At 42.7% G+C, this 121,896-nt stretch overlaps 3 protein-coding genes and 1 long non-coding RNA gene across 9 annotated transcripts in view; 1 reads left to right on the plus strand and 3 right to left on the minus strand.

The window, feature by feature from the left end:
* The window catches only part of znf131 (zinc finger protein 131), a 7,495-nt gene extending 4,983 nt beyond the window's left edge, over positions 1-2,512 (minus strand). Inside the window, exons 1-3 of the mRNA XM_038987716.1 lie at positions 2,416-2,512; positions 1,262-1,400; positions 970-1,071 (exon numbers count right to left, since the gene is read on the minus strand). Of these exons, the coding sequence (XP_038843644.1) occupies positions 970-1,071; positions 1,262-1,385 (226 nt within the window). The 5' untranslated portion in view covers positions 1,386-1,400; positions 2,416-2,512. The remainder of the gene's footprint in view (positions 1-969; positions 1,072-1,261; positions 1,401-2,415) is intronic.
* A 3,480-nt stretch (positions 2,513-5,992) lies between these two features.
* On the minus strand, positions 5,993-9,581 carry LOC120055148. Of its 2 annotated transcripts, none has more exons than XR_005477667.1 (3): positions 7,931-9,581; positions 6,852-6,872; positions 5,993-6,485 (listed from the first exon to the last, which is right to left on the minus strand). It is a non-coding gene; the product is annotated as an uncharacterized LOC120055148 (long non-coding RNA). The 2 variants fall into 2 exon arrangements; XR_005477668.1 differs by having other exon boundaries at positions 6,651-6,872.
* Positions 9,582-20,987: 11,406 nt separating this feature from the next.
* On the plus strand, positions 20,988-24,639 carry LOC120043059 (selenoprotein P). 3 transcript variants are annotated; one of them, XM_038987820.1, is made up of 5 exons: positions 20,988-21,120; positions 21,854-22,084; positions 22,253-22,465; positions 22,606-22,723; positions 22,831-24,639. In XM_038987820.1, exons 2-5 carry the CDS (start codon positions 21,882-21,884, stop codon positions 23,518-23,520), a joined length of 1,224 nt encoding a protein of 407 aa, XP_038843748.1. In that variant the 5' UTR covers positions 20,988-21,120; positions 21,854-21,881; the 3' UTR covers positions 23,521-24,639. The 3 variants fall into 3 exon arrangements, with proteins under 3 accessions (XP_038843748.1, XP_038843824.1, XP_038843778.1); XM_038987896.1 differs by having other exon boundaries at positions 22,831-23,502; XM_038987850.1 differs by having other exon boundaries at positions 21,003-21,120; positions 21,857-22,084.
* A 14,741-nt stretch (positions 24,640-39,380) lies between these two features.
* LOC120043322 (growth hormone receptor-like) lies at positions 39,381-121,461 on the minus strand. 3 transcript variants are annotated; one of them, XM_038987974.1, is made up of 10 exons: positions 121,098-121,461; positions 98,860-98,944; positions 63,117-63,249; positions 62,693-62,865; positions 46,186-46,364; positions 45,713-45,866; positions 45,429-45,519; positions 45,284-45,353; positions 43,423-43,655; positions 39,381-42,054 (listed from the first exon to the last, which is right to left on the minus strand). In XM_038987974.1, exons 2-10 carry the CDS (start codon positions 98,924-98,926, stop codon positions 41,253-41,255), a joined length of 1,902 nt encoding a protein of 633 aa, XP_038843902.1. In that variant the 5' UTR covers positions 98,927-98,944; positions 121,098-121,461; the 3' UTR covers positions 39,381-41,252. The 3 variants fall into 3 exon arrangements, with proteins under 3 accessions (XP_038843902.1, XP_038843938.1, XP_038844003.1); XM_038988010.1 differs by lacking the exons at positions 98,860-98,944; positions 121,098-121,461 and adding an exon at positions 84,227-84,969; XM_038988075.1 differs by lacking the exons at positions 62,693-62,865; positions 98,860-98,944; positions 121,098-121,461 and adding an exon at positions 84,227-84,970.
* Positions 121,462-121,896: the final 435 nt, after the last annotated feature.

Raw genomic sequence — 121,896 nt, forward strand, 5'->3', positions numbered from 1 at the left:
TCACCAATCCTCAGTGTGAAAGAGCAATGGAAGTTATAGGCCTACTGCGGCATTGGCCTATAGGCTATGAGTTCCATGCTCTAATTTCTTTAGCCACCAATGGACCAAGGTGTATCAATGTGTCCATATGGCAGAGGCAGGTGATTAGTCACATTAGCTATTTTTTAATTTATTTTTTATAAATCATTTTAATTCAGATTTTTATGATATGAAAATCATAACTGGCACGCAGAACAGTAGAAATGGTAGGATAAATTGTAAGCATACCCAAACTTGAAACTCACGCGCCGGCTATGAAGTCTTTATAAAAGAATTGCCTCCACATTTCCATGGTCGGATTTTGCTGATAGGCTACTTTGAAATAATGCAAGACATACCTCATAATAGGAAATAAAACATTCATGTTTCAAACAATTAAGTATGTTTTCAAAATGTATACTGCCTCCAGTTAACATTGTAAAGTGGTGGGTGACTCGCTGATTGATAGCCTGCACTTGAATTGTGAATGGGAGGCACGCTTTAATTACCAGCTGAGAAATAAAAATAGTAGCTCTTTTTAATCCTGCACCAAAACAGTTTTTTAAGACACAATTGCATTTTGAATTGTTGCGCAATGAATGGCTTATAAAAGCACGTTTACTCCAGCAGCAACCAGCTGAGGAGCTGCAGGAGAAATAGAGCTCAAAATAGGCTCTATATGCTGTCCACGTGTGATAGTTGTTTTGGATAAGATGCATGATGACTAATGAAAATACACACAGGCCAATTTAATTCCACTAAATTATGTAAATGAACCTATAAGCATGGTGGTCAAATGTATTTCCATCAACTGATATTTCCATAAATTCATAAAAATAATTATTTTGCACAACTTTTTGGCCGGTAAGTTTATTTTATTTTATAAAAAATATATATATATATATTAAAAATCGCTTTTGCCGGCTAACGGAAACCCTGAGCAATACACACCTTCAATCTCCACTAGTGGCTCTTGTGTGAAGTCCTGGAAGAACTTGTGGAAGAACTGACTGCATGCTGCCAACACTGCCTTATGAGCCCTGAACTGGTGCCCTACGGACCAGAGTGAGATGAGCCCATAAATGGTACAGCACAGAACATAATTAAATTGAATCCTTCATACAAAGTGGACACTTGTCTTGAACACAATGATATTGAAACAGAAATGGTTTAATCTGAAGAAAATATACAACTGCACCTCCACTTTCTGCAATACAACAAGCATCATTGAGGATGACCTTACCATCCACTATGAGAGTGATGTCTGTGAACTGGTCCAACTGTCTCTGTTCATTCAATTTGTCCAGCATGACTTTATAGAGGGCTGGGAACTCACTGCCACAATCCACCTCGTCCTCGTCTGCCATGGCTCAGCCCCTCACCTAGGCACAAGGAAGAAATCCATGCAAAGATGGCACACTGTACAGATTATCACATCACCAGTAATGGTCTGTGTCTGTACAGTTACATGTGGGAAAACAAGTTTGTTAAATATGACCAACATGCTTACCGCATGATGGACAGTACTGTGATGTTAACATTTTGATTTCAATAACATTTTATCATTGGGCATTTTGTAACCTAATGAATATATGTTCATCATTATCTGCCAATGTGGGTTTATGTGAAGGAAAATAACGCTATGTCGGACTGAGTTCTCAACATTACATTATGAATGACATCTGGGATCCTTGGGACGTCCATACCCTAACCACTTAGCTACCTAACCACGTCCCAAGGATTCCCGATACTTCATGATGGTCCGTAATATCAAAGGATGTTCGAGGAGGGGAAAACGCGTCAATCTCATGTATTATCCAATAGAATAGTACCAATGCAAAGGAAAGAGGTCGAATTCAGCCAATCACGCGTTTGACAGCAACGATAATTCCATTAAGTTGGCCAATGGCAATGGAAGACAGTGGGCGCGATCGACATTGCAGTATACTTTAAAGGCGAGGCAGATCTACAAATCACCTTGGTTCATAAATAACTACTCAATATTATTTGTAGGTTAGTCCGTCAGTCAATTTACCCATGATACATCACGGTTTTGATACTCTCGAACACTGCTAATGTAGGTCGCTAGCTAAATAGCTTAGTTACAGCGGAAGGCCTCTAGCTCTACTCTGCTATAATTCAGGCCGGAAAATCAAACTAACGATCAACATTTAATCATAATGTGTATCTAATCATACCAACGCTTTATGATACAGAATCCCGTTAACGTTAGCTAGGTAATCATTTCAAATAGGCCCGTGAAGGCTCGCCATGTCGAGTTTGACAATCGCCATTACGTCATCAAATCGCGCATTAAAATACACTTTTTCCAGAGACATTTCCCAATTTAGACCTCATTTGGCCGAAATATTTCAACTCATGCATCAGGAAACATACCTCAAATTAGGTTCCGCAGCTTTAATTAGTTGTTTTTGCGTATATATCTCTCCCGACTCTAGCAGCGTTGCTCTACTTTCGTTTGTCTAAAAAGGGCGGTCACTCAATCGGGCCTCAGATTCCCGCAAGCCACTGCAAACACCAAAGGACGCCGAGGAGTGTTGCTAGGCAACATATGGCCTTCCCCTTTCGATTCTCTGCATTTTGGTTGTCAATAGTTAACACCAAAGATTGCCTATTATATTGACAAGATAATCGACAAACCGCGCTAATAATGACAAATACGTCCTCAAAGATGGAAGGCAGGCTGGAGGAAGCAATTTCAAGTAGGCCCTATCTAGCCAATGAGAGGGCAGATACACGTGTGAAAAACAGGTAACTGAGATATAGATTTTTATTTAACTAGGCAAGTCATTTAAGAACAAATTCTTATTTACAATGACGGCCTACCAAAAGGCAAAACGCCTCCTGCGGGGACGGGGCCTGGGATATAAAATAAAAATACAATGTAAATATAGGACAATGCACACATCACAACAAGAGAGACAACACTACATAAAGTTAGACCTAAGACAACAACATAGCAAGGCAACAACACATGACAACACAGCATGGTAGCAACACAACATAACAACAACATGGTACAAACATTGGGCACAGTCAACAACACAAAGGCCAAGAAGGTAGAGACAACAATACGTCACACAAAGCAGCCACAACTGTTAGTAAGAGTGTCCATGTTTCAGTCTTTGAAGGAAGAGATTGAGATGAAACTGTCCAGTTTGAGTGTTTGTTGCAGCTCGTTCCAGTCGCGACCCAGAGATGTGTGTGCTTTGGGGACCTTAAACAGAATGTGACTGGCAGAACGGGTGTTGTATGTGGAGGATGAGGGCTGCAGTAGATATCTCAGATAGGGGGGAGTGAGGCCTAAGAGGGTTTTATAAATAAGCATCAACCAGTGGTTCTTGCGACGGGTATACAGAGATGACCAGTTTACAGAGGAGTATAAAGTGCAGTGATGTGTCCTATAAGGCGCATTGGTGGCAAATCTGATGGCCGAATGGTAAAGAACATCTAGCCGCTCGAGAGCACCCTTACCTGCCGATCTATAAATGATGTCTCCGTAATCTAGCATGGGTTGGATGGTCATCTGAATCAGGGTTAGTTTGGCAGCTGGGGTGGAAGAGAAGCGATTACGATAGAGGAAACCAAGTCTAGATTTAACTTTAGCCTGCAGCTTTGATATGTGCTGAGAGAAGAACAGTGCACCGTCTAGCCATACTCCCAAGTACTTGTATGAGGTGACTACCTCAAGCTCTAAACCCTCAGAGGTAGTAATAACACCCGTGGGGAGTGGGGCATTCTTCTCACCAAACCACATGACCTTTGTTTTGGATGTGTTCAGAACAAGGTTAAGGGTAGAGAAAGCTTGTTGGACACTAAGAAAACTTTGTTGTAGAGTATTTAACACAAACTCCGGGGAGGAGCCAGCTGCGTATAAGACTGTATCATCTGCATATAAATGGATGAGAGAGCTTCCTACTGCCTGAGCTATGTTGTTGATGTATTTTGAGAAGAGCGTGGGGCATAGGATCGAGCCTTGGGGTACTGCCTTGGTGACAGGCATTGGCTTAGACAGCAGATTTTCTGACTTTATAGACTGCACTCTTTGAGAGAGGTAGTTAGCAAACCAGGCCAAAGACCCCTCAGAGACACCAATACTCCTTAGCCGGCCCACAAGAATGGAATGGTCTACTGTATCAAAAGCTTTGGCCAAGTCAATAAAAATAGCAGCACAATATTGCTTAGAATCAAGGGCAATGGTGACATCATTGAGGACCTTTAAGGTTGCAGTGAAACATCCATAACCTGAGCAGAAACCAGATTGCATACCTGAGAGAATACTATAGACATCAAGAAAGCCAATCAGTTGATTATTGACAAGTTTTTCCAACACTTTTGATAAACAGGGCAAAATAGAAATAGGCCTATAACAGTTAGGATCAGCTTGATCTCCAACTGTGGCTGCCTTCCAAGCAATGGGAACCTCCCCAGAAAGAGAGACAGGCTTGGCGATGATAGGGGCAGCAACCTTGAAGAAGAAAGGGTCTAAACCATCTGACCCAGATGTTTTTTTGGGGTCAAGTTTAAGGAGCTCCTTTAGCACCTCAGACTCAGTGACTGCCTGCAGGGAGAAACTTTGTAGTGGGACAGGGGAAAAAGAGGGAGAAGTATTGGGGATAGTCGCATAAGAAGGGATGGGAGATGAGGAAATGTTGGATAGGCAACGAGGCATGGCTGAGTCAAATAGGAATCCGGACTTAATGAAGTGGTGATTAAAGATCTCAGCCATGTGCTTGTTGTCAGTAACAACCACATCATCAGCATTAAGGGACATGGGCAGCTGTGAGGAGGAGGGTTTATTCTCCAGGTCTTTGACCGTTTTCCAGAACTTCTTGGGGTTAGACCCACAGAGAGAGAACTGCTCCTTAAAGTAACTAACTTTGGCCTTCCGGATAGCCTGAGTGCCTGAGAGTATACGTGTGCTGAGCCTTTCGCCAAATGCAATTCTTGAGTTGGAGTAACTCTGCAAGATCACGGTCGTACCAGGGGCTGAACCTGTTTTTAATTCTAATTTTCTTAATGGGGGTGTGTTTGTTAACAATACCACTGAAAATATCAAAAAAGAAGGTCCAAGTGTCTTCGACATGGGGTTCAAGCTGATTCTATACCATTTTACAGAGGTCAGGTCAAGAAGGAAGGCTTGCTCATTGAAGTTTTTTAGCAAGCGTCTATGACAAATCAGGACAGGTCGTTTCACTGGGCAGCCATTACAAACACAGGCTGTAAAACAGTGATCACTAAGGTCATTACAGAATACACCAGACTGATACCTATCAGGATTAATTGTGAGGATAACATCGAGGAGAGTAGCCTTTTCTGGGTGTTTGGAGCCATACCTTGTGGGACTGGTGATAATCTGAGAAAGATTTAGGGAGTCCCATTGCTTTAGGACTTGGTCAGGTGGTTTAAGCATGTCCCCGTTTAGGTCACCTAGCAGGACAAATTCAGACTTAGTGTAAGGGGCCAGGAGAGAACTTAGGGCAGGTAGGGTACAAGCCGGTGCTGATGGAGGACGATAGCACCCAGCAACAGTCAACAAAGAGCTATTTGAAAGTTTAATGCTTCAAACCAGCAAATCAAATTGTTTGGGTACAGACTTGGTGGAGACAACTGAGCACTAAAGGGGATCCTTGGTAAAGAATGCCACTCCCCACCTTTGGAAGATCTGTCTTGCCGAAAAAGGTTACAAACAGAAAGGTTAACATCAGTATTCAAAACACTCTTTCTTAACCACGTCTCAGTAATGACCAACACATCTGGATTGGAGCTGTGAACTCACACTTTCAATTGATCCATTTTAGGTAATAGAAAACCCATGCTTTTACGAGAGCAGAAATCAGTGAAGCAGATATCAGAGCACAAGTCAGAATTAGGGCTAGCAACTGTAGATGGGCCAGGGTGTACATGCACATTTCCAGATATCATCAATGGTAATACAATCAAGGCACGGCATAGTACAGGGAGAGCTCTGCAGTGCTGATTTATGACCTCTGAATGTGCATCAGATGGCAACAAGATCATATTGTACAGAAATGTCATCAGGTAACTTGTATAAAAAGCCAGCGAGAGGTGGTTAGAATAGGATGGGAGGCCAAAAGTCTGTAACCAATAGAGAATCAGAGTCCCGATGCCAGTGAATATGGTATTTGAACAGCAGGATGGGGCTTTAGGACGTTTCAAAGACTCCTGACACTTGTTGGGCCCAAAGGCCTTTTACTTCACACCATAGTGCTCATTGAATTTGTATCTGGCTCAGTTCCAGGTTGGAATGGTGTCCTCTGGTCTCTGCTGTTTGTTGGCTGGAGCACCCTCCGGAAAGCTTGGACAAATAAAACCTTGGAAGCAGTAATCTCTCCGGTTAATTTTGGTCCAAATTAGGTTGTAGGTTTGGAGTTTTGATCTGGAGCGAAGGTCATGCTTTGGAGGGTAGCATCCTGCATATGTACCTGCCGAAAAATCCAAGTTTATCTAACTCGGCCATATTGGCACTTCCCAGTAGGCACAATCAGTTTTCCATAGGAATTAATTACATTCTACAGTATTTCATGTAACTGTTTCAAGGACAAAATTACATGTATTTAAGTATTTTGTTGTTGTAGTGGGGACAGTACCATTAGTAATCTCCAACAATTATACTTCATATATTCCAAAATGTTTTTTTACACCGGTGTGGGAGTGCCAAGATGGAAGCACGGTAGCTCCAACACGGAATCCCCTATAATGGATGTATATATAAATAATTGAATTTGACTTTGTGACTGTGTTAACTAGTGACAACCCTGAATTCTAGCAGTAGCTCACCAGCTTGTTACCTCTGGTTGGTTCAGCCATTCCTATGGGGGAAATGAATGGGGAAAGAATGAGGTTTTGGGATAAATGCTGAAAATAAGGTTTGAGATGAACACAGGCTTAGGTGATCTTGTACATTTTGTCATATGAGATAATATCATTCAGTTAACATGTCCTTTATGAATTATGAAGCCTTTGTGCTTTACGCGTATGTTTTTATTTACGTAAATGCTTAAAAATTCACAAAAAGTGGCGTTAGCTAATGTTTTATTTTATTTTTATTTAACCTTTATTTTATACTGAGACAAGGTCTATTTTACAGATGAGACCTGTATTGCAGAAAATACAGACATCAAAATATAAATACAAAATGCAAACAGAAACAAAGAAAAACACGGTCATAAAAACAAACACATTCATCAGTAATGAGGTCCTCAATCAGCTTTCTGAATTGCCCTAGAGGCACCAGAACATACAATTTGAGAACATTTTGAAGATTGTTCCACAAAAAAGGTGCAAGAAAACTAAAAGTGGATTTGCCTAACTTAGTAGAGACCCAAGGAATTTCCAGAGTTAGCCATCCCTGATGACGAGTGTGGTAACTCATATGTCTTAAGTTTAGTAATGATGTTAGGTACAGTGGGACCTTTCGTAAAAGGGTTTTATAAATGAAAAAATAACAATATATTAGCCACATCAAAAAGTGGCAACAAACTTTCTGGTAGAGAATGCAGTGATTAGTACAAAAATTGTTGCCCGTAATAGAGTGCAGTACGCTATGATTAACCGCATCTAACGGCTTTAATGAAGCGGCAGCTGCGTTCATATAGATGTCGCCATAGTCTAGGACCGATAGGAACATCGACTTAATTATCTACTTTCTACAGTTTAGCAAAAGGCAGGACCTATTTCTACAGAAGAAGCCCATTTTTATTAACCAACTCATCAATATGCTTTTTAAAAGACAGCTTTTCATCTATCCAGATGCCCAGATATTTGTTAGCACGGACACGATCAATATGGACACCCTCCAAAGTACATATGCTTAAATCATCAGACTTATTTTTAAGCGCTCTAAAGAACAACATATACTTAGTTTTACCTGCATTCAATACTAATTTCAGGTTAATAAAGTTTTTCTGTAACATAATGAAGGCAGACCGTAGTTCAGATAGAGCCTCTTCAACCATGGGGGCAATAGCATACACAACAGTATCATCGGCATACAAGTGCAGGTTACATATTTTGACAGACAAGTCGATATTGTCAATGTAAACAGTACAAAGTTCAGTACCCAGAATTGACCGCTGCAGGACACCTTTCGTAATATCCAGGAAACCTGATTTAACACCATCAGTAGATATACAGTACATTGAGTCCTGTCTGTCAAGTAATTTTTAAACCAGTTACATGCAGCCTGGTCTAGGCCAATTGAGTAAAACCTCTGAATTAGTAGTGAGTGATCAACAGCATCGAAATCCTTTGACAGGTCAATGAAAGGGGCAGCACAATGTTGCCTTTTATCCATACAGTTAGCCACATCATTTATAACTAGGGATGCAGCAGAGACAGTGCTATGACCTGGTCTAAAACCCAACTGATAAAATAAAAAATATCTTAGCTGAGAATTCATCAAGGATTCTAATATTTTAGCTATCTAAATACACTATAATAATTGACTTCAATATCTTTATCAGAGACAGAACCATTTAACCATGTTTCCAAGAGAACCAGAATGTCAGGGCATGAGTCCTGCACCCACATGTAAATTGTATAATTTAAAAAAATCATACTTAGCACATGTCGGTGCATTAGCCCAAGCCCCTACGAGATTTAAAGTCAGAGCGGGTATTAAGCTCATTCCCATAAGAGCTGACAGGCATAGGGTCATCTGCAGCGATTTGTAGAGTGAGTGGAGACATTTCCAAGGTCCCTTGCAAACTATGTGAGAGCAGAGCAGAGCAGAGCAGACTGAACATTTGTTAGACCTCCCTCGAGTTTCTGGATGCAGGGGCTGGAGCGAGAACTTTGGAGAACAGTGTTGGCAGAGCTCAGTACACCCGGATGAAGCTGCTGCAGTGGACCAGGGTTGCTGCCAATGCTCCATTCTGGGTGTGCACAGAAGGTCTTGGTGTCTCTCCTGTTGCAGGGTTGGGGCTGCCATTGGGGGGCAGGAGTGTCCCAGGCCTGTCCTGGGGATGGGAGTAGGGGGTATCTAAAACTAGCCTGGGAGAGAGGTTGTGGGGGAATTGAGGAGGGTGGTGTGGAGGGTAGTGTGGCTGACAAAGCTCCAAACTCTGCATATGAGGGTTGATGTAAATGATACATGGTCTGGCCTGCATCATGTGGTGCACTACCTTCAACAGTGTTTTGCCAGACCCTAGGTTAGCAGTCGGTGCTGTGTAGAGCTTGGCTTGGGGTGGACCTGGTCTGGTAGAGCTGTGCTGTGATGGGCCGGGTCTGCCTGAGCTGTGCTGGGCCGGGTCTGGTAGAGCTGGGCTGAGGCGGGCCTGGTCTGGTAACATGGGAGGGAGGTTAAGGAGGAATTGAAGAGGGTGGTGTGGAGGGCAGTGTGGCCGGCGATGCTCCAAACTCTGCGTGTGGGCTCTTTTACTGCGTACGGCTTGGGCATAGCTCAGTGTATCTGCATTCATGAAGATGACCTCATAGAACAAAACATATTAGATCTCATAAGCCTGTGTTTACCACAGACCTTATTTTCAGCGTTTTCCAAAAACCAGACAAAAACCATAGGCATTAGTAATGCCGTATTTTTGTAAGTACTAACGGAAACTATCCGCCCCGGCTTGTTGGCCAAAACCTATGTGGAAATGTATGCTTTTGGGGGGGGGGGGGGGGGGGGGGGGGTTGGATAACGCCAAAGGCCTGTGGTTAACACAGACTAATATTGTAGTTCAATTTCTCTGACAGTTAGCAACTGACTTATTTTGAGTAATTAAAGGCTTCATAATTCATAAAGGTCATGATAACCACCCCCCCTAAGAACGGTGTTCAATTGCTGACACAAAAAAGGTAAGTTTGGTAACTTGACCCTGAAGATTTGTGTGTTAAAATCTATTTTATACATTTTGTTTTGACATTTGAGTAATTCACTTTTAAAAGCTAAAGTCTAGGTCTTATTTTAATTAAATCAATCAAATATTGAAACACAATGGCATTGCACATCTCACTATTAATATCCTCACTATGATGTGGTCTTGATGTAAGGTCCCTCTTTTAATTTTCCCACCAAATCATGTCCAAATCATCCTAAAGTATCTAAATGCTATATAACTCAATGAAGTTACTTGTAGACGATTTGGACATGATTTGGAAAATACAAATTCAGGGAGGGGGTGGGCAGTTGCCCCCAACACACTCAGCTTCAATTTGACTGCTTTATTAAAAACATATTACCATTTTTTTTCTAAACAAGTGGATTATTGATCTTTAGGCTCAGCTAATGGTATATGTATAAAACATTTATAGATCTAACTTAATGAGATTATATATAAAACTTAATAAATGCCTAAATATTAGATCAACTTACCTCAGAGTAACTTAACATTTTTAGATAATCAAGAGTAGTGGCAGGCAGGAAAAGTGTTTGACATTTTTTTTGTGACATACAGTAAGTGTCACAGGTCAGAGGTCACCTTTGAGTGTACTCCCTGAGGGTGCCACCGGAGGGCCCCATATATTTTCTAGTGTCAGGGTGAGCCTCCCCTGTATTATTGGGTTAACCTCACATTATTTTTGGTGTGCAGTATATCCCCAAACACTGTTCTTTCCACATGAATTTCCTGCTTAAAGCAGGTTGATGTTTATTGTAATGAATCTTGCCCTGGAGCCAGAACTAAGCGATTTCTGCTAGATGGGCCAGCTGTCAAAATTGGTTATCTTAAAAATTCATAAAAACAAAAATGAGCTTTTTGTTCTAAATTTAAGGTTAGGTTTAGGCATTAGGGTTAGCAGTGTGGTTAAGGTTAGGTTTAAAATCATATTTTATGACTTTGTGGCTGTGCCAGCTAGAGACCACTCGACAGAGCTGCCTCCAGGGCAAGATTTGTGACAATAAATGCCAACCTGCCCATAGCAATGGCCAATGAACCAGAGGCAGAAAATGCTTACTCATTTCCGGTTTTTAGGACTACAAGCTGGTCCATGGCCTTAGCATTTTTTTGAGTTTATTTTTACAGGGACAGTGCATATTAATCAAAGTTTCAGTAAAAGTGCTGGTTTTAGCCAGCTGGCAAATGTTTTAACTGTAGTCCCTGGGCAGGTTGTGGATAGAAGCATTACATTTGGTACATTCATTCCTTAGGTTTGTAACAAATTGGTTGTGACTAGATGGAGTACATCTGACTGAAAGTGACTTTTCGTAGCCGGTTAGGAGAACATTTTAGCTAACCCTTTCCTTAATCTTAACATTAACCTAACTCTCCTAACCGGCTATGTTAATTCTCCTAACCTGCTGGGTAAGTTCTCCTAACCTGCGACAAAAAAAGTAACTTCCCGTCATAGCTGTAAACCACCAGGTCAAAACCATTCAAACTTAACCTGCAAGCGTGTTTTTAAAAATGGCTGCCATAAAAGCTGGTATCTGACAGATAAAAGAGGAACTAATTAAATATTTTCACCAGGAAGCTGAATTCAAAATGGCCACCAATGTAGATGGTAATGAATCCACAGTCATTTTAAAAATACCTTTTAAAGTGACATTTTCATTGAAAAATAATGAAATAAACTACTAATACATCAAATGTCTTAAGTTATGATTAGTGTAGAAAATAAAGTACTTAGGGCTCTGGTTCACATGTGCCACAGTGGCACAATGTAGTTCATGATAATCCAGCAACCTATCATCGACACTTCTGAGAACATACATGATCACTTTTTCAGCCACACCTCCGGTGTTCTCTGCAAGCTTTAGCAGCGTCTTGGAAGAGTGTCCACAAATGAGTCCAGTAATCAATTGTTTTAGCACCACCAGATATTTCTGGTGAAGGTCACCAGAAAGATTTCAGAATTGTCTTGTCATAGAGAACACAGCTGGTGTATCTCTCAAGCAATGTTAACCAGCAGATTGCTTACAGCTGGACTAGGGTTGGACAGGTTTCCTGTGTAGATTAAGACACAGCGGAGGGGGCAAGAGAAAAAGGTACCCAATAGAGGGATGAGAAATGCGTTGTACTCCGAATTGTTCCATTATCCCAACCGTTACACGAGAAGATTGAATGACTGCTAGCTTTTCTGGAAAACTGCAGTTTTCATCCTCATGCTAGCAAGCAGTAGCCACAACAGCCATTATGGAATGTCACGTAGCATTGAACAAAAAACGGTGTGATTGGCTCACTCTGCCATTCCAAAATGTTCAGGGACCCACGATGTAATTCCGTTTCCGTAATTATGTTACCGTATGTAAATCCACTTCACCAAAATCTTTTTTTTTTAACTCAAGGTGTCATGTCAAAGCTGACACCCCATTTTCTCTATAGACATCTTTGAATCTTAATTCGGAGCAGATATTTAAGTTTTTGGAGAACATGGTTGCATGAGAAACTGAGATTTTACCGTAATTCTGTTATCAAACTTTGCATCTGCACAGTTCTTCCAGTAAATGCATTTGGTTTCATTATTTATTTACTAACTAAATAACACAGAATACACATACACACTTACATGAGACAAAAGTCCCTAGTGGACTGATAAGATATGACGGCTTGTTACACAATGGAGAGCGGGTGCGGAAAGAGATAAAGGGACATTTATCGTGTATACATTCTATAATACCTTGCACATGAACCACCGCCTGTCTGGGTAAGAAATGTAATGTATTTATGTGTAGATGTCTTTGTTCGTCTCTCTGTTGCAACCAATCCTTCTATGGGAAGGGCTTGATGGGTGTAAGGTCAGAGTCACAATGTCCTTAGTTGTCCGTGCCTTCAATGATGCACCAGTGATAGTCTGAGGTGAGCTTCTCGCCTCTTTTCTTCCTTGGGTAGGTAGTCAAAGTTCTAGACCCGTTTACATGCACAACTGCAGACTGTCAAGGTTTTGGTTTAGTGAGGTTATCATCTTCACCTAATGTTGAGCGTTTAAGAGTTTCTAACCATTTCAACGAATAGCCACAGCTGCACGCTTTCTGGTCTGGGAATTTCAACAATTTGTAATGTTTAACTAACGCTTCACGTCTGCTGGTCTGAAGATGTTAATTCTTAGCGAGTCCTTTTAAGCACTCTGGTCGGAAAGGGTGGTTCCGTCACAGTGACACGCTCTTCTGGCCTCATTCGGGGCGTGGCTTAGTTGATGTGCAACGGACATGAAAAACCCTTCTCATTAGAAAACCAAAAATCCCATTCCTATTATAACAAAAATAGTTGAATCTTTCTTCATATTGCATTAACATCATATTGGATGGAAACTTGAAAGCCGAAGGGGGTTTCCTTCCTAAGTTACAGTATTTGGTTCATACAGTTTTTAATAACCTCACAAAATGAAAAGCAATATGACATGATTATTCCCACTGACCATTCTTAACATTCCTATCTTAGAAATATTGTTTCAATATTAACTGTTTGGGTGTTATAGTTTTGGCTGCAAAGGCATTCTTTTGGTTGTTACTGAAGAGCAGAGAGAGAGAGGGAGTTTCCCTCTCTCTGGTGTCACACCCCCCCCCCCCCCCCCCCCCCTAGCTATCGTCAGCTATTTGCCAAGCTGATCTTAGGCCTTGTACCCTCGACCGGGAGAGTCATAACACTTTCAATGCAACAGGTCAAACTGACAATGTTTACTTTAGAAGGTGCCTATTCAGCTTGACGTGACACTATCATCTGATGTGGAACGAACTGAAACGCTATCTGAAGAAGAGCATGAACAAACACCAGAAGGAGGAGTGCCGTGAAGGAGGGGGGTGGTCAACTGTGCCCGTAATTGATTTAGCTTATCCCCCCAAAAATATTTTGGGTATCAGGTTGATTGTGGAGGTCTGCACACTGTGAAATGTATAGTAATTTATACTAAGATTTCATTGCGATACCAATCTGTCATTACCACAAATGGGGGCCATGATGAAGTTAATGCGAGAAAAATAAGTTCAATGTAAATGTACATTATGCCGGTGTTGCTGTGTACTCAGTTGAGGGTCTTAAATTCGAGTGACAGTGCTTAGTGCTTCACGGTTGGTTCTGTCATTCTAAATTTGGAGAGCCACTAGAATGTAGCTTGGGCTAACCTTGCCCCAATCTCATTCTTATCACGGTTAGTGTGAAACTGTTATGTTTGGTCTCTCTTTTGCTTGTGAAAGTCAATATGGTTTCTAGGTGGTATGGAACACGAGAATTGAAGGTTGTTTTTTGTTTGACAAGTTAAACATGTTTTGACAAGTCTCCGGGACAGTTACTGCAAACAGAATGTGGTAAGAGCTATGTAAACAATGGTTAAACATTGAGAGATTTAGTCACCTGAGTCTATAGATACCTTGTTTATGTGTGTATTTTAGATTGTAAAACCCAGAAGGAAGGGTTTGAAATGATGAATTAGTAAGATGGCACCGAAGAGGATGGCTGACGTTTTACATGCTCCTAACCAACTGTGCTATTTTGTATATTTTATTTGCATTGTTTGTAGCTTATTTTGTACGTAATGTTGCTGCTACCATCTCTTATGACCGAAAATAACTTCTGGACATCAGAACAGCAAGTATTCAACCTCGACCTGGAAGAAGCTTTTTACTTTAACGAGTCCGACGAGAGGGATATACTGCTTTACGGGAACAGGCCCAAATCCCTGTTCATTGTGTGAAGACAGAGGAAAAGGGGGTGCGGGTCGTGCTTCCTTCTGAGAATCCGTAGACGAGTGACTAAACTCCCACTGCCGTCTGTTCTACTGGCTAACGTGCAATCATTGGAAAATACAATTGATGACCTACGATTATCCTACCAACGGGACATTAAAAACTGTAATATCTTATGGTTCACCGAGTCGTGGCTGAATGATGACACAGATAATATAGAGCTGCCAGGATTTTCCATGCCCCGGCAGAACAGAGAAGAAGCTACGTCTGGTAAGACGAGAGGTGGGTGTGTGTCTATTTGTCAATAACAGCTGGTGCGCGATATCTAGTATTAAAGAAGTCTCGAGGTATTGCTCGCCTGAGGTAGAGTATCTTATGATAAGCTATAGACCACACTATCTACCAAGAGTTTTCATCTAAACTCAGCGAAAAAAGAAACGTCCCTTTTTCAGGACCCTGTCTTTCAAAGAATTTGTAAAAATACAAATAACTTCACAGATCTTCATTGTAAAGGGTTTAAACACTGTTTCCCATGCTTGTTCAATGAACCATAAACAATTAATGAACATGCACCTGTGGAACGGTCATTAAGACACTAACAGTTTACAGACGGTGGGCAATTAAGGTTATGAAAATTTAGGACACTAAAGAGGCCTTTCTACTGACTCTGAAAAACACAAAAATAAAGATACCCAGGGTCCCTGCTCATCTGCGTGAACGTGCCTTAGGCATGCTGCAAGGAGGCATGAGGACTGCAGATGTGGCCAGGGCAATAAATTGCAATGTACGTACTGTGAGACGCCTAAGATAGCGCTACAGGATGGACAGCTGATCATCCTCGCAGTGGCAGACCACGTGTAACAACACCTGCACGGGATCGGTATATCCGAACATCACACTTGCGGTACAGGTACAGGATGGCAACAACAACTGCCCGAGTTACACCAGGAACGCACAATCCCTCCATCAGTGCTGACTGTCCGCAATAGGCTGGACTGAGGGCTTGTAGGCCTATTGTAAGGCAGGTCCTCACCATACCTTACCGGCAACAACGTCGCCTATGGACACAAACCCACTGTTGCTGGATCAGACAGGGCTGGTAAAAAGTTCTCTTCACTGACGAGTCGCAGTTTTGTCTCACCAGGGGTGATGATCGGATTCGCATTTATCGTCGAAGGAATGAGCATTACACCGAGGCCTGTACTCTGGAGCGGGATCGATTTGGAGGTGGAGGGTCCGTCATGGTCTTGGGCGGTGTGTCACAGCGTCATCGGACTGAGCTTGTCATTGCAGGCAATCTCAACGCTGTGCGTTACAGGGAAGACATCCTTCCTCATGTGGTACCCTTCCTGCAGGCTCATCCTGACATGACCCTCCAGCATGACAATGCCACCAGCCATACTACTCGTTCTGTGTGTGATTTCCTGCAAGACCGGAATGTCAGTGTTCCACCATGGCCAGCGACGAGCCCGGATCTCAATCCCATTGAGCACGTCTGGGACCTGTTGGATCAGAGGGTGAGTGCTAGGGCCATTCCCCACAGAAATGTCCGGGAACTTGCAGATGCCTTGGTGGAAGAGTGGGGTAACACCTCACAGCAAGAACTGGCAAATCTGGTGCAGTCCATGAGGAGGAGATGCACTGCAGTACTTAGTGCAGCTGGTGGCCACACCAGATACTGACTGTTACTTTTGATTTTGACCCCCCCTTTGTTCAGGGACACATTATTCAATTTCTGTTAGTCACATGCCTGTGAAACTTGTTCAGTTTGTCTCAGTTGTTGAATCTTGTCATGTTCATACAAATATTTACACGTTGTTTGCTGAAAATAAACGCAGTTGACAGTGAGAGGACGTTTCTTTTTTTGCTGAGTTTATATTATTCGTAGCCATCTATTTACCACCACAGACCGATGCTGGTACTAAGACCGCCCTCAACCAACTCTATACAGCCATAAGCAAACAAGAAAATGCTCATCCAGAAGACCTACCAGTGACGCATCACAGGCTAGTATGAGCGGTAGCTCCAGGTTGTCGTGAACTAACACCTGGCTAGTAAGTAGATGTCTCTTAGCATTCCTCGAAAGCACTTTGGCTTTTCTGTGACCATTTCCATTTGACATCTTTCTGCAGTAGAGCGGTCATAGGCTTAACTATGATAGACAGATTTTGAATGAATTTGCCATAATAGTTAAGTAAGAAAAGACCTGAGCTCAGTGGTGTTTGTAGGAATGGGAGCCTTCTCAGTAGCTTCAGTTTTCTGTTTCATGGGGTGTATCCTCTCTGCATCTATCACATGACCTAGATAGGCTATGCTGTTCTGGAAGAAATACAATTTCTCTCTTTTAACCTTGATTGCACTTTCAGTCTTTTTAGCACTTCAAGATTTCTCATGTGTTCTTCTGTGTCGTGCACTGTGAAAAGTATATCATCAATATAGCAGATTACCCCATCTATACCTTGTAGTATCTGATCCATCATTTCCTGGAAAAATAGCTGGCACACAGGCAACACCATAAGGCCTGTTGACCTTAAACAACCCCTTATGCATATTAATGGTGAGATAGTGCTTAGAGCTAACTGTACTTGCTGGTACGCCTAATGAAAAATCCAGCTGTGGATTTTGTGAACAAGTCCTGCGTTCTTCCAGCCACGGGTTGTAGTTACCTTGTAATCTCCAAATATTCTTACAGTATTTTCTGTTTTTAGTATACACACAATTTGGAGCAGCCCACTCACTGGAGTAAGAAACCCTTCCCTTTCAACAGCTTCTGTAAGTGCATACGGCACTTACGGTCAAGATATCACAATCTCTTTCAATAATGACAGGAATGGAGGTGGTCTTTGTTCCAGTGAGATTGCTAAGGCAAACACCTCCATGTTAAGTTTTGCCCAACTTAGATCGAGGCACAGACACTGTCTCAATAGGGATAGCTGAGCTGGCTACACTGACTATGCTAGTGGCAGACTCCACTAAACTGGCAGGCTGGCTAACAGCCTGCTGCCTGGCCTGCACCCTATCTCATTGTGGAGCTAGGGGAGTTAGAGCCCTGTCTGTGTTCGTAGATAAGATGAGAGCACCCCTCCAGCTAGGATGGAGTCCATCACTCCTCAGCAGGCCAGGATTGGTCCTGTTTGTGGGTGAGTCCCAGAAAGGGCCAATTATCTACAAATTCTATCTTTTGGGAGGGGCAGAAAACAGTTTTCAACCAGTGATTGAGTTGTGCGACTCTGCTGTGGAGCTTAACACTCCCCCTAACTGGGAAGGGGCCAGAGACAATTACTCGATGCCGACACATCTTTCTAGCTTATTTACACGCTGAAGCTATGTTGCGCTTGGTGACCTCTGACTGTTTCATCCTGACATCGTTGGTGCCGACGTGGATAACAATATCCCTACACTCTCTACACTCACCAGTTTTAGCCTTAGCCAGCACCATCTTCAGATTAGCCTTAACATTGGTAGCCCTGCCCCCTTGTAAACAGTGTATGATCACTGGATGATTCGTTTTAATTCTAATACTGCGGGTGATGGAGTCGCCAATGACTAGGGTTTTCAATTTGTCAGAGCTAATGGTGGGAGGCTTCGGTGTCTCAGACCCCGTAACGGGAGGAGGAGAGACCAAAGAAGGCTCGGCCTCTGACTCCGACCCGTTGCTTAATGGGGAGAACCGATTGAAAGTTTCTGTCGGCTGAATGAGCGACACTGGTTGAGCAATTCCTACAGCATTTCCCTCCAGAAGCCATGAGAAAATTGTCTGGCTGCGGGGACCGTGCGAGGGGATTTATACTACTATCTGTACTTATTGGTGGCACCTACGCTGTTTCCTCCTTTCCTACACTTAAATTACCCTTGCCTAACGATTGCGTCTGAAGCTGGGCTTGCAGCACAGCTATCCTCGCCACAAGGCGATCGTTCTCCTGTATATTATGAGTACATCGACTGCAATTAGAAGGCATAATGTTAATGTTACTACTTAGCTTCGGCTGGTGGAGGTCCTGACGAATCACGTCCGGGGTGAAAAAGTTTAATGAAAAAAGTTGTGCGAGGGGGGGGCGGGAAGTATATATAAAACGGTCATTAAAAAGTAAAAACCGTAAAGTTGGCAGGTAGCAAAGTAAGGTTAGCAACAAACCGCACAGCAGCACTTAAACAAGTCTACAAGTTGTGACCGGAAATGACATCGTTGCTCACGTATTCCTACAGTCGCAGTAAGGAGGCCTCTCCCTCAGTAGCATCCAGATGCTTGTTCTATTTTGCTTGCTTCGTGTCATTGTTTCCCACTTGATGCGAGCGGCATGCCCTGGCTATGTGTCCTTTCTTCTTGCAATCCCGACGCTCAAAATCTTTGTCGCGGCACTATTCTAGGCTGTGCCTTTTTCCAGTGCAATGGTAAAATGGTTTACCTGTTGCTTCCGTTTTCTTGGCAACGCTTTTCTTCTCGACTGCATTTGCTTTAAAAGTATTTTGTGAAAAACTGCTGTGCACTTTTCTTCGTTATTTCAAAAGAAAATCGCATATCCACAGTGAGTGCTAATGTTATTTTTGTTTGTGTGAGCTACGTTCAGTAAACGGTCTCTCAGCTCTGCACTTTTAACACCGCACACAAATCTATCATGTCATGACTCTTCAAGAAACTGACTGAATTTACATGTGGCTGATAGTTTTCTTAAACTAGCTAAGTACTCACTTATCGACTCTCCCTCGAGTTAACTCCTTGCATGAAACTTGCATCTTTCAGCAATAAAATTAGTCCTCGGTATGTAGTGACTTAGTCAACAGCATTTTTTCACTTGGTTCTGTGGCGCACATAAGTCCATTAACAAATTGTGAGTCTTTCTGCCAACAATCGTCAGAAAATATGGCTTTAGACTTGAGCTCATTAGCTTCAAAATACTGTTCCAACCTTTCCGAATAGGCTTCTAAACTTTCCTCGAAGTGAAAATCCTCGGCCTTGCCGAACGCCATCTTCGGTGCTAGCTTTTCTACACAGATTGTGTCGATGGCGCTAACACTTTCTTGCTCACTCTGTTCCCCTTCGGACAAAAACTCCATTACCTCGTTGCCAATCTGTTGCATCCCTTGTTAAAGGAAGCAGGGTTCTTTTTAGTTATTGCAAAGAGAAACTCAACAGTATAAAGCATTAACGTCCCAAAGAGGTTTATTTCCAGCATGACAGCGGATACAACATAGCCGGTTTCAAGCAAGAGTCCATCTGAACCCGCTCAAAGGAAGCACACTAGAATACCTTGGCAAACAACCAATAAGGGCCTGCCAATAAAACTATGCGCATCCAATCAGATACATATTTCCAATATCACGCACTGAACATGTGCATACCATTTTAACCAGGTGTGCATAATAACATGCTGCTTATCTCTCAAACACTATAGAAATTATTACTTTTAGGTCACTGTGCTCGAAGATAAGCCTTTGGTTGCTAAAACCTCTTCCGCCTTTCTCTGTGCATGCTGCCAGACAGTTCATAGGACAACTTTGGGGTTTGTCTTGCATTTATTTACAACACAGTGTAGCCTTCAGGGGCAGCAAGTCCATACATGTTACTTTCCATGTTACCTGTGCACTCCCCTCACTTTAATATACACACACACACACACACACACACACACACACACACACACACACACACACACACACACACACACACACACACACACACACACACACACACACACACACACACACACACACACACACACACAAACTTTTTATCCTCTGTGTTAGAGTTCTCTGTTTTGTGTCTGTGTCCAGTTAGGCAATCAGCCAACGTATTTGTGTTGGCCTGCATAACGTGCTGGACACTGGCCAACCCCCACTCCCTCCCCTCACTCCCTTTTTTCACTTTTCCCCTCCAGAGAAAAACAGATAGTCAGAATGTTCTGTTGTTTTAACTGTTCTGTTTCAGGCCAATGAATGAGACAGAGGTGATCATGCAGTAGTGAAAAAATCGAAGGGGAAAATATTGGGCAATTACGTTTTAGTCGTGTCTTTATTTTCCTAGTGCAATGGCAGACAACAGACAACTATGAAGCTGTCATGAGAGAGTTCACTTTCTTTCCATGTAACCCTTTCACACGCTCGAATTGCTCGCGCTTTGACTTGACTTCCAATCAAGTCCGGGTTCGGAGGCGCTGTGAAACCAGAAAGTTCGACAGACAGAGAGCTGGCTGGTGGCCGAGATTACTTTCCATGTGTTCTGTGTACTCCCTTCATAAACACTTTTCAATTAAAATGTGATGACCATAAACTATTAACCACTAACTACAGTATGATGGTATTACAAAAGAGTGACTTATTAAACTGCTGTAGTGCAGGAATCTGCACAGACCCCTTGTTGAACTTTGTCCTCCTTTCAGGCAGGCAGGAAAACAACACTGCTAGCATAAAAGGGGGAGCAGAGAGAGTTGAGGGTTGTTGTTCTTCCAGAAGCTACTGCTAGACCGAGCTGAGTTGACTGAGGGACTTTTTACTAGACAGTAAGTGACTGCAAAATAATTTCCACATTTTTTGTGCATGTTGATAAGACAGAGTTTAACTCTCTCTCTATTTTTGACGTATATAACCTGTGATACCCGATCACTTGAACAAATTGAGACAAAGTGTTTTGCTATTTCTTTATCTTTGTTATTTTGCTTGTGTTGTCTCCATATGGCATATACGCTGTATTTGATAATTTCCAGTTGATTAGCAATTATGTGTTTCTAATATATGAATACGCAGAGAGAGAAAGAGAGAACTTTCTACACTTAACCACCCTCACCGAACTTTTATTTTTCTGCCGTTCATCAGTACGCCTTTGGTTGTGCAATAGAATTTCTAAATTAACAAAAACAACATCTATCCCTGTAATAAAAGTCTAGAAATGTAAAACATTTCATACTAATCCCTCATTTCTTTTCATGTCAGCAAATAAATACTTAAAAAAATGTATCCCTTTCTTTGTCTCTTTTTTAATGCCATTGATACAACTGATTTCCAGGCAGCATTGCTTTTAATTAATAAGTCTACTAAGGTTAGGTTAGGAAGATTGGGACACAAGCCAAAATTGAGTTAATCTTTAATTATCTTTTGTCCAACTATCTACTACCAGGCACAGTATTGGGACACAGATAGAAAATTGTGACATAGCATTGAACTACTCTACAAACCCTGTCCTCATCACCTGAGCAGACTCTTACCCGACTTGCTTTATCTCATGCACCCCCTCAGCAGATCAAGCCTGCGGTGCAGCACCGTGATGTGGGCGGGACTAAGCCTGCTCCTGGCTCTCTGCCTGCTCCCTGGGGGCGGAACAGAGAGTGAGGGGGAGGGGACCCGCTGTAAGCCGCCACCTAGTTGGAGCATTGGGGAGGTGGAGCCTATGAAGGAGGTCATGGGCCAGGTCACGGTGGTGGCCCTCCTCCAGGCCAGTTGATTGTTCTGCTTGGTGCAGGCATCCTTGTAAGTGGACCAGATAGGGCTCGGTTCCATTTTGGACCCTTAGCCACTTTCCTACCCATAGTGGAGTGTGGTTGTTGTTATGCCTGTTCTTTTTGTTATTTTGTGATTTCTTTTGACCATCTCTCCGTATCCTCATGTTTCACTTCCCTGTCGTGTTCCTCTGGGCAGATTGGATGGGCTGCGCCTGAAGCTGGAGGGTCAGGGTCTGGAGAATGTGACCTATATGGTGGTGAACCACCAGGGGGAGCAGGCCCAGCGCCTACACACCCTGCTGAGGCAGAAACTGTCTGAGAACATCACGCTATACAAACAGCAGCCCAAACAGGACGACGTGTGGCAGACCCTGGCTGGAGAGAAGGATGACTTCCTCATCTATGACAGGTCAGCTCCAGACTGTGGTCTCTCTGTCTGCGGTCAGTCTACTCAGAAATACAGACCGTGCTCATCATGCTGTCTGTTCCCCTAACAATTAACCTTCTCTCGCTCTCTCTCTCTCTCTTCTCTCTCTGTCTCTCGCCCAGGTGTGGTCGTCTGACCTACCATATCTCCCTGCCCTACTCCATCCTGGGTACTCCCTATGTAGAGAATGCCATCAAGGAGACCTACTGCACACGCGTCTGTGGGGACTGCACGTATGAGGTACACACACACACACACACACACTGGGCGTGTCTGTGTTTGTATGTGAGAATTAGCTCTGAGTTATGGAAAACAAACCGAGACCTCTCCTCTTTTCCCCCACACAGAGCACAGAGATCCCAGCAGAGTGCAACAGAACAGTAGAGGCGAAGCCTGAGGGAGAGGAGAAGCCAGTCACCGGAAGGGAGACAACTCATGGTGGACACGGCCATCATCCCCATGGTCACGGTCACAATGGCAACCGCCATGGTCACAATGGCAACCGCCATGGTCACGATCACCATGGTGAGAGGGGGATGGGGCGCGGTCACGGTCGTGATCGTGGGGCAGAGCAGCAGCAGCAGCACCAACATGACACTGAGGGGCTCCAACAAGGCCAGGCCCATGGCCAGTTGCACGTTGGTCAGGAGCATATGGGTCAGCAGGCGGTGCAACTGGGCCAGATGCCCCAGGAAGGGCAGCGAGGCCATATTATGCAGAATCCCTGAGTGAAGGGGAGGTCCAGGTGAAAGGTGGAGCACAGCTGACAGTGGAAGGAGGGGTCTGATCTAAGTCCCTCCTCCATGGCCAGCTGATGCTGACACTGACGGAGGCTGTTTGGCGATGGGGTGAGCAACGAGCCAATCAGGCTCTGACACTGTGATGAGGCGCTGCCCGCCTCCTGACAGTGACAGGGCCTGATGGGCCTCAGGGAGACCTGACAGTGACGCTCGTCCCCCGCTGACTGACAGCAGCCTCAGCCAGTCATGTGAGCCTGACCCCTGGGTGTTGAGAGCTGAGGGTGAGGGCTGCTGTAAGCAGGGCCATGGCTCTGTGACAGTTACCTTGCTGTACCTTATAGGCCTCAGATTAACATCTGTGAGACAAACGCCGGGGCGAAGCGCTCTTATAACATCTTACCAACTAGTACTACCCTGGGACCGTGAAGCCACACCTGATAGAGAGAGATGGGAGGACACACATTGGTAGGTGAATGCCAAGCCTAAACCCATTACGATATGGGGAATAGGATGGCATTTGAGGTGTGACCATAGTGATGGTAAGACAGCAAGGTAGGTGTCCTCCACCACCTCCTTCTCCGTCAGTGCGTTGGTGTCACCCTCCCAGGAGTGTATGGGGCGATTATGTTAACGTTTCTCCTGCTCTGTTTTGCTCCCTCCAACCACAATGAAGGCAGGCGCAGAAACTACGCTCTAGTGGCGTCTGTCTGACGTCCGGCTGGGGAGAGGGGAAAGGGAGGGACTTATAATATGACCACCCCCTTAGGTTCAAAATATCGAGAGCTTTGGAAGGAGTATGTAGTAGTAGTTGCCTATGCTGAACAAACTGGCATGATGGCTGGGAGAGATCGATCTGAACCAAAGTTGTTATAGTCAGCTTTAGCAAAACCAATTTGGTTAAAATACATTATTGATAGTTCAGATTTTTTTTATTTGGCCTCCAAAAAATTGGGATCTCACTAACATTTTACTTTTGCAATTGAATTAACTCTCAGGTGATTTAGAGCAGTAGTGAGTTGTATAGATGAAGCTTTCAAACGTCAGTATCCATTGCTTACAGCTGTGTGGATGTGTGTTTAGTTACAGTCACTGAGTTATTTTAGTTTGGCAATATTGCACACATATGTATAATGCACTCTTTGTGAACTAGCAAAACAAAGAGTGAACTGTTTTCAACGAACAAAATAGTGAACACTTTTTAACTAGCAAAAGAAACCATCTAGAATGAGAGGTGGGTAAACAGAAAAGATTGAACGATCGTTTGAATCCATTCTGTACTTTAATGAAGGGCTCTAGGGGAAGACGACTGTCACCTAGAGCACCTGATGCTTTGTACAGAACACGTTCATTCTGACTGCGGACTGTTAGGTGGTGTGGCATGTACGAAACGATGAATAAAGATGGTTGATGCGCTCATGTTGCAATGTTGTCTTGTTTATCTACTCCGTGTGTGCGTTTGTGAGTGTGCAGAGGGAGACCACGGGAATATGTAGCCTTTTTATAAGCCATGTTTAGCTCTGGCCTGTCACCTGACAGACAGACTGATCTTCAGATTGATTTGTCGAATTGCAAACAAAACAAGCAGCGACGGCGTAACATTTTCAGTCGATCGTTTGAGAAGCTTTTCAGAGTGTTTTCACTGTCAAAGGATTTGGCACGTTGCCTACACGTGTCTGGTACTTCAACACGTGACTCGCATGTTAGTCAAGTAGTGGGAGTGATATGACCACAAAAAATGGGTAACACGTGATTTGGATAGTCCATCTGTACATCCTCAACAGACTATCAGTAACATTTCAACGAACTGTGTACTAACCCTAACCCTAGCTCTAACCCTAAACTTAACCCTTACCCTAACCCTAACCCTTATTCAAAACCTAACCCTAACCGTCACCTTACCAAGCAGTTGCTTATCAACATGTAGTTTGTTGATAGTATGACCATCTACAGATGGAAAATCCGGACGATCCAAATAAAGTGAGACCCAAAAATGTATCGCTGTAATAATCATGGGCAACTTGAAGTAGTTTGTGTGTAAAGTTTGATGCGTGGTTTTAACAGTACATGAAAGCGCACTCAAACGCTTTCATTATTTCACATTGAAAAAAACGTTGCCTGCAATTCAGAACAACCACCACCAGGTAGAAGAGGAGATCTGTAAAAGGTTCTAGAGCTCTCCTGCCAGAGTGCATCATTTTGTAGGTGCAGCCTGTAGACTAGTTCTTCCTACCAGAATACAGGTTAAGAGTCAGTGTTCATTTTCCTTTGCGCAGAATACTAGTGTCACAAAATAAATTCCAGGGAGCAACATTGCTTCATTCCACCAATTCAGTGCCTGGTTGAAAACACTTAATTAGAGAATTCTGTCATAAAGAGCACATGTTCAACTTCATAAGAGGTTAAATAATAAAACATTACTATTGTCAATGCCTATTAAGTGCCAAATAAAGTAACAGGGTTGACAATTTCTTCTTAAATCAGCCATAAATCTACTTGTGACCAGGGGAATGGAAGCTTGCTTCCACTCGACTGAGTGGGTCGATTATAAAATGTCAACCCTGTTACCCATAGATAGACAGGGAGTGGCAATTGAATCAAGATTCACAAAAAAAAAAAAATTATAAAAACAATTCTAGCCTGTCTATCTATGGGTAACAGGGTTGACATTTTATAATCGACCCACTCAGTTTCCCACCACAAAACACCAGAAAATGTCCAAAAAGAGTAGAACCAGCTCACCTGCTTTGTTACTCTATGATTTTACTATTAAATGTTAAAATATTTTAAAAGGAATAGTTTCACCATATTAAAATGATAGTTCAGTTCACGTAACAGGATTGACCTTAAAATGAGGGACTGACGTAAATGAATCATTAATCACATTCAATAAATAATTATCTTCAGAAATGACTTTGTCAAAGCAACAAAATAACTAGGGCTTCACGATGAGGGTGAACTTGGATACATTTTGGGATTAAGTGGGTTAAAATCTTCCTGAAGTGATACAGGGTTGACGGAGGGACGTGTCAAAATGTTGAATTTTGGCACTTTAGCAAGCCTTTACTCATATAAAACATTCTCAGCATGGTCTATATTATAGGGCACTTCATTTATTATAACAAGCCTTTAAAATTCAATATTGGTGGACAACTTCTAATTAAAATATCAAAGGGACGCAAAAATAACTATTTTTGTGGCACAACCCAGTTATGACAATAGTCAACTCCCTCTCTGTCTGTCAGTGGAGGCTGCTGAGGGGAGGTTGGCTCATAATAATGGCTGGAATGGAGTGATGTGTATGATACATTTCCAGCCACTATACTCCATTCCAGCCATTCAACACCATTCCAGGGGCTCCCGAGTGGTGCAGCGGTCTATGGCACTGCATCTCAGTGACTCCCAATCACAACTGGCTGTGATTGGGAGTCCCATAGGGCAGTGCACAATTGGCCCAGCGTCGTTAGGGTTTGTCTGGGGTAGGCTGCTATTGTAAATAAGAATTTGTTCTTAACTGACTTGTCGAGTTAAATAAAGGTAAAATTTAACATTTACATTTCCAGCCAGTCCAGCCATTATTATGAGCCGTCCTCCCCTGAGCAGCCTCCATTGGTGTCTATATAGTAGGCATAATATTGCTGCAGAACACTAATAATAGTTGTGTTAATAAGATTGATGATCTACTGAAATCCTTAGTTTAGCTACGTAAGTGTATGTAAACTTCCGACTTCAACTGTATATTCAAAAAAATCTGTTTTAAATTTTTTAGCTGATCCAAGATTTTCTCAGGTAAGGCCCTTGAAAGTCACCGTCACTGAATTCACATAGCTAGTCAACAAATCAAACATCAATCAAAACAGAACTTCTTACTGTGACCAGTAGGTTACCTTTGTGTTACCAAATGTGACAGATTCAGGCCGATAGTGGTCAAGTTCCTAAGGTTCGAGGACAAAATGGCTGTTCTGGAGATTGCCAAAAAACTTGAGAGGAACCAACATCTTCCTCAAAGAGGACTTCTCTGAAGATGTGTGCAAGAGGCAGAAGTAACCTATCCCAGCTATGCAAGCTGCCATAGAGCGTGGGGACATTTCCTACATCTGCTACGACAAGCTCAATGTCCAGCGCTCCCTCCCAAAAGTTTGGGAGGAGTGAGAGAGCCAAGCTTCTGAGTCAGTAGCTTCAGCACAACGTCACACACATGCAGCAAAAAGAAAGGAGAACCAACACACACACACACACACACACACACACACACACACACACACACACACACACACACACACACACACACACACACACACACACACACACACACACACACACACACACACACACACACACACACACACACAGATATACCAACTGACACTCACAAGTGCCTGACTGATTGGTCATATCTTCACTAATGCTGGTGAGCTTTGCTCCAAAGCAATATCAGTTCCTATTGGCTGTAGTGACCATAACATTGTGACAATAACAAGGAAAGCCAAAGTGCTAAAGGTTGGGCTTAAAGTAATTTATAAGAGATCTTACATCTTCTAGTTGAAGATGTAAAAAATGTATGTTGGTCTGATGTGTAAGAGGAATTGAATCCAGATACAGCACTGGAAGTTTTAATAAAATTAGTAATGCCAATTGTTGACAAGCATGCACCTGTTAAGAGAACTGTTTGAGCCCCCTGGATTGACAATTAATTGAAAAATGGTATGGTTGAAAGAAATTATGTAAAAGAGTTGGCAAACAATCAATTGAGACATTTTGACATTTTACTGTCCGTTGAGACATTTTGTGACTAAACTTAACAAAAATATGAAATTATATTACCAAACCAAGATAAATGACAAAACACAATGGAAAAAGACTTTGGAGTACCTTCAATTATATTATGGGCAGAAAAGTTGATGGGATCATTTATAACAAAACCTTCAGATATTGCCAATCATTCTAATTACTATTTCACTAGTAGAACTCAGAAGTGAAATGCCAACATTGAACCATCATATTTGTGTATAAAAGATATACAGTAACAATTAAAGAGAATAATTGCTATTTTGAATTTGGTCAAGTTAGTGTTGCAGAGCTGGAAAATCGATTCTAACCCATCAACAGGGTTGGGGAGTAACGGATTACATGTCATTACATGTGATTACATGTCATCCGTTACATGTAAGGGATTACAAAAAACAGTAACTGTAATCCGTTACGTTTCCAGCAAAAATATTGTAATCAGATTACAGATACTTTTGAAAACTAGATGATTACTTCGAGGATTACTTTTACATTCAGAAAGGATGTTTGCGATTTTTTTAAATATTTGACACTTCTCTGTTTTCTCAATGACATTCAAATCAGGATTGAAAAAAGGCGCAAATTTAAGTTTGTTCCACCTGAGCAAGTCTGACCACAAGTCAGAGACCACTATGATGACACACCGAATGTGTTTGATTGATCGCGGGAAAAGAGCAGGAATAGGCTTTTGTAGGCTACAGTCGAAGCTATGTCTTCCAATGGTGCGACTGCTGTCGGCATCCAAAGATTATCCAACTTGAATAAACGCTTGGAGGTAAGGATGACAGCAGTGGTTTAGTCTACGGCGATACGGATATCACTTATTATTGATATCTACATAGCGCATTGATGTGAATCACACTGCTGTTGTCTCATTTAGCTATTTGCGCCTTACAGATTGTGGTTGTTGTGGATGGCAGTTCACAAATCTAAATGTGTATTTGAACCCAATAATGGTTGAATTCAAGAAGTTAAGTTGACTATCAATCATTGTTTTTGAAACCAGTGGACAGCCAGTGAAAAATGTGCTCTTTCAACAGCTGCACAGTGCAGATCCAAGCCTATGGAATAAAGTGGGGATTTTATTGCTCAATCTAATTGATGCTGATTTTTTGTAAATCCATAGGTCTAATGGACACCAAATGGAAACTTGCACACTTGATAGACTTAAAAGGGGCAATCTGTAGTTGCTACATCATATATATATATACAGTTGAAGTCGGAAGTTTACATACACTTTTGTTGGAGTCATTAAAACTCGTTTTTCAACCACTCCACAAATTTCTTGTTAACAAACTATAGTTTTGGCAAGTCGGTTAGGACATCTACTTTGTGCATGACACAAGTCATTTTTCCAACAATTATTTACAGACAGATTATTTCACTTATAATTCACTGTATCACAATTCCAGTGGGTCAGAAGTTTACATACACTAAGTTGACTGTGCCTTTAAACAGCTTGGAAAATTCCAGAAAATTATGTCATGGCTTCACAAGCTTCTGATAGGCTAATTGACATAATTTGAGTCAATTGGAGGTGTACCTGTGGATGTATTTCAAGGCCTACCTTCAAACTCAGTGCCTCTTTGCTTGACATCATGGGAAAATCAAAAGAAATCAGCCAAGACCTCAGACAAAAAATTGTAGACCTCCACAAGTCTGGTTCATCCTTGGGAGCAATTTCCAAAAGCCTGAAGGTACCACGTTCATCTGTACAAACAATAGTACGCAAGTATAAACACCATGGGACCACGCAGCCGTCATACCGCTCAGGAAGGAGATGCGTTCTTGTCTCTTAGAGATGAACGTACTTTGGTGTGAAAAGTGCAAATCAATCCCAGAACAACAGCAAAGGACCTTGTGAACATGCTGGAGGAAACAGGTACAAAAGTATCTATATCCACAGTAAAACGAGTCCTATATCGACATAACCTGAAAGGCCACTCAGCAAGGAAGAAGCCACTGCTCCAAAACCGCCATAAAAAAGCCAGACTACAGTTTGCAACTGCACATGGGGACAAAGATCACACTTTTTGGAGAAATGTCTTCTGGTCTGATGAAACAAAAATATAACTGTTTGGCCATATGTTTGGAGAAAAAAGGGGGAGGCTTGCAAGCCGAAGAACACCATCCCAACCGTGAAGCACAGGGGTGGCAGCATCATGTTGTGGGGGTGCTTTGCTGCAGGAGGGACTGGTGCACTTCACAAAATAGATGGCATCATGAGGCAGGAAAATTATGTGGATATATTGAAGCAACATCTCAAGGGCATCAGTCGGAAGTTAAAGCTTGGTCGCAAATGGGTCTTCCAAATGGACAATGACCCCAAGCATACTTCCAAGTTGTGGCAAAATGGCTTAAGGACAACAAAGTCAAGGTATTGGAGTGGCCATCACAAAGCCATGACCTCAATCCCATAGAAAATTTGTGGGCAGAACTGAAAAAGCGTGTGTTAGCAAAGAGGCCTACAAACCTGAGTCAGTTACACCAGCTCTGTCAGGAGGAATGAGCCAAAATTCACCCAACTTATTGTGTGAACCTTGGGGAAGGGTCCCCGAAACATTTGACCCAAGTCAAACAATTTCAAGGCAATACTGCCAAATACTAATTGAGTGTATGTAAACTTCTGACCCACTGGGAATGTGATGAAAGAAATAAAAGTTGAAATAAATAATTCTCTCTACTATTATTCTGACATTTCATTCTTAAAATAAAGTGGTGACCCTAACTGACCTAAGACAGGGAATTTTTACTATGATTAAATGTCAGGAATTGTGAAAAACTGAGTTTAAATGTATTTGGCTAAGGTGTATGTAAACTTACGACTTCAACTGTAGATATTTCCAGCTACAATAGTCATTTACAACATTAACAATGGCTACACTGTATTTCTGATCAATTTTATGTTATTTTAATGGGAAAAAATGTTATTTTCTTTCTAAAACAAGGACATTTCTAAGTGCCCCCAAACTTTTGAATGGTACTGTGTATATCCATTGATTCTTGAAGAATATAAATTATAAATGCCTTATGAGCTTAGTTCAACTGTCCTTGAGAACCAAAAATTTAAGCTTGTTTTTCCCCAAAGTTTGTAAACATTGTAAATGTAAACAAACACTGTATAGCCTCATAACATGGTCAAAACAATCATTTTTAAATCATGGATGGTCAGTAATTGCATTCATAGCTCTGTTTTAATCTAAAAGTGGTTACATTTCTCCAGGCCCATTCCTCAGCTTTTTACAAAAACAGAGGCAGGATGACCGTTTTGTTATTGTTTCATCTTTGGATTTGCCCTTTAAACAGCTGCATATTATCAAGATATCAAAGTGTCACCAACAAAAAGATAAACAATAGGCCTATAGCAAATGCAGCATATGGTATTCATTTTTCACATGTAAATATCACTTTTCAGTAGTGCTCAAATCATGACATTCCATGAGCGCAGCATTTATTTTTCAACTTGAATCACTGAGCCCAATCAGTCCTCCATAACAACAAAATCATAAACAACAGAATAGTGCTGGCTAATAAGTGCTTAGTTTTGGGTAAAACAATTTGGCTAATCTATACTTCAGTATTTCCAAGTCCTATTCTTGAAGACCAAGAGGTATAACATTTATTGGAATGACTGGAATTCTAATAGATTTGAGTTTTTAAGGTATATAATTTAATCATATTATTATATGTAGTAGAAAGTGATCGATTAGAAGACTTACTTAGCCAACCCATAAAGTAAATTTTAACATCCATATATGGCCAGCTATGTAAACTTTAACATTGATGTACCTTGCAATAGATGTTGTTCAATTGGTAACCATGTAAAAGTTTTTTTTAAATTGTGATCAATACATAATATAGTACACATATCATAATTTGGTTGTAATCCAGAGAGGTTAGAAAAATTATCTAGATCCTCTGAGGCTGTGTAGGGATCCAAGTTGTGGATAAAAAACAAAACAATAATCAGCGTCCAATGACACCTTTGTTTTTAGGCCCTGGATTTCTAATCCCTTGATATTATTGTTGGATCTAATTTTAAAGCTAACATTTTGATGGCCATAGTAAATAGATGTGCTGATAGTGGACAACCTTGTTTTATTGCTCTTGGCAGTTTAAAACTTTCTGAGAAGTAGCCATTATTTACTATTTTACACCTAGGGTTACTATACATGATTTTAACCCATTTTAGAAGAGATTCTCCGAAATTGAAATGTTCCAGGCATTTATATATAAACTCCAGGCGTACTTTATCAAAATCCTTTTCTAAGTCAGTTATGAATAGCAGGCCTTGTTTCACAGATTTGTCATAGTGTTCTATTGTTTCCAGTACTTGCCTTACATTATCTCCAATGTATCGTGCATGTAAAAAACCTGTCTGATTAGAATGAATAATGTCCGACAATACCTTTTTAATTCTATGCGCTATACATTTTGCTAGAATTTTTTGCATCACAACACAGAAGTGTAACAACACCTGTTTCAGTAATAATGAAATCAGACCTTCTTGTTGAGTGTCTGATAATCTACCATTTACATAGGAGTGGTTAAAACATGCTAATAACGGTCCTCTGAGTATTTCAAAAAGGTTTGGTATATCTCAACTCGTACGCCATCCAGCCCTGGAGTTTTCCCGGATTTAAAGGCTTTAATTGCATCAAGAAGTTCCTCCTCTGTAATTTCGCCTTCACATGAGTCTTTCTGTATGGCTGTTAATTTTACATTATTAATAGAAAGAAAATCCATACAATTAGCTTCGGTTAGAGGAGATGGAGAAGACTGAAACGAAACATATGCTTAAAGTACTTTGCTTCCCCTTTCAAAATATAATTTGGTGAATCATGGGTGACTGTCATTTGCAACAAGTTTTCAGAAACAAAGGGCAAAATTGAAATGACCCACACACAAACACACACAGACACACTATCACACATTATTCTTGTTGTATTGTATTGTATTGTTTGTATATCGTATTTAAAATGTGCGTGACTGTACTTTTCTATCAGTGTATCAGTGTTTTGTTACTTATAGTGTTTTATGTTTTTGTGTGGACCCCAGAAAGAATAGCTTGTGCTTTGGGAAAAGCTAACGGGGAACGAATAAACCAATAAATGTGACCAGTGTTTCTTCTCTTTCTTTCCTCATCACAACGACCAGTGCCTTACCTCTGAGTCCTAAGTTTGGCCTGTTCACAGCACATATACTTAAGGGCTTACGTAATGGAGTCAAGGCATCCTCTTCCACCTATAAAAAGCATCTTCCAGCCTCCAGAACCATCGCTACAGCAACTCATCCCTGTAATGGAGCTGAATAACAATTGAGAATGCTCCTCTAAAAAAGTGGAACAAGCAAGCAGAAGCAATAAACGAGGGCAGGGTGGGCAGCTAGCGTGGGCGTAATTGGCCTGAAGATCCAATACAGGGGGAGTAGTGACTTATGGGTAATTACCTGCAATGTCCAGAGACGCAGAGCTGTGAGTGGCTGGCTCTCTGATCGAATCAACCCCACACTGTGCAGCAGAGTACACAGGCTTTGTCTAATTGGCCGATCTGCTTTCTCCACGACACAGGGCTGCTTCCAGGACGCTTCCTGGTCCACTTAGTCACGGAGAGAGACACACACAGATGCATGGACAAATGCACACACTCTCATAAGTATATATACACACACACACACTCTCTCTCTCTCTCTCTTTACTCCTTGCACCGTCACAGTACATTGAGAAATCATCCGGAATGACCTAAAGTGCGAAATATTATATTATTTCATTCTGCATCAGAAGGTTTATTGGTCAATACATTCAGGCCTTAGCTAAGTTAAATTATGCTCCTACTTCATTCTGCATCAGAAGGTTTATTGGTCAATACATTCAGGCCTTAGCTAAGTTAAATTATGCTCCTACTTCATTCTGCATCAGAAGGTTTATTGGTCCATACATTCAGGCCATACATCTTTGTATCTAAACAGGCATTTCTCCATGTTGTTCACATATTGTAGGTATTGTGAGAAATGACAATGTACAAATACGAAACTGACAAAGATAATATATATATTTATTGTGTACCTTTTTGAAAGATATTGAACATTAAACAAAAGAGGAAAACAATTCAGAACACACCAACTTAAGCATGAGAAACCCGTCGAACATCAAGCCCCTTGAACCAGATCCTGTCGAATGATGTCAAGCAGGCTGTATAGCCAATATCATCACTAGCCAATCAACGTCAAGCAAACAAACAAAACCTGAGCCAGCGGAACGTTTTGCAACTAAAACTAGAGTTTACAATGGACAAATTGAGGTAAATCCCTCCCCGTTTCATTCTGTTTGCTACCATTTTAAGAAACCGCGTAATGATTTAAAAGCCACTATAGCCCCCCTTCCTCGTCTCTCTTTTAATGTCAACATATGAAAATGTTAAGATGTCTTTGACACAGATGACATGGGATTGTAGAAAAGCAAAAGACAACACAGAGTTTAGTTACAGCAAGATATTGGCTTATGTCTTGAAATAATACTTGGACTACTGTATCTATACTGTATGACCATATACAAAATACTCTGTATGAATGTTTCTTACAGGTTTCTCCCTGTCCAATTCTTATAAACTCAGCAAAAAAAGAAAGGTCCCCTTTTCAGGACCCTGTCTTTCAAAGATAATTCGTAAAAATCAAAATAACTTCACATATCTTCATTGTAAAGGGTTTAAACACTGTTTCCCATGCTTGTTCAATGAGCCATAAACAATTAATGAACATGCACCTGTGGAACGGTCGTTAAGACACTAACAGCTTACAGACGGTAGGCAATTAAGGTCACAGTTATGAAAACTTAGGACACTAAAAAGAGGCCTTTCTACTGACTCTAAAAAACACCAAAAGAAAGATGCCCAGGGTCCCTGCTCATCTGTGTGAACATGCCTTAGGCATGCTGCAAGGAGGCATGAGGACTGCAGATGTGGCCAGGGCAATAAATTGCAATGTCTGTACTGTGAGATGCCTAAGACAGCGCTACAGGGAGACAGGACGGACAGCTGATCGTCCTCGCAGTGGCAGACCACGTGTAACAACACCTGCACAGGATCGGTACATCCGAACATCACACCTGCGGGACAGGTACAGGATGGCAACAACAACTGCACGAGTTACACCAGGAATGCACAATCCCTCCATCAGTGCTCAGACTGTGTGCAATAGGCTGAGAGAGGCTGGACTGAGGGCTTGTAGGCCTGTTATAAGGCAGGTCCTCACCAGACATCACCGGCAACAAGGTCGCCTATGGCCACCAACCCACCGTCGCTGGACCAGACAGGAATGGCAAAAAGTGCTCTTCACTGATGAGTCGTGGTTTTGTCTCACCAGGGGTGATGGTCCGATTCGCGTTTATCGCCGAAGGAATGAGCGTTACACCGAGGCCTGTACTCTGGAGCGGGACCGATTTGGAGGTGGAGGGTGTGTCATGGTCTGGGGCGGTGTGTCACAGCATCATCGGACTGAGCTTGTTGTCATTGCAGGCAATCTCAATGCTGTGCATTACAGGGAAGACATCCTCCTCCCTCATGTGGTAACCTTCCTGACATGACCCTCCAGCATGACAATGCCACCAGCCATACTGCTTGTCCTGTGTGTGATTTCCTGCAAGACAGGAATGTCAGTGTTCTGCCATGGCCAGCGAAGAGCCCGGTTCTCAATCCCATTGAGCACGTCTGGGACCTGTTGGATCGGAGGGTGAAGGCTAGGGCCATTCCCCCCAGAAATGTCCGGGAACTTGCAGGTGCCTTGGTGGAAGAGTGGGGTAACACCTCACAGCAAGAACTGGCAAATCTGGTGCAGTCCATGAGGAGGAGATGCACTGCAGTACTTAATGCAGCTGGTGGCCACACTAGATACTGACTGTTACTTTTGATTTTGATCCCCCCTTTGTTCAGGGACACATTATTCCATTTCTGTTAGTCACATGTCTGTGGAACTAGTTCAGTTTATGTCTCAGTTGTTGAATCTTGTTATGTTCATACAAATATTTACACATGTTAAGTTTGCTGAAAATAAACGCAGTTGACAGTGAGGAGACATTTCTTTTTTTGCTGAGTTTGCAATGTAAAAACCGATTCTGCTATGCATTCATGATAGATAATTCAGATACTTGATTTAGTCTGAAATACAACATATGGACAGGGAGAAACAAAATATAGATATATGACAGGTGCCCACATACCTTTGTTCATATAGTGTATTTACTTTTTCTCCCACACATGTTCCCTGATACGCAAAAGTACTCGTTTCATGTCGAATGCTTAGCAGGAGAGCAATATGGTCCAATTTACGCACCTATCAATATAAAACATTGTCATCCCTACTGCCTGATGATCTGGTGGAATAATTAGACACCAATACTGCATTTGTAAATTATGTCAGTGTTGGAGTGTGCCCCTGGCTGTCCGTAATAAAATTTTAAAAAATAAGAAAATTGTGCCATCTGGTTTGCTTAATATAAGGAATTTCATGTATAGCATTTACTTTTACTTTGTACTTTTACTCATGTATGACAATTGAGAACTTTTTCCACCACTGTACTTAAGTACATTTAAACCAGATACCTTTAGACGTCTACTCAAGTAATATTTTAGTGGGTGACTTTCACTTGAGTAATTTTCTTTTAAGGTATCTTTACTTTTACTCAAGTATGATCATGTTGTACTTTTTCCACCACTGCACAAATGGTAAACAGATGTCTCGTAAGCTTGAATAGAGTTGTTCTCCGTTCTCTCTTCCTATATCTGTAACTTTCAAACATCCATAAATGTGACCCGTTTCAGGAAACTAGGCGTATGTCACAGGTCACTACTTCATATGAGAGCCATTTTTTTAATCAAAAATAATTTTGGGGGGCTGAAATGCCTTCTCGAACATACAGTATGAACTTTCATATGCCTTAATAACAAACTTGTATGCCATCTGTAAATACAAATAAATTGTTAAATTACGAGCCTAGTTGGTTTAGCCACAGAAAAAGACAGCAACCTTCTCGCTAGCCATGATTGGCTGAGATAATGAGTGGGCTGGACATGCCGAGAGATGAGTTTGGATTGGTCTGCCATATAGCACGCTTCTGTCTATTTGAGCTGGTCAGTATGTCTAGGTAGTCCTGTCTAACACGGCTTTTGTTTTAATGTATCGAGTAGTAAAACTGCATAACTGTTGCTCTCCACTTTCTGGAGGACCGAGTTTTGAAATGAGTGGAATTCGAGTATGATAGCTAAGGAGCTGGAGAAACCACCTGTCTCTGGATTACATCTTCAAACTAAGGGCAACCATGGCATCCGACAGGAGATGGGTCCATCCATGAATCATGATGTATACAGGTAAGATAGTCTAGCTAGCTACATTTTCAGATATTACACGTTTCTATTTTGACAGAAAGTGGTTTTATCTAGAAAAAATGTAATTCAATACACGTGGGAACCCCAAACTGTTTTATGAGGCTTGGGCTCCATTCCGGTCTTACTTTAAACAGTCCATCCTCTGATGGCATTCATATTAAAACAAAAATAAGTCTGTATTTGACCCCCCTGTGACTTAAGGGTTGGATGAGCATTTCTTAGTGGTTTTTCTGGGGGGGAGGCATTAAGGTTGATGATGTGCTTATTGATTGTGACCTGCGGATGCCTTGTTCATCTTGCCCGGTCAGAGACTAAAATGTGAGCTTGTTTTTTTTAATAAAAAATAAATAAATAAAACATTTGTTGACGCTTACATAAAATTATTATTATTCATTTATTTTTATTTTAAAGCATTGTAAACCTTTTATTTTTGGTTCAGTGGATGGTCGGTCTGTGGCCATGACGGTCTGTAAGTGGTTGCATTTCTCCACCCCTATCCCTTGACTGTTTACAGGAACAATGGTGAGGTGTTTGCTCTGTCCCTGTACTATAGATTGCCCTTTAACCTTTGTAGCCTTCTACCTGGTGTGTTTAACTTGTCTAAAGTATGGTATCTTTAAAGCTATTTTTAAAATTTTATTATTTGTATTTTTTCTAGTTGAGTATATTATTTATATTGCTTTGTGTTGTCTTGTGTGTGTAAAACTGAATAAACAGAGTTTTCAACAAAAAAAAGAAAGTGGTTTTATTTCAAGTTAAAGTGTGCTGTTAGCTAGCTAACGTTAGCTGGCTGGCTCGCTAGCTAACGTTATGTGGATGGTCTTATTATTTCGTATCTCAGAGCCATTTTCTTGGCTAGTTATAGCCTAATGTTAGCTAAGACAATTTCAAATGTTGCTACATAAGACTGGTTTGAGCCGGCCTGTCACAAATGTTATACGAGTACTTAATTATTTAAATAATCTGATATCTCTTTCCTTATACTGTATATACACAGAGGCACCTCTGGCTTATTCAGTTGTTTGCAAAGTTTTAGAATGTTGCAGATAGAAAGGCAATGTATAGAGCTGACACTTTTTCATATTCTACTACACAACATAGAATGATGTCTGTTGAAGACAACGCATTTCGATCTGAACCTTCTGTGAAGTTGCGCCCTCCTGTATACGCCCGTGGTAAGGCTGAATGCAGGCGGTGAAACGTACCTAGCAGCAACATTTCTGATTAGTAACAAAACAAAATACAACACACATAGTTGTTACGGCACTTGTAGATTTCTGTTTCAATGTTTACATGCTGGTCTCATCAGCGATGGCAGCAGCAGCAGTTCACTTAATCATTTCTCAATGAAGCAGAGCGAGCGAGAGAGAATAAGCATGCCAGAGAATGGCACACTTGAGCAGGTTGTGTTGTGATATTATCTGTTTAAAAACACTTATCATCATTCATGAACTGTTGGATTGACAACTGAAAATTGATATTGTCCATATTGAACTCTGAACTGAACATTCTTAATGTGCCGGCATAATATATGTTTCATATTTACGAATCGTAATGGTCAAGAGCTCCTGTAGTGAACACCACAAAATAGTAACAGATATTCTGCACTTACAGATAGGCTTTCAGTCCTTGTGATGCAGTTTGTACAGTCTTAGAAAAAAAGGTGTTATCTAGAACCTACAAGTGTTCTTCTGCTGTCCCCATAGAAGAATCCTTTGAAGAACCATTTTTGCTTCTAGGTAGAAACCTTTTGGTTCCAAGGTGGCGCAGTGGCTCCCGGGTGGCGCAGCGGTCTAAGGCACTACATCTCAGTGCAAGAGGCGTCACTGCAGTCCCTGGTTTGAATCCAGGCTGCATCACATCCGTCCGTGATTGGGAGTCCCGTAGGGCGGCGCACAATTGGCCCAGCGTCGTTCGGGTTTAACCGGGGTAGGCCGTCATTGTAAATAAGAATGTGTTCTTAACTGACTTGCCTAGTTAAATAAAGGTAAAAAAAACTAGCAGAACCCTTTCCACAGAGGGTTCTACCTGAAACCAAAGGGTTTTCCTATGGGGACAGCCGAAGAACCCTTTTTTCTAAGAGTGTATACGCTGAATGGATCTGACAGAATGAACACAGTCATACACAGAGACAAGACTCTCCAATAATGATGGCCCTGAAAGGTTCACATCCACCTTTAAAGCGTTCATTGCCTACGAACAATTATGACTATACCGTACAATGTCCAACACCAAACACATACTCTAGCTCCTCACGCAACCACTGGATCTGACGGTTTCTCTCCGGGATGAAGATGATCTTTCTTCTGATGATACACGTATAATCTACTGTATCTACGGAGCGTCTTGTCAATCACTAATGCAGATCAGATACACAAACTAGCACATTTTCAACTCACCACCAGTTTTTTTTTACAACAATGTGTGTGCGTGTGTATACGTCAGCTCAAAAGCAAAGTGGATACTGTCTTTTCCACGTTTTGAAATGGTGTGTATGTATGTGCTTGCGTGTGTGTGTGTGTGTTTGCAAAGTTGGGTGCATATAGAAAACCCTGAGTGTCTAAGTACGTTTCACTACGTCAAAAGAGGCTCATTCCACTATCATAATGCGCAAGCGACAGCACATTAACGTTGGCATTGCAACTACATTGAGAACAGCAGAAACACAGAGAGAAAGACATATTCTAAGTACCTCTGCACATTTTCAGTTCTTGTCCCTGCAGTTAAAATGAAGGCAAAGTAAGTAGAACATACAAAAGCAGTCTTTCCTGTATTGTGAGACTCTAGTCTGTGCTCGTTAATGTCTCATTACACAAGTGAAACATGTTCGCTGTTATGACCTGCCTTGTTCTCCATTTATTATGGTAATCAGAGTGAGTTTTCACATTGAGTGCAGACAGGTTGTCTAATGGCTGTGTTCCATACTGTGACCTCAGTCTGGTAGCGATTAGATGACTCTGCCGCAAGAATTCAAAGCTAAATATAAGCATGAAAATGCAAGCAACGTATAGCAAAATAACGAGTGCTAAATGAACAACAATAGTCACCAATAGTCACTTTGCGCTGATTGTGGCGGTAAGTTTGACAAACAGCACACTTAAGTGCTCTGTCAATTAATGAGGCGATAACGATGATGTAAATGTCTGCGTGTGTGTGTGATTGTATAAATTTGCTTGTTATTCTCCATTACATTCTGTTACTTGATCCGTCTACAGTACAGTTAAGACTTAAGCCAATATGCTCCAGTATTAAACATCTATATGTTATATGACATATGTGAGCTTGCTTCTGTACTCACTTCTCTCTGACATTTCTATAATCGATCATAGTAGGAAACATTAAGGTGGGACTGGGTGTGTCTGCAAGGAAATTGTTTACATAGCACCTAATCAGTCAAGGGATAGATACCTTAAAGCGTCAGATAACATACAACTAAAATCATGTCTGAGCTTGTCTGCCCGCGTATATGTGGTGCATACGTTCATCTGTGTGTAACGTTATATTAGAAATCTGGGCATTTAAAGGTTTCAGATAGTGGGTTTTTGGGAGTCTCGGTCTTAGTCAGACAGAGCACACTAAGATTTGTTCAACACAAGTCTTTCTTTAAGCTAAGTCAAACCAGAAAGGCCAATTTACTCTTTCCTCAAGTTCCAGTATCACTTATATAAAACCCAAACACAACATCTAAACGTTTCTCTTTCCCAGCTTCCCTTCCATCCCCCTCTCAAACAAACATCGTGCCTGTCTGTCCCGTAACATATTTGGTTTCAGGTAGAACAAGACTGTCTTTCTGGTATGATTACTGACTTCCTGGCGTGTGAACTCTGACCTCTACGCCCCAAGGCCTCCTGGGAGGTGTTTTTTTCTTTAAGGCAAGAGTTTACCTAACAGGTCCGGGGTGAGGTACCCTATGGGCATTGTGGGCAGGTGCTTGGAGGGGGGTTGTGGGGGGCAGGAGGGGGACCTCTGGGGGGAAGGAGGGTTGAGGAGAAGGCTATGCTGGGAGTCAATATCTTGAACCACAGTGTAGTCCAAAACAGGGGGCAGGAACTGAGCAGGGGAGTTGGGAAGGATGTACGGGGACTGGTAGTCCCCTAGGGGGGTGGTATGCAGGAGATAGGGGGGAGGTGGGGGGAAGGCGTGGTAAACCTTCCCGGGTGAGGAGGGGTCAGGGGTACTGATTTGCCGGCCACTGCTCTCTATCGTGTAGCCCCCAGCCTCAGGATCCACCACCAGCAGCTGAGACGGCAACTTCTTATTTCTCCTCTCCTCCTCCTCCTCTCCTCCTTCCATCTTCCCAATCTTCTTCTTATCCTCCTCTGTTGTTGGAGTGTCCTCCGGGGCTCTGACCTGCTGGCCTGGTGAGAGCACCACCCCTCCGGCGGGCATTACATCGCTGACCTGGGCATAGAAGTTTATGTTGACCCAGCTATGAGGGCCTCCCAGCTGGGTCTGGACCAGGGGCCTCTCCCCTCCCTCTGGAGCTAAGCCTGGAGCTTGGAGCCTTGGGCATGGGACCTCCAGCACCTCTATGGCCGGGGGGTTGGAGTGGCTCCGCCGGTTCCCCAGGCAGGGTTCAACTTTTTCAGGTTGGCTGGACAGGAGGGCAGCCATCAACATTAGGGTCTCCTGGTCAGGCAGCTCTGGATCATAGTCAATATCAGGGATGCTGAGAGAGAGCGAGAGAGCGAGAGAGCGAGAGAGAGAGAGGAGGAAAGAGAGTTACCATTCCAGTTGTCATCGCTACTGTAAGAGCTGCTTCATGCCTCCATAAGAGGCTCCAGTCTACACTTTCCTAATGTACAGCAGCCTATAGCTAGACACGAATGCGCATCCAATCTATCCAACAAGTATACGTTAATAACAGTAGGCCTACAGTTGACTCTTTCGGTTAGAAGCATACATTATTTTGGATTTGTGTGCCCATGAGAACTGTTTTAACGGCAAAACATAATTCAATGTTACGTAGGCATAGTTACACTTAGTGCATTTTCCGAGATCTCCAAGATCCAGGATTCGTACAGGGTTTAATGTTCAATGTTCGAAGTCAATTGTTAAATGCTTAATAATGACAAATAACACTAATAAATGTAATTCGTGTCAGGAAAGAAAGAGAGTGTTTTGTGTCACACAATCTGTGAAGACTCCAAGCGATCAACTCATGAATTATGAACAACTCATGAAATAGTGTGTAAACATGTTTTCATTCAACTACTGTATTGAATGTCGGCTACCTGTTCTGTATGTGTTCATGTGTGTAAAATTGCCTCGGCTAAGAGGGTGGGCTACCAGCAGTGGTGTAGGCCTAGTGATGAGTAAACGCAAGTAAATGCAATTTACTTTTTTTCAGAAAAATGCAGTGAAAGTATAGGGAATGTTAGGGTCTAAACTTGTTTTGATTCAACTTATGTAGGCCTATTATATGCATCCAGTGCATTGTATGGATACTGTAATTATTTTGGAATGGACAAATATGCACAGGTAGCCTACTTTTTGAAGTGATTTGTTTGACAATCAGATGAAAACATTATGACTGGTTTATGCCACATTAAAAGGTAATACATTTTTACCTTTAAAATACGTCTTTAATATTAGGTCCATAAAAAATACATCTATGCACGCGCACCCAAAAGAGACCCGGTTTAATTCGCAATCTGGTTTCAGCATTAAATATATATATTTATTTTTTTACACACTTTCATTTATTTTACTATGTCAATATGTCATCTTTTTTGTAAATGTTTTGGCGCCAGACTGTTGGCAGTTGTCAAAAGAGTTAATAGTTGATAGAGTTGCAGAGTTAATTGAAAATAATGCCATTGTTGATTAGACACTTTTTTCATTAATTAGGCTATTTTCTCTTGAAACATATGGTCCATCTACTGGAAACTCATGGACAATATGACACAGACATACAAAATGAATACTACTGTATATACTGTTTGAATACAAAAAAAAAGTAAAAATTACCAAAATTACCATCGATTATTCCGGTAACTTTGGTAAATGACCAGTAGCTTTGCAAACATATCCATACCTGAGGGTGTGAGAGCAGCCATGGTTTGTGCGGTGGTTGTTGTGACCCAGGCTCAGCAGTCTCTGTGTGTCCGAGCCCAGGTTGTCCTCCTTCTCCCCAGGCTCAGGCTCGTCTGCGTCCAGCTCGATGAACTCCATCCAGGACTCGTCCTGGTACAGGTCAGGGGGGAAGGGGTGGAGACTCCCCATGCCACCAACACTCAGGAGGAAGTTCAGCTCATTCAGCTTTCCCTTCTGGATAGGGCGTGGATGTGACAGAGGGAGAGATAGAGGCAGAGAGTGTTTGTGAGGAGGGTACGGGTTTGAGACAGAGGTACTTACATGTCTAAGCTCTGAATTCAAGTACGGCAAGCGCTTCAATCATCTTGTACCACATTTCATTGCCAAGCCCTAATTTTTTACAAACAAAGCCTATTGCATTAGTGTAGCTTGCCCATAGAAATAGAATCTAGATTCTATTTCTTTGAGCGTGCCCTGATCATGTCAATTCCCAGCATATTACAATGTGTTATTTACTGTTCATAGGGACACTTAGACAAGAGCCTGAGATTTAAATTAATAATAATCTGTATTGCGCTCTGTCTGAGCCATAACAAACTTATTTTCACATACTAAATACACTACATGACCAAAAGTGTGTGGACATCTGCTCGTCGAACATCTCATTCCAAAATCATGGGCGTTAATATGGAGTTGGTCTCCACCTTTGATGCTATAACAGCCTCCACTCTTCTGGGAAGGCTTTCCACTAGATGTTGGAACTTGCTTCCATTCAGCCTCAAGAGCATTAGTGAGGTCGGGCACTGATGTTGGGTGATTAGGCCTGGCTTGCAGTCGGCTTTCCAATTCATCCTAAAGGTATTCGATGGGGTTGAGGTCAGGGTTCTATGCAGGCCAATCAAGTTCTTCCACACCAATCGACAAACCATTTCAATATGGACCTGGCTTTGTGCCCGGGGGCATTGTCATGCTGAAACAGGAAAGGGCCTTCCCAAACTGTTGCCACAAAGTTGAAAACACAGAATCGTCTACAATGTCATTGTATGCTGTAGCGTTAAGATTTCCCTTCACTGGAACTAAGGAGCCTAGGCCGAACCATGAAAAACAGCCACAGATTATTATTCCTCCTCCACCAAACTTTACAGTTGGCACTGTGCATTGGGGCAGGTAGCGTTCTCCTGGCATCCGCCAAACCCAGATTCGTCCGTCGGATTCATCACTCCAGAGAACGCGTTTCCACTGCTCCAGAGTCCAATGGTGGCGAGCTTTACACCACTCCAGTCGACGCTTGGCATTGCGCATGGTGATCTTAGGCTTGTGTACGGCTGCATGGAAACCCATTTCATGAAGCTCCCGACAAACAGTTCTTGTGCTGACGTTGCTTCCTGGGGTAGTTTGGAACTCGGTAGTGAGTGTTGCAACTGAGGACAGGCGATTTTTACTCGCTATGCGCTTCAGCCATCGGCGGGCCCATTCGGTGAGCTTGTGTGGCCTACCAATTCGCGGCTGAGCCGTTGTTGCTCCTAGACATTTCCACTTTACAATAACAGCACATACACCTGACTGTGGCAGCTCTAGCAGGGCAGAAATTTGACGAACTGACCTATGACGGTGCCATGTTGAAAGTCACTGAGCTCTTCAGTAAGGGCATTCTACTGCCAATGTTTGTCTATGGAGATTGCATGGCGGTGTGCTCAATTTTATACACCTGTCAGCAACAGGTGTGGCTGAAATAGCTGATTCCACTAATTTGAAGGGGTGTCCACATACTTTTGTATATATAGTGTACTTGATCAAACCTACTCACAAGACAAAATGCACGCGCACACACACATGCATGCACACAGTGTTTTTAGTCTTACCTTAAGTAGTTCTGTGTCAATCCCTTTGATTTTGGGTGCAGGGACAGGAGGCAGAAGAATCACCATAAGTCTGAGAGGAAGAGGGAGAGAGGAGATGAAGATGACGGAAGTGCGTGTGCGTTTGTGTTTGTTTGTTTGTCCTCACCTCTGCTGCTGAGAGAAGATGATGAGCATGAGGAAAATGGCCACGCCCACAGCACCGAAGATCAGGACCAGAATCACAGTGAACGTGGACTCTAGAACAGGATCATCATCATCACCAAATCAATAAATAACAATGATTTAACTATTAGCATTATGTGGTAATCCTACCATATCCCGGATAAGTGTGTTCCTTGCGCAAGATGGCTGCCATGTTTGTTCTTTGTGTAAACAACACTGTCCCTCCTCTCTACCCCAACCCGTGCCGCCCTGACCCTGACCTCTCACCTTTACTGGGAATCTCTGACACATGGACAAAGATGGCATCACTGAACTCCCCAAAGTTATTGAAGGCCCTCATTGAGCAGTGCACGCGCACCTCATACTCCTCTCCTGTACTAAGGCCGTAGATTGACTTCTGAGTGCCAAACTCATGCTCCAACTGAGAGAGAGCGGGAGACAGAGGCAAAAAACGTTTGTAAGAGAGGAATACGATCGAAAGCTACGAAATGTTAAAATAAAAGGTTTATGTCTCCCTCTTATACATTAAATGACGTTTTATTCCATAAACACTCGTCTATGCCACAAACACAAACTTGGCTCTGTCGTTGATTGAGGCAGTCAACAACAGGATCTCTCTTCTTGTTATGGTGTCGACAGAGTTTCAGTGTGGTCTAGCACTCAAAACTGCAGAGGCCGCTGGGCAATAGGCCGGAAGTGCAGTCAGGGTATGTGTGTGAGTGTGTCTATGTGTGACTCACCACTTTCCAGTGTGAGCTGTTCCTCCTCCTGAACTGGAGTTCGTACACCAGTGTCAACCATCCAACAGATACGTCAGCCGAAGGCGGGGGTTCCCAGCTCGCCATGATGTCATAGTTCAGGCCCGACCGGCTGACGTTCAACAGCGTCCAGTTCAGGGCCACCGGGGGATCAGGGTGCACTGTCAGAGGCCAAAGGGCAAAGGTCAGTAAGGGAGTGCTTAAAATGATTAAAACACACAAAAACTATTGTGATTGTGATGAATTGTCTTTGGGAAAGAAAGATAGACATGGTTTTAAAAAGGTAGTATTAATATTTAATTAAATACAGAAATGTGTAAGTGGCTTAACTTAGCCTGTCCCGCGGATCAACTAACCCATACCCCAAGCTATGTTTTCAAAACTGTAATGTTTACATGAATTCAGATTATTTCCAGGGATACACAACATCCTGAAATATATGTCGATATCTTTGTTAGAAAGAATACTATATTTCCCTAAACAACAAGATGCTGAAGGTAATAAATGGCATAACTTACCCTACTCTCCCCTATATGAATGACTAGTTACTAGTGACAGGACTTCTTTCTCCTTATGCATTATCCACTGACTAGAAAGAAGTGGACCAGTGAACCAATATATCATGGTTTTCAATATAGACCTCAATTAGTTTAACCATGTGTTTTCGAGCTGGGCTGGAGCAAAAGCTTGTACTCCCTGGGACTCCCAGGACCAGAGTTTCACATCCGTGAGCTAGTCTATAGACAAGAGGTCCCAAACTGCATTCAGTCATTGGTCATTTTTTTCTTGAGAGGATGGTCAAGATAATAACAAATCATTTCCGCAAGAAGCCCAAACAGATATAGTAGTTCACAAAACATAATCATTTCAAACATTTATTACATTGGCATACGATAACATACCGTGCCGTTTGAAAGCATTCATTCCCCATGACTTTTTGTTGTTGATGTGTTACAGCCTGAATTTAAAATGGATTAAATTGAGATTTTTTTGTCACTGCATGGCCTATGCCAGCGCTTAATTTGTGCCGGACCCTGCCGGAACAGGATCCGGCACCTCTCAATATTGGACTGTTTCATCCCAGGACCCATTTGCTAGGATCCTATACCTCTCATGGCATGAAACATTATTTTCACTGTTTGCAATGTAAAAATTCAAATAAAATCGGAGTTAATTCAAGTGGCCTCCTCTGTATTTTCCTGACCCTTGAAAAACGTAAAGTGAAAACGTGCCTGATATTCTAAGAATTGATTGTTGGGCCGGCCCGGGTTTATGGTTTGCACACATTGTTGACTATAGACCAACACATGGCCATTGCTGTGGTGAGAGAGAGAGAAGATCCTGTATCTCTCACAGAACTAAAATGACATTCACTTTCTCCTTCTTTCTGCTCTGATAGACATGAGCCAACTCTCATTTCTCCAGCGTTGCACTTAATTGATTTCCTTATAGAATCACAGCCGCGAGAAGGGTGCTGGAGGTGCCACAGCACCCCTGATAAATTGAAATACATTTGCCAAAGTTACAGAACTCCTGCTGCCTGTTCAGAAAGAAAGGCCAGGAGTAGGCCTATAATTGAGTTACAGAGGATCAATAGCTTTTTTAAATATATAGCCTACAGTAGCTGTGGATTGTGTGTAGCCCAATCACAAGGCATGCCTACAGTCTGGAACACGCGGCAAATCTGTCAGTGAACAGCATGCGGCCAAAACAGACCTTTTGCAATATTTCAAATACAATTATGGGAAAAGAAATTGTTGGGACGCAAATAGATTATGCTGAAAAGACAAGACTAATCTGTCTGTAGACTACCAAATATGTTCTCAACTTCAAAATAGGCCTGTTGAGCGAACAGTAAAACGAGAGAGATAGGCTTTTGGCACGAGCGCATCAGCAATCGCTGGTGAGTCATTGGGACTATAATCATTGGGACTATAATTTCCTCCTCATATTATACGATATGTGTGTCTCCACACACCTAAGCATAGGCTATTGATGGATTCAAAACATGGTCGTTTTTATTGATCTCAGATTCTCAGTTTGTCAGTGTTATCATTTCGATAATTTTGTGAGTAATAAAAAAGATTCTTCTAAAGTCTCCATACATCTAAAAAGATGTAGAATTGCATGAAATGCGTTTATAAAAGGCAAAGAAAATTACGGACCCTAGGCTTAAAAAACCAATCCTCATGTGTGCAACTTCTGCAAATGCCTCTACTCTACCACTCTATGCCAGCATGCAAAAGCGATGATGATGCATGCAATGCATTGTTAAATATATATTTTTTAAAGCCCAGAAGTACACTACAAAGATACAGACGTTCTTCCTAACTCAGTTGCCGGAGAGGAAGGAAACCACTCAGGGATTTCAACATGAGGCCAATGGCTGTGATAGGAGAAAACTGAGGATGGATCAACAACATTGTAGTTACTCCACAATACTAACCTAATTGACAGAGCGAAATGATGGAAGCCTGTACAGAATAAAAATATTCCAAAACATGCATCCTGTTTGCAACAAGGCACTAAAGTAATAAATTCAAACAATTCACTTTTTTTCCCTGAATACAAAGTTTTATGTTTGGCGCAAATCCAATAGAACACATTACTGAATAACACTCTCCACATTTTCAAGCATAGTGATGGCTGCATCATGTTATGGGTATTCTTGTAATCATTAACTTCTCTAGGATAGGTGGCAGCATTTCCACGTTTGGATGAAAAGCATACCCAAATTCAACTGCCAGCTACTCATCCGCAGAAGATAAGATATGCATATTATTAGTAGATTTGGATAGAAAACACTCTGAAGTTTTTAAAACTGTTTGAATCATGTCTGTGAGTATAACAGAACTTATTTAGCAGGTGAAACCCCGAGGACAAACCATTCAGATTTTATTTTTTTGAGGTCACTCTCTTTTCAATGTTTTATCATTGGGAATACAGATTTCTAATTGACCTTCTTGCAGTTCCTACCGCTTCCACTGGATGTCAACAGTCTTTAGAAATTGGTTGAGGGTTTTTCCTTTGTGTAATGAAGTACGGCCATCTTGATTGAGGGTCACACAAAGTGTCCTGTTTGTTAGAAGCGCATGACCAGAAGGCTAGCTATAGTTTGTTTTAATCCTGTATTGAACACAGATCATCCCGTTTTCAATTTTATCGATTATTTACGTTACGTTACCTATCGATTATTTACGTTACCTAAGGTTGTATTACAAAAGTAGTTTGAAATGTTTTGGCAAAGTTTACAGGTAACTTTTGAGATATTTTGTAGTCACGTTTCACAAGTTGGAACCGGTGTTTTTCTGAATCAAACGCGCCAAATAACTGGACATTTTGGATATATATCGACGGAATTAATCGAACAAAAGGACCATTTGTGATGTTTATGGGACATATTGGAGTGCCAACAACAGAAGCTCGTCAAAGGTAAGGCATGAATTATATTTTTATTTCTGCGTTTTGTGTTGAAATATGCTTCTCTCTCTTTGTTTACTATGGTGCTAACTCAGATAATAGCATTGTTTGCTTTCGCCGAAAAGCCTATTTGAATTCTGACACGTTGGCTGGATTCACAACCAGTGTAGCTTTAATTTGGTATCTTTCATGTGTGATTTAATGAAAGTTAGATTTTTATAGTAATTTATTTGAATTTGGCGCCCTGCATTTTCTCTGGCTTTTGGCCAAGTGAGACAGTAGCGTCCCGCCTAAACTCAGATTTTTGGATATAAATATGAACTTTACCGAACAAAACATACATGTATTGTGTAACATGAAGTCCTATGAGTGTCATCTGATGAAGATCATCAAAGGTTAGTGATTAATTTTATCTATATTTCTGCTTTTTGTTACTCCTCTCTTTGGCTGGAAAAATGGCAGTGTTTTTCTGTGGCTATGTACTGACCTAACATAATCGCAAGGTGTGCTTTCGCCGTAAATCCTTTTTGAAATCAGACATATTGGCTGGATTCACAACCAGTGTAGCTTTAATTTGGTATCTTTCATGTGTGATTTAATGAAAGTTAGATTTTTATAGTAATTTATTTGAATTTGGCGCTCTGCATTTTTACTGGCTTTTAGCCAAGTGGGACGTTAGCGTCCCGTTAAGGACTGAGGAGGTTTTCAGGATAAAAAGAAATGGAATGGAGCTAAGCACAGGCAAAATCCTAGAGGAAAACCTTGTTCAGTCTGCTTTCCACCAGACACTGGGAGATGAATTCACCTTTAAGCTGGACAATAACCTAAAACAGGCCGAATCTACATTTACATTTAAGTCATTTAGCAGACGCTCTTATCCAGAGCGACTTACAAATTGGTGCATTCACCTTATGATATCCACACTGGAGTTGCTTAGCAAGAAGATTAAAGTGAATGTTCCTGAGTGGCCGAGTTACAATTTTTACCTAAATCTACTTGAAAATCTATGGCAAGATCTGAAAATGGTTGTCTAGCAATGATCAACAACTAATTTGACAGAGCTTGAAGAGTTTTTAAAATAATAATACTAATGTTGCACAATCCAGGTGTGGAAAGCTCTTAGAGACTTACCCAGAAAGACAGCTGTAATCGCTGCCAAAGGTGCTTCTACAAAGTATTGACTCAGGGGTGTGTATACTTATGTAAATTAAATGTTTCTGTATTTCATTTTCAATAAATTAGCAACATTTTCTAAAAACATGTTTTCACTTTGTCATTATGAGCTATTGTGTGTAGATGGGAGAGGAAAAATAAAAAGTTCATCCATTTTTAGGCTGTAATAGAACAAAATGTGGAATAAGTGAAGGGGTATGAATACTTTCTGAAGGCACTGTATGTGTCTATATTTATGCTTGGGAATACTTGGGAACAGATTTCCTGAATCAAAATCCCTGAGCTGATTTCTTGGTGACTTTACCGTCTTTTATATCCAACCACAAACTTCTAAAATCATTTTATTTGTATTTTTACTTGGGGGGGCCAAATAAAATCACCCGTGGGACGTATTTGGCCTGCAGGCCGACAGTTGGGGAACCCTGCTATAGACCATGTCTATCACACTGTCCACCTTACATCAGAAGAGCATGTCTGAAACCTGTGTCCTTGCCAGTGTACCCGTGTCCACTAGTCACTTGGTGTGAAACCTCCCTTAATAACAACACCTGCTATGGTCAAACATTTTCATAATTTCTGTTCTGATTGATCATTATCCCCCCTTCTCCTTCTGTCCATCCCTGTTTTTATTCTTCCATCCATCTCGAAACAACTGGTTTCTGTTAAAAATGTCCTACATCCCTCGGCTATTGTTAGTCTCACATGCTGATAGTCATTTTCTGCCCTTGGAGGGGGAAGGGATGGAGGCAGATGTTGCCGTGCCTTTGTAACATTTAATTATTTTTCCTACTGTGTCTCTAATATCAATACATATTCCCATTGTTAGGTATAGTACAGACCCACAGAGGTCCAAATTACAGTGCATTTGGAAAGTATTCAGACACCTTTTCCACATTTAGTTAAGTTACAGCCTTATTCTAAAATTGATACCAAAAAACTGAAATACCTTATTTACAAAAGTATTCAGACCCAAGGGGCCTGAATACTTTTCCAAACACACTGTAGGTACAGTATCTTAAAACTGTGGGACCGTCTAACAGTGTGTTGGTATGGTCTGATATTTTTTTTATACCTTTATTTAACTAGGCAAGTCAGTTAAGAAAAAAGTATTATTTTCATTGACGGCCTAGGAACAGTGGATTAACTGCCTTGTTCTGGGGCAGAAGGACAGATTTTTACATTGAGAGCTCAGGGATTCGATCTTGCAACCTTCGGTTACAAGTCCAACGCTCTAACCACTAGGCTACCTGCTGACCCATATTGACCAAAATGTAACAGGACATTGCTGTTGTTCTGCTGTTTCTGGCTACTAGTGATAACTGGTTGTCCAGCTAGGCCTTCCTAGAAACCTGCCCCTTATCCTGGGAACCCAGTGTGTTTGCAGGTTTTGATTTCAACGGAATTAGCGTACTCCCTTCATCTGTATTTAACTCCTCGCCCCATGACAAATATTTTAACAGTTTTTCACATTTAAATGACCTAATTAGCCAAATCTCCAAAGCTGTTTTGCTTTTGTATAAAGTCTAAGCTTTTTTGCATGCAGTCAGTTTTGATTGTTTTTAAACAAGTAAGCTACTAAGCCAGCAAACCGCAAGCGAAGTCCTAGCTCTCGAAAACCCTTATTATCCGTAGGGTTTTCAGCGCTTAGCGTCGCCCACGGCTGGCTGCATGTGAACTAATATTCCTACTCTGGGTTTTAACGTTTAGAAACGTCAATGATCATCGCTTGCGAAACAGTTTTCTAAAACATATGCTGATATGCCCCTTATCTTTCACGTCAGCGAGAAAGAATCTTTCAAGTAAAAAAGTCACTTACAGGTACTGTAACAGTTTTGCAGATGCATGAGCTGTGTGCCTCAAATTGACAAACTACACTTCTTCCCCAGTTGCACTTACAGGTGACTACAGCAATCCTTTAAAACCCCTAGAGTTGACATCCTTGCCCCCGTGTAAATCGAAATAGCATAACAAAACAACCCCCATAAAAATCTGTCAGTTTAAGCTAGAGATACAAAAGTATGTGGACACCCCTTCAAATTAGTGGATTCGGCTATTTCAGCCACACCCATTGGTGTGGCACACAGCCATGAAATCACCAAAGACAAACATTGGCAGTAGAATGGCCCGTACTGGAAATCTCAGTGACTTTCAACGTAGTACAGTCATAGGATGTCACCTCTCCAACAAGCCACTTAGTCAAATTTCTGCCCTGCTAGAGCTGTCCCGGTGAACTGTAAGTGCTGTTATTGTGAAGTGGAAACGTCTAGGAGCAACAATGGCTCAGCTGTGAAGTGGTAGGCCACACAAGCTCACAGAACGGGCCGGCAGAGTGCTGAAGCGTATAGCGTGTAAAAATTGTCTGTCCTCGGTTGCAACACTCACTAACAAGTTCCAAACTGCCTCTGGAAGCAACGTCAGCAAAATAACTGTTTGTCGGCAGCTTAATGAAAAGGGTTTCCATGGCCGAGCAGCCGCACACAAGCCTAAGATCACCATGCGCAATGCCAAGCATTGGCTGGAGCGGTGTAAAGCTCACCGCCATTGGACTATGGAGCAGTGGAAACGCGTTCTCCGGAGTGATGAATCACGCTTCACCATCTGGCATTCCGATGGACGAATCTGCGTTTGGCGGCGGATGCCAGGGGAATGCTACCTGCCCGAATGCACAGTGCCAGTGTTTTCCCTGCCAAGAAATGTACTTTAATTTGAAAGTTTGTCTCTATCCTTTGTTTTTGTTGTAATGCATACTTTACAGTCACGTTTTTCCCATCATATTTTAAATAACTTGTAGAAAATACATTTTATGACATTGTCAAGAAACATTATGACCATCCTGTGTCACTTTACTTGGACTAACAAAATACACTTTATGACACTGTCAAGAAGCATTATGATCAACACCGGCTGGAATGCGCTTTTAACAAAATCAGCATTCAGGATTAGACCCACCCGTTGTATAAATGCCCTTATATCAGTCATGAGTCAAAAAGAGGCGGTCTTGTCCTGCTCCTGAAATCTGCTCCTGCATTCATCCCAGTCATCAGCAATAGAGCATTGGGGTAGGTGCATGTTTGACATCAATGTGTGCGCAATTACAATGACAATTTAACACAGTCAATTAAAACATTTTTTATATAACATAAACATACTGTTGACACATAGGCTATGGTGTGATGGAATGTTTTGCCTTGTGTGGTAGGTATTGTAGGTTTTGGCACTCATATGTAGGTGTCATAACCAGCCATAAAATAAAACAATATATGTCACACCAGGTCTAAATATATGTCATGACAGTGTTATGATCATATTACAACAGATTATGACAAGTTATGTTTGCTGTTATGACACTGGGTGTTATGACGCTGGGTGTCAAGTAAAGTGTTACCATTAAAATAAAAATCGACACAAAATAAAATGAACACAAGAAAGCTGTAATGGAAAAAAACGCCACGCCTCTAAAAACAAAGATGTACAAGAGGGTGTACATTAATCATGCCACCAGCACAGATAAGCTTGCTGTCAGGGGAGGGCGGGTTGTGAAGTCTACAAGCCGCTCTCCGATGTTAGGTCACATGCGGGTTCTAGAATGTACAGCGCTGGAATATTGACATTTCATAAGACCCGTTGTCATTGTTTACAGCACCTTGGGCTGGATGTAGTTGGAGTGGCAGAAGCTAATTTACAGTACATTGGAAAAGTTTCCACATTTTGTTACATTACAGCCTTATTCTAAAATTAATTAAATTGTTTCCCCCCCCTCAATCTACACACTTTACCCCACAATGACAAATCAAAACAGGTTTTAGAAATTGTTGCTAATTTATAAAAAAAAAAAAAGTATCACATTTACTTAAGTATTCATATCAACTTAGAACTAAGAACAGATATAGCCCTTGGTTCAAGATATAGCCCTCCAGACTTCACTGCCCTTGACCAGCACAAAACATCCTGTGGCGTACTGGATTAACATCGAATAGCCCCCGCGATATGCAACTTTTCAGAGAAGTTAGGAACCAATATACAAAGGCAGTTAGGAAAGCAAAGGCTAGCTTTTTCAAACAGAAATTTGCATCCTGTAGCACAAACTCCAAAAAGTTCTGGGACACTGTAAATCCATGGAGAATAAGAGCACCTCCTCCCAGCTGCCCAATGCACTGAGGCTAGGAAACACTGTCACCACGATAAATCTACAATAATCAAGAAGTTCAATAAGCATTTTTCTAAGGCTGGCCATGCTTTCCACCTGGCTACCCCTACCCCAGTCAAGAGCTCTGCACCCCCCCACAGCAACTTGCCAAAGCCTCCCCATTTCTCCTTCACCCAAATCCAGATAGCTGATGTTCTTTAAGAGCTGCAAAATCTGGACTCCTACAAATCAGTTGGGCTAGACAATCTGGACCCTTTCTTTCTAAAATTATTCGCCGCAATTGTTGCAACCCCTATTACTAGCTTGTTCAAACTCGTATCGTCTGAGATCCCTAAAGATTGGAAAGCTGCCGCAGTCATCCCCCTCTTCAAAGGGGGAGACACTCTAGACCCAAACTGTTACAGACCTATATCTATCTGCATTTCTAAAGTCTTCGAAAGCCAAGTTAACAAACAGATCACCGACCATTTCGAATCCCACCGTACCTTCTCCGCTATGCAATCTGGTTTCCGAGCTGGTCATGGGTGCACCTCAGCCACGCTCAAGGTCCTAAACGATATCATAACCGCCATCGATAAAAGACAATACTGTGCAGCTGCCTTCATCGACCTGGCCAAGGCTTTTGACTCTGTCAATCACTGCATTCTTATCAGCAGACTCAACAGCCTTGGTTTCTCAAATGACTGCCTCGCCTGGTTCACCAACTACTTCTCAGATAGAGTTCAGTGTGGCAAATCAGAGGGCCTGTTGTCCGGACCTCTGGCAGTGTCTATGGGGGTGCCACAGGGTTCAATTCTCCGGCCGACTCTTTTCTCTGTATACATCAATGATGTCGCTCTTGCTGCTGGCGATTCTCTGATCCACCTCTACGCAGACAACACCATTCTGTATACTTCTGGCCCTTCTTTGGACACTGTGTTAACAAACCTCCAGACGAGCTTCAATGCCATACAACACTCCTTCCGTGGCCTCCAACTGCTCTTAAATGCAAGTAAAACTAAATGCATGCTCTTCAACCGACCGCTGCCCGCACCCGCCTGCATCACTACTCTGGACGGTTCTGACTTAGAATATGTGGACAACTACAAATACCTAGGTGTCTGGCTAGACTATAAACTCTCCTTCCAGACTCACATTAAGCATCTCCAATCCAAAATTAAATCTAGAATCGGCTTCCATTTCGCAACAAATCATCCTTCACTCATGCTTCCAAACATACCCATGTAAAACTGACTATCCTATCGATCCTTGACTTCGGCGATGTCATTTACAAAATAACCTCCAACACTCTACTCAGCAAGTTGGATGTAGTCTATCACAGTGCCATCCGTTTCGTCACCAAAGCCCCATATATTACCCACCACTTCGTCGCCAAACCCACTGGCTCCAGGTCATCTATAAGTCTTTGCTAGGTAAAGCCCCACCTTATCTCAGCTCACTGGTCACCCTAGCAGCACCCACCCGTAGCACGCGCTCCAGCAGGTACATCTTACTGGTCATCCCCAAAGCCAACTCCTCCTTTTTGCCGCCTTTCCTTCCAGTTATCTGCTGCCAATGACTGGAAGGAATTGCAAAAATCAGTCTTATATCTCTCTCACTAACTTTAAGCATCAGCTGTCAGAGCAGCTTACTGATCATTGGACCTGTACACAGCCCATCTGTAAATAGCCCACCCAACTACCTCATCCCCTTATTGTTATTTATTTTTTGCTCCTATGCACCCCAGTGTCTCTACTTGCACATTCATCTTCTGCACATATATCACTCCATTGCTTAATTGCTAAATTGCAATTATTTCGCCACTATGGCCTATTTATTGCCTTACCTACCGAATCTTACTACATTTGCACAGACTGTATATAGACTTTTCGATTGTGTTATTGACAGTATGTTTGTTTATCCCATGTGTAACTCTGTGTTGTTTGTGTCGCACTGCTTTGCTTTATCTTGGCCAGGTCACAGTTGTAAATGAGAACTTGTTTTCAACTGTCCTACCTGGTTAAATAAAGGTTCAATTTAAAAAAATAAAAAAATAATGCGACCATTACAATTAAAGCATGCTAGCTAACTCACTCTTACAGCCATATACTGTATATATACAGTACATTCGAAAAGTATTCAGACCCCTTGACGTTTTCCACATTTTGTTACGTTACAGCCTGATTCTAAAATGGATCAAATATTTTTTTTTACCTCATCAATATAGACACACTACCCCATAATGACGACGCAAAAAAAAAATTTGAGAAATTTTAGCAAATGTATTACAAATAAAAACAGAAATACCTTATTTACATAAGTATTCAGACCCTTTGCTATGAACTTAGGTGCATCCTGTTTCCATTGATCATCCTAGAGCTGTTTCTACAACTTGATTGGAGTCCACCTGTGGTAAATTCAATTGATTGGACATGATTTGGAAAGGCACACCTGTCTATATAAGGTCTCACAGTTGACAGTGCATGTCAGAGCAAAAACCAAGCCATGAGATCAAAGGAATTGTCCGTAGAGCTCCGAGACAGGATTGGGTTAAGGCTCAGATCTGGGGAAGGGTACCAAAAAATGTCTGCAGCATTTAAGGTCTCCCAGAACACAGTTTCCTCCATCATTGTTAAATGGAAGAAGTTTGGAACCACCAAGACTCTTCCTAGAGCTGGCCACCCGGCCAAACTGAGCAATCGGGGGAGAAGAGCTTTGGTCAGGGAGGTGACCAAGAACCCGATGGTCACTCTGACAGCGCTCCAGAGTTCCTTCAAGAAGGACAACCATCTCTGCAGCACTCCAACAATCAGGCTGTCACGTTCCTGACCTGTTTTCTCTTGGTTTTGTATGTGTTTAGTTGGTCAGGGCGTGAGTTGGGGTGGGCATTCTATGTTATGTGTTTCTATGTTTAGGTTCATTGTCATTTAGCCTGATATGGTTCTCAATCAGGGACAGGTGTTTTACGTTTCCTCTGATTGAGAACCATATTAAGGTAGGTTGTTCACACTGTTTGTTTGTGGGTGGTTGTCTTCCGTGTTTGTGTCTGTGCACCACACGGGACTGTTTCGTTTGTTCGTTCGTTTGTGTAGTCTGTACCTGTTCATGCGTTCTTCGTGTTTATGTAAGTTCTCTAGTTCAGGTCTGTCTACATCGTTTATTTGTTTTGTAGTTTGTTGAAGTATTTTCGTGTTTCGTTTTTACTTTAATAAATATCATTATGTCATATAACAACGCTGCGCTTTGGTCCAATCCCTACTCCTCCTCTTCGGACGAAGAGGAGGAGGACAACCGTTACAGAACCACCCACCAAACAAGGATCAAGCAGCGTGAGAGGAACCAGCAGCAGCGGCCAAAAAACCAGGACTCGTGGACTTGGGAGGAAATATTGAACGGAGAAGGACCCTGGGCTAAGGTGGGAGAGAATCGCCGCTCTCGGGAGGCGATGGAGTCAGCGAAAGCCCAGGATCGGTGGTATGAGGAGGCAGCAAGGAGACGTGGCTGGAAACCCGAATATAAACCCCAAACATTTCTTGGGGGGGGGGGGGGGGGGGGGGGGGCTAAAAGGGAGAGTGGCGAAGTCAGGTAGGAGACCTGCGCCTACTCCCTGTACTTACCGTGGAGAGCGAGAGTACGGGCAGACACCGTGTTACGCAGTAGAGCGCATGGTGTCTCCTGTACGTGTGCATAGCCCGGTGCGGTACATACCAGCTCCTCGTATCGGCCGGGCCAGATTGAGCATTGAGCCAAGTGCCATGAAGCCGGCTCTACATATCTGGCCACCAGTGCGTCTCCTCGGGCCGGCTTACATGGCACCAGCCTTACGCATGGTGTCCCCGGTTCGCCTACATAGCCCGGTGCGGGTTATTCCACCTCCCCGCACTGGTCGGGCGACGGGGAGCATACAACCAGGTAAGGTTGGGCAGGCTCAGTGCTCAAGGGAGCCAGTACGCCTGCACGGTCCGGTATTTCCGGCGCCACCTCCCCGCCCCAGCCCAGTACCACCAGTGCCACCAGTGCCTACACCACGCACCAGGCTTCCAGTGCGTCTCCAGAGCCCTGTTCCTCCTCCACGCACACTCCCTGTGGTGCGTGTCTCCAGCCCAGTGCCTCCAGTTCCGGCACCACGCATCAAGCCTCCTGTGCGTCTCCAGAGCCCTGTACGCACTGTTCCTTCTCCCCGTACTCGCCCTGATGTGCGTGCCCTCAGCCCGGTACCACCAGTGCCGGTACCACGCACCAGGCCTATAGTACGCCTTGAGAGTCCAGTGTGCCCTGTTGTTGTTCCCCGCACTAGCCTGAAGGTGCGTGTCCTTAGCCCGGTACCTCCAGTTCCGGCACCACGCACCAGGCCTACAGTGCGTCTCAGCCGGCCAGAGTCTGCCGTCTGCCCAGCGGCGCCTGAACTGCCCGTCTGCCCAGCGGCGCCTGAACTGCCCGTCTGCCCAACGGCGCCTGAACTGCCCGTCTGCCCAACGCCGTCTGAACTGTCCGTCTGCCAAGCGGCGCCTGAACTGCCCGTCTGCCCAACGGCGCCTGAACTGCCCGTCTGCCCAACGCCGTCTGAACTGTCCGTCTGCCAAGCGCCGCATGAACTGCCCGTCTGTACTGAGCCTTCAAAGCCGCCCGTCTGTACTGAGCCTTCAGAGCCTTCCGCCAGACAGGAGCAGCCAAAGCCTTCCGCCAGACAGGATCAGCCAGAGCCTTCCGCCAGACAGGATCAGCCAGAGCCTTCCGCCAGACAGGATCAGCCAGAGCCTTCCGCCAGACAGGACCAGCCAGAGCCGTCAGCGAGCCATGACCAGCCAGAGCCGTCAGCGAGCCATGACCAGCCAGAGCCGTCAGCGAGCCATGACCAGCCAGAGCCGTCAGCGAGCCATGACCAGCCAGAGCCGTCAGCGAGCCATGACCAGCCAGAGCCGTCAGCGAGCCATGACCAGCCAGAGCCGTCAGCGAGCCATGACCAGCCAGAGCCGTCAGCCAGCCATGACCAGCCAGAGCCGTCAGCCAGCCCTGACCAGCCAGAGCCGTCAGCCAGCCCTGACCAGCCAGAGCCGTCAGCCAGCCATGACCAGCCAGAGCTGTCAGCCAGTCCGGAGCTGCCGTCCCTCAGTCCGGAGCTGCCGTCCCTCAGTCCGGAGCTGCCGTCCCTCAGTCCGGAGCTGCCGTCCCTCAGTCCGGAGCTGCCGTCCCTCAGTCCGGAGCTGCCGTCCCTCAGTCCGGAGCTGCCGTCCCTCAGTCCGGAGCTGCCCCTTATCCCCATTCGGCGCATGGGACAAATAAAATTCGATTTTTTACATTTATTTTTTATTTCACCTTTATTTAACTAGGCAAGTCCATTAAGAACAAATTCTTATTTACAATGACGGCCTACCCCGGCCAACCCCAGATGACGCTGGGCCAATTGTACGCCGCCCTATTGGACTCCCAATCACACCCGGATGTGATGCAGCCTGGATTCGAACCAGGGACTGCAGTGACGCCTCTTGCACTGCATTAGGCCCTACTAATTCAGTTATTTCCATGCTAACAGACGAATCACGAATCTACTGTACAGCCATCAACATGCTGTTGTCCAGCACATCTGTACTTCCTTGTGTCTATCGTCAGTCAGTCAGAATAAACACCAATCAACTGAGATCACTGGCTGGACAGGCCTTTCTTTAAAAACACAACGCAAGATTGTTACGAACTATGATCACATCTGTTACACTGGTGCCGAGACCAGTCTTCTTGTCTTCGCTGGACATCTGTTTCACAAGCTCTTTGGTTATTGCTTTTATTGCTAGGTATTACTGCACTGTTGGAGCTAGAAACACAAGCATTTCGCTGCACCTGCAATAACATCTGCAAATCTGTGTACTCAACCAATAAACTTTGATTTGATGAACTAAAGTGTTACCAACTGATAAACAAACCTGAAAGTAACAAACTGTGCACTTACTGCCTTTTTAAACGAACGTTTGGGACAGAACCCTATGTACGTACAGTTTTATCCAAGCAAAACTTTGATGTGGAGTGGCGCCTCTCACTATTGAGACTGGTCGATACACAAACACGCTCTTAGATAAACGTGTGTGTACTTTTGGTAAAAACGGTTTGTTCCACTGAATCAGAAGCTTGTGCCTTGCTTTTACTGTGGGTTATACAACGACATTAGGGATGATTGTTAATTCATCAGCTGTCCAGACAAAATTATAATTTTAACGGTCTTGCTGAAAATAATAAATGTGTAATTTTATCAGGTAACAATAATATATAAATAATATATAAATATTCTCCAATGGAGACATTCCTTTATATATGCCTAATTGTCCTTTTATTTACTTAGTTTTTGGTTCATGCATACATGTGTATAGGTTATGTTATGCATTATAGATGACACCTGTACCATGTTTGACTATGATTGTTTTTAGTGTCTCAAAAATCCATTTGAGTGGTCCACAATGTATTTAAAACGAACTACTGTCGTATATTGTATCATTGGGGAGCGACACTTGAAACATTATTGAAGATTTATGTTAAAAACATCCTAAAGATTGATTCTATACATCGTTTGACATGTTTCTACGAACTGTTATATCACTTTTTGAACTTTTCGTCTGAACTTTCGCCTGGACTTGCCCGCGCCTCGTGAACTTGGATTGTGAACTAAACGCGCTAACAAAAAGGAGGTCTTTTGACATAAATGATGGACTTTATCGAACAAAACAAACATTTATTGTGGAACTGGGATCCCTGGGAGTGCATTCTGATGAAGATCATCAAAGGTAAGTGAATATTTATAATGCTATTTCTGACTTCTGTTGACTCCACAACATGGCGGGTACCTGTATGGCTTGTTTTTGTGTCTGAGCGCGGTACTCAGATTATTGCATGGTGTGCTTTTTCCGTAACGTTTTTTTGAAATCTGACACAGCAGTTGCATTAAGGAGAAGTATATCTTTAATTCTATGCATAACACTTGTATCTTTTATCAAAGTTTATGATGAGTATTTCTGTAAATTGATGTGGCTCTCTGAAAATTCGCCAGATATTTTCGAGGCACAACATTACTGACCATAACGCACCAATGTAAATTGAGATTTTCGGATATAAATATGAACTTTATCGAACAAAACATAAATGTATTGTGTAACATGAAGTCCTATGAGTGCCATCTGATGAAGATCATCAAAGGTTAGTGATTCATTTTCTCTCTATTTCTGCTTTTTGTGACTCTCTTTGGCTGGAAAATGGCTGTATGTGTTTTGTGACTAGGCTCTGACCTAACATAATCATATGGTGTGCTTTCGCTGTAAAGCCTTTTTGAAATCAGACACGATGGGTAGATTAACAAGAAGTTAAGCTTTAATTTGGTGTATTGCACTTGTGAATGTATGAAAGTGAAATATTTCAAAAAAATATATTTTGAATTTCGCGCTCTGCCTTTTCAGCGGATGTTGTCGAGCGGAACCCCTAGCCGTTAAGAAGTTAACTACCACTGACGACATCAAGACTGAGTCCTCAAGACTTTATGACAAATGTGTATTTCAAACAGTCAAATTTGTGATTTTTAAAAGATATCAGTGGCCTCCAGAAAATGAATGGGGATTTCTTTGCTGACCCAAGTAGGTGAGCCGGTCCAGCAGTCCTCTATATTTGTAATGTACTTATCAGACCCATTCAGTTCCTTTACTTCTGTAACTTGGCATAAAGAAGTGTCTAGGGCTATCAACTAAGTGTCGTTAACTATAATAGTCCATATTAGCATGTCTTTTGTGCCCTCACCGATGTCCTGCAATTCGAAGCACAATTCATCGTAGGTGATGTTCTGGCTTTTAGAGCTGAGCCGCACACAGTAGGTCGTCCAGATAACTGTGTTGTTCTTATTGAAGAAACATTCATTCTTCACAGAGGAGGAGTAGTCAGGGCACTCCCTCCATTCTTTCGTCAAATCATTTCTGAGGGAGCGAGAGAGAGAGAGATAGGACTAACACATTCTAGAGGTCTTTGGACTCTCGAGTCCACATGAGTCATTGATTAAAAGATCATATAAAACTTTAATAATTTCTTACAATACTTCCGGGGTATATAAAGCACACACACTCTTTACACGGTTTTCACTACTTTCCACACATACACAGTCACTCACCCAGTCACTCACTCACTCACCCAGTCACTCACTCACACTGCTCTCTCTCTCTGTGCTCACTTCTTCCAGTAGAACATTTGCAGTGCTCCGGGTTCCGTGAGATTCTGGAAGCTTCCGGCGCTCCACCAACAGCTAAACGTCACCTGCTCCCTGGACTTACACCCAGTGAAATGAGGAGCATGGACGAAGGGATCTGAGAGCGAGAGAAAGAGAGAGAGATACACTTTAATTATCACATGGAAGCATACTTTAAGAAAATGACACAGACTACTGTACAAGAAAAGATACCGTATGTGAAGAATCATTCATCTGTTGTGTGGATCAAATCTTTCATTAGGATAAATCTGCCTCTGGTTTCTGAGGTGTGGAAGTGGAAGTGGAACAAACTTTGATATAGGGTTGAACTATGTCCAAATCCTGGCTAGCTGTGCTCTGTGCATTTCAATCAGGCAGAGCATTGCTACTGTAAAAAACACTAGCAGTATAGCCCTTTACACTCATACCCGTACAGTATATGGGTTAAAAAAAGGCTGATTTGGGCACGAATAAGCACCTACATTGGAATGTAGTGGCTGTACAGTAACATGCTATACATGATGTCAGAGCTCTGGCTCTGCGCTGTACGGGTTTTGACTGACAGCCGTTCTGAGCTTGAGCACCACGCGCGACAAGTCGCCCCCAACCCTCATATTTTTTGGAGTGATGGAAATTCTGTAAATGAAGATCACTCAATGTATTTTGAAAGATGAGATGTTGAAGATTATAATAAATACCGCTTAGATGTCATACAAGCAAGCACAACACCCGTGAGTCCAAACGTGCAATTCACATTTCCCGAATCATAAAACTCAATTCATGTACAGTATCGTTTATGGTCAATGTTTGATGTACAGTTACAAGATGACATGGCGTCATACCCTGGTTTGTTCTGAACAGAATGAGATTGTTTATTTATTGTGAAGACAATTCACTGCAGCACACGCACCTGAATGCACTCATGACTATGCGCACCCAAATTAAGATCAATTTCTCTGAATTGCCTTGTGAAAGCCTAACAAGCATGCCTACCTGACCCAGATTGAGATTTATAATGGACTGTTTTTGAATTGCGTAAATTACAACAGTAATTGTGTGATGGGGGGATGCGGGGTTGTGTTCCAAACCAAACAACTACAAGTGTGCTTGTTAAAGTTCCTCAACGGCACAGCTAGGAGAGCTCAAAAAAGTACCTTATAGTTGAAGTCTCTTCTTTGAGTCATAAAAGTGAATGGAAATTGCTTAGGTACTGGGCACACTTTAGAAAGGTGTGTGTCCACTTGGAGACACCAGTTAGTCCTCTCCTTCAAACCCTTGTAATTTTTTGGTCTTATGTTGCACCTACCCCACATTCTCTTATCACGTTACTGAAAGTATCCAGAGTATTTTCTGATTTCATTATCATCAAATGCGGTGAAAAGTACAGTAAATGGAAAATACAAATAAAATCAACAGTGTAATGTTTTGATTCAGTCTTGTGTCAGGTGAACTGTTGTGTTCTCAACTTAAGTCTAATCATTTTCCCATTATCTCCAAACTGTTCCCTTTCAGTTGCTACCATGGTTATGCATATGCATTTCATATTTCTTCAGTAAGAAATTGAGCCCTATACATATAATTGAGCCCTATACATATAATTGAGCCCTATACATATAATTGAGCCCTATACATATAAGCCAATTACCACAATCGTAAAGGTTGAAGAAAATCTTCGAAGCTTGGTAGGGCACCTGAGTGTAACCTAAATAGTTTCTTACTATGTGGTTCCACTGCCACTTCTCTTCCATCCTTCTCCCCTCATTAGACCCATTTTCTCTTCCTCCACCCCTCCACAGACCCACCGGCCCATCCTCCCTCCGAGTCAGTTTGTCATCCATTTGTGAGGCTCTGGGTTTGGCGTAACCATAAATAAGTGTCTGAAAGTGCCATTGATTTCTGCTCACACACACACACACACACACACACACACACAATGTTAGTTTGTGGAGCTGCTTTGCCTTTGATACGTGGTAATATCATCATCTTAACCATTATCATCACCATTATCATAACCATTATCATCACCATTATCACCACCAACATGGAAGATATTCCTCAGTTTATTTGGTTGTTAAACATAGGTCTACGTGAATATAAGCCTATATCTCATATTTCAGTGCATTCCTCTCTCTCCCACTCTCTCCCTCACAACAAGGACAATGTGTTGCTCCCTGCCCTCTTAATTCAACTCTCCCTAACTCCCACCCCTTGAATTCCAGCCGCCCCAATCAAAGAGTTGCTGCAGACCTTGAAAGCTATGATGCCAAAACATACAGCAAGGAGAATGGCCTACCACTGCCTAGATATACTTACTGCTTTACTTTGAAAGCATAAAAAAACAGCCTGATTATGCTTAAAGATAGTAGGAGTTCAATTGTAACAAAAGAGCTAACTCCTGCCTAGAACCCTGCCAACTGAAAAAGATGTTTGATTGATGGGAGAAGTGCATTTAAAGACGACACGTAGCAAAAAACAACAGAATAATGATTAGCCTTCCCCTGCCCTGCCCTGGAAATCACTGCAAAGCTAAAGAATTAAGCTAAGCCTGAATGGAAATAGTGCATTAAAGAACACTGTATAATTGATGTATAATCTGTATAATCAACAACAACAAAAATATACAGGTAGCCTACACAGTAAATTGTGTATGAATGACAAATCACCACTTTGTCTATAGAGTACAGTTAAAAGTATTTAGCATACTTAATCAAAAAGTAGAACAGAAGACAAAAGACATCTCTGAGCCATACAATCATTTCCCATCAAAAGGAGGTGTACTCCACTGTATCGAGCTTGTGTACTAGGTAGTAATGGGGGGGGTAGAAAAAAATCGATACAGTTACATATCAGAATATTATTTTTGGCAATATATCGCATTGTTTTGACAATATCGCAATATTATTTTTGCGCCCGTCGGCTGCGCCAAAACTCCAGTATATTCCCTTCATAGCTTGTTCTCCATCTTCTTTTGAAATAGGGAGCCAGTTTTCACCACATTTACTTCCATGACTGATCGAAACCAATTTTCTCATTTCCTCTCTCTTGTCCCTTTGCAGCAGACATACGGTGAGCAATATGTTTGGACCATGGAATCGCAATAAAATCACAGTATTGAATCGAAAATACATATCAAATCGTGAGTATCGAAATACATATCGTATCGTGAGGACCCTGGCAATTCCCAGCCCTAGCACTAGGCTAAGTGAAATGATTGTCATGAATTAGTGCTGAAGTTGTAAATATCTTTGACGTCATTGTAAGTGGTTTTGGATCAAAGTGCCGGCCAAATTAACTTAATGTGGAGGAGGTCAAGGTTAGCTGGGAGTTCTCTACTATTCTATCACCAACTGGACACATCTGCCCGGCCTCCAAGCCAAAAGTCTGTCGGAGGTGAAAGGTTATGAACAACACCTGATAAACAGTCTCCTGCTCATCTGCTGAGGACTATTCAAACCTTTGGTCTGTGAGTTTTTGACAGAGGCCTAACTGATCGATTTTAAAAGGGAAAATATAAAAATGTCCGGTGGCCTTTGTCTGTGGCCTTTTGTGACTCAGGGCCGTTTTTATTAAGCCTGTTTGGGGACGTATGTCAGAGGAGAGGCTTTTCATAACTGATCATTGACAGAAGGTCATCTGTGAGAGAAGGGCATCTGATATGACAAACAGAGAAGAACATGAAGGACTAGATGGAGAACATGCTTTTTTCTAGATGAGAACGTCAATGTTGTCTTCTTTCAGCAGGAGAATGGCACGACTCTTATATAACCCGCATGCTCCTAAAGCAATGGAAACGCAAACATGTCGTGCATGCCTGCGTATGCTACAGACTGTGTGCATTTGTGCCCCCACTCCTCTCTCTCGATCAGGCTGAAAAACAGTTTTCCTCCCTGTACCAGTCCACACAGTGTAGCTAGGAAACAGAGCCCGACTCACTGACAAGACGACAGTCATTAGGCTTAAAACAAACCCTCGACAGTCAAAATAAAAACTCTTTCTGTGAGCACCAAAGCCGCAATAAATTGCAGTGTGAAAAGAGCAAAGGTGCGTTAGGGATATATCAGCGGGTATATTGCAAAACGGTTAGCTAATTGCCCTGAAGAGCCTGGGGGATATGGGGCTAATGCTGAGAATCACCACCTTTTCTAGCTCATTTGGTAATGTGAGAGAGTTAGCTAACACTGGGCTAACAACACACAGAGTGATTTCTTCAGAGAGATGGAGACAGGCGGGGGGGTTGTGTGTGTGAGTGTGAGCGAGCGAGCATATCAATAACAAAACATTCTTTCAACTTTCAGAATCTTCAGCAACTCGTGTGTCATCAAATGTCAAAGTCGCAATCATCACATTGACATTACTCCCAGATAATTAGCTAGTGGTTTCAATTTCACTCGTTCCCAAATCAGGCACGGTAAGATTTACATCCACCGTGATGTGGCATTGCAGGCACATCTTCCTAATGCTATTAAAGGCCATTACCAAGGAGAAGCAGCAAGAGATTGGAACATTATCATTAAACATTAAAGCAATGACCTTTTGATCCGTCTCAGCTACCGTTTGTTACCTGGGCAAAGAACACAGCCACATTTTTCATTCTGCATCCTGTTGCTTTCTTGCAGATAAGCCAATTAGGCACAGTGTGCATGTGTCTGCATGCGCAGATAAGCCAATTAGGCACAGTGTGCATGTGTCTGCATGTGTGTGTGTGCATTTCTATATGCATACAAAGGACGTTTGCAAGAACGAAAAATCCTTCTGTCATTCAAATCACAGGTTCATCAGAACCTCATGCTAGTGTTTACATTTTCCGCTGTTGTTTTCAAAGGACATTCAGTCTGTTCTTTTGCCTTAAATGTTTAGCTAGTAAGTACCCTGTATCCATTCTAATAAGCCCACTGTAATATCCCTCTGCTGTATTGGACATTCTGTCCATTTAAACACATCCATTCACAAACCTTGTTGCTCTTCCCACTTAAGTGTCTAAATCAGTGCGATTTAATGTGACTTCCGTGCAAATTGAGTTCCATCCTGCTGTGTCATCACGCACGCACACACACACACACACACACACGCACACACATTTGAAATACTTTATTTGAATCCACAAATCACATTACACCCATATGGAAAAAAACTATACAAAATATATTTTTAAGATACAGTTTTTAGGATACATGTGAAATATTTTGAAATTGGCACAAAAAAATGTACACTGAGTATACAAAGCCTGAAGAACACCTGCTCTTTCCATGACATGGACTGACCAGGTGAAAGCTATGATCCCTTATTGATGTCACTTGTTAAATCCACTTCAATTAGTGTAGATGAAGGGGAGGAGACAGGTTAAAGAAGGATTGTTCAACCTTGAGACATGGATTATTTAGTGTCCCATTCAGAGGGTGAATGGGCAAGACAAAATATTTAAGTGCTTTTGAATGGGGTATGGTAGCAGTTGTGTAAAGTACTTAACTAAAAATACTTAAGTAGTTTTTGGGGGTATCTGTAATTAACTTTTACTTCACTACATTTCTAAAGAAAATAATGTACTTTCTACTCCATACATTTTCCCTGACACCCAAAAGTACTCATTACATTTTGAATGCTTAGCAGTGATGGATTCTATTAAAATGTAACATGTTTCAAGTTAAACTGTAGTTTGTTTGTATCCTGTTTAGTGAATGACTACTGTGAGTATTAATGGAGTTTAGGTCATGAAACTGTGTGTATGCTAATTTACAAATGTTGACCTTATCAGAGGAAATTGCCTAGGATCAGAGAGCAGGGTCAGGCGCAGAACAGAAAATGCACGGGGTGTGATTCTGACATCTGGCTAAACAAAGAGAGGACCATGGACATTTCACAGGAGAAAGGAGGGAAACTCATTGGGGCAATAAAATGTATAGCTGGAAAGGTGATGCCTACAAGGGAAGAGTATAAAATGTGTTGTGAGCTTTCTAAATGTATGCACTCAGCTGACTATATCCTTGGTATTTAACACTTGAAACTTCTCTTGAGCTTTTGGTCTCAATTCCTTATGGAAAAGAGGTTGCAAAAGCATTTTTCTTTTTAACAGCAGGACAGGAAAATGGTCCAATTCACACACTCATCAAGAGCACATCGCTGTTCTTCCCTACTGCCTCTGATCTGGCGGACTCACTAAACACACATGGTTCTTCTGTAAAATATGTCTGAGTGTTGGAGTGTGTAAATATGTCTGAGTGTTGGAGTGTGTAAATATGTCTGAGTGTTGGAGTGTGCCCCTGGCTATCCGTCATTTTTTTTTAAAGAAATTCAAATGGTGCTGTCTGGTTTGCAATTTGAAATGATTTACACTTGTACTTTTAATACTTAAGTTTATTTTAGCAATTACATTCACTTTTGATAGTTCAGTATATTTAAACCAAATACTTTTAGACTTTTACTCAAGTAGTATTTTACTGGGTGACTAACCTTTACTTGAGTTATTTTCCTTTAAGGTATCTTTAATTTTACTCAAGTATGACAATTGGGTACTTTTCCCACCACTGTATGGTAGTAGGTGTCAGGGGCACCGGTTTGTTTCAAGAACTGCAACGCTGCTGGATTTTCACGCTCAACCGTTTCCCGTGTGTATTAAGAGGGGCAGCAACTCAATATTAGCAAGGTGTTCCTAACGTTTGGTATACTCAGTGTATTTAAAAATATATATTTAATACATTTTAAATAGATTCCAAGATATATTACGGAATGTATTTAAAATGTATGAAGTGCATTCGTATAGTATTCAGACCCTTTGACTTTTTCCACATTTTGTTACATTACACCCTTATTCTAAAATTATGAAATCGTTTTTTTTCACTTCATCAGTCTACACACAATACCCCATAATGATGAAGCAAAACACATTTTTAGAAATGTTTGCAAATGTATAAAAGTTTTTAAACTGAAATATCACTTACACATAAGTATTCAGACCCTTTACTCAATACTTTGTTGAAGCACCTTTGGCAGCGATTCCAGCCTTGAGTCTTCTTGAGTATGACGCTACAAGCTTGGCACACCTGTATTTAGGGAGTTTCTTCCATTCTTCACTGCAGATCTTCTCAAGCTCTGTCAAGTTGGATGGGGAACGTTGCTGCACAGCTATTTTCAAGTCTCTTGAGAGATGTTCGATCAGGCTCTGGCTGGGCCACTCAAGGACATTGAGTCTTGTTCCGAAGCCACTCCTGCGTTGTCTTGGCTGTGTGCTTAGGGTCGTTGTCCTGTGCGAAGGTGAACCTTCGCCCCAGTCTGAGGTCCTGAGTGCTCTGGAGTAGGTTTTCATCAAGAATCTTTCAGTACTTGGCTCCATTCATCTTTCCCCCGAACATAACGAGTTTCCCAGTCCCTGCTGCTGAAAAACATCCCACAGCATGATGCTGCCACCACCATGCTTCCCCGTAGGGATGGTGCCAGGTTTCCTCCAGACGTGACGCTTGGCATTCAGGCCAAAGAGTTCAATCTTGGTTTCATCAGACCAGAGAATCTTGTTTCTCATGGTCTGAGAGTCCTTTAGGTGCCTTTTGGCAAACTCCAAGCGGGCTGTCATGTGCCTTTTACAGAGGAGTGGCTTCCGTCTGACCCCTCTACCATAAAGGCCTGATTGGTGGAGTGTTGCAGAAATGGTTGTTCTTCTGGAAGGTTCTCCCATCTCCACAGAGGGACTCTGGAGCTCTGTCAGAGTGACCATCGGGATCTTGGTCACCTCCCTGACCAAGGCTCTTCTCCCCCAATTGCTCAGTTTGGCCGGGCGGCCATCTCTAGGAAGAGACTTGGTGGTTCCAAACTTCTTCCATTTAAGGCCACTGTGTTCTTGGGGACCTTCAATGCTGCAGACATTTTTTGGTACCCTTCCCCAGATCTGTCCCTCGACACAATCCTGTCTCGGAGCTCTACGGCTAATTCATTCGACTTCATGGCTTGGTTTTTGCTCTGACATGCACTGTCAACTGTGGGACGTTATATACACAGTTGTGTGCCTTTCCAAATCATGCCCAATCAATTGAATTAACCGCAGGTGGACTCCAATGAAGTTGTAGAAACATCTCAAGGATGATCAATTGAAACAGGATGCACATGAGCTCAATTTCGAGTCTCATAGCAAAGGGTCTGAATACTTATGTAAGTAAGGTATTTCTGTTTTAATTTTAATACATTTGTAAAAATGTCTAAAAACCTGTTTTTGCTTTGTCATTATGGGGTATTGTGTGTCTCTGAATGTCCTTGAGTGGCCCAGCAAGAGCCCGGACTTGAACCCGATCTAACATCTCTGGAGAGACCTGAAAATAGCTGTGCAGCGACGTTCCCCATCCAACCTGACAGAGCTTGAAAGGATCTGAAGAGAAGAATGGGACAAACTCCCCAAATACAGGTCTGCCAAGCTTGTAGTGTCATACCCAAGAAGACTCGAGGCTGTAATCACTGCCACATGTGCTTCAACAAAGTACTAAGTAAAGGGTCTGAATACTTATGTAAATGTGATCAACATTAATTAATTAGTACTGCACAGGCTCACATACATCAGCAACAAAAAAAAATATCAATAAAAATCTTGAGTATCAAATAAAAACGTATATCAAGTATTCATGTGAATGAATAAGGCTTTTCACCCTTTCAATAAAGATGAAGAGAAAGATATCTTCCATTACGTTCTCACTAACGTGGAAGTCAGACTTTCTGAGATTGACATCTAGTGAGCCAATGAAAAGTGACCATGAGAAGGCATAAATCCGCCTACACAATCCTGGGTATAACACCGCTAACCATCCACTGTAGAGCCGTATAATACCACAAGACCGAGACCAACACTTTGACATATTGTTCAAATTTATTATGAAGTTATGAGTAATTGTAAAAAAATTTAATTAACAAATATTAATATTCACTGTGGTGTTGTCTGTCTCAGACAGAGGGGGCCAAACAATACAGCAATTGATTCAGGACGACCTGGAGTTTCGTTTGGTATAACCGGTGTTGAAATCAGTCAAATGCATGCATATTTATTGAAATTAAAATGTTTGCTTACAGAAGGACTGGGGACCGAGATATATTGTGGATCATTGTACGACCTATCGTTTTTTTAAACCGATAAAAACGTTTTTTTTTTTTTTTTTTTTTTAAACAGCCTAGTGCCAAATCTCAGGCACTTGATTTTTTCATTATTATTAGTATACTTTTTAGCCAGTAGTTCTGAAAGTTGCACTCATGAGCCAAAAGCATACTACATTACATACAGTATCAGTCAAAAGTTTGGACACACCTACTCATTCAAGGGTTGTTCTTTATTTTTACTACTTTGTAGAATAATAGTGAAGACATCAAATCTATTAGATAACACATATAGTAACCATGTAGTAACCAAAAAAGCATTAAACAAATCAAAATATATTTTATATTTGAGATTCTTCAATGTAGCCACCTTTTGCCTTGATGACAGCTTTGCACACCCTATGTCACGTTCCTGACCTGTTTTCTCTTGTTTTGTATTTATTTAGTATGGTCAGGGCGTGAGTTGGGTGGGTTGTCTATGTGTTGTTTTCTATGTTGGGGTTTTGTGCGTTCGGCCTGGTATGATTCTCAATCAGAGGCAGCTGTCAATCGTTGTCCCTGATTGAGAATCATACTTAGGCAGCCGGGGTTCACGTGTGTGTTTGGGGGTGTTTGTATTTCGTGTCAGTGTTCGTGCCACACGGGACTGTTGTTCGGTTAGATTATCTTTTGTTATTTTGTTTCGTGTAGTGTTCAGTTTATTGTGAATAAAACATGGACACTTTCCACTCTGCGTTTTGGTCCGATCCCTCTTCTGACGAAGAGGAGGAAATCTGCCGTAACACCCTAATCACCAGGGTTGGGGTCAATTCCATGTCACGATCGTCAATGGGTGAGAGAGAGGACCAAGGCGCAGCGTGTGCAAAATACATTCTCTTTTATTTCGAGAAGGGAAAAAACACGCAACGAACACTATAACAAAACGAAACAAAACAACAAACGATCGTGAAGCTATAAACGTAAGTGCACACACAAGCTACCCAACGTACAACATAGACAATTACCCACAAAACCCCAATGCCTATGACTGCCTTAAATATGGCTCTCAATTAGAGACAATGAACCACAGCTGCCTCTAATTGAGAACCAATCCAGGCAGCCATAGACATACAAACACCTAGACAAGACACTGACCCATATACCATACAAAACCCCTAGACAATACAAAAACACATACATTCCCCATGCCACACCCTGACCTAACTAAAATAATAAAGAAAACAAAGAATACTAAGGCCAGGGCGTGACAGTACCCCCCCCCCCCAAAGGTGCGAACTCCGGCCGCACAACCTGACATTGAAGGGGAGGGTCCGGGGTGGGCCTTATTATGGCGGCGGCTCGGGTGCGGGACGTGGCCCCCACTCCACCATTGTCAATACCTGCTTTGGTGGCGCCTCTGGAGCGGCGACCCTTGTAGCAAGTCCCGGACTGAAGACCATCCCAGAGGGCGCCACCGGACGGATGGGTAGCTCCGGACTGAGGGGTAGCAGCTCCGGACTGAGGGACGGCAGCTCCGGACTGAGGGACGGCAGCTCCGGACTGAGGAACGGCAGCTCCGGACTGACGGATCTGGCTGCTCATGGCTGGCTGACGGATCTGGCTGCTCATGGCTGGCTGCTCATGGCTGGCTGACGGATCTGGCTGCTCATGGCTGGCTGACGGATCTGGCTGCTCATGGCTGGCTGACGGATCTGGCTGCTCATGGCTGGCTGACGGATCTGGCTGCTCATGGCTGGCTGACGGATCTGGCTGCTCATGGCTGGCTGACGGATCTGGCTGCTCATGGCTGGCTGACGGATCTGGCTGCTCATGGCTGGCTGTCTGTCTGGCGGACGGCTCTGGCTGTCTGTCTGTCTGGCGGACGGCTCGAGCTGATCCTGTCTGGCGGACGGCTCGGGCTGATCCTGTCTGGCGGACGGCTCGGGCTGATCCTGTCTGGCGGACGGCTCGGGCTGATCCTGTCTGGCGGACGGCTCGGGCTGATCCTGTCTGGCGGACGGCTCGGGCTGATCCTGTCTGGCGGACGGCTCGGGCTGATCCTGTCTGGCGGACGGCTCAGACGGTGCTTGGCAGACGGGCAGCTCAGACGGTGCTTGGCAGACGGGCAGCTCAGACGGTGCTTGGCAGACGGGCAGCTCAGACGGTGCTTGGCAGACGGGCAGCTCAGACGGTGCTTGGCAGACGGGCAGCTCAGACGGTGCTTGGCAGACGGGCAGCTCTGACGGTGCTTGGCAGACGGGCAGCTCTGACGGTGCTTGGCAGACGGGCAGCTCTGACGGTGCTTGGCAGACGGGCAGCTCTGACGGTGCTTGGCAGACGGGCAGCTCTGACGGTGCTTGGCAGACGGGCAGCTCTGGCCGGCTGAGGCACACTGTATGCCTGGTGCGTGGTGCCGGAACTGGAGGTACCGGGCTAAGGACACGCACCTTCAGGCTAGTGCGGGGAGAAGGAACAGGGCATACTGGACCCTGGAGACGCACATTAGGCCTAGTGCGTGGTGCCGGCACTGGTGGTACCGGGCTGGGGACACGCATCTCAGGGCTAGTGCGGGGAGCAGCAACAGGACGCACAGGACTCTGGGGACACACAGGAGGCTTGGTGCGTGGTGTAGGCACTGGTGGTAATGGGCTGGAGACACGCACCATAGGGCTAGTGCGTGGAGGAGGAACAGGGCTCTGGAGACGCACAGGAAGCCTGGTGCGTGGTGTAGGCACTGGTGGTACTGGGCTGGGGCGGGGAGGTGGCGCCGGAAATACCGGACCGTGCAGGCGTACTGGCTCCCTTGAGCACTGAGCCTGCCCAACCTTACCTGGTTGTATGCTCCCCGTCGCCCGACCAGTGCGGGGAGGTGGAATAACCCGCACCGGGCTATGTAGGCGAACCGGGGACACCATGCGTAAGGCTGGTGCCATGTAAGCCGGCCCGAGGAGACGCACTGGTGGCCAGATGCGTTGGGCCGGCTTCATGACATCCGGCTCAATACTCAATCTAGCCCGGCCGATACGAGGAGCTGGTATGTACCGCACCGGGCTATGCACACGTACAGGAGACACCATGCGCTCTACTGCGTAACACGGTGTCTGCCCGTACTCTCGCTCTCCACGGTAAGTACAGGGAGTAGGCGCAGGTCTCCTACCTGACTTCGCCACACTCCCTTTTAGCCCCTTCCCCCAAGAAATTTTTTGGGCTGACTCACAGGCTTCCTACCGCGTCTTCGTGCTGCCTCCATTCGCCGGTATCCCTCCTCGCACTGCGCCAGAGAATCCCAGGCGGGCTCCGGCACTCGCCCTGGGTCGATCGCCCACCTGTCGATCTCCTCCCACGTAGTGTAGCCCATATCCTGCTCCCTTTGCCATAAATCCTGTGTGTATTGCTCCTGTTGCCGCTTGACACGCCGCTTGGTCCGATTCTGGTGGGTAATTCTGTCACGATCGTCAATGGGTGAGAGACAGGACCAAGGCGCAGCGTGTGCAAAATACATTCTCTTTTATTTCGAGAAGGGAAAAAACACGTAACGAACACTATAACAAAACGAAACAAAACAACAAACGATCGTGAAGCTATAAACGTAAGTGCACACACAAGTTACAAACGTACAACATAGACAATTACCCACAAAACCCCAATGCCTATGACTGCCTTAAATATGGCTCTCAATTAGAGACAATGAACCACAGCTGCCTCTAATTGAGAACCAATCCAGGCAGCCATAGACATACAAACACCTAGACAAGACACTGACCCATATACCATACAAAACCCCTAGACAATACAAAAACACATACATTCCCCATGTCACACCCTGACCTAACTAAAATAATAAAGAAAACAAAGAATACTAAGGCCAGGGCGTGACATTCCATTTAGTTAAATCAGGTGCTGCTTGAGATTCCAAATTAGTTATACAGGAAGTGCTCCAATGAAAAAGTTTGCGTAAATGTTCCTAAATTCTAAAACATATATTTTTCAGAATAAGAAAAATAGGTTTGAATGTCGAAGAGATGTTCACATGAATAATGTCTATGTCTATCACATAGTATCTGTGCAACTTAATGTAAGGTGTAGACTGAACAGCCTTACCTTCTTAACCCTTTGACACGTACAAACACATGGGTGTGATCATTCTACAGTACTCCCTGCAGCGTACACTCAAACCAGTGTGATTAGAACAATTCATTTCAATGTATAGTTACGATTGACGCAACAGTCAGCGTTTGAGCTGGCCACTCTTGCATAAACAGTCTGTACAACGTTATGTCCTCAATGTGAGCAGTTTATTTTTGGATGCAATTTTCAGACATTCACAGAAGTAGCAACAGCATAACACAATTCTCATCCAAAATGGAAAATGTAGGCTACAGTACATCAGTCCTAGCGCTAACTGAGGAAAGATTGAGCTAACACAAGCAGTCATATTAGGTCAACTCTCAGCTGATAGAAACCATAATATGAATTAGCTAATATAAATGACTATTTACAGTTTATCGCATATCAAAATAATTGAGTAAAACGCTTTCTAAAAGTCTAAAGTAATCCCACGGTGGGTAGTTTGTGCGCACCGCCATGTTCGTTTTGCTGCATCAACCAAAGAAAAGAAGAGGTGACAAGCTGACTTGGGTCTGAGTATGCATTTTGAAGGCGAAGGGGGTGTTTCGTCTACCATCATTCACTTCCCATCATTCACTTCTGGAAGTTTAAAGATGAGAACCATCCCTTCACCTAGTTTTGCTATAACATCTTTGGTCTGACAGACACCCAGAATGCATTGAATGACATCAACAAACATGGCTCCACACATAGCCGGGCAAATAGCTTAGCAACAGCTGATCATAATCAGTACAAACTTCAAAAAAGTGTTTTACACACATCTTATGTGTCCATTACAATCTATGCAAAAATTGGAATGCATGATGTCACCAGTACTTGAAAACATGTAAATAAAACAGTAAATAAAGAAATTATTACCCCACAAACCATTTCCTGATACTGATTTATTGATACAAGTGGCCCATGTCGGTGTTATGATACTGATGATTTGTCGCCACAAACGGTTTGTTTACATTTTTACCGTTGTGGCTAGATGGGGTAGCTAGGCCTACAACAGCTCTGTCTAGTGGTCGCGTCAGGGGCAACAGTTGTTGACAACTGTAGCATTTTAGCTAAGCCTAACCCTAACCCTTTTCCTAACCTTAAGATAATGAGGTTAACATCCTACATTAATTCACCTAACCTGCTGCGTTAATTGTCCTAACCTGCCATGTTAATTATCCTAACCTGCTATGTAAACAAATCATCTGGGAAACAAATCATCATTATCACCACACCGGCAGCCAATCACCTCACCCCTGACACTCACTTGGAGCCATTGTGTTGTTGTTTATGTAGCTAGTGGGGTAAGCTGTAGCATTATAAATATCTTTCAAAAGGAGACAAACTCACAGATTTTTGTCAATTCTGACAATGATTCTGAGTATGACAGTGAGGAATCAGATTCTGACAGTGACAGTGACGAGCTGCTCTCCAACCCTGTGGCCTTCAAGAACGCTGAATCTGAGGACCCCTTGCCCACCGACGAAGTCCCAGGTCCCTCTGAAGATGGTGGTGGTGATGGAGGCAGGCCAACAGTGGGTGAAGTACGGCAGGTCTGCGGTAGCTTGAACGCTGCCAGCCATTTCACCAATCCTGAACCTGCTGTTGGCTTTGATGAGTCCCAGCTAAGAGTGCAAAGACACTTGCCATCTCCCTCTGAGGCAGAGTGTGTTAAGTTGTTTCTGACAGAAATATAGTGGAGGAGAACAATCGCTATGCCTTGGAGCTACAGGAGAAGAGATAGCCACAGGGAAGGTGGATCACCTGATGGGAGGGTGAAAGATCAAACCAGACTGAGTGCTTGACTATAATCGCAAAATGGGGGCAGTGGATAAGGCGGACATGATGAACAGCTTTGTGGCATGCTCTTGGAAAACCACCAAGTGCTATAAGAAGATATTTGTAAGTCTGCTGTTCTCAATGGCCACATAACACTGCTATAAAAATCATAATTGTGAATAATATAACCGTAAGAAACAGTAACTGAACAGCTCCACAAGGGGGCAGGACAGAACAGAGTTATGCTAAACAGGCCAAATGAATACATAGGCCACGGTCATGATAAGGCCTGGGCAGCTTCAAAGGAAACAACACAAGCTAATACTTCTCTGACGGAATTAGCATTGTTTTACAGAGCTAATAGCTAGCTACATAAGCACAATTGAGTATAACACCATAAAGGTTATGAAATTAGTATCTTGCATGTCCGCGGTTATAAAGGAATACACAGAATACATTATTCACCATACATACACTGAGTGTACAAACAATTAGGAACACCTGCTCTTTCCATGACATAGAACAGGGCTCCCCAACTAGCGGGCCGCGGGTGGTTTATTTTGGCCAACCAAGTTGAGGAAAAAATATAAAAACATATTTTATTTATTTATAGTTTTAATTGTTGAAAATAAGACAGTAAAACCACCAGAAAATCAGCTCCAAGTGATTTTGTAAATCTGTTCCCAAATATTCCTACCCATAATAGAGAGACACATGATCGAACACAAATGCAAGCAAGGTTTGAAATGATGTTTTAGTCAAATATGTGACACAATTCAGGAAACTAGGTGTATGTCGCAAGTTACAACTTCATAGGAGAGCCGTTTGAACGTAATTATATATATTTTTTCATCAAAATGTTTTTTTGGGGGCAGAAATGCCTTCTCGAACATGTGAACTTTCATGTGCCTTAATAACAAACTTGTATGCCATCTGTAAAAACGAATACAATTGTTAAATTACGAGCCTTGTTGGTCAAGCCACATAAAAAGACAGCAACCACTAGCCATGATTGGCTGAGATAATAGGTGGGCTGGACATGCAGAGAGAGGAGTTCGGATTGGTCTGCCATATTGAAGGCGTCTGTCTATTTGAGCTCCTCAGTCTGTGTTGGTAATCCTGTCGAACGCAGCTTTTTCAAAAATGTATTGTGTAGTGGAGCTCCATAAATGTTGCTCTCCATTTTCTGGAGGATCAAGTTTTTTGAAAATCAGTGGAATTAGAGTATGATAACTAAAGAGATGAAGTAAACACCTGTCTCCGGATTACATCTTCAAACTAAGGGCAACCGTGGTATGGCATTCCTGACAGGGAGACGCATCCATGATGCATGTTGATGTATACAGGTTAAGATAGCTAGCTAACGCTAGACTACATTTTCAGATATTACACGTTTCCAATTTTGACAGGAAGTGGTTTCATTTCAAGCTAAAGTGTACTGTTAGCTACAGTGGTTTGTCCTTTAAAAGTTGCAGCGTACTGCAGCACAGCTTGCATGGTGACGCAGAATTCTATGGCGCGTTATTTAAGTGTCAGCCACTGTTACTGTTAATGCAAGTTAGTGCTAGTTTGACCACCAGAGGGCATCTTTGAGAAGCATTTGATAGCCTTCTCAAAGATGGCTGTGCTAGATAGTGATAGTGGTAGTGGCTGTGCTAGAGAATTTAAAACCTTTTTTGTAAGAACATTAGTATACGTGACTGATTTTAAGAAATTTTGCATAATTAATTTGATTAATATTATGGTGTTTCTATTCCAAGAAAAATGAAAAACCCTCAGGGTTTCCGTTAGGATGGAATGGAAAATATGGCACTGTACAACGTGACAGTAGGGAGTAGGCTACAGTACTAAGAGCATAACATTTCCTGTCCCCATGCTTGTCTCAGAGCAGCGCGAAACGGTGCTAAAATAGTTGACCACAGGGGTAGGCTATTGCTTCAAATCCTATTGATTCTAACTTCAATATGCTCTTTAAATAAATACGACCTACACCACTTTTAACAGCACATTACTCAATACTAGTGAGACTCATATCGCCAATAATTACATATGGGTCTGCCGTAGTAAACATGCCAATGCCGTCTGGCTCTGAACCAATGCATCAGCTGTCACCCGTATTTCCAGCGAGACTACTCATGCCATCGACTCACTGATGAGTGAAGATGATGAGTGATCGGTAAAGGCCATCTGTAATCCGCTGGCTTCACGGCACATCAACATCGCTCTAATCACAGTCAGAAGACAGTTGAAGAAACTTGCATGGACTTATGGAAATGCTCGGTAAGACATGTTATATATACAGTTGAAGTCGGAAGTTTACATACACCTTATAGGCTGACCACACCGCTCGCGTCGCGTGTGCGAGCGTTGCAAAATACATTTAGAAATCTATGTTATTCAATTATTGCGCGTCATCGAGCGTCTGCGTTGCCAAGGGCTAAAATAGAACTCCTTTCTATTTGATGCAGATCGCGCTGCAAGTCCTGCCTCTCCCATCTCCTCATTGGTTAATAGAAGCAGGTACCCACGTGCCATCTCCTCATTGTTTATACCCACGTGGGTGATTGAAAGACTAACTGTGTTGTCGGTCGGTGTAGAAATACTATGAAAGTTTAGATGCCAATCACCATATAAGTTCAAAGATGAAAGCCTGGAAGGAGGAGATGACTAGAAATGATTCGGTTGACCGTTTTATGTGTGGATTAATTGTCGGAGTAGAGGACCTTGTGCATTTCAGGTAAAAGAACAACTCAATGTTTATATCCCAGGACAAATTAGCTAGCAACAGCAAGCTAGCTAAATAGGACAAATTAGCTAGCAAGTGCAAGCTAACTAGCTAAATTGCCATAAATGTTTAATGCTTTTCAACCTGTTCCCAAATTAATGTAATCGTTTCAGAGTTTGTTTTGTTATTTCAACCTGCGTGTCGTGATCGCATTTGGTGTAGGGGGACAAAATACATTTATGCACGATAGCGCACGTGCGCAGCCGGTTTGGGTTCCGTGTTAGCCAAATACATTTAAACTCAGTTCTTCACAATCCCTGACAATTAATCCTAGTAAAAATGATCTGTCTTTGGTCAGTTAGGATCACCACTTTATTTTAAGAATGTGAAATGTCAGAATAATAGTAGAGAGAACAATTAATTTCAGCTTTTATTTCTTTCATCACATTCCCAGTGGGTCAGAAGTTTACATACACTCAATTAGTATTTGGTAGCATTGCCTTTAAATTGTAACTTTCGGGTACCATTCCACAAGCTACCTACAACAAGTTGGGTGAATGTTGGCCCATTCCTCCTGACAGAGCTGGTGTAACTAAGTCAGGTAAGTAGACCTCCTTGCTCGCGCACTTTTTTTCAGTTCTGCCCACAAGTTTTCTATGGGATTGAGGTCAGGGCTTTGTGATGGCCACTCCAATACCTTAACTTTGTTGTCCATAAGCAATTTTCCCACAACTTTGGAAGTATGCTTGGGGTCATTGTCCATTTGGAAGACCCATTTGCGACCAAGCTAATCTTCTGGAATTTCCCAAGCTGTTTAAAGGCACAGTCAACTTAGTGTATGTAAACTTCTGACACACTGGAATTGTGATACAATGAACTATAAGTGAAATAACCTGTCTGTAAACAATTGTTGTAAAAATTACTTGTGTCATGCACAAAGTAGATGTCCTAACCGACATGCCAAAACTACAGTTTGTTAACAAGAAATTTGTGGAGTGGTTGAAAAACGAATTTTAATGACTCCAACCTAAGTGTATGTAAACTTCTGACTTCAACTGCATAGCTTGGAAAATTCCAGAAAATTATGTCATGGCTTTACAAGCTTCTGATAGGTTAATTGACATTACTTGAGTAAATTGGAGGTGTACCTGTGGATGTATTTCAAGGCCTACCTTCAAATTCAGTGCCTCTTTGCTTGATATCATGGGAAAATCAAAGGAAATCAGCCAAGACCTCAGAAAAAAAATTGTGGACCTCCACAAGTTTGGTTCATCCTTGAGAGCAATTTCCAAATGCCTGAAGGTACCACGTTCATCTGTACAAACAATAGTACACAAGTATAAACACCTTGGGACCACGCAGCCGTCATACCGCTCAGGAAGGAGATGCGTTCTTTCTCCACCGTCGCTGGACCAGACAAGACTGGCAAAAAGTGCTCTTCACTGACGAGTCGCGGTTTTATCTCACCAGGGGTGATGGTCGGATTTGCATTTATTGTCGAAGGAATGAGCGTTACACCGAGGCCTGTACTCTGGAGCAGGATCGATTTGGAGGTGGAGGGTCCGTCATGGTCTGGGGCGGTGTGTCGCAGCATCATCGGACTGAGCTTGTTGTCATTGCAGGCAATTTCATTCCCCCCAGAAATGTCCGGGAACTTGCAGGTGCCTTGGTGGAAGAGTGGGGTAACATCTCACAGCAAGAACAGGCAAAACTGGTGCAGTCCATGAGGAGGAGATGCACTGCAGTATTTAATGCAGCTGGTGGCCACACCAGCTACTGACTGTTACTTTTGACTTCTGTCACTTCCCACGAGCCAGGTTGTGACAAAAACGCAACACTCATTCTTATGTTTAATAAATGTATTAGTGTGTGTGTGGCAGGCTTACAATGATGGGAAAAAAACTACATTTGAGAGTGCCCTGACCCTGGTGCTAGAGGGGGTATGCAGCTGGAGGTTGACTGTTTGAAGGGGTACGGGACTATAAAAAGTTTGGGAACCACTGCCCTAGACCCACTCCAATTCGCATACCGCCCCAACAGATCCACAGGTGATGCAATCTCTGTTGCACTCCACACTGCCCTTTCCCACCTGGACAAAAGGAACACCTATGTGAGAATGCTGTTCATTGACTACAGCTCAGCATTCAACATCATAGTGGCCTCAAAGCTCACCACTAAGCTAAGGACCTGGGACTAAACACCTCCCTCTGGAACTGGATCCTGGACTTCCTGTTGGGCCGCCCCCCAGGTGGTAAGGGTAGGCAATGCCACAGTGAACCTCAACACAGGGGCCCCTCAGGGGTGCGTGTTTAGTCCCCTCCTGTACTCCCTGTTCACCCACAACTGGGTGGTCAAGCACGACTCCAACACCATCATTAAGTTTGCCGATGACAACGGTTGTGGGCTTGATCACCGACCACGATGACAGAGCCTATAGGAAGGAGGTCAGAGACTTAGCAGTGTGGTGCCAGGACAACAACCTCTCCCTCAACTTGATCAAAACAAAGGAGATGATCGTGGACTACAGAAAAAGGAGGGCCAAGCACGCCCCCATTCTCATCGACAGGCCTGTAGTGGAGCAGGTCGAGAGCTTCAAGTTCCTTGGTGTCCACATCACCAACAACCTATCATGGTCCAAACACACCAAGAAAGTCTTGAAGAGATAACGACAACGCCTATTCCCCCTCAGGAGACTGAAAAGATTTGTCATGGGTCCTCAGATCCTCAAAAAGTTCTACAGCTGCACCATCGAGAGCATCCTGACTGGTTGCATCACTGCCTAGTATGGCAACTGCTCGGCCTCTGACCGCAAGGAGCTACAGAGAGTAGAGCGTACAGCCCAGTACATCACTGGGGCCAAGCTTCCTGCCATCCAGGACCTCTATACCAGGCGATGTCAGAGGAAGGACCTAAAAATTGCTAGCTACCCTAGTCATAGACTCTCTTCTACCACACGGCAAGTGGTACCAGAGCGCCACGTCTAAGTTCAAAAGGCTCCTTAACAGCTTCTACCCCCAAGCCATAAGACTGCTGAACAGTTCATCAAATGGCTATCCGGACTATTTGCATTGACCCCCTCTGTTTTTTTACGCTGCTGCTACTCGCTGTTTATTATCTATGCATAGTCACTTTACCTCTACCTACATGTACATATTACCTCAATTACCTTGACTAACCTGTACCCCCCGCACATTGACTCATTACCGGTGCCCTCTGTATATAGGCTCATTATTGTTATTTTATTGTGTTCATTTCTTTTTACTTTAGTTTATTTAGTAAATATTTTCCTAACTCTTATTTTTCTTATTTTAATTTTATTGTTGTTTAAGGGCCTGTAAGTAAGCATTTCATGGTAAGGTCTACACATGTATTCGGCGCCTGTGACAAATAACATTTGATTTGATAACACATCGATCATTTTCAAAATATATTCACTTACTTTAATAGGTTCTCCCACTGCCTCCATTTTCTGGGTCCTTCGAAAAACGAAATAATGGGCAATCTTTCAGAAGTTTCCGTTGGTAGCAAAACCCAGCCAGCTATATGGACAATTGGAGGACTCCACCATACTGACTCTGGTCTCCCAACATGGCGACTGGTGTGGTTGCTAGGTGATTTTTTACGCAACTGCAACCACTCTGTAGATAATTGGCAAGCAGCATGACTTGGTTTGAGGGCAGGGCGGGTTAACTGTCCTGTTGAGTAACAATCCAATTCTGGAACAGTGAGTGCATTCTGACATGACACGCTTAAAGAAAAACACACTGGGGGTTCCATTAAAGGTATTTGGAACTCACACACTGAGACTTCATCTTTCTTTTCAAGTGAAAAGCCGAGGATGAGGCATGGTTTGTGTACGTAATATTGAGACCCACGAGACCCACTGAACACCAGATACACAGAAGGAGGAGAGTAAACAGGTGTTAAAAGTAAGTGCCAACATACACGCGCACTCCGGCACATAAATTCACACTGCTTGCTTCAGGACATTGGAAAAATTGGAACTCGATACAAGACATGTGTTACCAACCACTCTTAAAGGGACAATCCTTAGTTGCTATATTGATTTTTGGACTTATAAATTAATGATGTGTACCTATTGTTTCTTGAAGAATAAAACTTATGCCTCATGAGTTTAGTTAAACTGTCGCAGTTGCACTCTATCAGAACACAAAATAAGTTTGAAAACAAAGTAAATGTAATCACACACTGCCGTGTACAGCCTCAAAACATGATTAAAACTATAAATGTTGATGTCATGGATGGTCAGTCCCTGCATCCATAGATATGCCTATGAATTCGAGTGGTTATATTTCTCAAGCACCATCCCTTTAGAGAAACAGTGCCAGGGAGTGTGATTTGTATTGTGTCAACTGCTGATTGCCACTTTAAACAGCTCACACACATACACAAACAATGAATCTCTCTTGTTCCCCATATGTCCATAACAAAACAAACCCCAGTGTACACAAAGAAAAGCTCTACAAAAACAACCAACAAACCTCTTAAGAAGAAAAAGAGAGTCCTCTATTGGTTCTCTGGGCATCCATCTAAGGTTGAAAATCAATCAAACTTGTCAATGTTTACACAGTGTCACTATGTTCACAAACTACTATCTGCACGTACACAACTTCTTATTCTGAAAAGTGGACACCAACCTGTTAAAAGGAATTGATCAGGTAGAAGTAGGTTTTATGGTAGAACCCCAAACCATTTGGTGAATGTATTTGTCCATGGTTAAAAGAGCTACAGTTGAAGTCGGAAGTTTGCATTCACCTTAGCCAAATACATTTAAACTCAGTTTTTCACAATTCCTGACATTTAATCCCAGTAAAAAGTCCCTGTCTTAAGTCAGTTAGGATCACCACTTCATTTTAAGAATGTGAAATGTCAGAAAAATGGTAGAGAGAATTATTTATTTCAGCTTTTATTACTTTCATCACATTCACAGTGGGTCAGAAGTTTACATACACTCAATTAGTATTTGGTGGCATTGCCTTACATTTTTTTTTTTTTTACTTGGGTAAAACGTTTTGGGTAGCCTTCCACAAGCTTCCCACAATAAATTGGGTGAATTTTGGCCCATTCCTCCTGACAGAGCTGGTGTAACTGAGTCAGGTTTGTAGGCCTCCTTGCTTGCACACGCTTTTTCAGTTCTGCCCACAAATTTTCTATAGGATTGAGGTCAGGGCTTTGTTATGGCCACTCCAATACCTTTACTTTGTTGTCCTTAAGCCATTTTGCCACAACGTTGGAAGTATGCTTGGGGTCATTGTCCATTTGGAAGACCCATTTAGGACCAAGCTTTAACTTCCTGACTGATGTCTTGAGATGTTGATTCAATATATCCACAGAAATTTCCTCCCTCATGACGCCATCTATTTTGTGAAGTGCACCAGTCCCTCCTGCAGCAAAGCACCCCCACATGATGCTGCCACCCCCATGATTCACGGTTGGGATGGTGTTCTTCAGCTTGCAAGCCTCCCCTTTTTTCCTCCAAATATAACAATGGCCATTAAGGCCAAACAGTTCTATTTTTGTTTCATCCGACCAGAGGACATTTCTCCAAAAAGTACAATCTTTGTCCCCATGTGCAGTTGCAAACCATAGTCTGTTTATTTTATAGCGGTTTTGGAGCAGTGGCTTCTTCCTTGCTGAGCGGCCTTTCAGGTTATGTCGATATAGGACTCGTTTTACTGTGGCTATAGATACTTTTGTACCTGTTTCCTCCAGCATCTTCACAAGGGTCTTTTGCGGTTGTTCTGGGATTGATTTGCACTTTTCACACCAAAGTACGGTCATTTTTAGGAGTCAGAACGTGTCTCCTTCCTGAGTGGTATGACGGCTGCGTGGTCCCATGGTGTTTATACTTGCGTACTATTGTTTGTACAGATGAACAAGGGTACCTTCAGGCGTTTGGAAATTGCTCCCAAGGATGAACCAGACTTGTGGAGGTCTACAATTTTTTTTCTGAGGTCTTGGCTGATTTCTTTGGATTTTCTTACGATGTCAAGCAAAGAGGCACTGAGTTTGAAGGTAGGCCTTGAAATACATCCACATGTACACCTCCAATTGACACGAATTATGTCAATTAGCCTATCAGAAGCTTGTAAAGCTATGGCATAATTTTCTGGAATTTTCCAAGCTGTTTAAAGGCAGAGTCAACTTAGTGTATGTAAACTTCTGACCCACTGGAATTGTGATACAGCGAATTATAAGTGAAATAATCTGTCTGTAAACAATTGTTGGAAAAATGACTTGTGTCATGCACAAAGTAGATGTCCTAGCCGACTTGCCAAAACTATAGTTTGTTAACAAGAAATTTGTGGAGTGGTTGCAAAAGGAGTTTTAATGACTCCAACCTAAGTGTATGTAAACTTCTGACTTCAACTGTACATAGTTAATACTTCTATGCAAGTTTGATTCAATTGAGCCATAGGACCATTATCCCCATTCTCATTAGAAATGTGATAGAAGTAGTCTACCCGGGGTCGACTCACCGTCCCATCCAGATTAGCCAAATTAAACAGGCATACAAACACAACCACAGTTCTTGCTGAGAGTAAATATAGATACGTTGGTTGGGTTACAGTTACCCCTCTCAACACAACCACGCACACAGACACACACACAGAAATGTGCACAGTGCATACAGTACATACATGTGCTCAACCAATATTACTGGCTGAGGTGGTTCTACCCTAAATGTCAGAGGTAACTAGTTTTTGTGTGGGGGTTTTGGTCATCATGAGCCAACATAAAATATTTTCACAACAGTCTATGGAGGAATTGAAATTAGGTAAGGTTTAAGGTCGTTAAAACTGGAGAAAAAAAACTTGCCGATTAAACAGAAAGAACATGAAGCTTAAGTTTAGGCATTAATTCCCACTAGTTAAGGTCAGGCTAAGGTTCAAACAGAAACAATTTTAACGAGTGCCCAGCACTGCGATTGAACCTGCGATCCTCAGAGGTGAAGCGCGCAGTTTAAGCCCTTCCTATCCCCATCCACAACTCCCTAGCAAGCCGCGAGCCTACTTGATGTAATTACAGACCAGACCGTATTCATACCACTTGACTTATTCCATTCTACAATACCCCATAATGACAAAGTGAAACTTGTTTTGAGAAATGTTAGCAAATGTATTGGGGTTTGGGTTTTTAGGCTGGGTTTCTGTACAGCACTTTGAGATATCAGCTGATGTAAGAAGGGCTATATAAATACATTTGATTTGAAATTTGATTTGATATTGAAAATGAAATACTTAAGTAAATAATATATTTAGGTATTTTGTCTCCCAGTGTCTGTTGGAAAGCAGACTGAACCAGGTTTTCCTCTAGGACTTTGCCTGTGCTTAGCTCCATTCTGTTTCTTTTTGATCCTGAGAAACTCCCAAATCCTTAATGATTACAAGCATACCCATAACATGATGCAGCCACCACTATGCTTGAAAATATGGAGAGTTTGCCCCAAACATAACACTTTGTATTCAGCACAAAAAGTTAATTGCTTTGCCACATTTTTTGAAGTATCACTTTAGTGTAAGGATAGACGCTGGAGACGAGAAGCAGGTACAGGGAGTGAATATTTAATAACCAATGGACAGAAACAGAATACAGACAGCGTCTGGACAGGGGAAACGTAAACGACAATAATGCTGACACGGGGAACCAACGCAGGAACAGACAGATATAGATGGGGCAATCAACCAGGGGAAGGAGTCCAGGTGAGTCCAATGGGCGCTGATGCACGTAATGATGGTGACAGGTGTGCGTAATGAAGGGCAGCCTGGGTGCCAGAGAGTGCCAGAGAGGGAGCAGAGGTGACATTTTAGTGCCTTATTGCAAACAATGTTTGGAATAGTTGTATTCTGTACAGACTTCCTTCTTTTCACTCTGTCAATTAAGTTAATATTGTGGAGTAACTACAATTTTGTCTCCTATCACAGCCATTAACCTCTAACTCTGTAGCGGTTTCCTTCCTCTCCAGCAAGTACAGCGAGTTAGGAAGGATGCCTATATCTTTGTAGTGACTGCATGTATTGATACACCATCCAAAGTGTAATTAATAACTTTACCATGCTCAAAGGGATATTCAATGTCTGCTTTTTTTATTTTTTACACATCTACCAATAGGTGCCCTTCTTTGCTAGGCATTGGAAAACCTCCCTGGTCTTTGTGGTTAAATCTATGTTTACAATTCACTGTTCGACTGAGGGACCTTACTTATAATGTACAGAGATAAGAGATAATCATGTACAGAGATATGTACAGAGATAAGAGATAATCATGTACAGAGATATGTACAGAGATAAGGTAATCATAATCATCATGTTAAACACTAGTCTATGCAACTTATGTGACTTGTTAAGCACATGTTTTACTCCTGAACTTATTTAGGCTTGCCATAACAAACGTGTTGAATACTTATTGAGAAGACATTTCACCTTTTTAATTAACTTGAAAAAATTTCAGGGTTGATTTGTATTTCAGTCAGACATTCCGACCTGTTTCCTACAGTCAAGTTGCATTATTAAAATATCATAAGGATGTGGTACTGGTGATGTTAAGCACTTCTCCAATCGTTGCTGAGATCTGATATTATGTGCAGCGCAAAACGAGACGTAGACCAATGTCATAGACCTATCGTCAAGCAATCACATTTCTCAAATAATTTCGGGCTAAATTCCAGCTAAACTTTCAGAGTACAGTTGCCCAACTACTTACAAAAATCGTGCTTCTGACAAACAGCCACAAAAGTAAGTAAATAGCCGTATTAGACTGAAAGATTTCAGGTAATTTCGTCAAACTTGTGAGGTATTCCATGCTGCTCATTAGTTGCTCATTCAATATACACTATATATACAAAAATATGTGCACTCCCCTTCAAATTAGTGGTCGGGTATTTCAGCCACACACTTATTGCTGATAGGTGTATAAAATCAAGCTCACATCCATGCCATCTCCATAGACAAACATTGGCAAACACCTCTCCAAAAAGTCAGTTAGTAAAATTTCTACCCTGCTAGAGCTGCCCTGGGTCAAATGTAAGTGCTGTTATTGTGAAGTGGGAGAAGCAATAGCTCAGCCGCGAAGTGGTAGGCCACACAAGCTCACAGAACGGGACCGCCAAGTGCTGAAGAGCGTAAAAATCGTCTGTCCTCGGTTTCAATACTCCCTACCGAGTTCCAAACTGCCTATGGAAGCAATGTCAGCACAATAACTATTCATCAGGAGCTCCATGAAATGGGTTTCCATGGCCGAGCAGCCGCACACAAGCCTAAGATCACCATTCGCAATGCTAAGCGTCACCTGGAGTGGTGTAAAAATGAGTGGTGTAAAGCTTACCACCATTGGACTCTGGAGCAATGGAAACACATTCTCTGGAGTGATGAATCACGCTTCACCATTTGGCCGTCCAACGGACTAATCTGGGTTTGGCAGATGCCAGGAGAACGCTACCTGCCTGAATGCATAGTGTAAAGTTTGGTGGAGGAGGAAAAATGGTCTGAGGCTGTTTGTCATGGTTCGGGCTAGACCACTGAGTTCCAGTGAAGGGAAATCTTAACGCTACAGCATACAACGACATTGTACACGATTCTGTGCTTCCTACTTTGTGGGGAAAGGCCCTTTCCTGTTTCAGCAAGACAATGTCCCCATGCACGAAGTGAGGTCCATACAGAAATGGTTTGTCGAGCTCGGTGTGGAAGAACTTGACTGTCCTGCACAGAGCCTTGACTTTAACCCCATCAAACACCTTTGGGATGAATTGGAACGCCGACTGCGAGCCAGGCCTAATCACCTAACATCAGCGCCCGACCTCACTAATGCTCGTGGCTGAGCGGAAACAAGTGCCCGCAGCAATGTTCCAACATCTAGTAGAAAGCCTTCCCACTAGAGTGGAGGCTGTTATAGCAGCAAAGGGGGGACCAACTCCATATTAATGCCCATGATTTTGGAATGAGATGTTCGACGAGCAGGTGTCCACATACTTTTGGTTATGTAGTGTATTTTCTGCTACTAGTCTCACTTCTTCACCTGAGACGGAAATGTTTCCTCGGTCAAATATTCCCAGATTTGCATAAAACAGCCATACATGTGGTCTCTCATTTCTGCATTAACAAATTTGGCGTGAGGCAACAGAGTAGGCTACGAACGCTTCAATTAGCTCGTTTGGTGCAGTGGGAGTAGGGCTGTAGCGCTGCCGGAGCTCACCGGAGCATTGCTCTGCCACTTCACAGAATGGTGCTCGTTTAGTAAAGTTAGATCAAAGCTGAATCAATGTCTTGGAAGATCACACAATGATTCATTTATATTCTACATAACATAACCAAATATAATAGCATAGTATAACTGTCACACCAAAAACACCACCGTAGTAATTTCTTCTGAGATTTTAGGATGGTTAGCTGAATAGTCCCCCAAAAATGATATTGCGGCCAAAACTCAACAGCGCACACCTCCAGGCAGAATTTGTTTGGATTGAAACAAAATACAGGAAGGCTGTATAGTTTGTTGACACCATCTGCTCTAACGTTCTCATGGAAAAGTAATTTAAGATCTAAATGCATATTCCCATGAAACTGATTGAGATCAAATGATTGACATGCAGGTTGAATGTTTCACTGGTAAAAGGTAACGAATGCTGCCAACATTTTGCATTAATTAGGCAACACTGTCCCACGAATGTCCCGCAAAATCATCCTGTTGTGCCGCATTTGGGTATTTTAAATGTGGTCACCCTACCCTTAACTAGTAGCATATTAGAAGTGTATTACCCTAACATTCTCACAATGTTGTGGTGCTAGTTGAAATGCATCCCTCATACCATACATCCCTCCATCTCTCACCCATTGAAAGTTATCCCCTGGTTCTTCTTCCGTTCTTTCCCAGAACTGCTTGTCTGTATCTTTGGGCCCCGTTTCTCCTTAACCCTGCTACAAACTGTAAACACACCTCAGCGCTTCTCTTTGAAGGGCTCAGACTGAGGTCTCTGAAATTGCAGTGTGTGTGTGTGTGTGTGTGTGTGTGTGTGTGTGTGTGTGTGTGTGTGTACACTCTAGCTAAAATACATGTAGTTTGAGATTTCCAGGAAGTACCTACAGAGCTTGCAAATACATTTAAAATGTAGAAAAGACAAACAACCACTTTGGTAGAATTACCGTTAAGATTTCTTAAAACGCTACTAAAAACGGCAACCAAAATCCCACAAGAACAAACTAGCAGGTCAGTTGGCAAAATAATACAACGTACGCCATAAAAATAAAAAGCCTACATTTTAATTTGATATTTGTTTTGATTAACCGCCGAAACATCTATCCTATAACGGCATTGCTGAATGTTACTCTGAACTATCCATTCTAACCACGGCAGAGCGAGAGAGGGCGGACAAACTCTCCAACAGAAACAAACTTTCCAACAGAGATCAGGACGACACACTGAGCGTAAACATATATATTGATTGCAATTATTCCCAAATGAGTGAGCATTCATGTGCAAAGGATTAGCATTTCAATTGTTATAATTATCAACTTTGTAGTGTCTTTTATCTGTCGACCCCCACTTCCCTTTTGTCCACCAAGCCGCGATACCGGTTTATCCCACTAGGGAAACGCCGCTATCATTTCCTTGTAACTATATCTACTGTTTGTGTGCATTTCTGTGATTATTTAGTCAGTAAATAAATTATTTAAGACAATTGATGTATGGATGACTCATAATGAAGACTGGGTTCGTGCAGATAACCAACAATTTACGACGTTTGGAATGAGACTAACGTGAGGTAAAGAATAATTCATTTTTTGGAAGACTAATTGATCAGATATTAAAATATCTGAAAGTTATATTAGGACAATTATGACTTTGTAATCTGAATATTTTCCTTGGTGCCCCGACTTCCTAGTTAATTACAGTTACATGATTAACTTCTTACGGCTGAGATCGGCTGAGATCCGGTTAACGGGATCGACTTGACAACAGCCAGTGAAAGTGCAGGGTGCCAAATTCAAACAACAGAAATCTCATAATTAAAATTCCTCAAACATACAAGTATTTTACACCATTTTAAAGATAAACTTGTTGTTAATCCCACCACAGTGTCCGATTTCTAAAAGGCTCTACTAATAATATGCATGTCTTAGCTTCTGGGACTGAGTAGCAGGCAGTTTCCTCTGGGCACCTTATTCATCCAAGCTACTCAATACTGCCCCCAGCCATTAGAAGTTAAGTTATTTTAATCACGTAATAATAATTACGGAGAATTTTTTTCTAAAAATAAGTCTTCAGTTTAATGATGTCAAAGACACGACAACAGGCTCATTATCGCCCTTGCCATCAGAAGAAACCTTTGTTGCTTTTATATCATCTCAAATTGAGCAATTTCTCGAGCCTACTCAAACCCCTGGAATGTCTCCTAAAATAGTATTGGAATCAACAAAGGCTTATCTAAGGGACCAAATTATTTAGTGCAGTGCAAGATTAAGGAAGTGCAATATGCAACACCTAGGGGAACTTACAAATCAAATCTTGGATTTGTATATGGCATATTCACACTCTTCATCTGCAGATTTACTAAAACAACGTTTGCCACTTCAGACAGTTTGATCTTCTTTCAACTCGACAAGCTGAAAATCAAGTGAGCAAATCTCGATACAAAAACTACGAACATGGAGAGAAATCAGAGAAAATGCCAGCACATCAGCTGCGTCAGAGAACTGCAAATCAAACCATACCTGAGAACTGACGAGCTGGGTAACAAATGTATTGATCATTTAGGGGTCAATTCATGCTTTCATAACTTTTACTCACAATTAAACACTTCGGAATCCGCTGGTAACACTACCTTAATCAACACCTTTTGAGTTCTTAGGCATTCCTACAGTTGAACTTGAGAGTGCTGCTGAATTAGAAGAACAGCTCTCTGTAGAAGAGATTGTTTTGGCAATTAAATATATGCCGTGTGGTAAATCCCCTGAACCTGACGGATTTCCGAGCAAATTCTTGAAAAACTTCTCAGATAAACTCTCTCCTCTCTTGCTTTCCGTATTTGAGGAATCATTCTCCTCAAACTCTTTGCCCTCAACAATGAGACAAGAATGTATTTCACTTATTCGGAAAAAGGAAAACAAACCTCGAGTGTGGTTCATATTGGCCAATTTCTTTACTGAATTGGAATGTAAAGATAGTTTCTAAGATGATTGCCTGCCATTTTGAGTCAGTCCTTCCAATATCACCACAGATCAAACTGGTTTCATAAAAAAATCGTTATTCTTTTTCGACATCAGATGTCTTTATAATTAATATATTTTATAACCCTCAGTAAACCAACCCAATTTAGAATTTGTATAATTATTTGTAATCTTTTTTTTTTTTTTACCATTTGATTATATTACTCATTGTATATCATGCCTGCTTTAAGTCTGGTTTGGGGGTGGGGCTCTGTTAGAGAATGGGGTTGGGGGGTTGGGATGGGTTTGATTTGGTAGGGTATCCGTGTGTGTTCTGCCCTCTACCTGTTCTGTCTGTTATCTGTATAATCATAAAAATGACAAATAAAAACTAATTTACTTTATTTAGTTACAAATATGGACAGTCCTGGGATATTTTACACCCAATCTTGATAAGAAATGACCATACCAGAAACGTATTTTAAAGACAGTTGTAGCCTATTTAATGAATAACATAAATTGGAAACAAATTAAATAATATGAGTAGGCTACACCAACATTAGTTTTCCGTTCATTTCCACAAAAAATGAAATACTTTATTCCAGTTGTACGGAATGATTTTCAAATAGAGGTATCGCCCTCAGGATCAAATTGAGGGCAAGAGTGTCTTGACAAATGTTGGTTGCAATGAGGACTAAAAGATAACCCTGACATCTGTATTTGGAGCGGTAAATCGGTGGCCAATGCTGGTTGTAATTGAGATCAGCTGTGCTGGTGATGTTAGTGTGCATTGACCGTTTAAACGAGGAATCAGAATCAGCTGGTGATAATCTAGTGGCCATATATGGTTGCAATAGGTGTGAGGGAAAAATTATGTATTCACCTTATTTGTTGGCTATGTAACAATTATTTACTTAACGAACAGTAAGATATTTCTGTCCTGCTAATGCTGTGTTTCATGGTCTCCACTCTAGCACCCTGCAGCTCGTCTGGATGTTGAGGACATGGGTTCTACTAGAGACAGCTTTAAGCTGACAATTGATTTGTGTTGGTGATAAAAACCTAAAATCTAGCATTCTATAGACAAGATGTGGTGTGTGTAACTCGAGATAGAGGGTAAAGGCTAGACTCTCAGCCTAACAGTCAGTCAAGACTGGTGGGCTGACGTTCTCATTAGTGCAATAATTAATCAATATTAAATAAAGATGATTGTTTGAAGAAATGACTGAGACCAAGCTTCTCTCAGTACTGAATTTCCACGACATAGGCCCTAGAGTTTTCTATACAAAACATACCCACATAAAAAAAATACTGTAGTATTCACTGTAGTGTTTTTTCAGACTGTGGTATTTAATGTAGTATACTGTAGTATTTACAGTTAACTATAGTATAAATACTGTAGTAAAAGAAAACTGTAGTATATACTATAGTAATTCATGCAATGTGGTATACTGTAGTATTTACTGTACTGTTTTTGCATATTTACTGTAGTGTTTGTGTTTTATTATCATTGACATAGAATTGGAGGTTTTCTCCTTCAGAGCAAATATTTCATAACCTGCAGGTAGGACTGGGGTCTGAATGGATAGTTCAGCGCTTCTGCTCTTTTCTATAACCTGTAGGGAACACAATTTGGTCTATACTTGGCATGTAGGTTTCTCAATTATTAATGGCACAAATTGCAATATGGGGGAGGCAATGGGCAGGGTATATGCAAATTGAATCAAATCAAAGTTTGTCAGGTGCGCCGAATACAACAGGTGAAATGCTTACAGTGAAATGCTTACTTACAGGCTCTAACCAATAGTGCAAAAAAGGTATTAGGTGAACAATAGGTAAGTAAAGAAATAAAAACAACAGTAAAAAGACTGAAAAATAACAGTAGCGAGGCTATATACAGTAGTGAGGCTATAAAAGTAGCGAGGCTACATACAGACACCGGTTAGTCGGGCTGATTGAGGTAGTATGTACATGGAGATATGGTTAAAGTGACTATGCATATATGATGAAGAGGGGTTGGCGGGTGGTGGATGGCGGGACACAATTCAGATAGCCCGGTTAGCCAATGTGCGGGAGCACTGGTTGGTCGGTCCAATTGAGGTAGTATGTACATGAATGTACAGTTAAAGTGACTATGTATATATGATAAACACAGAGTAGCAGCAGCGTAAAAGAGGGGGTGGGGTGGGCACACAGTGCAAATAGTCCGGGTAGCCATTTGATTACCTGTTCAGGAGTCTTATGGCTTAGGGGTAAAAACTGTTGAGAAGCCTTTTTGTCCTAGACTTGGCACTCCGGTACCGCTTGCCATGCGGTAGTAGAGAGAACAGTCTATGACTGGGGTGGCTGGGGTATTTGACCATTTTTGGGGCTATGGCCAACTGTAGTATTTTGCTATACTGTAGTTAAACAAGTGTAGTGTTTTTGCAGACTGCAGTGTTTCTGTAACGGCAGCCTTCCTCCTCTTCACGTGAAGAGAAGGTGTAGCAAGGATCGGACAAACACGCAGCGTAGCCAGTGCTCAACATGTTTAATACGAAACTGTGAACACTTACAAATAACAAAATAATAAATGTGGCAAACTGATACAGCCCTATCTGGTGCAGAGAAAACACAAAGACAGGAAACAACCACCCACAAACCCCAACACAAAACAAGCCACCTATATATGATTCCCAATCAGAGACAACACAAAACACCTGCCTCTGATTGAGAACCATATCAGGCCAAACATAGAAACAGACAAACTAGACACACAACATAGAATGCCCACCCAGCTCACGTCCTGACCAACACTAAAACAAGCAAAACACACAAGAACTATGGTCAGAACGTGACAGTTTTTGCGGAAATTACTGTAGTATTTGCTGTTTGCATTCTACAGTATACCACCAACATTCTATAGTAACTACTACACATAATCAAGGGATAATACAGTGTGTAGTATAGTATTCTACAGTTTACTATAGAATTCTATAGTAAGAACTGTAGTATCCTACAGTAAACTACAGTAAACACACACACACAATCATCATGACTTCAGAAGGCTGCTGAAAGGAAAGACTGGGGTCTGTAAGTTAGGAGTCTGTGTTTGCTCCCACTATCAGCAGCTGTTCTTTGTGTACAGATGTTTCACGGTTGTTGAGGAACACTGGCCAGTTGGCCATCGCACAGCCGTCGTTGGCAACCAATCAAACGAATACAGAACTCTGTGGTTCCCGGAGAATGCTCAGCCTATGACAGCGTCCCAAATGACACCCTATTCCCCAGAGGGCTCTGGTCAAAAGCACTGCACTACAGTATAGGGTATAAGTTGCCATTTGGTACACAGCCTCTGTTTGAGGACCAGTTATCTAGATAGTATCAGTAGTTTTTGTAAACTGGAAGCGATAAAAGTGTTTGCAGCAGTTACGGGGGGGGCAGCCTATTCCCAGGGGAACTAAGGACCACAGGTTAACGACAGACACCAGCATTAAACTATTTGTGCATCATTTTAGGTACCCCCAGTTGCAAGGGGGTGTATATTCTTAACACTTCAGTAATGCATGTCAAGAACTCAAAACCAGAGAAAGCTCACTAGTGACCATTTCAAAATTAAGGAAAAAAACAGTAGTACGCACTGGACTTATGATTCTCGTTATATAGCCAATAAGCAAACTTTTGAAATGGTTAAAATGACATGTTCTACATGTTTTGTCACCTGTCTGAAGCGTATCCATACCCGCATCTAACGTTCGAAAAGTCCAGAAACAAAGTGAGGCTTAGTTTCATTCCATAGTCCACACCCATGTACCAGTGTGAGAGGAGAGAGATTCCTGTGTGGGATCTCTCTCCTTCCAAAGACGTGTTCAACTCATTGAATACTCATCAGCTGGCCAACAGAGACTCATAACTTGGGCTCTGGGCAGAGGAGGAGAAAAGGAGGAGAATAGGAGAAAAGGCAGAGGAGAGAATTGAGGACTCCCTATGGAAGTGAGTCCTGTTAAACCACTACCAGACAGGCACAGAGAGAGACATTCTAGATCACTCAGATTGACGCACCATTGTGTGGGGGAACAGTTTCTACAAACAGACTGGCCAAAAGCTGTTCACTTTAACCCACTTCCAATGGACAGAGTCCATTTGCGCAGCAGCCAGTGCATGGAAAGTACATCGCACCACTGCGGGTACAGCCCTCTCTGTTACTCCATATTCTGAACTCAGAGACTGGGAGCATAGTTTAACAAACAATGTGGTAACAAAATATAGCCAATTGGACATTCCTGAAATATGGTCCCTGCGATTGCACCATTCAGGAGACACACCATTTACATGGTTATTATACCAAAACAATTGCGGTTCCCCTCTTTTCACTCATGATTTATTTTGTTTATATTGGCTTTACATATTTTTTTGTCCTAGAGTAGTAGTGGTTATTAAACCTATATTTAATGCATGTCTTCTCGGGCTGTATGGGGGGTCAACATGTAGCCCATCATGTCGATCTGTCCCTGTCACAGCCCAGTCCACTTTCACTACTGATCAGATGCGGTTTGACTGGCTAGAAAAGAAAAGGCTGCTGTGTGCTCAACCACCCACCTTTTCCAATGTGTGCAAATACAGGACTCTGCAACTGATGCGTGACATAACATTCGATAACAAGTGTCAATGCCATGTACTATGCAATATTGAATTAAACAAGAAAGGACACCGATTCACGTGTTGCAGATTTTAAACAAAAAAAAGAGCAAGAGATCTGATTGAGAAAAAATTGGTATTGTGTTATACTGTGTATGAGATGACTGTGAGAGCTGAATGTCAGTAACAGTGAGATACAATATGAGTGTCATATGTTTTAACACATCACTCTCTCATGTGGTAACAATGACATGAGACAAATGAGTGTGTGAGGCGAGTAGTAGCAGCCTACCTGATGATGTCACAGCAGACAGCCAACCCAGGGAGGGGAAGAGGAGGAGAAAGGATGGAGACGCCATGGCGGGGGCTTCACTTTGCTGGAGAGAGAGGGGGGAGAGAGAGAGAGAGAAGGATAATCGTCATCGATGACATCTCCTTGTGAAATATTAAGCCAATATCTCTACATTTACATTTAAGTCATTTAGCAGACGCTCTTATCCAGAGCGACTTACAAGTACATACATTCATACTTTTTTTTTTTTTTTTTTTTGTACTGGTCCCCCGTGGGAAACGAACCCACACCCCTGGCGTTGCAAGCGCCATGCTCTACCAACTGAGCCACACGGGACCTGTACCTCTACCCAGCGCTCTCTCTCACTTTCCCTCCCCATCCCTCTCTCTCTCTCCCCCTTCTCTGCCCTGTTAGCACAAACTGTGACTGCCATTTATTTTCAGCTGGCCAATGTGAAACCTAACCCCAGACAACACATAATTAACCTCCAAATAGCTACTGAGACGCTTCACGCTACTGTGCACAAGATATGTCAGACCATGTGTTTGTGTTGTGTGTGTGTCCTTAATATCAGAGGTATAACTTTTACGTGCATATGGAATGGTTCTCTCTCAGGCTACATGCATTGATTGTACAGATGGAAGATCTTCATTTGAGACAGTTTGCTACAGCAGGAAAATAATCCTGTAGCAACAGGAAATGTGAATTATGTGGATTATAATTAATGGAAATGTATGGGGTTGATACATTTGTCGTGAGGGAAAATTAAGTCTGACATTTTAAAGTGGAAATTATAAACTTTAGAAGCCTTTTTAAACCTTGAATACATTACGAGTTGGCATTTCCTGCTGTTCAGGAAAATTCTCAGCCACAAAAGAGTGATCAAATTTAGAGCCTTCTGAACAAAACCACTATTGTTTTCATTACGTTTCACTGTTCCGACCAGCGTAATAAAGTTCTGAACCGCTTAGAACCAAAACAAAAGTACCAGTTTATATCGCTGACTTTCTGTTCCTTTTTTGACCTGTGAAATCGACATTGTTTTTACATTTAGATCATTAAATTACTCCACCAATCAGTGGGGATAGAGCAGCTTGCTACGGACCGGGTAAGCTTGTTTACAAGTGTACTGTAGGGCGCAAGCTGCGACAGAAATTTTGCGGGTGGGGAGAGAGAGAAAGAGAGGGGTGGACATTGAGGAGGGTTGGCTTGAAGCGCTGGGCATCATGATATGACGCGCATTATAATATATTTAAGATATTAGGAGTAGGCCTATCATAACTTCACTGAATTACAAAGCTAATTATAACGAGCAGCTAAGATACCTACTGCTGTTAATATGGAGAAACTTTGAACATGAGTTGCCTCAACGCCCTGGACAAGAGCAAGCTAACAAGCTTGTGTGTGGGGCAGCGGTACCAGAATTCAAAACACGTCTAACCTTTTTGTAGATAATAAATACATCTGGCCCTTCTTTGGACACTGTGTTAACAAACCTCCAAACGAGCTTCAACGCCATACAACACTCCTTCTGTGGCCTCCAACTGCTCTTAAATGCTAGTAAAATGAAATGCATGCTCTTCAACCGATCGCTGCCCACACCTGCACGCCCGACTAGCATCACTACTCTGGACGGTTCTGACTTAGAATATGTGGACAATTACAAATACCTAGGTGTCTGGCTAGACTGTAAACTCTCCTTCCAGACTCACATTAAGCATCTCCAATCCAAAGTTAAATCGAGAATTGGCTTCCTATTTCGCAACAAAGCCTCCTTCACTCATGCTGCCAAACATACCCTCGTAAAACTGACTATCCTACTGATCCTTGACTTCGTCAATGTCATTTGCAAAATAGCCTCCAACACTCTACTCAGCAAATTGGATGCAGTCTATCACAGTGCCATCCGTTTTGTCACCAAAGCCCCATATACTACCCACCACTGCGACCTGTATGCTCTCGTTGGCTGGTCCTCGCTACATATTCGTCGCCAAACCCACTGGCTCGAGGTCATCTATAAAAGTCTTTGCTAGGTAAAGCTCCGTCTTATTTCAGCTCACTAGTCACCATTGCAACACCCACCCGTAGCACGTGCTCCAGCAGGTATATTTCACTGGTCATCCCCAAAGCCAACACCTCATTTGGCCGCCTTTCTTTCCAGTTCTCTGCTTCCAATGACTGGAACGAATTGCAAAAATCACTGAAGTTGGAGACTTATATCGCCCTCACTAGCTTTAAGCGTCAGCTGTCAGAGCAGCTTACCGATCGCTGCAGCTGTACACAGCACATCTGTAAATAGCCCATCCAACCAACTACCTACCTCATCCCCATATTTGTTTTTCTGCTCTTTTGCACACCAGTATTTCTACTTGCACATCCTCATCTGCACATATCACTCCAGTGTCAATTGCTAAATGATAATTACTTCGCCACTATTGGCCTATTCTTTGCCTTACCTCCTTACTTCATTTGCACACACAGTATACAGATTATTCTATTGTGTTATTGACTGTACTATTGTTTATCCCATGTGTAACACTGTGTTGCTTTTGTGGCACTTTCTATTCTGGTTCGAGACAGTTTACGCTGTTCTGTGAAGGGATTTGTATACAGCATTGTATGAGATCTTCAATTTCTTGGCAATTTCTCGCATGGAATAGCCTTCTTTTCTCAGAACAAGAATAGACTGACGAGTTTCAGGTCTTTGTTTCTGGCCATTTTGAGCCTGTAATCGAACCCACAAATGCAGATGCTCCAGATACTCAACTAGTCTAAAGAAGGCCAGTTTTATTTCTTCTTTAATCATGACAACAGTTTTCAGCTGTGCTAAAAATTGCATAAGGGTTTTCTAATGATCAATTTGCCTTTTAAAATGAAAAACTTGGATTAGCTAACACAACGTGCCATTGGAACACAGGAGTGATGGTTGCTGATAATGAGCCTCTGTACGCCAAATGTAGATATTCCTTTAAAAACAAAAATCAGCCGTTTCCAGCTACAATAGTAATATACAACAATAACAATATCTACACTGCATTCCTGATCAATTTGATGTTATTTTAATGGATAAAAAAAGTGACCCCAAACTTTTTAACGGTAGTATGTATATATATATATATATATATATATATATATATATATATATATATATATATATATATATATATATATATATTGCTCAAAAAAAATAAAGGGAACACTTAAACAACACAATGTAACTCCAAGTCAATCACACTTCTGTGAAATCAAACTGTCCACTTAGGAAGCAACACTGATTGACAATAAATTTCACATGCTGTTGTGCAAATGGAATAGACAAAAGGTGGAAATTATAGGCAATTAGCAAGACACCCCCAATAAAGGAGTGGTTCTGCAGGTGGTGACCACAGACCACTTCTCAGTTCCTATGCTTCCTGGCTGATGTTTTGGTCACTTTTGAATGCTGGCGGTGCTTTCACTCTAGTGGTAGCATCAGACGGAGTCTACAACCCACACAAGTGGCTCAGGTAGTGCAGCTCATCCAGGATGGCACATCAATGCGAGCTGTGGCAAGAAGGTTTGCTGTGTCTGTCAGCGTAGTGTCCAGAGCATGGAGGCGCTACCAGGAGACAGGCCAGTACATCAGGAGACGTGGAGGAGGCCGTAGGAGGGCAACAACCCAGCAGCAGGACCGCTACCTCCGCCTTTGTGCAAGGAGGAGCACTGCCAGAGCCCTGCAAAATGACCTCCAGCAGGCCACAAATGTGCATATATACAAATTATATATACAAACAATAAAAAAATAAAAAATGAGACATTGGATCATATGGTCACCTGCCATGGCTACATATTATACATTACGTGTGAAACATTATATAAGGATTATATAGAGATTCAATTAATGTGATGTGGGGGGAGATTCTCCATATAGTCAATAAAAGGTTGCCAAATTCTGTAAAATGTCTTTAACTTATTCCTCAAGCAGTAAGTGATTTTCCCCAGTGGGATACAACTATTAACTTCCGATAGCCACATTGCAACTGGCAGGGAGGAATCCAATTTCCATTTCAAGGCAATACATTTCTTGGCAATCGCTAGCAATATTTCTGTTAGCTTTATAGTATGGCTTTGCCTAAGATTGGTGTTAGTAAAGTTGCCCAGTAGACAGACCTCCAGGTCTAAAGGGAATGCAACCCCGTGAATTGAGGATATGGTATCGCATACCCCCTGACAGAAACCGTGTAGTTTTGATCACTGCCAAGTGGAATGGAGGAATGTTCCTTCATCTGAGCCACATCTAAAACATAGGGAGGAGATATCAGGGTTGAACTTGTGCAGTCTAGATGGGGTGATATAGAGCTGATGGAGGAAATTAAACTGGATCAGTCTGTATCTGGAGTTCAATGTGGATGTAACACCATCCCTGCATAGGTCACTCCATAGACCCTCATCAAGATCAATACCCAGATCTTTTTCCCATCTAAGTCGGGATTTATCTAGCTCAGGCAGTGTTAGTCCTGACATAAGAGCATCGTAAACACGGGAAATGGTCTTGAACAGTGGTTGGTCTGCGTGGCAGAGTTGTTCAATAGGTGACATCTTAGGTAGGTTCCATTGTCCCTTGAGAGTCACCCTAATAAAGTTTTGTAGTTGTAGGTAGCTAAAGAAGTCCCTGTTAGGCAAGTGGTATTTCTGTTTCTGTCACACCCTGGCCTTAGTTATCTTTGTTTTCATTATTATTTTAGTTAGGTCAGGGTGTGACATGGGGAAGTTTGTGTGTTTTTGTATTTTGAAGTGTTTTGTTGATTTTCATTAAAAGAATGAACACTAACCACTCTGCGTTTTGGTCCCCACCTTCTGTCAGCGAGGACAGCCGTAACAGAAACACCCACCACAAGAGGACCAAGCGGAGTGGAGAAGGGCAGTGACAGCAGCAGAGACAGACAGAGGAATGGACATGGGAAGACGTTTTGAACGGCAAGGGTTGCTACACATGGGAGGAGATCCTGGCTGGAAAGGATCGCCTCCCATGGGAACAGCTGGAGGCAGCGAGGAGAGCAGAGGCAACCGGAGAGAGGAACCGGAGGTATGAGGGTACGTGGCTAGCACGGAAGCCCGAGAGGCTCACCCAAAAATTTCTTGGGGGGTGGCTAAAGGGGAGTGTGGCGAAGCCGGGTTGGATACCTGAGCCAACTCCCCGGGCTTACCGTGGAGTGAGAGGGCGTCGTACTGGTCAGACACCGTGTTATGCGGTGGAGCGCACGGTGTCCCCAGTACGCGTGCTTAGCCCAGTGCGGGCTATTCCACCTTGCCGCACTGGGAGGGCTAGGTTGGGCATCGAGCCGGGTGCCATGAAGCCGGCCCAACATATCTGGCCTCCAGTACGTCTCCTCGGGCCGGCGTACATGGCACCAGCCTTACAGGTGGTGTCCCCGGTTCGCCTGCATAGCCCAGTGCGGGCTATTCCACCTCGCCGCACTGGCAGGGCTACGGGGACCATTCAACCTGGTAGGGTTGGGGAGGCTCGGTGCTCAAGAGCGCGTGTCCTCCTTCACGGTCCGGTATATCCGGCGCCACCTTCCCACCCCAGCCCAGTACCATCAGTGCCAACACCACGCACCAGGCTTCCAGTGCGTTTCCAGAGCCCTGTTCCTCCTCCACGCACTCTCCCTGTGGTGCGTGTCTCCAGCCCAGTGCCTCCAGTTCCGGCACCACGCACCAGGCCTACTGTGCGCCTCAGCAGGTCAGAGTCGGCCGTCTGCCCAGTGCCATCTGAGCCATCCGTCTCCCCAGCGCCATCTGAGCCATCCGTCTCCCCAGCGCCATCTGAGCCATCCGTCTCCCCAGCGCCATCTGAGCCATCCGTCTCCCCAGCGCCATCTGAGCCATCCGTCTCCCCAGCGCCGTCTGAGCCATCCGTCTGCCCAGTGCCGTCTGAGCCATCCGTCTGTCCCGAGCCATTAGAGCCGCCCGTCTGTCCCGAGCCGTCAGAGCCGTTAGTCAGTCAGGAGCCGCTAGAGCCATTCGTCAGTCAGGATCTGCCAGAGCCGCCAACCAGACAGGATCTGCCAGAGCCGCCAACCAGACAGGATCCGCCAGAGCCGCCAACCAGACAGGATCCGCCAGAGCCGCCAACCAGACAGGATCCGCCAGAGCCGCCAACCAGACAGGATCCGCCAGAGCCGCCAACCAGACAGGATCCGCCAGAGCCGCCAACCAGACAGGATCTGCCAGAGCCGTCAGCCAGCCATGAGCAGCCAGATCCGTCAGCCAGCCATGAGCAGCCAGATCCGTCAGCCAGCCATGAGCAGCCAGATCCGTCAGCCAGCCATGAGCAGCCAGATCCGTCAGCCAGCCATGAGCAGCCAGATCCGTCAGCCAGCCATGAGCAGCCAGATCCGTCAGCCAGCCATGAGCAGCCAGATCCGTCAGCCAGCCATGAGCCGTCCAGCCAGGATCCGCCAGAGCCGTCCAGCCAGGATCCGCCAGAGCCGTCCAGCCAGGATCCGCCAGAGCCAGCCAGCCAGGATCCGCCAGCCAGCCAGGATCCGCCAGAGCCAGCCAGCCAGGATCCGCCATTCAGTCCGGTGCTGTCCCTCAGTCCGGAGCTGCCGTCCCTCAGTCCGGAGCTGCCCCTTATCCTGGTGCTGCCCCTTATCCTGGTGCTGCCCCTTATCCTGGTGCTGCCCCTTATCCTGGTGCTGCCCCTTATCCTGGTGTTGCCCCTTATCCTGGTGCTGCCCCTTAGTCCGGTGCTGCCCCTTAGTCCGGTGCTGCCACTTAGTCCGGTGCTGCCACTTAGTCCGGTGCTGCCCCTTATTCCAGTGGGGTTAAGAAAGCGGGTAGTGACTATGGTGGGGTGGGGACCACGACCAGTGCCAGAGCCGCCACCGTGGACAGACGCCCACCCAGACCCTCCCCTAGACTTTATGCTGGTGCGCCCGGAGTTCGCACCTTAAGGGGGGGGTTATGTCACACCCTGGCCTTAGTTATCTTTGTTTTCATTATTATTTTAGTTAGGTCAGGGTGTGACATGGGGAAGTTTGTGTGTTTTTGTATTGTCTAGGGCAGGGGTGTCAAACTCATTCCACGGAGGGCCTAGTGTCTGCAGGTTTTTGGTTTTTCCTTTCAATAAAGCCCTAGACAACCAGGTGTGGGGAGTTCCTAACTAATTAGTGATGTTAATTCATCAATCAAGTACAAGGGAGGAGCGAAAACCCGCAGACACTCGGCCCCCCGTGGAATGAGTTTGACACCTGTGGTCTAGGGTGTTGTATGGTTTAGGGGGTTTAGTAGAGTAGATGGTTTAGTGTTCAGTGTAGGTGTCTAGGAAAGTCTATGGTTGCCTGAATTGGGTCTCAATTAGAGACAGCTGGTTATTGTTGTCTCTGATTGGGAGCCATATTTAAGGCAACCATAGGCTTTAGCTGTTTTGTGGGTATTGTCTATGTGTAGTGTTTGTGTCAGCACTATCTGTATTTCTAGCTTCACGGTCGTCTGTTTGTTGTTTTGTTTCATTTTTCTTCTTATAATAAAGAGAAGATGTATTTTTCACGCGCTGCGCCTTGGTCCAATCTCTCACCCAAAGACGATCGTGACAGTTTCAGCTGATCAAAAGAACTCCCTCCTCGTAACAATGATCCAGAAGAGTGATCCCCTTATCAGACCATGGTCTAAAGTCACTATTCTGGAAAAACATAGGAATCAATCTATTGTTCCATAAAGGGGTTTTAGGGGAAAGGAATCCCCCTCGTCCGAACAGCTCATGCAGTTTGCACCATGCCAGGACAGAATGTATGATTAAAGGGTTGTCTGTGATGGTTTTTATAGATTTTCTGTTCCATTTGTAAAACAATTCTGCCCCAGTGTCATCATTTACCTCAAGCTTTTCAATGTTCAACCATGAGGGAGAGGGACCATTGTCAAACCTCTGAGCCAGAAACCTAGACTGTGCAGCCCAGTAGTACATTCTAAAATTGGGGAGGTTTAAGCCCCCTTGACTGTAATCAAGGGTCAGTTTATCCAGGCCAACCCTAGGGGTTTTGCCGTGCCAGATAAACCATCTGGTCAGCTTGTCGAGAGAGGAAAAGAATGCTGCGGGAACAGGGATAGGGAGAGATTGAAACAGATATAGAAATCTGGGCAGGACATTCATTTTAATTACATTGATTCTACCCAGTAGGGTGAGAGGTAAGTCCATCCATTTACAAAGGTCACCCTCCACCTTTTGCAACAAACTGGCCAGATTGAGTTTATAGAGGTTGTTCAGATTACCATCCACCATTATGCCCAAATATGTGAAGCCCATAGGCGACCATCTAAAAGGAAACTTGTGCTTGATGGTATGATGGTCAAAGACAGACAATGGTAAGATTTCACTTTTATCAAAATTGACCTTATATCCAGAGAAATAACTATAACACTGTAGTAGGATCTGCAAGTGAGAGAGGGAGTGTTCTGGGTTTGTTAGAAATAAGATAAGGTCGTCCGCAAAGAGTGATAATTTATGGGTATGGGGGCCCACCTCAAAGCCATGTATGTCAGGGCACGTTCTAATAGCCTCAGCCAACGGTTCGATGGCGAGGGCAAAGAGGTTGGGGCTAATTGGGCAACCTTGTCTGTTCCCCCTATAGAGAGGGAAAGAGGAGGAAGTAATCTCATTGGTAGCAATCCTAGCTTTAGGAGATTTGTAGAGTGATTTTATCAAATTTACAAACACGTACCTAAACTAAACTTTTCCAAGACGCGAAAGAGGTATGGCCATTCAACCCTATCAAAGGCCTTTTCAGCGTCGAGGGAGACTGCGACACTAGGTATTTTGTTTTTGTTAGCAAGGTGAATTATATCAAAGAACCTTCTGAGATTATTGGAGGACAATCTATTAATTATGAAGCCAGTCTGATCTGGGTTGACCAACAGGGGAAGACATGACTCCAGTCTCTTAGATAGCATCTTGGTGACCAGTTTACAATCTGTGTTAAGGAGAGAGATTGGTCTATAGGAGGCGCAATTTAGCGGGTTTTTCCCTTTCTTGTGGATTACAGTAATCACTGCTTGAGAGAAAGACTCTGGAAAGCAGTTGTCTTCCCTGGCTTTTTTAAGTACCTCCATAAGGTAGGGGACCAACAGCTCCCTAAATTCTTTATAGAACTCTGGAGGGAAGCCATCCTCCCCAGGAGATTTATTAGAAGGTAAGGATTTAATGGCCTCCAACAATTCAGGAACTGAGAAGTGTTCACTCAGGCGCTCGCTGTCTTCCCCTGACAGGCATGGGAGGTTGAGAGAGGAGAGAAAGCAGTCGATCTCTGATAGATTATCGCTTGATTGGGAAATGTAGAGGTCTTCATAGTATTTCTTAAGTATTATTAATTTCAGTAGGGTCAAAATGGAGATGAAGTAATCTAAAGACATTCTGAATAAACATATGGTCATCGAAGTTAGGAGCATAAATATTCAATAGGGTCCAAGACTCTGAAAACATATGCCCCTGCACCAAAACAAACCTGCCAGAGGGATCAGAGATGGTGTTGTTGACGCAGAAGGGGATGTGTCTACTTATCAAAATTGCAGTTCCTCTTGCTTTGGAGTTAAAAGAGGATGCAAAAACTTGTCCTACCCATTCCCTCTTCAATTTCTTGTGTTCACTGGCTGTAAGATGTGTTTCTTGTAAAAACACAATGTCAGCCTTTAATTTCTTAAGGTATGTATAGACTATTTTCCTTTTAAATCGGGCTGTTAAGACCTTTTACGTTGAATGTGACATATTTTAGTGGATTAAGCATAGGTTGGGTTTCAAATATGTAACTGAATGGAAATCTATCATATGTAAATAGTTAGGAAATGTTTAAACTTTGGTTTGAACACAGAAGTGACCTGTGTCTCTTTAGGAAGGAAACAATAAACATAGAAAAAAGGAAAAAAATAAAATCCCACCCACCCCGATTGTCAGACTAAAACAACAATCCCAACAATCAAACATGAATACACTTGTAGAGATATGTTGCTGCTCGCTTTCCATCTTGCTCTTACTAGCTAAACCTTGGCGAAAACTAAAACCTGCGAGCTCTCTAAGTTGAAAACAAACGTTGTGAATAGACATTTATGGCTGAATATTTACTGCTCACGGTAAGGGCTGCTTGAGTCTCTTTTCGAAAGATTAACATAAATGAGGGGGAAAGCATATTTGCGTCGCCCAGTGGATATGGACTAAACCAAAATATACTCTCCTATAAATGTAATAGAACTCACCCCGGAAAGATACGGTTAATTGAAAATGTACAAATCAAGTATAGCGACCGGAAGATATCAGCAGTTCAGTCCGGATAAGAGAAAACAAACAAACTGCATCTTATCCCCCAGAGAGACCGTCCTGGCTCAGACGTTGTTCAGTTCTTTGAGAAAAGTGTACACTTCTCCCGGTGTGTTGAAGAGATGGCTTTGGCCTTTGTACTGAACTTTCATCCTCGCAGGCTGGATGAGGTAGCCGGTGATGTTCTTCTCCTTCAGTGCTTTGGTGGCAGGTCTGAACTGCTTGCGACGTCTGCCGAGATCCTCGCTCATATCCGGGAAAAGGCTGACCCTCTTGCCATAGATGGTGATGTCCCCTTTGGCTCTTGCGAATTGCAGTATCTTCTCTCTGTCTTGGAAGCGGAGGAACCTGATCAGGACGGCCTGTGGGGGCTCATCTGGCCGGGGTGCTGGAGGTCATTTTGCAGGGCTCTGGCAGTGCTCCTCCTTGCACAAAGGCGGAGGTAGCGGTCCTGCTGCTGGGTTGTTGCCCTCCTACGGCCTCCTCCACGTCTCCTGATGTACTGGCCTGTCTCCTGGTAGCGCCTCCATGCTCTGGACACTACGCTGACAGACACAGCAAACCTTCTTGCCACAGCTCGCATTGATGTGCCATCCTGGATGAGCTGCACTACCTGAGCCACTTGTGTGGGTTGTAGACGCCGTCTCATGCTACCACTAGAGTGAAAGCACCGCCAGCATTCAAAAGTGACCAAAACATCAGCCAGGAAGCATAGGAACTGAGAAGTGGTCTGTGGTCACCACCTGCAGAACCACTCCTTTATTGGGGGTGTCTTGCTAATTGCCTATAATTTCCACCTTTTGTCTATTCCATTTGCACAACAGGATGTGAAATTTATTGTCAATCAGTGTTGCTTCCTAAGTGGACAGTTTGATTTCACAGAAGTGTGATTGACTTGGAGTTACATTGTGTTCCCTTTATTTTTTTGAGCAGTGTATAAATGAGACAAATTACAGGCAGTAGCCTACAAGTAGCAAAATAGAATTAAATTGATTAAAAATTAAAATGTATTTCAATATAATTGACATAAAATATAAACAGTAGGATATAAGCCTAATGCAGTCATCTCGGTTTTCATTTGAATAATTTTTTTATACTTCGCTTGTTTGTATCAATTGCAAAGACACTGGCGACTTTTTTTGTTGGCAACTTTGTTCAGTGAGCAGGTCACAGAGATACGGATAAACCATATGATTCTACGTTTAGTGGAGATCTTCTGTGTATAAAGTGATGTGGGAGGGCAATCTGTTCGCAAAGCGTTTACTTTAAACGTTATTACTACTATACAGTCCACAAGGGCACCATCCGTGAGATGGTTGTATGGATAAGTGGCTGGCGTTCGAACGTTGGTGCCAAAATAAAGGTATTGTTCCTTTTCAGAGATCTCTGGTGGCCATTTTTATATTATAACGGGGTCTTTTTCGAGCAGGGCCGTTAATTCTCCACACCGAAGATGTATATGGCAGCTATTTTAGCGTGTCATGTAGGAATTTATGGTTCCACTCCAGTGGCTCATCCCATGGCAGTGCGGTTTTTAAAAAGGTGTGCGCCGTCTCAGACCGGTTTCTAAGCCTTTTGCGCCCACTTGGGATTTGGTTTTGGATGTGCTGTTTGAGGGCCCCTTCGAACCGATGGAGCCTGTGCATCTGAAGATCCCCTCCTATATGAAGTTTGCGCTTGGCGACTCAAAAGTAACGTTGCGGCCTTCAACCCTAAGGTCATGACTATGTCCTACAGGTACAGCTTTTTCACTTTTCGCCTCCTCCATTTGCTTCTGAGGAGCAGCGGAGGTTACATGTCCGGTGTGCAGTAGGAGCGTTACACATGTACATTGAGCGGACTAGGGGTGTCCGTTTGTGTGACCAATTTGTCGGCTGACCTGGTGCAATTTCATGGTTCCTTTGACTCCAGTGAGTTTGTTTGGCACAGCTTCCTCGTTCCTCAATCCAAAAGAACTTGATACTCGATCCACTCTTCTCAAGTATTTTGAAGAGCTCCTTGGGAGTCTGCATATCTTCCTCTCCATTAAATGTGTTTGTCTGCACAATGTTTCACAGCCCCACCCACACCATCTGGTGCCCCCTTCCCATGAGCCTTTTCAGAAAAGTTCCAGGTGATTTGTTTGAATCCGTAAATATATGGCACAGTGCTGAGTAGGCATATGTTCTTCTTGTTTCTGTATTGGGTGACGGGACCATCGCTCATCATGTGGAGTCATGATTTGTGGATTCTTGTTCTTGACATCTCTTAGGACAGGCTCCAGGTGAGCCCAGACTGCTATCTCATCATGTCTAAGGGAGTCAGATATGGTGGCGTAGGACTGGCTTCCCTCTGATGTTTATGCAACACTTGCATGGATCGTAGCCTGCTGTCTACTCCCCCCAAAGTGGAACACCTGTATTTCTGTGGCCAATTAGCAACTGAGTCAGCAGTAATCTATGTCCTGACGATACAGGCATTTTCTTGATAGAGGCATCAGCAAATTGACCCTCAATTAACTTCTCTAGGGTAGGGGGCAGCATTCAGAATTTTGGATGAAATGCATGACCAAATTAAACTGCCTGCTTCTCTGGCCCAGAAGATATGATATGCATATAACTGGTAGATTTGGGTAGAAAACACTCTAAAGTTTCCAAAACTGTCAAAATAGTGTATGTGAGTATAACAGAACTGATTTGGCAGGCGAAAACCTGAGAAAAATCCATTCAGGAAGTTTTTTTTTTTTTTTTTAGTTTTCTATTCAATGCCATTACAGTATCCATTGACTTAGGACTCAAATTGCAGTTTCTGTGCCTTCCACTAGATGTCAACAGTCTTTATAAATTGTTTCAGGCTTGTATTCTGAAAAATGAGGAAGTAAGAGCAGTCTGAATGAGTGGACCCTAAAGTGTCACAGAGCTTTTTCATGACCGAGAGAGTGCCTTTCTTGTTTACCTTTTAAATTGACGACGTTATTGTCCGGTTGAAATATTATCGATTATTTAGGCTAAAAACAACCTGAGGATTGAATAGAAACATCGTTTGACATGTTTCTATGAACTTTACGGATACAATTTTGATTTTTTTGTCTGCCTGTTTTGACTGCGTTTGAGCCTATGGATTACTGAAGAAAACGCGCAAACAAAACAGAGGTTTTTGGATATAAAGAGACTTTATCGAACAAAAGGAACATTTATTGAGTAAATGAATGTCTGCTGAGTGCAACCATATGAAGATCATCAAAGGTAAGGGATTCATTTTATCTCTATTTCTGACTTGTGTAACTCTTCTACTTGGCTGGTTACTGTTTGTAATGATTTGTCTAGTGGGCTATGTTCTCAAATAATCGTAAGGTATGCTTTCGCCGTAAAGCATTTTTTAAATCTGACACCGTGGTTGGATTCACAAGAAGTTAATCTTTAAACCTATGTAAAATATGTTTCGTTTTCTGAATATTTATAATGAGTATTCCTGTATTTGAATTTGGCGCCCAGCAGTTTCACTGGCTGTTGAAGAGGTGGGATGCTAACGTCTCACGTACCCAAGAGAGGTTAAGAAACAGAAAAAAATTGGTTATTTATGCAAATGTATTTTCAGTACAAAACTGACAAAGAACACCCTTATCCTACAAAAACGTGTGTTTTTACTTACAAGGAGATAATATGATGTATTTGTGTGTAAAAATAATAATAATTAATATTATTTGTAACTTAAATTTGTACATAATGTTTCTGCCACCGTCTCTTATCACCGAAAAGAGCTTCTATATAACAGGACAGCGATTACTCACCTCGTACTAGAAGAATAGTTTTTCTTTAACGAGTCAGATTTACTTGATACACCCGACAAGGCCCTCATCCCCATCATTCGCAGGAGAAAGAGACGGAGATATCGGGGACGTAGGTTGGGGTGCCTTGTAAGGATCCGACGGCGAGTGAGTAATCTGCCTTTACCATCGGTCCTATTAGCCAACGTACAATCATTGGATAATAAAAGAAACTAACTACGATCACGTATATCCTACCAGCGAGACATTAACTGTAATATCTTATGTTTCACAGAGCCGTGGCTGAACGATGATATGAATAACATACAGCCGGCGGGTTTTACGCTGTATTGGCAGGATAGAACAGCCACCTCTGGTAAGACAAGGGGTGACGGTCTATGTATATTTGTAAACAACAGCTGGTGCACGAAATCTAATAGTAAGGAAGTCTCTAGGTTTTGCTCGCCTGAGGTAGATAATCAAATGATAAGCTGAAGACCACACTATTTACCAAGAGACTTTTCATCTATATTCTTCGAAGCTGTCTATTTACCACCACAAACCGATGCTGGCACTAAGACCACACTCAATGAACTGTATACGGCCATAAGCAAACAGGAAAACGCTCATCCAGAGGCGGCGCTCCTAGTGGCCGGGGACTTTAATGCAGGGAAACTTACGTACATACCCTAACCAGAAGCCATGGGGATTACAGTCAACATCCGCACTGAGCTAAAGGGTAGAGCAGCCATTTTCAAGGAGTGGGCTCTAACATGGAAGCTTATAAGAAATCCCGGTATGCCCTCTGGCGAACCATCAAACAGGTCAACATTCACAAGGTCGCAGGGCCAGACGGATTACCAGGATGTGTACTCCGATCATGCGCTAACCAACTGGCAATTGTCTTCAATGATATTTTCAACCTGTCCCTGACTGAGTCTGTAATATCAACATGTTTCAAGCAGACCACCATAGTCCCTGTGCCCAAGAACACTAAGGTAACTTGCCTAAATGACTATCGACCCGTAGCACTCATGTCTGTAGCCATGAAGTGCTTTGAAAGGCTGGTCAAGGCTCACATCAACACCATTATCCCAGAAACCCTAGACCAACTCCAATTTGCATACCGCCCCAACAAATGCACAGATGATGCAATCTCTATTGCACTCCACACTGCCCTTTCCCACCTGGACAAAAGGAACACCTATGTGAGAATGCTATTAATTGACTACAGCTCAGCGTTAAACACCATAATGCCCTCAAAGCTCATCACTAAGCTTAGGACCCTGGGACTAAACACCTCCCTCTGCAACTGGATCCTGGACTTCCTGTCGGGCCCCAGGTAGTAAGGGTGGGTAACAACACATCCACTACGCTGATCCTCAACATGGGGGCCCCTTAGGGGTGCGAGCTCAGTCCCCTCCTGTACTCCCTGTTCACTCATGACTGCATGGCCAGGCACGACTCCAACACCATCATTAAGTTTGCCGATGACAACAGTGGAAGGCCTGATCACCGACCACGATGAGACAGCCTATAGGGAGGAGGTCAGAGACCTGGCCGTGTGGTGTCAGGATAACAACCCCTACCTCAACGTGATCAAGACAAAGGAGATGATTGTGGACTACAGGAAAAGAAGGACCAAGCACACTCCCATTCTCATCGACGGGGCTGTTGTGGAGCATGTTGAGAGCTTCAAGTTCCTTGGTGTACACATCCCCAACAAACGATAATGGTCCAAACACACCAAGACAGTCGTAAAGAGCGCACGACAAAGCCTATTCCCCCTCAGGAGACTGAAAAGATTTGGCATGGTCCTCAGATCCTCATAAAGTTCTACAGCTGCACCATCGAGAGCATCCTGACTGGTTGCATCACTGCCTGGTATGGCAACTGCTCGGCCTCTGACCGCAAGGCACTACAGAGGGTAGTGCGTACGGCCCAGTACATCACTGGGGCCAAGCTTCCTGCTATCCAGGACCTATATACCAGGCGGTGTCAGAGGAAGGCCCTAAAAATTGTCAAAGACTCCAGCCACCCTAGTCATAGACGGTTCTCTCTGCTACCGTATGGCAAGCGGTACCGGAGCAGCAAGTCTAAGTCCAAAAGGCTTCTTAACTGCTCCTACCCCCAAGCCATAAGACTCCTGATGAGCTAATCAAATGGCTACCCAGACTATTTGCATTGGCCCCCCCCCCCCATTTTACGCTACTGCTACTCCCTGTTTATTATCTATGCATAGTCACTAACTCTACATATTACCTCAATTACCTCGACTAACCGGTGCCCCCACACATTGACTCTGTACAGGTACCCCCTGTATATAGCCTCGTTACTATTATTTTACTGCTGCTCTTTAATTATTTGTTACTTTTATTTATCTATTTTTTACTTAACACTTATTTTTCTTAAAACTGCATCGTTGGTTAAGGGCTTGTAAGTAAGCATTTCACTGTAAGTTCTACACCTGTTGTATTCGGCGCATGTGACAATTAAAATTTGATTTGAACATATTGACATCATTCAGTACAACAGTTTAGTCATATGGTGTAATCGGAATTTCTGGTGACTCCGAATGATAATTTTGGTTACACCATATGACTTTCCTCACCTAAACATGTTTTAGAGGCAACTGCTTATGCACCCATGTGAACACTTGACTTTGGCATCAAGTATGTATCTTGAGTATCTAAATTAAATATAAGCTTTTCCGGTAATTCATCCTTTTTATTGGTTTGTAGTAGTCGCACCGAATTATCAGATGTTGGGGGTAAAACCTGACAGGGAGTGGAAATGTAAACTTATCAAACATTTACGAGAGACTTGCTTACCTTTATTCTTAACCAAAGGGTATCTCACAGGCATCTTAATGATGTCACATCCTGTCACGTGATTACCATTATGTGATTTGATCCAAAATTGTGACTATGTCGGTCGCACCGAACGATAGTCATGATGGCTATTTTTCCGGACAAAAGTATTTAAAACCTTTCTGCCTAACCTGTCTTACCCATACAGACGTATAGTGCAATAGACCCTTAAAAATATCATGCCAGAATAATAATTTGACAGTTTTGTTATGATTTGAGATGTTTTATTAACATTTATATAGATTGCATTTGTCTTCGGACAGTTGTATGACTTTAGAGCACTGAAAGTGATAGTTTTGTTCACATTTAACCATTAACTATTTTAGGACTAAATAAAAGAGAAGGGGCATAGTTACATAACATAAAATGTGTATAAATTGGTTGTTGATTTTAATATTTAATTCGGACCACAAAATATGCACGTCACATCATTGACGCAAATGTCTGCAATCCAGAATTCCATCCTTAGTTTTTTTGTTACATTGCATCTAAAACACATCGCTATGACTTCTCACTGCTCTTAGCATTGTATTACTGAAAGAACATTAGATGTGGCTTTTACATTAATATTGTAGGCTGGCTAGGCCTAACTCATTTGTATTGGAGCAAGACAGGGCCGGTTCTAGCAGTGTGCAATACAATACATTCAATGTATAGCACTCAGATTTTATTGTAACACCCACCACCCACATAAAATTAGGGCTGTGACAGTGATGGAATTAAAACAAAAATAATTAAATATTTAACCTTTCATTTACCTAGGCTGACGGTAATTGGCCAGCCAAATGACCGCAGTCTCTGTAATAACCGTTCAAATAGCAAAGAAATATAAATACATATAATTTTTTTGCCACACATTTTCTCCTCTCCACTCCTGACTGCATGTGCTGCCATAGATATAGAATGAATAGAACAGGCATCCCTATTCAAGTTAATGATGGCATAATGGGTGGACTGGCGGCCATTGTTGTGTACCCATAGGCGCAAAGCTGGAAGTAAATGCAGGAAGTATACCCATCAATATGTGCTGTGATTTGTTGATTCAACTCAACTGACATTACAAAAAATACTTTCCAATACATGAGCCACATCAGTTAACATCATTTGATTGAACATTCTACATTACCATGGAAATGAATGCAACACAGCCATTAAGGCAGCCATTAAGAGTGTACTCATGAGTTTACCAGTTCGAATTGCCAGGGTTAGATGTTCCAAGCCCATTTCATTCTATGCCTATGTGTGCTGCTGCTGCACCTTGCTTACACCTTTCTGTGTGTGCTAGTTTGCTACAACAACTTGCTTGTTTCAGCAAGAAGCAACAAAGTTTCATCATGTTGTTAAGAGTCAATGTCACTGCAGAAAAGGACTAAACCGCACGAATGGTCGGCTTCAGTCAGGTGTTTGTCCCCGCCCACAAAAAAACGGTTACCATGGTTATTTTATTTTCATGATGGTTTTCATCCATAACCATCAATTACACTGTAATTGTGCCAGCCATACATAAAATTAGATTTTCCACTTTTTTCTCACCTTTCTTTAAACATTTGTAAAAGGCGTAGTTTGGGTAGAGATCTAACCAATCCACATTTCAAGTATTTATAAATGTAGTAACATAAATGAAAAGCCCTTGTCAACCCACTCTGTACCCAGAGGACCACTCAGGCTGACCCCTGTCTCAGGGGGACTAGTGTTAATGTAACATAAAACAGAGAACCCTCCTCTCCTCTCAATCTTTACTGCTGTTCCCACACACACTGGGATTGACAGGCCCATCATTGCAGCCTGAGATTGGAGTGTTTGTGTGTTCATTTAAGGATTTTTAGAGAGCTGGACTTGTAAAAGGTAGATTTAATGGTCTATGTGGTGGACGAACACTACAAATAGAGCTGATGGAACTGGTCTCTTTTAAAAAGCGTCTGTCGTCATTTATAAAACTCTGTTTTTAGCCACATGCAGCACATTACATATGGCAGATAGCCTGCTCGCCCGTCCATTACAGAGAAAGACAGCGGAGGTGGCCTCTGAAGTCCAATGCTATTCACTATACTAATTTCTAAAAGGTCCCTATTGCTGTCCTCCGCACTGACCACTCAGACGTAGTTACAAAAGGGGGAAACAAAATTTGACGTCTGTAAAGCCTATGCTATATTCCATTCAGCTCATTTCTGCTCAACCCGTACCTGATTCTGAATAGTGAATGACCATGCACTAGACCGGGCGTAGTCAAGAACTAATTTGACAAGGTCTGGTCCCAGAAACTCCCTAGATGGCAAAGGCCCGAATAGATATTGTCATTTATCAGCATAGTAACCAACCCCCATCTCGCAACCCATGCGATCCCAAACTGTTCAAACAGTTTACACCCTTTTTGATGGTGGAGAGAAATATGTTCTTTCCTGCAATTCTACACATTTTGCCATGCATTATGTGTGTTCATATGATACCAGGGGTCGAAGCCCAACTGAGTTTCCCCCCCCAAAAAACGTGGCCCGTATTAACCCCGTTCTGGGTCCGGATCCAGCACGTGGTCCGCCTGTTCAGTATGGGGGCACTAGACCTCCACTCCATAGATTAACAACAGAGAGATAATGGAAGCCCTCTCTTATCAGCTCTCCAAACAACACATTTAAAATATGTATTTTTTTCACTCCAATATTGTGTTATTTTTTCTGATAAAAATAGGCTAAATAAAAATATGGTTAACAATTTACAGTATCACTCAGCCAGTGGTCTCATTTTTCTTGGTCATGTAACAATGTACACACGTACGCACACATGCAGGCAAACGCACACCACACACAATTCCTTCACCTTATCATGGCCACCTGGCAATGATGTGAGATGTGGTATTGGTTTCCAATGCAAGAGTCTCCCCAATGGATATTACCCCCATGGCTGAGGCAGGGCTGTATATGTGTAGTGGCGTCTGCGTGTAGGCTAGGAATAGGGCTGGGCAATATATATCGTATTTTAAGATTTACCGGTATGGATCCACATACTGGTATGGATATTTACAATAAGATCTATAACAATATTTTGATATAGTGCTAAATAAATGAAAAGTGGTCCAAATTGGACTACTTCACAGTCAGTTTTGTTCTAGTTTGGTTGAGCAATCAGAATGGAGGAAGACCATTAAAACCATTTAGAATTTTTGCTGTTCATCCACTAGTACTCCTAAAAAATGTTTATAACTTTTACCATTCTGAAACATGAAATACCACTATACCGTCCAAAATGTGAAAAAATATTGTGATATGTGTCACGCCCTGACCATAGAGATCCTTTTATTCTCTATGTTGGTTAGGTCGGGGTGTGACTAGGGTGGGTTATCTAGGTTATTATTTGTCTATGTTGGCCTGGTATGGTTCCCAATCAGAGGCAGCTGTTTATCGCTGTCTCTGATTGGGGATCATATTTAGGCAGCCTTTAGCCACTGGGTTTTTGTGGGATCTTGTTTGTTTGTGTGTAGTTGCCAGTTGCACTGCATTTGACTTCTGTATTGTATTGTTCTGTATTGTTTTGGTGAGTTTCTTTAATTAAACATATGGAACTCTATGCATGCTGCGCCTTGGTCCGTTAATTATACAATCGACCGTGACAATATGATATTTGGCCATATCGCACAGCCTTTGCTAGGCCTAACATGCTGACCAGACCGCCTGCGTTGCATATGCGAGCGGTGCAAAATAAATGTACACATACATGTTATTCAATCATTTCATCCAAACTGCTTGAACACGCACGTCAACGGGTGTCTGCGTAGCCAGACCCTAAAATAGAACTTAGTTCTATTTGATGCTTGACGTGCTGCAAGTCCCGCCTCTCCCATCTACTCATTGGTTTTTAAGAGCATATACACACGTGGGGGATTGAAAGATGAACGAGCTCCTCACTCCAGTTGGTGGCGGTAATGCATCTTAAAGTTGGTTGCCAACCTCCATATAAAATCAGAAGAAGAATGAAGGAGGAGAGATTAATCAAAGAAAACTAACTAAAAACTAACTATGACTCATAAATGGGTAAAAATTCTAAAAAGATCCAGCAAAGAAAATTACCATATGTATTTCAGGTAAATTGGCAACCCAATGTTTATCTCCCAGGACAAATGAGCTAGTAACAGCAAGATAGCTAAATGTCCATGAATGTTTCCAATGTGTTTCAAACTCTCCCCAAATTAATAGAGTTGGTTCACGGTAGGTTTTGGTATTTTAACCTGCGTGTCATGAACGCGTCTGGTGGGGATAGACAAAATCAACATGGGCACAATGGGGCACATTGCCGCACACAGCTACACCTGCCCAACAAGACAGGAATCAAAATGATTTGGACATGATGTTACACCACCATTCCATTCCCAACTATTGGGGAATAGATCAAATAGACCATGGATCACATTCCTACGGTAGATGCACCCACAACATTGCACCTCAAGAATGATCAATAAAGAACATAGAATATTGTATACTTTCATAACTGCTATTGCATAGCTTGTAGCCTGTTTAATGTAAACTTTTTTCTTTTAAATGCATGAAGTATCCTATTGCATGCATTGCCTGTTTTTTTAAATGTATTCCTGCACATTCATCATATTTCCCATGCAAAAACCTAGCCTTTGAATGACCAAAAAATAATTATGGTTTTACAACAACAAAAAATATGACATGGTTTGTTTATGCCCTGCATGCAATAGGTCACTCCATGCATTTGGAATTGTAATGCAATAGGTCAGTTCCATACTTCACATTTGGATTTTGTGTCGTTGCCATTTTAGACTAGGCTATCATCCACAAACTGTCAACAGGGGTCGGACTCGGAGCCCTGTGAAATCAATAGGGATTTGAGAATTTTTAACTATTGAAGCAAGAATGGTAGAGCATAATGATGGATTAAAGCGTGTTTAACTAGTGAATTCCAGAGGTGTGACCTTGTTAAAACTACTGAACTTCTTATGGAAACCGAAACACTCTAACCATCTCCATCTGCATCTTTCATGCAAAAATAAATACCAAACGCTAACATCGCAGAAACGTGCACCACACACACGTGCCTCATAATCGCTTAGGGCAGATCACTCAAAATAATGAAAATAACTCGTTTCCTTTATATTTTCCGCAAAAAGAAAGAAACAGCTTTCATCAATAATATGGAACAATACAATTGAATGTAGCAACACGATGTTTGATGTTGAACAGCGACTCATCAAAACTTTTTGCTAGTGCCAGTCTGCGAGATTCATCCCCCGTAAAGCATTGAGAAAACATCTAAAATGAAATTCATTTTTATAATAGGCAGACAATTGCATGCATAATTATATTATATACGCACTCACCTAATACTATGTTGTCAGCTGGAAAAATGCGTGAGTGGTGTCGACTTCTTAAAATGTGTTCATCTGACAGAACCAGGACAGACACAACTGGTCCGCCTTTTAACTCCACGATGTAGCCTACCCCCTCAACGGACGATGTAGCCTTAATAAATAAAACAATCTAATGTTAACATTACCATACTTCAAGCTATGAGTGATCACTACTAACAGCTATGAATTTAGATTTATTCCTCTATACGACCAAATTGACACTATCGCTATATTATTTCGTCTGGGATAAAAACAAGTACGACAGGGATTCTTAGAGATACAGTCAGCTCCGGGCTCTCTCAACAGTCAAGCGTGAGAATAAGCGCCCCCGTCCGGAAAATGTTCACGAAATTTCTCCGCGAAATCAAGAGGGTGAGATACATTTGATATCGTCAGCATTTCTAGAGATAACAAGCAGTGTGTTTTGTAAATGTGTTCATGTTATGTTCATACCTATGAATTGAATTGTAGCCTATAATTTCCAATCTCATCACGGACAATTATAGCTATTTAGCAACTTTTCAACTACTTACTACTGCTACTTAGCATGTTAGCTAACCCTTCCTCTAACCCTTTCAGCTAACCCTTCGCCCAACCCTAACCTTTTAACCTAACTCCTAAACTTAACCCTAACCCCTAGCCTAGCTAATATTAGCCACCTAGCTAGAATTATTAAACATAAAGAACGTTTTGCAAATTCGTATCATATTGTACGTTTAGCAAATTCGTATCATATTGTACTTTTTGCAAATTCGTAAATATACTACGA

The sequence above is a fragment of the Salvelinus namaycush genome, chromosome 1, assembly GCF_016432855.1.
Source record: "Salvelinus namaycush isolate Seneca chromosome 1, SaNama_1.0, whole genome shotgun sequence".
Classification (NCBI taxonomy): domain Eukaryota; kingdom Metazoa; phylum Chordata; class Actinopteri; order Salmoniformes; family Salmonidae; genus Salvelinus; species Salvelinus namaycush.

Coding starts and splice junctions, on each gene's coding strand:
- LOC120043322 (XM_038987974.1), bottom strand. CDS start 98,926: ATGGCGTCTCCATCCTTTCTCCTCCTCTTCCCCTCCCTGGGTTGGCTG. Junction 63,250..98,859: donor GTCTGCTGTGACATCATCAG/GTAGGCTGCTAC, acceptor TCTCGCTCTCAG/ATCCCTTCGTCCATGCTCCT. Junction 46,365..62,692: donor CTTCGAATTGCAGGACATCG/GTGAGGGCACAA, acceptor GGCCTCTGACAG/TGCACCCTGATCCCCCGGTG.